This window comes from Artemia sp. Qi Xiang Cuo, chromosome 20, assembly GCF_049724085.1.
Source record: "Artemia sp. Qi Xiang Cuo chromosome 20, ASM4972408v1, whole genome shotgun sequence".
Lineage (NCBI taxonomy): Eukaryota > Metazoa > Arthropoda > Branchiopoda > Anostraca > Artemiidae > Artemia > Artemia sp. Qi Xiang Cuo.
This window is the reverse complement of record NC_142813.1, coordinates 15,618,958-15,758,025: the sequence shown is the minus strand read 5'-3', so window position 1 is coordinate 15,758,025 and position 139,068 is coordinate 15,618,958. Positions and strand designations below refer to the sequence as shown.

At 34.9% G+C, this 139,068-nt stretch overlaps 2 protein-coding genes and 1 long non-coding RNA gene across 4 annotated transcripts; 2 read left to right on the top strand and 1 right to left on the bottom strand.

The window, feature by feature from the left end:
• Positions 1-17,903: 17,903 nt before the first annotated feature.
• On the bottom strand, positions 17,904-77,447 carry LOC148939920 (uncharacterized). Of its 2 annotated transcripts, XM_089106226.1 has the most exons (5): positions 77,410-77,447; positions 27,192-27,374; positions 24,671-24,891; positions 20,922-21,044; positions 17,904-17,986 (listed from the first exon to the last, which is right to left on the bottom strand). In XM_089106226.1, the coding sequence occupies exons 2-5, from the start codon at positions 27,196-27,198 to the stop codon at positions 17,984-17,986; spliced, it is 354 nt and encodes a 117-aa protein (XP_088962352.1). In that variant the 5' UTR covers positions 27,199-27,374; positions 77,410-77,447; the 3' UTR covers positions 17,904-17,983. The 2 variants fall into 2 exon arrangements, 1 of the variants encoding a protein (XP_088962352.1); XR_016143470.1 differs by lacking the exons at positions 24,671-24,891; positions 77,410-77,447 and having other exon boundaries at positions 27,192-27,371.
• Positions 50,150-61,665, top strand: LOC148939921 (uncharacterized). Its single transcript, XM_089106034.1, has 3 exons — positions 50,150-50,414; positions 50,599-50,869; positions 61,542-61,665. The coding sequence occupies exons 1-3, from the start codon at positions 50,150-50,152 to the stop codon at positions 61,663-61,665; spliced, it is 660 nt and encodes a 219-aa protein (XP_088962160.1).
• On the top strand, positions 61,723-114,636 carry LOC148939919 (uncharacterized). Its single transcript, XR_016143471.1, has 2 exons — positions 61,723-61,957; positions 114,395-114,636. It is a non-coding gene; the product is annotated as an uncharacterized LOC148939919 (long non-coding RNA).
• Positions 114,637-139,068: the final 24,432 nt, after the last annotated feature.

Sequence of the window (139,068 nt, the reverse complement as noted above, 5' to 3'; positions counted from 1 at the left end):
TGGTTGTCATCCACAAAGACATAATTTCCAGACCCTTCAACTACGATGAACAAAATTGCTCTATCAAAATTATGTTTGGATGTGTTTGGGGAAATGATGGGCGTGTAGGTAGAGGGGATTGTTGCTCTCAAATCCCTTTGAACTCTTAAAAAGGGCACTATAACTTTTAACTTCAAATCAGAAGAGCTGCATTTGAAGTTTATGTGACCAGCCATCAGAGGCAACGCTACAGCGTTGCCTATAGTAAAGGCCATACGGCTCTAATGTTTTATTATTCATTTTTTTTTTTTCCCAGAGGCACTTCATACGGAAGAGGTCGTCGTAGAAACTTCAAACGGTGCTCATTCGATTGGAAATCGAGAGTTCTAGTGCCTTTTTAATAGTCGAAAATGATTAGAGGTCAACTAGCCCCCCCCCCCACGCCCATCATTCCCCCAAACACATCCAATCGAAATTTTGATATAGCCTTTTTTTCTGCGTAGTTGATTTCCAAATAGAAAATATATTTTTGAGGAGGACACTCCCCGACAACCATCATGGCAAGGGTTTTAAGTTATGCCCTGGAGGCATATAAGGTTTTTATAGAAGGCGGTGTCGTAGAAACTTCAAAAAAGGCTCATTCGATTAGAGATTCAAAGGGCTAGTGCCCTTTTTAATAGTCGAAAGTGATTGAAGGGCAACTAGCCCCAAGGGTTTTTGACTTCAGTTTTACGTGCACATTGTTAAAAGTTGGCAAACCTATAAAGTGGTAAAACATGTTTTGAGAGTATACTCGAGATTGTAATAAGACAATCGGACTGGTTTTTGAGGCAACATCCATTTTATAAGGCCAATCAGAGACAGCGGAGGTTGCTCCATATACGATAACTTGATTGGTGATTGAATTCAAATAAAAAGGAGTGATTTTCATTCGTCCTTGAGATTTTGTATATAATGGCCATGCATCACGATTAAATTTTCATAATGTTTTAACACACCATGGAAAATACATTTAATATTATTGACTTTGAAGCTATGGCTACTTCGATTTATAATGTAAGTTCAGTTTAGTAAATTTTCTTAATTTATTTCCAAATAAAATAATTTTACATAGTCAGCCCTCCAGTAAATTCAAATTTCAGGGGGCATAGCCCTCCCCCCAACACTACAGACTCTACGATATGGTGATTATAGTCGCTAGAAAACGTAAAATACGCTCTTTTTTCCATTATGTAAACCCCATCTTCCCCCCTCCCCTCTGTTTGAAAGTTTAATTAATTCATTAGAAATAGTTCTTTCGTTCAAAAAATGTCATTTTCCCGTTTATGCTTTTAAAATGTGCTTTTTTATCGTCTTAAATAAAATCATCTGTGTTTATAATCCTGTTACAGAAAAGGGGACGGTTTTTTTAGGCAGACTGTACGCGCCTGTGTTATCGCATAGATTAATGACACATGGATTTGTGTAATTCAAGATACTTTGAAAAATAGATTGTTGTTTCGCCAAATTAGACGAGATAATCTATTTTCAATTGTATTTGATGAAAGCAAATGGATTTCACAGATGATTAAGAGGCTTTTATAAAAAATATAAGGCGGGGAAGGGGGTAATGTATCAATTCTAACTCCTTCGTTGTAAGGTGAAAAACAAACTATTTCTTCGCATAAAAAGTAAGGGGGGGGATTCTTTGTGCAGACACGTATACCCTTTGACTAGAAAACTAATGTGGCCATTCCGACACGAACACTGAAGTTAAGTGTTTGGTTAGCTTTTAATTATAGCATATTTATGGCTGACTATTTTTAGATCTATATTTTAAATTATTTTATTGGATTTGATGCAGCGAGGGGTACTAATTTTTTCTTCTGTAAAAAGAGGAGTCGTTTTTCCATACTAAATTTTGTCTTCTTTTTAAGGACAATTTTGAAGAATGCATCCCTCCCCCTCAAAAGAGAGCTAAGGTTAATGGTGCTACTCCAATGCAACAACTGGAGATAGCTGGCCCATCGGGAGCCACCCACATCTATTCCAGACAAGCGCTGCCTGCCCAAGCCCCACCCGTGACAGCTCCTATGCAGCCAGGTAGAAAGCTGAAAAAAGAGTGGCTGGCTGCTCACAGTTTAGTCAAAAACCCTATCTGAAAACGTGTGTTGACACTTTTGTCAAGAAACGTTCTGAATCGCAGAGAAAAGCCGAAAAAGAAATTTATAAGCTCATTTTAAATTTGGCTTTTGGTAAAATGTGCGAGAGTGTTCGCAATAGAAATCGTTGTGACGTCGTGACCGATCTCGAACAATGTGTTCGAATTATTGCAGATCCAAACTAAACTTCCTTTACAATCATTGGCCCGGACATGGTACTATCGAATAGGAAAAAAAGCATTGCGTTAATAAAAATATTGCTGCATGCATTGCGATCTAGAAGATCTCTGAAAAGCTCATGTTGAAATTCTACTACAATGTGGCTAGGGTACAGTGGCCGGAAAAGGGGCAAGTAGAGGTCTGCTACGGGGAAACAGATTCTCTACTGCTAAAAGTAAAAACCCCAAACCTGTGGCGCACGGTGAAATCATCAGCTCGCGGATGGACTACACCAATTGGAGTGGGCTTTACCCAGAGCTAGTGAAACGTCGGGCACCAAATCAGCTTTTATTTTTTAAATCAGAAACGGGAAGCGACATGATTTCCCGTGGTAAGTTTGTAAGTACGAAGGTGTACTTTTTACAGCCACACGCCGAGGAAATCAAAAAATGTTGTCAAGGAGTACCCACGCGCTATGTGGATAAGAATTTCGACATAGACATCTATAGGAATTGTATTGTTCAAAATACAATTCCACGAGAAAAATTGCTGGCAATTCATTCACTGAACTACAGGAACTTCACTGTGTATATAGAAAAAATTGTCATGAGTACCATTTCCGACAAGGTCTATGTTTGTCAAGACGGTGTGAGTACCCTACCCCTGGGGCACTATTTAACTTCCGACCGAACCGAATGTGTTAGTCATAGGGAAAGTCTCGGTTTGAGTAAAGTCCAATAAATTTTCCAAAACCTTGGGGGGGGGCTCTGGGCCCAGGGGGGGGGGACGCCCAGCCCTCCACCAGCGGGGGGCGCGCCGCATATCCTTTGTCAGATACATCAAATAAAATTAAAAAAATCTAAATTTCAGAATGAATAAATGCATTAACAACATCCTTTATCGGATATGTCGGATAAAATTGACAAAATCTAAGTATCAGAGTGACTAAATTCTATATCAGCATCCTTTTCTCGGATACATAGGATAAAATATCGGATAAAATCGACAAAATCTAAGTATCAGATTGATTAAATTCTATATCAGCATCCCTTTCTCGGGTACATGGGATAAAATTGACAAAATCTAAGTATCAGAGTGAATAATTTATTTTTTATCAACATCTTTTATCAGTTACAACAATTATAATTAATAAAATCTAAATATCAGAGTGAATAAATGCTTTTTCAGCATCCTTTGTCGGATATGTTGAATAAAATATGCAAAGTCGGCATAGCTTTATTTAATTTTTTAAGGTTAATTTAGACGAAGTTACGTGCGTGCACGTAACCTCGTCTAAATTAACCTTACAAAATGAAATAAAGCTGAATCTGAATCTCAATAAGTGCTCGAATTCGGTCGATGTAGGTATGAAGAACATTTACAGGGTCTGTTAAAATCACACTCCCGTCAACTACGTTTTCCTCGGGGGGGATTAAAATCTACCCTATGTGTTTGCAAGTGACCTAGAGCAGACTCTAACAAATAAAAGTCACGTAGTTCCGGGGACGCGACACTATTTTCATGTCCTGTACCTATTTGCACAGGACCCAATTCACTAATAGTAAAGTCATCGTCAAAAATGTCCGCGGAAACATTAGATCCAACAATTTGCATAAGGCTATCCATTTCTTCCGTTTTAATTAGAAAATCAAGGGGGATACTAAATGACATACCTTCACTAACATCATCCGGCGAGAGGGGACAATTACCCATGATATTTTGTAGTCCTGGGCCAGGGAAGGCAGTTGTTTTTGTTAGCTTCCTCTTGAAACTAAGATGAATGAATTGAGTTTTTTTCTTTGAGGAAAGTTTTATCACAATTATAGCACACTATTTATTTATTTTTTCTTAGTTGGATTCGTATTTATCAAACAAATGCATAATAAATTACAAATTTTTTCTTATAGTATTATTTATAAAACAAATGCATAATAAATTACAAATTTTGTTAATAGCACACGCACACAAACACACAGACGCACACACACACACGTTCACACACACACATGCGCACACACGCGCACACACACACATACGCACACGCACACACGCGCACACACACACGTGCACATACACATACGCACACGTTCACACACACGCACACGCACGCACACACACACAAACACACAAACACGCACACTTTCACACACACTCACGCACTCACGCACACACACTCACTCACACACACACACACACACACTCGCGAACATACACTGACACACGCACAAACACATCGCAACGTTTGACTAATAGCAATAAAATACGGTAAAAAAATCAACTCAATAATTGTCTTAATACCTCATTAAAAAAAATGACTCTTTTTCTTACAAATCTAGCCATCCATAAAAAATAGCGATCAGACTAGAAGCAGATTCCTTCTCCTACAAAACTACTCGTTTACAAATCAACTATTTGTAATAGCAATAAAGTAAAGTACATTATAAAAATATTTGTCAAGGAACTGTGATTAGTTCAGAAAGAAGTAATAGCCTTATTTCTCCTGAAGCATTTTAAGCCAGATATTTACCGGGGTATTAAATAAGTATCGTTTTTTACTAACCCCCCCCCCTCAAAACTTAATTCCCCTCCTAGCATTATTTTAACTAAATACTTGCCTCCACCCCCCCCCCCCCAGAAAGTTCAGAAAGATTATATTCACATTATATTTAGCTATCTCTGAGGGGAGAAGAGAAATTTAAAACAATGGTTGGGGCGGGGGATTAATATTTCAATATCTCTGACACACACTCTTACAGTGTTGAAAAAATGGCGAAAAGAAAAGACTAAAAAAAAGCTTACCTTTCCAAATTCAGACTGTAGTTGAGTGCCTGATGGTCCTGGCAAAGCATGATGGGGGATATATGGGACAGTGACGTCCGTTTCTTGCATAGATGTGATGAGAGATGTGATGTCACTGGCTTGGAGGGTTGGAGCATCGGGGCTCACCATCATGTGAGCAGCCATCCACTCTCTTTTCAGCTTTCTACCTGGCTGCATAGGGGCTGTCACGGGTGGGGCTTGGGCAGGCAGCGCTGGTCTGGAATGGATGTGGGTGGCTCACGATGGGCCAGCTATCTCCAGTTGTTGCATTGGAGTAGCGCCAGTAACCTTAGCTCTCTTTTGAGGGGGAGGGATGCATTCTTCAAAATTGTCCTTAAAAGAAGAAAAAAATTAGTATGGAAAAACGATTCCCCTTTTTACAGAAGAAAAAATTAGTACCCCCCGCTACATCAAATCCAATACAATGATTTAAAATATAGATCTAAAAAAAAGTCAGCCATAAATATGCTATAATTAAAAGCTAACCAAACACTAAACTTCAGTGTTGCGTGTCGGAATGAGCACATTAGTTTTCTTGTCAAAGGGTATACTTGTCTGCACAAAGAATCCCCCCCTTACTTTTCATGCGAAGAAATAGTTTATTTTTCAACTTACAACGAAGGTGTTAGAATTGATACGTTGCCCCCCTTCCCAGCCTTATATTTTTATTAAAGCCTCTTAATCATCTGTGAAATCTATTTGCTTTCATCAAATACAGTTGAAAATAGATTATCTCGTCTAATTTGGCCAAAAAACAGTCTATTTTTCAAAGTGTTTTGAATTACACAAATATATGTGTCATTAATCTATGCGATAACACAAGCGCGTACAGTCTGCCTCTAAAACCATCCCCTTTTCTGTAACATAATTATAAACACAGATGGTTTTATTTAAGCCGATATAGAAAGCACATTTTAAAAGCATGAACGGGAAACTGACATTTTTTGAAGGAAAAGAACTATTTCTAATGAACGAATTAAACTTGTAAACAGAGGGGGGGGGGGGATGGGATTTACGTAATGGAAAAAAGAGCGTATTTTAGGTTTTCTAGCGACTATAATCATCATATTGTAGAGTTTGTATTGTTGGGGGGTGGGCTATGCCCCTTGAAATTTGAATTCACAGGAGGGCTGACTATGTAAAATAATTTTATTTGGAAATAAATTAGGCAGATTTACTAAACTGAACTTACATTATAAATCGAAGTAGCCATAGCTTCAAAGTCAATAATATTAAATGTATTATCCATGGTGTGTTAAAACATTAAAAATTTAAGCATAGGAAGCATAGGAAGGAACATAATCTATGCAAATAGCACAGGAAGGAACATAGTGTACTAGAATAGCATGGGAGGGTACATAAACTCCTAGAATAGCATAGGAAGGAACATAAACCAAGCAAATCCATAAGTACATACTCTGGAAAGGTACCAAAGAAGTATAGGTGTGAGAGGATACTCACTCTCTTTGACAAGGTGTAGAACATCCATGGAAATGTTTTCCTATGGCGGTCGTAGAATAACATGGTAATTCCTAGTGCAGTCGTAGAATTCAATATATACAATCTACTCATGTTAATAAATTGAGAGGGAGTTAGTCAATCCTGATTTGTCCTAGTGTGGTCCGGCGTAATTCCCTTTATTCCTCTGTTCTTTTTTTTACTAAAGGTTGAGTGTGGATTCCAGTGCATGATCTGGGGAAACACAATTCATCTTGCAATTTTTCCGCTTCACGTTGAATAGTCCTTTGGCAAAGATATCATGCAAGCTAGGTGGCAAGGTTTTCATGTAACTCAAATACTGGAGAGGCATGCAGTGTACTTATAATGCCCTGCAACTGTCAAATACGGCAACATGATGGTTACACCCATAATATGACCTTCCAAGTCTCCCCAACGCTCTGTCATCAGGAACTAGAGAAGAATCAGCACAATATTCATATGCTCCATCCCCAACTTCGTTGCAAGGTTTTTGTCACGCGACGTGTTGTAGATTGTAGTATATGTAGTATATGTTGATATGTAGAAATCCACGCGACTTTAATTTGCAGTAGATTGGCTTAAGGTTGTCTCAGTAACATCAAGGCTTACATACCCTATAAAATCCCTGGTCTAACTTTTACAAGTCTAACTAATTACAGTATAACTGTAATCTGGTCTAACTAATTGCAGTATAGGCCAAGTCTACATAGAAATGTTACAAAATGTTCATCAAAGAGTTTGAGATAAAAATTCATTCTTAATTCCAACCTGGTCTTGAGTTTTCATCTTGAATCCTAATACTCAGTTTCTATTTACTCATTTCCAGCAATCTGAAAGTCATTTAGCCTACCTGTCCATGACATTAGACAGTTCCATAAGGCAGGCATTGGACGTCGGTCAGTTCCTATTCTTAGCTCTAACCACTAGCAGTACAAGCTTCTGAATCGCACTACCAACTTCAAGTTTAATCAGCAACAGAGTTCACAAAATTGTTGTTGTTGTTGATAGTGCTTCCGGGCTGTTGCTCACTCCACACGTGACATAAACAATGTTTTCAAACACTCAGAATCATTTAATCTTTCAGAACTATATTGAAAGGTTGGCTTAACAGAGGGTAATCTTTGATGATGACCAGGGCAGGTTCTTGGCTTAGGATTTGTAGGGAGACTGTCACTGTCCCATTCTTATCAGCAGATAAACTGAAAAACAGTCAACATTGTAAATACAATTTGAATTAACACCCCAAAAAATAGTTGTTATTTGGTTGAAAAGTGAAGTTCATATTCGGATTTGGTGTTAAATTCTAGCATAAAAGATGTATCATATCATCATTTTGGAAAAATGCAATTTTGCGTATATTTTTTGACCTATACTTTTCCAAAAATTTTAGACGGCTTTACCGAACAGTTTAAGCTTTTAACTTTACGACAATGTGAAGCTAAATACAAAAGGTAAATTCCGAAAAAGAATGAAAAACACAAAAATTATAGAAAGGTCCGATATGTGGTTTAGTTGAAAATGAACCTTTTCTTGAGAATTTTGAGATTTTGGGGGGAAATTAATAAATATTAGCCTATAGCTCCTGTGATATACCAGATATCAGAAAAAATTTAACATATTCCATGAAAATAACATATTAGGACCAAATGAGATGTCGCGCCCCTAAATCGGAGTGGTACAACCTTAGAAAAAACAGTCTCTACACGTTTTACAGGCCTAAAAAGGGTGTTTTTTTGCTTTTACAAGGTCAAGCCGTGATCTCCAACTTTGCCATCACCCATATTCGGATTCAACGTGGTCGATGTAGTCAAAGACTATTGTCAAACTGACTGTGTCTTTCTGACCACCTCAACTCAGAAATAAACGAGATACGCTTTAGTTGCCCCCGGGCTATCAAGCGCTACCTGATGAGAGCATTTTGCATACTATAGGGCCGTTCTTTTAATCAGCTATGTGCTAAGATCTTACATCTTTTGACAAAGAACGCTTAAAAGTGAAATCTTAGCACTACGATCTTAAATCTAATGGCGTTCTTTGGGAAACGTCTTTCATCGTTCTGCTCTCATCAGCGGTCTGAGAACAATGATGGGTATATCATCAAAGTTCTCTCATCATTGTTCTATATGGCACAAAGATGGGCATTAGGTAGGCATTAGGCGTCGTTCAGTTCCTATTCTTAGCTCTAACCACTAACAGTACAGCTTCTGAATCGCACTACCAACCTCAAGTTTAATCAGCAACAGAGTTCACAAAATTGTTGTTGTTGTTGTTGTTGATAGTGCTTCCGGGCTGTTGCTCACTGCACACGTGACATAAACAATGTTTTCAAACACTCACAATCATTTAATCTTTCAGAACTATATTGAAAGGTTGGCTTAAAAGAGGGTAATCTTTGATGATGACCAGGGCAGGTTCTTGGCTTAGGATTTGTAGGGAGACTGTCACTGTCCCATTCTTATCAGCAGATAAACTGAAAATCAGTCAATATTGTAAATACAATTTGAATTAACACCCAAAAAAAAGTTGTTATTTGGTTGAAAAGTGAAGTTCATATTCGGATTTGGTGTTAAATTCTTGCATAAAAGATGTGTCATATCATTATTTTGGAAAAATGTAATTTTGTGTATATATTTTGGCCTATACTTTTCCAAAAAATTCTAGACGGCTTTACCGAACAGTTTAAGCTTTTAACTTTACGACAATGTGAAGCTAAATACAAAAGGTAAATTCCAAAAAAGAATGAAAAACACAAAAATTATAGAAAGGTCCGATACGTGGTTTAGTTGAAAATGAACCTTTTCATGAGAATTTTGAGATTTTGGGGGGAAATTAATAAATATTAGCCTATAGCTCCTGGAATATACCAGATATCAGAAAAAATTTAACATATTCCATGAAAATACCATATTAGGACCAAATGAGATGTCGCGCCCCTAAATCGGAGTGGTACAACCTTAGAAAAAAAAACAGTCTCTACACGTTTTACAGGCCTAAAAAGGGTGTTTTTTTGCTTTTACAAGGTCACGCCGTGATCTCCAACTTTGCCATCATCCATATTCGGATTCAGCGTGGTCGATGTAGTCGAAGACTATTGTCAAACTGACTGTGTTTTTCTGACCACCTCAACTCAGAAATAAACGAGATACGCTTTAGTGGCCCCCGGGCTATCAAGCACTACCTGATGAGAGCGTTTTGCATACTATAGGGCCGTTCTTTTACTCATCTATGTGCTAAGATCTTACATCTTTTGACAAAGAACGGTTAAAAGTGAAATCTTAGCACTACGATCTTACATCTAATGGCGTTCTTTGGGAAACGTCTTTCATCGTTCTGCTCTGATCAGCGGTCTGAGAACAATGATGGGTATATCATCAAAGTTCTCTCATCATTGTTCTATATGGCACAAAGATAGGCATTAGGTAGGCATTAGGCGTCGTTCAGTTCCTATTCTTAGCTCTAACCACTAACAGTACAGCTTCTGAATCGCACTACCAACCTCAAGTTTAATCAGCAACAGAGTTCACAAAATTGTTGTTGTTGTTGTTGTTGATAGTGCTTCCGGGCTGTTGCTCACTGCACACGTGACATAAACAATGTTTTCAAACACTCACAATCATTTAATCTTTCAGAACTATATTGAAAGGTTGGCTTAAAAGAGGGTAATCTTTGATGATGACCAGGGCAGGTTCTTGGCTTAGGATTTGTAGGGAGACTGTCACTGTCCCATTCTTATCAGCAGATAAACTGAAAATCAGTCAATATTGTAAATACAATTTGAATTAACACCCAAAAAAAAGTTGTTATTTGGTTGAAAAGTGAAGTTCATATTCGGATTTGGTGTTAAATTCTAGCATAAAAGATGTGTCATATCATTATTTTGGAAAAATGTAATTTTGCGTATATTTTTTGGCCTATACTTTTCCAAAAAATTCTAGACGGCTTTACCGAACAGTTTAAGCTTTTAACTTTACGACAATGTGAAGCTAAATACAAAAGGTAAATACTGAAAAAGAATGAAAAACACAAAAATTATAGAAAGGTCCGATACGTGGTTTAGTTGAAAATGAACCTTTTCTTGAGAATTTTGAGATTTTGGGGGGAAATTAATAAATATTAGCCTATAGCTCCTGGGATATACCAGATATCAGAAAAAATTTAACATATTCCATGAAAATACCATATTAGGACCAAATGAGATGTCGCGCCCCTAAATCGGAGTGGTACAACCTTAGAAAAAAAACAGTCTCTACACGTTTTACAGGCCTAAAAAGGGTGTTTTTTCTTTTACAAGGTCACGCCGTGATCTCCAACTTTGCCATCATCCATATTCAGATTCAGCGTGGTCGATGTAGTCGAAGACTATTGTCAAACTGACTGTGTTTTTCTGACCACCTCAACTCAGAAATAAACGAGATACGCTTTAGTGGCCCCCGGGCTATCAAGCACTACCTGATGAGAGCGTTTTGCATACTATAGGGCCGTTCTTTTACTCATCTATGTGCTAAGATCTTACATCTTTTGACAAAGAACGCTTAAAAGTGAAATCTTAGCACTAAGATCTTACATCTAATGGCGTTCTTTGGGAAACGTCTTTCATCGTTCTGCTCTGATCAGCGGTCTGAGAACAATGATGGGTATATCATCAAAGTTCTCTCATCATTGTTCTATATGGCACAAAGATGGCGTCTTTCACACTTTTTACTAACATCAGTGAGCTGTAAGATCTTAGAAAAAAAATGAGTTAAAAGAACGTAAATCTTTGCAGAAAGATGTAAGACCTTAGATGTAAGATCTTAGTACAAAAGAACGGGCCTTATATTACCAACAGATTCTATTCAACGACCAGCAGTACTCTCACTAGCCAAAATACAAACAACATCTGTAAAACTAACTAGTCATTTAGTGCACTTTGGCACTTGGGCACTTTGAAAAATGTCGGGTAGAAATTTGCTTCCTCTATGAACTACCTAAACACGACCTGTGTGAACAAGGCTTGAACAGTGTTAGATAGTAAAAGCGTGCGTTCTGCCCAAAACGTTTGAGTTTAACCAATTCTGCCGATACCTTATAGTATGTTTTTTTAGCTAAACACTATCCGGTCATTTTCATTCATTAGTTGAGCCTAATCCAGCCCGAGAGGCCAATTTCCTATAGGGAATATCATTCGTCAATAAAAAAAACGGACTCTCTACCGACAGAATTTAGTAAAAGACAGGGAAAAGTACAAGCAAACGATTTATATAGAAACATATATATATATATATATATATATATATATATATATATATATATATATATATATATATATATATATATATATATATATATATATATATATATATATATATATATATATATATATATATATATATATATATATATATATATATATATATATATATATATATATATATATATATATATATATATATATATATATATATATATATATATATATATATATATATATATATATATATATATATATATATATATATATACATATATATTAGGGTCTGACCGATATTGATTTTTAGGGTACGATACCGATGTATCGGTAGCGTATCGATATGATATAATTTGCCGATGAATTCCCCTCTGGAAAAAAACCTTACCTAAAGTTTAAACCCCTATTCTCTGCCCATATTCATACTCACGTGTGTCTTCCTGGTTTATTACACACCAAAGAACAGCCTCTATGATTCACTGTGGATTCCAAAAATTAGGGCATTTACAAGAATTATTTGATTTTCTTTATCTTTTCTGACCAACAGCGTCTGAGCGACAAACGAAATGGCGGATATTTTTGAAAGTGAATAAAAACAATTAATCAAAGAAGCCAGTTTAGTTACATACTTAAGTTAGAAGCGTAAAATATTTATTGACATTGATTATTCAAAACCCAAATTTCAATAGCGGGACTTGAATTTTAGTCATTCGCATATTTATTTGTAAACTTTACTTTACATTCATTGGTCTCTTACTAATAAATCCATGCTAGGCACACTGGATACAGAGTGCAGCTAAAGTTTTAAGTTTGGAGGAGGGATTTAACGATTGTATCGACAAAATTGTCCAGTATGCCGACAAATACAGACACACAAGCTAAATTTCCAAGCTAAATTTTCCAAGGTGTTTACACGCGGCGGGGGTACCTTGGAACCCCCCCTCCCTTCCCACGTAAGTACACCCCATCTCCTCCTTAGCTGTGGCCCTGAATGTAGATCATGGCTTTAACCGATTGGATCTTTCACCCATGCAAGTGAACATTCATTAAACAAAAATGTATTATTAATCGTATTCTTTTTAGTTGTTTTGGTAGACAATGCACGTTCTTGAAGTCAGCATACATTTAGAAAGTCGCTGCACCGGGTGTATATTGAACAGTATTGACAACAAATATACTTTGACTTCATTTGACTCACCTGTGCTGCTTTCTCCACCATGGTCATACATATATGTATATATGTATGCTCTCTCCACCATACATACATGTATATGTACATATATATATATATATATATATATATATATATATATATATATATATATATATATATATATATATATATATATATATATATATATATATATATATATATATATATATATATATATATATATATATATATATATATATATATATATATATATATATATATATATATATATATATATATATATATATATATATATTTATATATATATATATATATATATATATATATATATATATATATATATATATATATATATATATATATATATATATATATATATATATATATATATATATATTTATATTTATATATATATATATATAATTCGTTCAAAAATTGGTAGTTCTAGTGCCCTTATTGGGAGTGGAAAGTGACTTTAAACCAGTCACCCCCTTTGGCCGATAACGTATATGTAATATACCTTACATGAATGAATAATTTGGCATGTATAATATACTTTACAAAGACGTAAGAGAAAAATAAATTGGAAATGTTTCTAATTAGATTTTAATTTGTGTTCTTGAGAATGTATATCTCCAGTGTGTTCTAAGAAAATAAAACATTTCCTATTCCTTGCAAATTGCTTAAGCACAACAGCCCCCGAGAACTGAATATTCAATTTTAATGGGAACCTAAGTGTGTCTTTCCTTTGTCGTAACATCAACAAGGACAAAAAACTACAATGGTAAGTTTTCACTAAAAATGGGTCTTCGGTTCTCGCATCAATGCTCTTTGGGATCTAAAATCGTGGTAGAAGTTGGCTAATTTTGAAATCCAGTTAATTATATTTAATTTAATGTTTAATTCACTTTAATCATATTTATTTAATTTGATTATAACATCTGACCCAGTTACAATTTAATTAAATTTTTGGGCATCTAAAGTGTCTATGGGATCGCAAACCCCACTTTGAGAAATAGTGCTTTAGAAGATCTTTGCAAGATTTTTTGCAATAGTGCTCCATTTGAAAGTGCAATTTTTCGACAAGCCTACAGCTGTAACTTGCACCAAAAGGATGAGATACTTTCATCATTAGATTTATTAGAACCATCTCTATTCATTGATGAGCCAGAATTATGATATTACTCAGACAGTTTCTTAAAGAGTGATCCAAATTTGCCTAGAAATAGGAATTCTGCTTTCGTAATTTTTTGGGTCTTTCATTGTATTTTTTTAGTAAAAAAAAGCATATAAAATTTCCAAAAATTTACTTCGGTAGATGTATAAAATTTAATCGAAGGATGGCCAAAATTTCGTCTTCGTTGAAACATTAAAGTCAATTTTTTACACTTTTGAAGTCTTTTTCTTCTCACCTTTCACATTTCCCATTTTACCATTTGGAAAGACTTTGTCACTATTTGTCCCAAATATATTGACAATGTGACAAAAAAATATAGATAATAATGCTTTCAGAATATTCGAAGGATATTTAGGTGGACTCTCAATCAAAGTCATGGAGTATGGGAGGAGGAGCAAGTCTAAAGGCTGTTCTACGAACAGCATTCAGCCTCAGATGCCTTTCTTAGTAGAAAAAAATATGATTTCCTTAGCAACGCCGAAAACAAGGAGGCGATAACCAGAATGCTGTCTGGCTACCAGCTACGACGCAGGATGTGAAGTGTTTGTATCAGTCACCATCCAATGTCGGCCTGCTGATTGTGATGAAGCGGCAGAGCACCGATCAACTGCATCAATAAGAGAAAATACGGACTTTCTAGCCCTTTTTACTAATACGGACTTTCTATAATAGGGACTTTAAATACGGACTTTTTAGCCTTTTACTGTACCAAACAGAGCGAGACTAAAGCCATATTTTTACATTCAGAGTCAAAGTTACAGAAAGCTGGAAGCCGTCTGTGGAACACATTGGCAACCACATTGAAGCTCGGTGGCACTTTTTTGACCAAATTCTTTTCCACCACATCTTTCTCGTATACGACTTGGACTTTCGATTCGATTTCGATTAGTCTTTTTGAAAATAAGGACTTTTTAGGCTTTACTGTACCAAACGAACCTAGACTGTCATTCATGATATTTGGCTTTCTTTATCGATAGATGTGATTATGATGTGGCACAGGCATAAACCCTTTTTTTTCATTCGGAGTCAAAGGTACAGAAAACTGGAAACCGTCTGTGGACTACATTGGCAACCCCATTGAAGCTCGGTGTCACCTTTTTGACCAAATTCTTTTTTCACCATATCTTTCTCGTATGCAATTTGACTTACCAAATTCATGGCACAGTAAAATTTACACCACTGGACAATGTGAAAAAAAAATTCTAAATTCTTGGTACAGGACAATTTAAATCGCTGGATCACGTGGAATAAAATAAAACTTCCAGGATAAAGCCGGACTATTTTTGGATTTAACTGTAAAATGATATTAACAAAGCTGGCGAGAAGGCGATACTTATCCTGTTTAAGGCGGCAGGAAATGAAACAAGTCTTAATCAGGTTTGCTACAGGAAAATCCTCAATAAAGTTAGAAGTTGTGGGAAGCAAAAACACTCCCACAAACAAGTGATGCTTGAACTTGCAAATCACTTGGAACGTACTACCAAGTACAAGCATGGAAAAATATTGTGTCAATTGGGTCCTTTAGTAGACTAATGCTAGATTGTACGGCAAGGAATTAAACGACCTTGATGAGAACCAATTAAGGTTTTATATTCAAAAGTATAATCTATCGTTTCAAATATATCAAAATTTATACACAAACGCAAAAACAAAAATTGGGAAAATGGATAAGGGTGTATAAATTATTATGTAATCTTATTTGCTGAATTTTGGCATTTTTCTCAAAATGTCTTTCGGGAGAGCAGGAAATTTAAAAAAACGGGTACAATTTCAAAAGAACGTAAGAACAGGCAAATGAAAAATAAAGAAAAGTATTACACAATCATAAAAATTTTAATATTTCAGGATGGATATTTGAAGCCTATACCATGCTTATGAGCCTAGTTTTGAGTATATAAGCACTTGATTTAATTAGGGCCGCTCCGAAGCCTCTTTTCATTGGGAAGGGAGGGGGAAGATTTACCAAATTTTTCTATTATATAGACTAAATTTTGACCCCTCCCCCTATAAATAATTGACTTTCAGACAAGCTGTGATATCTACGGATCGCACAAAAGGTGTAAAATCACAATTAGAAAGAAATTTTCTGATTTCTGGTTCCTGTTCATTTTTGAGCTATTTGATTAAAGTCATGATCAATCAGTTCCACAGGCTAGTGTCAGGTGGTGATCAAGTCGTTCCTCATTCATCCTAGACCTGAGGATAGTTTTCCCTTGCTGTCACTAGTCGTCTTTTCTTTTCACCTTACATTGGAGGAGAGTTGAAGCCCACCCATGCTTACCGGCCTTTGTATATTTCGGGGAATGCCAAAGCCTCTTTCACTGGAGGGGGGAGTGGGAAACAAGTTTGTACGTTTTATGAAAATCTTATACCCTTTATCCTAAACTTTCCCCGCCCTCCAATAAAGAAGACTGGCCTTTAAATGAGTTGTAATATCTATACGGGTAATATCTGTTATATATTTTACATCTTATCAAATGTATAAAGTCATAATTAGAGAAAAATTTCCTGAGTTCTCGCTCCTTTGCACTTTTGATCTATTTGAGAAAAATTACAGTGGTCCAACAAATTAGTTCAACAGACTAGTATCAGTGGGTCACCAGGTCGTTCCTCATTCACTGCATATCTAATAAAAGTTTTCACCAGCTTGAGCTCCGAGCCGTGTTCCCAGCTCACCTAACGCTTAAATAATTAATTCCAGAGTATACGATTTACCCTGATTATGTAATTGGTACTGGGCTTCTACTATTACACAATTAATGTCATTTTTCCATTCGTTTATTCCGTAAATGTACTAAACATCTTTTTACTTTATAAATTACAAGTAAGTTTTCATAATAAAGACCACGTACATATCACACCTAAAAAATTACAAATGAACAAAAATGGGCGACAGATCTTAAGCAAGGAAGGGATGCAATGAAGGGACTAGGATTTTTTTTCGGGGGGGGGGGGGGTTACTAATTTTTGACTTTTTCGGGGGAGGGGGGGGTTACTAATTTTTGACTCAGTTTTCGACTAATTTTACTGATTTTTACCTAGGTTCTACTAATTTTCGACTCGGTCAGAAATTTCGGGGGGGGGGGGGTTCAAACCGGGTAACCCCCCCCTGGATTATTGCCTTGAAACTAAGGTCCCTCCCTCTTGTATGAGTTTGATTTTTGATCTAAGATATACAAGTTTTAAACTCGTTCTAAAATATGGATCATTCCGCCCAAAGTACGCCCATAGTGCGCCCAAGTTTAAGCTTAAAAGGTACATCTCAAGAAGCCCCAGCTTTGGCAATGGGTACTCTAGTGAGGATATCGGAAATTCAAGATAATATATTACGTATCTTTTGGAAAGAAATTTTATTACGAATAAATAACAAATTGTTTCTGAAATGTAAAAACTCAATAGACAACAACCCAAAAGTTTAGAGCAGAGTTGGTGCTATGAACACAAGAGCTATGCGAAATGAGATATGGACTCAGTCACAAGACCGGGGAGGGGCAGACAAGGTATGTGGGCACAACTGAACAACACAGTGCCATAACGAGGGTTCAGTAGTTGCTTAGAGAAATGGTCAAATTTGAAGTTGCAATAAAACCACAGGGCACAACTAATTAAGATGCAACTTTTAGGCAAGAGGAGCAAAATCCTAACAACTAAAATACATAAAACAACATAAAAAACGAAAAATGAAAGGCAAAAGTAAAAAAGGAAAAAACCAAAAAGAGTAAGTATATCACATCATTGCTGAAATAGCACTGAGGTTCCCATTTGAATGAAATGATAGAGGGCTGTATTGACTTCTGAGATATTTACATCATTCATCCACGCCGGACTCACTAAATATAAAATATTAAACAGGTATGCTAAAAGGCATATAAAATACGATAACATAAAATGAAACATTTATATAATATACACAAGCCACTAAAATATGACAATGGTAAATTGACTCACATGGCAAAAATACAGATCAAGATCCCTAATTCAAAGATATGAAAATAGATTTGTCGCGTTAATTTTTATTAGCCAAAATACACAAGGCCCGTTCGCAATCGAATTCATCTAATGCAGAGAATTAGCTGATCAACAATTTATTTTTTTACTTTCCAAACAATTCAATTGCACTAATTACAAATACGATAAAAACTCCGACTCGTGTTACGTCAAAGTTATGACATTTATAACTTATAACAGTGAGTTATAAGTTCTTATTGTTTCATACCAGCAGAATTACATAATTTAAGGTTCGTTCACAAACAAGATTTATCCAAAGCCCAATTATACAATTATTCCATGTTTTGGGCGATATTTAGATCAGCTAAAGTGCTTATTCATAAAGCACTGCTTGTACAGAAGGAATAAACTGGAAAGAAAAATAAAATTGAAAATTTCTATGGTAAAAATTTTCCATTTTAACTACTCAGAACTAGCCAATCATATAACAATATTGTAAATGGGTCTACTGTTGGCTAAATTTTTGCATTAAATACATCCTATTGCAAATAGACTTTTAAATTTAATTTATTTATGACCCGTTGTAAATCATAGGCAGCGCAATAGCGCTGCCTAAGTAAAGAACTACTCGGGATTTACATTCAAGAGTACGTATCCGCCTGAAGCTAGCTCCAGATAAAGTCATGCCCCCAATTCCGCATAGACAACTTATCCCAGCCAAGAAAGGGGTCAATCAAGGTGCTGTCACCACTCCCGACCTCTTTGATAATAACTATGTAATAGAAGCACAAGATTTGTTCCCACCTTCAATGATTTTATCTTCTGTAAACCTGTCCTTGGTATGCTGTGCGGATGAAATCCTTGAACTTAGTCGAACTCTTCAACGCATCACCGAAATTATTGGAATCATTGAAGCGGACTATAAGAAAGCGTGGCTTGAATTCAACTCTTACAAATCTGATACTGTCTTGTTTAACTGGAGGACAGATTCCTCTACCCCTTCCCTCACGCTTGGATCTAGCTCTGTTCAACCTGTAGATCACCTTATGTATCTAGGTCTACCCATTGCTTTTTCTATCCAACATACCCGAAAACTTCTTCTTGAACAAATCAGACATAGAATATGAGCAGCTTACGCTTCCAATGTATCTTGTAAGCTTCAATTGAACCAACCTCTTCTAGCAAGTCTATATAATGATGTTGCCCTTCCCCATATCCTTTACACCGCATCCTTTAGGAAACTCCTAACTAAAACTGACAAAAGTAAAATCCGATCCATGGTCTTTCGTTTTGCCAAGTATCTGCTTCATCTGGCGCCATTGTATAGAAATTTGCTCGCTATCGCGAAATTCAAGGTTGTTGACCCAGAGGCTGCCATATCTAGACGGATTGCTAAACATAGTATAAAAATAGATGTGAATTTCAATGAATGGCTCCACATTCTTAAGCAGTGATGTATTTTATTTGGCGGTATCTCAGGTTTTTTTTTGCAGTCTGTAAAGTGTTTTTTTTTTTTATGCTCTGTCATGTTGTATGTTTGTTGTGACTGGTTTTTCAATAAATTTAAATATTAATAATAATTTAATTATTGGAAGATTTTTTAACGCTATAATTCTGAAGCATATACAGTAAATCGCAATGTTTTGAACAATTTTTCTCGCACATATATTATGTAAACTAGATGGTGCTATTATTGTTTTTCAAATTATCGCCTTCGGCTCCCACCTTGGACCCGAAACTTGTTTGTGTTTATTCGTTATAGTATAACTGATCCATGCACTGCCGTTTCAACAAGTATTGTGAGTTTTAATGATTAAACTGTCACATGGACTGGAGCCTTATCTTGCAGTGGTAAGATAATGGGCACATTAGAAAGTAAATGTTTTTGTTTATACTTGTTCACTTAAAAGTCTTTTTTTTATTATTTTGGTTTCTTTCGTATATTTGCTTGTCTTGTATTTTGCGAAGTGTCTAATTGTTGTCGTTGATGTCTATTGTTTTGTTTTCTCTTACTGCTCCGTCTTCTTGCTTTTGTATGACGGGTTTACAAATAAATAAATAAATCTCCATATGCTGAGACCCAATGACATGAAATGTGGAAAAAACAGTGACACGTTTTAGAACTTTGGGACACAAAAAAGCAAAAAAGGGACAAATTTGTTGGTCAATGAGGAGATTAGTTCAAATTTAACTTATCAAGAAAGCTTCTTTTCTTGAATGAATTGGGCTGGTATAGCCCCAGGGATTCCAAACATTCAAGAATTGCGCAAAAATAAGTGCTGACTTGTAAGCACCCAAGACAGTTAAAAACGTAATTGCACGCCTACAGACAGTTAAATTTGATTTCAGTAACTCGTTAAAAAAATTCGCTAACAGCAATTAAATATAAATAAATATTTTTTTTCCTTAAATGAAGAGTTCTAGCATAGCAGTAATATTATCATATTGCTTATATAGCAAATATTGTTATATATAATAAATATATAGTATAGCAGCAAGATTATAAACATGTAAAAAGGGCAAAAAGTGAAGTGTTGAGCTGTTATCCCCCCCCCTAAAAAAAATCATTGCAGACAAGTGAGTAAATAATCCGATATTAGATTGAATATGATTTCTATTGCTTATTATATCTCTATTGCTCATTAATAAAACATCTTTTCTTGAATGAAGCGTAGCACAAGCTTTAGATTTGAAAGACACGAATATGTAGAAGTTAAATATTGAGCTGTCTGGCAAAGTCCATTGTAGTGGAAAGACATTAAATTCTAGCATTCAAAGGATTAAAAGCCTCAAAGAAAACGGTTTGTTCTTACTTACTATTTCTGCAAATTTCCTCCTTATCTCCATCAACATAAATTTACATACTGCAATGGGGAAAGACGGGTCCTTCAAGTGATTGCCAGCAACATTCACAGTGTTTATGAATAGCTTTTTGTCCTCCTATCAAAACCAATGGATTAATTCATAGCTAAGGAAATATCAAATATCTAGATATCCTAAATTTTGAAAATTTTTATGTATAAAAATAAATGTCTAAAAGTCAAAAATTTATAAATTAGCTTAAAAAATTTTCCTTAAGGAATTTTAGACTTTTCTTTTCGAAAAACCAAGTCGAAGGTTAAGAATATGCTAATTTGACAATTATTTTAGAAAAAAAAATTCAACAAGTTCTGGTTCCGAGAAACTTGGACTGCTTTTTAATTATTCAGGTAGTTTATATAATGACTTATTTGGCTACTTGTATGTTTTAAGGAAATGGTTCATTTCAACCAACAAATTTTTTCCACCCAAAAAGCGGATTAGGACGTTTTTTTTTTGTCTTCAATTGACCTTATATTAGTTCAGCTTTGGTCTGCCAATTAAAATCCAAAATCTCAGGCAGTGCTTCCTGAATTTTGATCTCTTGTGAGATTTAACGATTTTTTTTAGAAAATTTCACGATCCTAAGTCACATCACAGGATATATGGATAATCATCAATGCTGCATTGCTCCCAAACCAAACATAATGGCTCAAAATCGAGCACAAGCGGTAATACAACATTCTTTTTAATTTCAATCTGAATATTTCAACCCCTTTTGGCTTTTGTTGCCACTCAAGCTGCTTGCTAAAAACAAGCAGGGTTCAATGTGCTCAGACCTTCGACCCTAGTCACTGCGATTAAGTCCAAAATAAAGGGAAAACGGACAATTTTTCTTTAAGGCCAAACGAAAATACTGAAAAATCAAAGCGATTATTTCGTGAGCAAAATTGCCTCTCTTCTTCAGTGTGAACAAAAATAAAATTTAAAGAAAATGCCAAAAAAAAAGATAAAGAAAAAGAAACAAATGCAGAGAGTCAATGTAAAAAACAAACCATATAAAAATATCAAAACAGCGCACATCTCTTCAACTGTGTGTGTAGCGACACCATATCTTTGTTTAAACTCTACTTCACAAAATATAAATGTTGTATATCTTAATTTTTATTTTATTTGAAATTTTCCTTGAGAAAACAAAGCGTTTACATGAAAAAGGGGTGAACCCCAATAGAGGGAAGTGGGAATGAGTAATTGGCGTGCTTCGTAATTTTACTGTTTTCTATCTTCGTTAATTTTCGATTGATTTCAGCTAGTTAACTTTTTAAAAAATTAGACCCTGAATGAGACTATTAACGTCAAGCACTGCCCGACGGGTTCCCTTACACTAGCCCCCCCCCCCCCCCGAATCATCACTGGTTATATATCAGAGACAAAATTTACGTCTAAAGCACAAAAGGGATGCGCAGGCATCCTATTATAATATTTGGCGCCGCCGGGGGCTTTTTCTTCCAGTAAGTGGTGTAGCACCATTTTCGAACCAATAAATGGTGACACCCGTACCTTACAACACCAACACCGGTAATTTAAAAAGAAAAATTAATCTTGTCTTATTATTTGCAGTAAACTGTATAATATTCATTTTGAGTGTTTTGCAACATCTGGGAATGGTGAGGATTTGGGGTGGCTTATCCGTGCCAGTCCGATACACAAATGGCTTATCCGTGCCAATCCGATGCCAACTCTGATTTACCACCAAACCACCAACCCACCAAATTTATATCATTACGGTATAAGATAGAATGCTTGCGCTTTGTTTGATTCTTATTTGTCTAGAAGGGTTTACTTCCGTGGATCCTCATTTTCGTTCACAGTCTCAGGTGGAGCTTGGGATCCCACAAGGGTCAGTTCTAGCACCAATTCTGTTCTTAATTTGTGTTAATATATTATTTTTTGGTTATGAACCAAGAAAAAATAGTTTGCTGTCATCCATGTCACCCCGAATCTTTCCATGTCCACAAATGTAGACCTCCATTAGCCGGTAATGACTTTCTGATTTCCTGCGCTAACAACAGTACCCTTGGCACTACTGTCGGAACAAAGCCTGGGAGCTTTATTAAGCTGAGTGTATTATTTGAGAGAGTAATTAGGTGGTTCGATGCTCATTGCCTGGCATCAAATGCTGCTAAGTTTTAATTTTTTGCGAATTTTTCAGGCTTGCCCCTAACTTTCAAAAATTAATGTTTCAATGGGTTTTCTCAGTAGACCTAGTGATGAATATGCTCAGTTCCTGTGTATTTTTCTTGATTCACAGTTAAATTCAGTCTTACATCACTTATTGTCCCACTGTATGGTTGTCAACATTTTCATCTCTCCTGATACCACTCTCTAGGGCATATGACAAAGCAGGAAATCTTATCCTTAATACAAACAGTTCTATTAATAAGCCGTTGCTTGATTTGAATTCAGTTAAAATTGTTTCATGTGTGTCTTTTGTTTTTTCTTTAGTTACACTATAATCCTTAAAACTAGCCCTTAAAACTCTTCTTTAGCACTTAAAACTAGACCTTCTTTTGTCAATGAACAGTCCACATAATATCTTCGTAACTATAATAATATTCGGATTCCTTTCAGTCCATCAATCAGATCACCCCCTTTGAGTGTTTCAACGCTAGGGTTTCAACCCCGTGACTGCTTGTCAGTCTGCCTGGAATACTTCACCTCAGTACCTCAGAAAGTGACATTACCTTATTACCTCAGAAAGTGACATTCGTTTCGTGCCTTTAAAAGGATTTTAAAAACATTTTTATCTCTTTTTTACGCCCATATGCGGTTGATGTCTCTTGTCCAAGTTGGAATTAGGGGTTGATTTGAGAATTCTGCAAGGCAATTGGCTCTGGCTGGGTTTTCAGTGGGTAGTCACTTGTGGGTGATTTAAGTTTTTTTTCTTTCTCTCCTTTTATTGCCCATTTTTGTTTTTCTTTTCTTTCTCCCAACACTCCCTGTAATAGAGCCTTGCAGGGAGACATCTGTGATGTTGAAGGTTTTGTTTTTTCTGATTATCAGTACTGTATACACTTTTTTCCGGCAGGCTTTTCAGCAGGTGTTCACTAGTGGGTGTTTGATTGTTATTTTCTTTTTTTATTTTTTTTATTTTACTTATTTTATTTCATTTATCCAGTTCATTTATTTATTTTTTATTAATTATGTTTAACTTTTTCTTTATTTTGTGCGCCTGGTCACAGTATGAACTCATTCTTTCAGAAATCTTGACACATTTATCAGCTAAATTCTTCATATGTATAATTGAAATATGTGTATTTATTTTTATTTGTTTGTTATACATACAGCCAACTAAACAAAGAAATAAAACAATCTCAAGATGAAGGAAAAAACTTTTCCTTTCTTCCTTCATCCCCAATCATAGAGCCTTGTATTTGATTTGATGATTGTTCAATTTTTCGATAACAATAATAGGTTTTAATCCTAATCTTAAATCTTATAAAATAGAAAACATAGAGATAAAAGAGAAATAGGTATATAAAAGAAAGATATAAAAAGAAATAGAAAAATAAAAAAGGACAAACCGCTCGAAAAAACAGATCCCCTAATGTGCAAATATATACCCTGAATTGGTATATATAGGGGTGGGGGTAAAATTCATTTCTGACAAAAATGATTATTATATTTGGAAAGAGCATAAAAAAAAAACATCAAGTGGTATGTTTACTTTATTCATAAGTCAATAATATGAACTGTGAAAAATTTACCTTTACCAGCTCGATGAAAACATTTGTCGCCTCTAAGTTATCATTGGTCCAAAGCTCTACGAGAAACATTGAGCGGATATCTATCGGCAAAAAAAAACCAGCCAAGTTGGCTATTTTCACATGGCTCCATCGACCAGGGAAGTTTGGAAAAATAATCAAACTCAACCCGCAGTATAATTTGAAAAATTTCACCAGCAGTAGCAAGTACAATTTCAGGACGCCTGGGAAAAGCCTTCTATCAGCCTGTATAAACATTAATGGAAAACAGTGAGTATTACCTTTTAAATCAGATCTGTAGGGTATTGCCATCTTTGACAATATTTACTGCTTAAAATTAGATGACAGTGTATCCGTTTTCACCACAGTTCATATAATTATCCAGTAAGCTTATCGCAGATCATTTCTGGTCTTCGTTCTCGATGCGAACAAAAAGCTCCTCCCACTTCTTCGTGCAGTTATTAATAGCGGGTTTCCACTTGTTTCCGATTGTTTCGTGTAAAGTGCATTATTCGTAATAGCGGGTTTCCACTTGTTTTCGATTGTTTCGCGTCTGACTTGTCTACCCGTGAAAAGATCTGATGCCGCTTATGTTTCTACGTTCTCTGGAGCACTCGCACCCCGGTCCGGGTTTTTATAATGGGTGAGATAGGGAATGATCATACTAGATAATTATATAAACTGTGGTTTTCACTGTCTATTTGTACTTTTTTTTTGTCCGTCATAAAAAGGCAGCGCGGTCTTGAAAAAAACATCTAATTTAAGTTATTACGTCGAAAATACGTAAAGATACTCGCATAGATGGGGAATATGACAAACCAAGTATATAACAGTAAATCCAAAAACTTTAATTTTACTGCAATTAGAAAACAAAGATTTTACCACCTTAATTAGGAATTCAACTTACATTTTCATTTCATTTTCATTTAATCTACATTTAGGCAATATTAAAGAAGAAATTTAGAAATCAAGACTTTGAATGAACTCAAGCTTTGCGTTAGGTTTTGTTATGTTTATTGTTGCTGAATAAACCCTTTTTTTCTCAAAAAAAAAAAAAAAAAAAAAAAAAAAAAAAAATCAGGTAATGAACTCTCTCAGACACATCTAGTGAATGAAGAAAGTTATTATTTTGTTCTGTATAAATATGTTAGTTTTAATTTTAATGCTTTAGTATTTCTTCTGATGACAATTGTTGTATATGCGGTCGAAATATCCAGACTTACGTATCTGTTTTCACAGTCTAATAAATAGACTTATCCCAACTTGAAGGTTTATTTGTTCGTCTAAAGCTCTGAATCCAGCTAGCGACAATTACATCATTTTTTAATATTGATTACTAATATAGAATCCTCCAATTCTGATTTTTTCTGAATAAACCTGTGAAATAGGTTAATTGATGAGCCATAAAAAAAAACCGGAAAGTTTAAATTTCAAAATGAAGAAGTTCATACCCAGCTTAAATCATCCCTATAAACGATATTCAGCTTCAAAAATTACAGACTGGATGATTTTCGAAATCCTAAGTATGAATGGGACCATAGTTTTCAGCCAGAACAGTCATGTAGCTGGGTTGTCCAAATTGAAAAACACAACACATGACGAATTAGAATGTCACACGATTTCAAAATCAACCCATATCCAGAATTCATCAAGAAGATGAAGTAACAATGGATATAATCTTCTCGTTTTTTTATGACTTTTTTTAGATCAAACCATTCATGGAGAGGGGCATTTATTAAAGAGAGGGCTCGAATTATTATTATTATTTATATTTTTTATTTTATAATTATAATTATAAATATATATTATTATTTATATTATTTATAATTAGTATTTTGCTCATACTTTTTTTTAATTAGATAATGTATTTTTCCAATCTCAGAGATATAACGCAAAATTCTGGCAATCTTCCGAACAAAATACGTTGGAATCTATGAGCCAAGATCCATCTAGTGACAATTTGATCATTTTTTGTTGTTGATTAGTAACATGAAATTTTACAAGTTTGAATATTTTTTGAATATAAATTTGAAAAGGGTTAATTGTTAAGCCAGAAAAAAAAACCCCAGAAAATTTCAAATTTTTAAAAGGAAAGGGTTCACACCCAGCTTTAAATTGCTCCCAAAAATAATATTCAGCTTCAAAAATTACACACTAGGTGATTTTCAACATTCCAAGTTTAAATGGAACCACAGTTTTCATCCTGAATAGTCTTGCAGCCGGGTTTTCCAAACTTAAAAACACAAAACTTGACGAATTAGAATGTCGCACGAAGTTAAAAGCAAATTATAATCACAATGAATCAAGCAGGTGAAGCAACAATGTACATAATCTTCTCAGTTTTTGTTTCAGCTCACAACATTCATGGAGAGGCGTGTAATTATGAATAGGGTCTTTCCAAGTATAGCATATTATCCGAAAGGCTGAGTTTAGAAAGACTTAAAACTTCGGATATTGCATTTTTTTTTCTAGAAATCCATTTAACGCCATGAAAAAACAGCACGATACAACTAAAAAGACTTACCCATCATTTTAATGCAAACACCAATAATATCGTCCTCTGTGATAGCAATGTCTTTACACCGTCCAGAAATACGGTAGCAGTTAGATACAACATTCGCAACGTAAATGAGAGCACCAAAACTTTCCAGAGCAACGAGACTTTCCAGATTATCTTCTACCAACAGCAAATTCCAGTTAATGTTGCCTTGAAAACAAAAAAATAATAAAAAACAACGAAACATGCTAAGACAGTTGACTACGGAACTGAATCCATTAAGAATCTCCAACTCAATTTCAAGTTTTTCTACTCCTACTAACTACGAAATCAGCTTGTAAGTGCACTCCCCGCTTGTGACTCCGATGCTGGAGCACACCTGTGCTCGTAACACCCTATCTGGGGTGTTACGAGGTATCCTGTAAACATTTCACTGTTGGGTAGCTTCATTAGGTTAACATAGTATCCCAGTTATTTCTCCTTTCCACTTTTATTTTATCCTAGTCAACAGCCTCTTTGAATGAGCTGGTGGTTTCTGACTTGACAGTCGGATTAGTGAGCTTGTTCCAGAAAGGAACATGAAAGAAGTTGGCACGGAAATAGAATGGTCCACTTAAACTAATCCACAAGTAGCGTTGATCTGGTCTAGATTGAATGATTGTTTTCATTTTTAACAATTACTATATATTACCTGTATAATTATTTATAAATATAATACTTTTATTTTCATTAATACATGCAATAAAACAAACAAATTGAATAAATTCCCGTTTCTATAAGGTCAACTGACCCGTGAACAATAGTTCTGCTAGCTAAATCATACTAAGCAACTCAGCAGTAGCCTACAAACATAAAAAAAGAAACAGACAAGAAGAAAATTCTTAAGAAATAGAAGAAGAAGAGGAAGACGGGAAAAACAATGAACAATGATACCTATTAGCAACTTCTACTCATTCGGCCTCATGGACCATGGTTATGAAGTTTTTTCTGTTTTCTTTATACCAGAAAATTTCTTAGAGCCCCTAATACTGTTCAAGAGGTTATTTCAAATGGGCTTTCGAAATGGGCTTATGTGATTTCGACGGAAATCACATAGATTCGCTGACCTTTTTAAATAAAGAGGCAAATTATTCCAGACAACTGGCCCCACATGACGTATTGAAAATAGCGATCTAGTACTAGTAACTTGAGGTTTCCGTATATCTCTAGCATGACGAGTAGGATAATTGTGTACATCATCACCAGAAATAAATAAATTTAAAAAACTCTTGGGAACCAAATTAGAAAAATATTTAAACATAAATAACCCATGGTAAAATTTTCCAAGACCTGACACAGGGATAATATTTAACTGTACATATTGGGATCTCACCGAGGTTCTCCGATTATCTCCGGACAACACTCGCAGTGCCATATTTTGTATCACACGTAACTGCTGCAAATGCACTGAAAATTTGCTAGACCATATACTCAAGCAATATACTAAATACGAGTGAACTAACGAAAAATAAATCAATCTCGAAACAGAATCCTGGAAAATATTTTTTAACTTTCTCATCATTCCAACATTTATTGCAATATTACTACTAATAAAAGAAACCTGATTTTTAAAACTAAGGCATTCATCCACAATAACACCAAGGTATCGTATAGTATTTGTACGCTTAATTACATAATTCTCCATTTGCAAATCAACAACCCAAGGGTAAAAATTTGATGATCTACCATATATAATAAAACCTGATTTACTATGGTTTAACAAAAGCTTATTCACTCTCATCCACTTATCTATACCTGACATACCTCTTCTCATTATCTCTATTAAATCAGATTCAGTCTTTGCTGCGGCAGTAAAATGGTTATCATCTTCAAAATTAGGAATAATCACCATACAATTAGAATGTGCACTATCTAAAAAATCCAAAACAGAAAATTGTAAGTCGTTAATATAAACCAAGAATAAAAGCGGACCTAAAACAGAACCCTGTGGAACACCATAATCAACCATTCTTTCACAAGACCTCACATTAGAAATTTCAATGCACTGGGTCCTACCTCTCAAAAAAGTTTCAAATAACTTCAACGTATTTCTTCTAATTCCACAATTTTCTAGCTTCATACTTAAAATTTCATAGTCAACTGAATCGAACGCTTTAACAATATATAAAAAAATAGACGCCACCTTAAAACCTTGGTCCAAAGCATCATGCACAAACGTATGCAAGTTTGATTTCTACTTTCCCAAAACAAGAAGGTCATTAAGGGGAGTATTTCAGGGACTGTTGAGGGGAGTGTTGAACTAAATCAAAACATGTTATATGCATACAGTCTGTCAAAAGGGCGTAACATAGGAGAGACTGAGTTAATTATTTTGGAACTTTCAGAAAATGATAAGGGAGATGATCAATTGATCAAAAAGGAAATATTTGCACGTTACTACTATTACAGCTACCACCTTGGTGATCTTTACTTTTAACCAAAGATCATGGTGATACAAAGATCACCATTTATTTCATTGTGATAGCAACTGCTATCGCAACTACTATTACTTATACTACCACGACTATCACTAAAAATACTTCTTCTGTACCTAGTACTACTAAGGCTGAGGATATTGAAATAAACATCTGAGGAAACATTGAGGGGAAATTCGAACTAAATTATAACATACAATATGCATACAGATTGGTCATATGGGCTTATAAACAAATTTTTTGGAATGGCCTATAATAGCCAGCAAAATATGGTTACAAATTAAAGAACGTTTTTGGTAAAATTTTTGTTTTTATTTTTTTTTTTTTTTTTTTTAAAATATTAGTTTTTTTAGACCAGGGCACTTTGTATCGAAGGAGTTGTCGTAGAAACTTCGAAAAGGACACATTCGATTGGAAATTGGAAGGGCTTGTGCACTTTTTAATAGCCCTAAGTGATTGGAAGGCAACTAACACCCCTTGCACGCCCACCATTTCCCCAAACACATCCAATCCAAAAATTTCGAGACTGCCATTTTGTTCAACGTAATTGAAAGATATGGAAATTATGTCTTTCAGGAGGACACTCCCTCCAGAGCCCTTAGGGCAGGGGTTGTAAGTTATGCCCTAGAGTCATATAAGGTTTTTATAGAAAGCGTTGTCATAGAAACTTCAAAAAGGGCTCATTCAATTATAAATTCACAGGGCTAGTGCCCTTTTTAATGGTCGAAAGTGATTGGAGGGCAACTATCCCCCCCCCCTCACGCCAACCATTTCCCAAAACACATACAATCAAAATTTTGAGATAGACATTTTGTTCAACGTAGTTAAAAGTTCTGGAAATTAGGTCTTTGAGGATGACAAACCCCAGAGCCCTCAGGGCAAGGGTTGTAAGTTATGCCTTAAGGGCATATAAAGTTTTTTTATAGAAAGCGTTGTCGTAAAAACTTCAAAAAGGACTCATTCGACTGGAAATTGAAAGAGCTAGTGTCCTTTATAGTAGTTGAAAGTAATTGGAGGGCAACTAACCCCCCTCTTACGTCCACCATTTCCCCAAAGACATGTAATCACATTTTGAGATATCCATTTGGTTTAACGCAGTTGAAAGTTCTAGAAATTAGGTCTCTGAGGATGGAAACTCCCTGAAAGCCCTCAGGGTAAGGGTTGTAAGTTATGCCTTGGGGGCAGTTAAGGTTCCACCATTTCCCAAAAACATCCAATCACAATTTTTAGATAGCCATTTTATTCAACGTAGTTGAAAGTTCTAGAGATTATGTCTTTGAGGATGACAAACCCCCCAGAGCCCTCAGGGCAAGGGATGTAAGTTATACTCTGGGGGCCTAAGGTTTTTATAGATAGCCTTGTCGTAGAAACTTCAAAAAGGGCTCATTCAATTGGAAACTGAAAGAGCTAGTGCCTTTTTTAATAGTCGATAATAATTGGAGGGCAACTGACCCCCCTCTCACGCCCACCATTTCCCCAAACACATTCAATCAAAATTTTGAGATAGCTATTTTGTTCAACGTAGTTGAAAGTTCTGGAAATTAGGTCTTTGGGGATGACTCACCCCCCCCCTATCCCTCTGGGTAAGGGTTGTAAGTTATGCCCTTGGGACATATGAAGTTTTTGTAGAAAGGGTTGTCGTAAAAACTTTAAAAAGGGCTCATTCAATTGGAAATTGAAAGTACTAGTGCCCTTTTTAATAGTAGAAAGTGATTGAGGGCAACTAACCCCCCTCTCACGCCCACCATTTCCCCAAAGACATCCAATAAGACAGTACTCCTTCAGTCTCTGACCAGTTCACATCTTAAAACAAAAAAGTACATTTCATGGATTACCTTTTTACTTGTGGATAAACCTAGGCACGGAGCCAATTGATTTGCGTAAAAAAAAATTAATTAAGCTACAATCTGATTACACAAGTGACTTGTATGTGATTACGGCTTAAGGATTATTTATGGATTGTGGCTTTGGATTAGTATTCTGCACTATTATCATCCGAATCGTGCATTGAAATACTTGAAGTACTTGCAATTACTTGAAATTATTTGCAAATTACTGGATTAATTGGCCAACTCAAAGATAAGTAATTATTTATCTTCACTGTTACGCTCATGTCAAAATTCAATCCTTTTGATATTGTTCTCGCTAGTTTCAAAAGTTACCCCCCTTGGCCAGCAATTGTTTTGCAGTCAAAAAGTGGTGCGAAAGGATTATGGAAATATACAGTTTTTTGCTACGGCGATCATTCTGAGCACCAAGTGGCAGAGTCTAATTTGAAATTACTTTCGGATAACCCTAGTGCTTGCAAAAGAATGGGAAAAAATGTTGGTAAAGCATTTACCAAATTAAATTCGTTTCCAGACATTTATAAATCCTCATCACCTGCTTATCTAGAATTAAACCCAGCAAGCATTATTGCAGAAGACTCACTGGCACCTAGCCTAATCCTGCAAAAAATAGCTTTTACCCAGGATGAATTAAATTGGACACAAGTGAATCTTACAGCTGAGATATCCCGTCAAGTTAAGGCTAAACTAGCCTTAAGACCCTGATACGGCAAATCAAGCAATTGATACTATAGTCAAATAAATTCATGATGCTATTTCCATTGAGTGCAACCCAAAATTCCAAGAAATAGAAAAAACCCTCAAAGGACCATTTGCAATGGTTAAATGCTTGGAAAGTAGGATTTTGTTATTGGAATCGAAATTGGATGATTTTGAACAAGAAAAAATTCTGGATTGCTTAGGAATGAATGGAGAAAGGCAGAGACCTGGAAATGATCTAAAGAAAGAATCATCAGTTATTATTAAAGATAAGATGCTGGTCCCTGGTTTTGAAGTCAATAATATTGTAAATGTTTATCGATTTAGTTTGAATGACTTTAACGATCAATCTAAAGTGTCTCCAAAAATGTCTCCAATAATACGTCTAATACGCTTCAAAAATGTTGAATTAGCTCGAGTTGTTTTAAAAACCAAGACTAAACTAGCAAAGAGTGGAATATTTTTATCAGAATCGCTAACAAAAAAGCGTCGTGAAATTTTAAATGCGGCAAGAGATTGCTTTGGTAAATTTAATGTATGGACTGACCGCGAGCAAATTTTGGCCAAACCATCTGGTCAATCAATGATACGAAAGATTCGATCATTCGCGGATTGTGCTTAGATATATATATATATATATGTTTTTTTTTTTTTTTATTTTTTGAGATGTTTATTTTTTTTTTTTTTTTTTTTATTTTTTTTTTATGATTTAATTCCATATCTAAAATCTGTTGTCTTTTTTTACTGGAAAATTAGAAACGCCCCCAGTTGTAGGACGACTTTTTGAGCTTGAAAATAACCCGTTAGATGTTTTTGCATTATTGTTTTAAGCAGATTGTTATGTAATTATTTTACTGATATATGGAAAATAAACCTATCCCTCTATCTATCTATCTATGTCTTGGAGGATAACCTCCCCCCCCCCCGCGCAGGCCCCAGGGCAAGGGTTGTAAGGTATGTCCTGGGTGTATATAAGGTTTTTTATAGAAAGCGTTGTTGTAGAAACTTCAAAAAGGGGTTATTCGATTGGAAATTCAGAGGGCTAGTGCCTTTTTAAATAGTCGAAAGTGATTGGAGGGCAACTAACACTTCTCTCACGTCCAGCATTTGCCCAAACACATCCAATCAAAATTTTGAGATAGCCACTTTGTTCAACATAGTTTTAAGTTCTGGACATTAGGTCTCTAAGGGTTACAACCCCCCCTCCTCCACAACCCTTAGGGCACGGGTTGTAAGTTATGCCCTGGGGCATATAAGGTTTTTATAGAAAGGGTTGTTGCAGAAACTTCAAAAAGGGCTCATTCGATTGGAAACTGAGATGGTTAGTGCCCTTTTTAATAGTCGAAAGTGATTAGAGGGCAACAAACCCCCCTCTTACGCCCACCATTTCCTCAAGCACATACAATCAAAATTTTGAGATAGTCCTTTTGTTCAACGTAGTTGAAAGTTCTGGAAATCATGTCTTTGAGGATGACAACCCCCCCCCCAACCCCTAGGGCAAAGGCTGGCAGTTATACCCTGGGGCTATATAAGATTTTTATAGATATCGTCATCGTAAAAACTGCATAGAGGGCTCATTCAACTGGAAACTGAAAGGGTTAGTGCCCTTTTTAAAAGTCGAAAGTAATTGGAGGGCAACGAACCCCCCTCTCGTGCCTACTATTTCCCCAAACACATCCAATTAAAATTTTGAGATTGTCATTTTTTTTCAACGTATTTTAAAGTTCTGGAAATTATGTCTTTGAGGATGACAAACCCCCCACACTCCTCAGAGCAATGGCTGTAAGCTATACCCTGGTGGCGTATAAGGTTTTTATACAAAGTGTTGTCGTAGACAATTAAAAAAGAGCTACTTCTATTTACAATTGATAGGGCTGTTGCCATTTTTACTAAACAAACGCTCCCCCCCCAACAGAAACTGTATGCCTACATCACAAAAAAAAAAACAAATCGCAAACCAAGGGAAAATTTTATAAAACACAGACCGGTACCCGGGGGCGGGGGGGAGCATGTTATACACAAAGGCGTAGTTCTTGGGCCTTTCAACTTTGAGGAGCACAATGGCTATCTCAAACTTTGGATCGGACGATTTTGGGGAAAACAGGGTGAGGGAGGGGTCCTAGTTGCCCTCCATTTTTTGGTCCCTTGAAAAGGGCACTAGAACTTTTAATTTCCGTTCCAATGATCCCTCCTCCAATAGTCTCGGACCACAGGGTCGATACGATCACCCTTGGGAAAAAACAAAAAAAAACAAATAAACATGCATCCGTGATGTTTCTTCTGGCAAAAAATAAAAATTCCATATTTTTGAAAATTTGACCTATATAGTAGATACGCGTTCTCTGATACGCTGAATCTAATGTTGTGATTTTCATTGAGAGCATTTGACTTTTAAGGGTTAAAACCCCGTTTTTGAAAATCAGGGAAATTTTCTCAGACTCGTAACCTTTGATAGGTAAGGTTAAACTTAATGAAATTTTGTATATTTGAAGTCAGCATAAAAACCCGATTCTTTTTATGTATCTATTGGTATCAAAATTTCGTTTTTAGAGTTTCGGTTACTATTGAGCCGGATCGCTCCTTAGTTACAGTTCGTTACCACGAACTGTGAAATTATGACTACCACAGTTAAAATATGTCCACCACAGCTAGATTATGCTTATACTGCAATTATCTTTTGACCTCCTTTAAATATTTAAATAAATGTTCTAAACTTATAATCTGATATTAATAGCGTATCAAATCTAATTATTCAGATCTTCACAGCACGTAAACCAATTTTGAATATAGCGTCAGGGACGTTCATTGAAAATAAAACCTTGGCCGACGAAATATTTGAAACAAATCAATTCAAATAGAGAAGGATAAAATTACTGGCAAAAACTGTCGATAATCTTGCCTTTGTTATTCTTCCTAACTCTAATTACTTTGTAGTCCCTAAAAATCAGGTGATTGATGTAGCATTCTACAGGCAGAGGTGTCAGATCGCAGCCAAGTCTAATGAAAAGTAAAAACTAGTGGCCGAGTTTATACAGGGACTAGTTTACGTCGGGACTTACGCATGAAGCAAGGCAAGAAATTATATATTTTCCTGAGTTTCTAGGCACTTCGGGTTCAAATTGTCATATAATTTTTTTTACTATTGGCACCTCCCACACTCCCCCCTCCATGAAAAAAATCTTGCGTACTTGCAGTACAGGCGAAACATAAAGTACCTTCACTAAAAAAAAAGTACCTTCGCTAAACATGAAACATAAAGTACCTTTATTGTCTAGTGGCAAATACATCAATAGATGTAACATGGCTCCCTCTTCACGGTTATACTGTGCCAATATTCGAAGGAGCCAAACCCATCTCGCAGGTGGCGTTGAGGCGGCCTCTACAAAAAGCTTCAAATAATGGTAACGAAATTTTGGCATTAAACAAATTAAATTTCTCTTTGCTACATATTAGCTTATTAAGCTTGAGGGGTACGGGTATGCGCTAAAAATAATGCGTTGAGTTTTGAAATATATGAAAAAAATAAGTTTTTTTATGGTTCTAGGCGTTTACCCGCCCGGTGATTACCCCCCCGCCCAGAAATCAGCCCCCGTGGAAAATACCCCCCCCCCCCGTGGAAAATAACCCCCCCCGTGGAAAATAAGGCTTTCCAAATTGGAGAATTTTATTTGAGTTTTGCTTTTTTATTTCCGTAGGGGGAAGGAATTTCGGTACTTGTGTATTATGCGCCACTCACTCAAGTTTAAGCTGTGTAAAATTCGAGAACAAACCCTTTTTTTCGTTGGTTTCTTCGTTACCTTAGAAATAAATTAAGGCTATAGATTTGCACACTTTGGGGGAGGGGGGGGCTGAAGTATAGCAGGTCTGCATGCAAAATGTGGTTGGTACAATTATTCTGCATATTAGATAGATATATAGATAAGTGTATTTTAAAGCCAAATATACGGCCATGAACACAATCAAATAACATAAATGAAAGGCACAAATAACACAAATTTTGATCAGCGATCATCATAAAAAACTTAAATGAAACACTAGATTAGCCAAATAATAGTACTTAAAGCTCGGAAAAACGGTCATTGAAAAAAAACACTTAACACTTTGATGAAACATTACATTAACTTTATACTGGGATTTTTTTCTTTTTTTTAGTTAACAAAATATACAGATACCTCGCTATTCTTCTTTAATTTTTAAGTGGCCATATACCTAAAAAGAATTGTTTTCTGACATCAAAGTGTCCAAATACTTTAATCAAATAAAATTCTCAAATTTGGAAAGCCTTCTTTTCCACGGGGGGGAGGGAGGGGTCTTTTACGGGGAGGGGGTATTTACCTGGGGTTGGGGTAAAGCTTGAAGTCAGAAAAAAATTCTTTCTAGGTATGAGGCCACTAAAAAGTCACAGAAGAATAGCGAGATATCTGGAAATTTTGATAACTATAAAAAAAAATCCCAGTAGAAAGTACATGTAATTTTTCATTTTAGTGTTTTTTTCTAAGTGTTAAATGTTTTCTTTTTCAATGACCGTTTTCCAAGTATTAAATACTATTATTAGGTTAATGTAGTGTTTCATTTAAGTGTTTTATGATGATCGTTGATCAAATTTTATGTTATTTGTGCCTTTCATTTATGTTATTTGATTGTGTTCATGGCCGTATATTTGGCTTTAAAATACAATTATATCTCTTTATATCTACCCTACCCACTCTAATTTATCCCCCCCCCCCGTAATTGTCAAAAATGTAGACAAAATTTATTTATAAATTAACGAATAAACTAACAAAAAAAAAAACGGTGCGTTATCGTATTTTAAACACCGTAAACTTGTGTTAGTTGCGAATAATACACAAGTACCAAAATTCCTTCCCCCTACGAAAATCAAATAAATAAAACTCAAATAAAATTCTCGGAAATTCTAAAATTCAAATTTGGAAAGCCTTATTTTCCACAGGGGGGGGGGGGTATTTTCCGCGAAAGGGGGGTATTTTCCGCCCGCGGGAGGCATTTTCCAGGGGGTAATCGCCGGGGGGGGGGGCTAAACACCACCCACCGTTTTTTTATTTCGTTTATTTAAGGGGTAAATTTTGCATACATGTCATCATCCACTCATGACGTAAAAACTATTACTCTCCTACGACAACTGATCCGGAATTAAAAACTATTTATTTTTATTTGTGTTTCCGCTTTCCAATTTGCAACTTGGAATTGCTGCAACTTTTTTTTGCGAAGAAATACAGGTGTATTTTTGGATTCAATGTACCACAAAAACGCAGAACTGCTGCTTTACTATGTAACTGACAAATTAAAAGGAATTCGGTTTATATGTGCGAGCACATAACCTAAACTAAATTAACCTTAAAAATGAATAAAACCCAATTTTTTTTTTAAATGTGCAAAAATGTACCCAATTATTAAAGAAAATCAAATATAATTAATAAAAACAGATGTATTTTAAACATGGATGTTCTTATTTATGAAAATTAAAATCCAACTTGATTAGAAAATCAGATATTATTAATAAAACTAGACATGCACCTACGAAAGGTTAGGAAATCTAGCTCAGAAAAGTCCAAAATAGCAAACTAACCATACCAAATCATGAGTTTCATGCAAGAAACATCTACGAATGGTTAAGAAACCTAGCTAAGAAAATGTTATTAATAAAATCAAATGTATTTTAAACTGGGATGTTCATATTTCTGAAAACTAAAACCCAAATTTATTTTTAAAAAATGCAAAAATGTACCAAATTATTAAAGGTCATCAAATATTATTAATAAAATCAGATATATTTTAAACATGGATGTTGTTATTTCTGAAAATTAAAACCCAACTTGATTAGAAAATCCAATATTATTTAATCCAATATTATTAATTTTTTTTATTGTTTACATGTTTCTATGACTTTTGTACTTTCACACAAGTTTATTCTTTATGGATATACTAAATGAATCTCTTTCGTTTTCATTATACTCGATATTAAATGATCACTTTGAAACAGGTTTACAATTCGTACAAAAAAATGATTTCTGAGATTTCAAGATGTACATATTACGGACATATTATAGACAAAATATGGACATAATTTGGCTGAAAAGGACACATTTTCGGATGCTAAAGGGACATATTTATTGACCGAAAAATTGGCAACCCTGATAATAAATCCTTATAAACTATTTTTACCTCACAACAGCAAATGTGTAATCATCCCTTAATCTCGAAAGAAGATATTATACTATTTGGTCCTAGGTAGAGTAAGGTTAAAACCTCAACCTAACGTTATAACCAAACCCTGAATGGACATATATAGGGGGGGGGGCTGAAATTCAACTCCGATAGAAATTATTATTAGGCCTATATTTATAATAAGCATAAAAAAAAGGCATCGAATGGTGCATTAGCTATTTTCTTAACTCAAAAATATTATTTGGTAGATATTGACCTGATGACCTTTCAAAATCAGTGTGTTAGAAAAGGGAAATCTTGCCAAATAGATCTTCTGCTTAAATGAAGGACAACAAAATTGTTTTCAGCTTCACAACTTTGCTCAATCCTACAATATACAAGATTTTAAAGACACACACAATACATTTTATAAACTTTGAAAAAAAACATTGACATGGTGTAAAATTATACTCAAATAACAGGAATTGCATTAAAACAAGGTGTTAATGATAGGTTACAGAACTACATTTCCTAAATTTTGAAAAAAAAACATTGACATTGCTTAAAATTCTACTCAACTAACTGGAATTGCATTTTTAGAACTAAAGCCAGACACTGATAACTGAAAATTAGCACTTTACCATTGCTGAACTGAGCTGAGGCAATGAATAGATACTATTGGAAAAGTGATTAGAGATGGTGGGCATCCATGAAAAAGTGCTAAATTGAGAGAGGAATTTGGGAAAATATTTGTGGGTGCCCACCCACCCAGAGTCTTGGGCAAGTGACCCAAAAATTTGAAAAACTTGTGAAAAATTGAAATTTTCTCAGAATGTGGGACTGAGCTTAGGCAACAAATAGGTACTATTTGAAAGATAAAGATGGCTTTGAAGGATTATTTGCCTGTCATTTCAAGCAAATTAATGGTCCTATGTCAATTCTAAATTCTTTGTCAAACTTCTTCAGACCATAGATGGGTGTGCCTTTTTTGCCTCTTGTTACAGGAAATCTAACAGTCTTATTTCAATTTTAAATTCTTGGTCAACATGTCTGAGACTCTAGAAAGGCTGGCATGCTCCCACCATTTACCCATGTCCCAGCCATTTGAATATTTGCCTCTCAATTACTTAGAATATCTGTCTTGGCTTTTCTCTGTCTACAATTAGCCATTTCTTGATACAACCTACTGTACAATACTTGATAAATTCAATTGGTAGTTAGCATGTTACCTTTGCTAAAATGTTGTTGTGTAAAAATTTTAATAGACAGACTTCTCATGTAGGCAAATTTCAAGGCCCGGTAGAAGGAGATCTAGTGAACACGTATACTTCAAAATACATTCCCATGACATGCTTGAGCCTGTAGACCCATCCCTGAAAGTTTCATTTTTCTAACCTTACCCCGGTCCAAAAGATCAAATAGAAGACAAAGTAGAATTTTACCAGCTTGAAGGTATTTGATGTTGAAGGACTGGGTAAGTTTCATGGTGACACTCTTATTTAGCTTGGACGAAAGTGAAAACAACATTTGATGCCTTTTGTATGCTCTTTCATAATTCAATAGTTGCTTATGTCACAATTTGCATCTTGAGCCCTTAAAGGGGCCCCAAATGCATTTTATTTTTTTTAACCAAAAAAAGTACTTGTCAACACTAGTAAAGTCACTGAAAATTGGTTAGAAACATATCTTTAGTTTATAAATAAGCCTTTAAGGAGTAATATAATCAAAAAATACTTATTTATAAATATTCATGTCTAATTTATTAGGCAACTCAATTATAAACTGATTCAAGTTTTTCAAATACTTTTGAAAAAAATATAAATTATTTTTGCAATTTGAAAGTTTGCTTTCAACAATTCATTTTATATATTTATATATTAGGGGGGTGGGCGGGGCCTGGTAAAGTTCATGGTTAATTTGCAGTGGGCCATATAATTTAGTTAGGATGAAAGTGAAATTTCACAGCTTTGCTTAATCTCAATTTATGAGCTTTCAAAAATCTGCAAATATGTCACACAAAATTAGAAAACACAACTTGATATGTATTAAAATTTTACTAAAAATAGTCGAAATTGTATTTTCAGACCTAAAACCAGAGACAACCAAACGGATAACTGAAAATTAAGGTAAAATGTTGATTTGTCAAGATTTTGATAGACAATTTCTAGGACTTGCAAATCAGTAAAGGTTTAACAAAGAATCTTTGCTGTACTTGAATCATTACTGAAATTATAATTTTCATAACATAACACCTTAACCATGTAGTGAAAATTATCAACTTGTAATTTTACTAAAGGTAGATGTTAAACAATTATTTTTAAGAAGACAAAAAATTATTAGACTTGAATCAAAACCATAATGCTTGTTGAAAGTGATTCTGGCTGCTTGTGTTTGCTTTTAGGTTCAAATTCATTGTATCATGAGCATAGTAAAACTTGCAATTTTGACTCTGTTTTGTCAAATTTTTATCAGATTATTTAATAAATTAACAACCTATTTAAAGTCTTTGAATATTTTAATTGTGACCAATTATTAAAATAATAATTTGTTTTTTATGTGCAACCAATTTAAACCATGAAGTGGTTTACATACTTAAAAATGAAAGGTACTTGAAACAAATTTGGGTAATATAATATAAGGGGGGGGTACAGTACAGTGGGTCAACATGCAAAAAATTTTAGCTACAATTATTCTGCATGGTATGAAGTAAGAATTGGTTCTAGACTTCACACTGTCAAACTACTTTACCCCCAACCCCCTAATGTGCAAATATATAGCCCAAACCATAAATTTCCCATCTATTCTGTCACTTCTCTTTGTTTTGTCTCTTGCTAAGCTGAAAGAAAGTCCACATTTTTGCAGATAGGAGCTTTAACTCTCTACAGTTGTGTTCTCTGATACGCTGAATCTGATGGTGTTGTTTTCCGTTAAAGTTTTTTGAGATTCTTAGGGAGTGTTTTCCCCTTTTTTCAAAAATTAAGCAAATTTTCTCAGGCTCGTAGTCTTTGAAGAATAACACTGAACTTAATGAATCTTATATATTTGGTACCAGCATAATAAGCCAATCCTTTTGATACTGCCATATTTAGATATAAAATTAAATGCTGAAGAGATAAAATCATCAGATATTTGGTTTATTATCACATAAAATAAAGTAATGAAAATCACTTCAAAGTATTTTGTTTTGGTGTCTCGAAAGAAACAATGAACAACAAGAAAAATTAGAAGACTATGACAAAGTTGGCTTACTATTTAACTGGAGGTCTAGAGATAATCGTAGCTGCTTCTTCGGCAGTCGCATTAGCCTTAACACTTGACAACATTTTTGTCATTTCTAAATTCACGATAAGAGAGGAGGAATTCGCATCCAATCTCTTCATTCCCATTTTGGTTTGCAAAATGGATTCCACTGAAATATTTGATAAAGAGCTTCGTATTTCTGTTTTCACGTCACTGAGAACACTAAATAAGCGTTTTACAGTCACATTTGAGAATGGTAATGAATGCATGTATTCCAAAACTTTTCTTAGATTTTCAAACATCGGCTTTCCGCAAGGGTAAATTTGTTTGAAAATAAGTGTCCAATTTTCTTCAACAGTCACCATGTCAGTGTCAATATCTTTCAACAAAACTGTGCTTCGTTTCCGCCACTCTATCAATTAAAGCCTTATTCCATGACGGTAATCCCTGTGATCTCAGAAAATCAGCTAGACTGGCAGGATTCAAATTTCGGGCATTAACAGGTTCGAGAATTCTTGTGTACTCGTAGGCATCAGAATCAAAAGAAAAGCGGTTTTGTATTTGAAGTATAGCCTCTTTGTAAAATTCCCTAGCTGTAACGTAGAGCTTCTTAACTTCCAACTGCGAGATATCCAGATTCGAACTCACTAGGGATGCCAGTTCGTCATGTGCTGAATATCCTAGATAAACCATCTGAACTTCTAGATATTGGGTCTCGTCCGTCAAGTCAAGAAAGAGTACATTTGTGCAGTTTCGGACGTAGGCACCGTGCATGAATTTTATGGCAAGCGTTGCAATAAGCTTTTCCGTTTCTGACTTTAGTCTATGGAAAATAGGTGATTGCGACTAAAACAGAATATTGAAATCGTTCATTAGGCCAATAGCATAGTCAACAAACATCAGAAGTACCTTCATAAAAGGGTTCTTAAGCGCGCTGAGGACAAGTTCGTTCGTATGAGTAGGGTCGTCAAAGTTATAGCTAGTGAAATACAAAGATAGGGCGTTCCACTGCTCAAGTATTCTTCGCACGCAAGCGTGGAGGGACAGCCAAAGAGTTTGTCCAGGGGCTAAAATTTTCTGGATTGAAGTATTTGAAAAAACTTGGAATTCTTTCAAAACTGTGATACCTTTCACGCTCAATGAAGTGATTATACACCTAGCGACATAAGTCTTCAAGAGTTTTTGGCAGCTTTTTACAAGCGTATGATGCGCACATATGGATGGAGTGGCAACTACACTTGACAATTAGAACCCTTGGCTAATTGTGACTGATCTTTTTTGCTACAGAATTGTTACACCCCATCATTGAGTTTGTGTTGTCATAACAGAAACCAACCCAATTTCGTATCGGGACATCGTTTTTTTTCAAGGACGTCTAACAATTCTTTCAACTTTGAAAACACTGAAGTAGCTGTTCTATCGGAACACTCAACAAAATCAAGAAGATCAACTTCAGTGTCAAGACTATCGCTGCAAAATGAAACACAGATGGCCAATTGCTTGGTTGTGCCCACATCTGTTGTTTCATCTATTATTATGGAAAATGTCCTTTTCTTCAACTCGTTCAGCAATTTTCTCTTAAAGTAGGGTCCAAGGCCCTGTAAGCTTTGCATGAACGGAACGAGGGAGTCAGCAAATTAAAACGGAAGGTTATGTTGAACTAGAAACAAAGTAATTTTAGCCTCGGTTTCGAGAACCGACGCTGCGTTGTCGACACTTGTAAAATTACTAATTATGCATGCATTATTCTTCGGAATGACTGCATTTTTCTTGTGGGTTTTCGACATAGCATGCTTCGTCAAATCATTTCTTCCTTTTTTGTAGCTTATAAAAAAAGGACTCATTTTTCACGGTGAAATTTTCATGGTAAGAAGATTGTATTTAGGGATAGTTCTTAAGAATACATACAATTATACCCCCCCCCCGAAAAATACCTCTCTCCCCCACCGAAAATATCCCCCCCCCCCCGTGGAAAATAATGTTTCCAAATTTAATACTTTTATTTCAGTTTTTTTAGTTTCGTTGAAAAGTGGTAAGGAACGGGAAAAAAAGAAATTTACACACCATAAGTAGGCGGCATTAATATTACAAATATTGACAAACTTGATTCGTTTTTCTGTAGGCTACTAAAGCAGCTAAATCTTAGGACACGTTTGCGAAAACACATTTTGGAGATGGGAGGGGGGGGGGGTAAATTTTAGAAGGGAGAGGGGTCACCTTACTAGTAAAAATTAGAAATTAGAAAAAAACGCAAATCCATTTGTGCTGAAAAGACTTCCATATGAACTTCTGCAATTTTTGGCAGTAGCGGGTGCCAAATTAAAAAAAAAAAATTGAAGAAGAGAAAATGTAGGTGAGCAATCATCAAAATTAAGCTAAAAAATATGACACCAAAAAATTTAAGAAGTTTTAGCCATCCTTTGAAAAGATAGTTTGATTTGGGAACCAACAAATTTCTATTGTTTAAGTTTTTACGGACGAAAGCGTTGTCAAATTCTACGATTTTGTTTTTCTTATCTTCCAAATTGAAAACTACCACAAATCACCATTAATAAATAAACGAAACCTAAAACTAACAGAAATTACAATAGATAGCCTAGTCAAACTCAAAACGAGCAAAAAGTAAAAGGAGTATGGCTGACGACAGGTTCCTTCAAGATAAGTTCCTTCAATGTATCACGTTTTCAATCATTAGGTATTAAACATTAATAGGTAAAATTCTACTTTAGTTACCTTTGGCTATCTTGGACATTGGTTGGGTTAGGAAAATGAAACTTTCAGGGATGGATCTACATGCTAAGGTATGTCCCGGGAAGGTACTTAGAAGTACCTACCTCCACTCCTCCCCCCTCTATATAATGGTAAATTACTGCACATTATTAGTTGTTTTAGCTCACATTTCATCCTATATTAAATAAATAAAACAAGTTTTTTTTTAACTGAAAGTAAGGAACGACGTTAAAACTTAACGAACAGAAATTATTCTGTATGAAAGGGGCTGTCCCCTCCTCTCCGCCGCGCTCTTTACGATAAATTTTTTTTTTGTTAAAAAAAATAGAGTTTATAGAAATACAAAATTGATCGACAAGAGCGAGGCGGTGAGGAGAATACAGTCCCTATAATATACGGGATAATTTCTTTTCTATTTTAATTTTTAACGTCGTTTCTTACTATCAGTTAAAAAAACTTGTTTTTTTTTATTTAATAGCCAACTGCATCGACAATATATTGTTTAAAATTTCTACAACTTAAATACAAAACAATAAAACCACTCCACCGCTTCCAACACTCCAGGGATTCCACTCTCTAATCTTAAAATTCGGAGACAAGTTTTCAAATTTCAGGAAATTTTCGGGGGAAAATACGAAATAGAATTTCGTTATGAAAATCTAGGAACCCAAATTGGATGTAGCCTCATTTTCAGGCTCAAGAGGGGCTTGGATTCACTTAAAGAATCAATTTTTTTACAAAGTAGGTGTTTAGACTTGTAATATTTTCAGTGAACTTTAAAACAGTTCGTGGTAACGAACTGTATAGTAAGAGCGACTCATCTCAATAGTTACCGAAACTCTAAAAATCGGAATTTTAATATCAAAATACACAGCAAAAGAATCGGATTCTTATGCTGATTTTCAATATTTAAATTTCATCAAGTTAAGTCTTACTGATCAAAAGTTACGAGCCCGGGAAAATTTGCCCTATTTTCGATAAAAAGGGGACAGCACCCCTCAGAAGTCATAAACTCTTAATGAAAATTACACCATCCAATTCAGCGTATCAGAGAACCATTCTGTAGAGGTTTCAAGCTCTTATCTGCAAAAATTTGGAATTCAGTATTTTTTGCCAGAAGAAAGATCACGAATGCGTGTTTATTTGTTTGTTTTTTCTTTTCCCCTGGGGTGATCGTATCGACCAGGTTATATTTGATTAATTAAAAAAAACAAAGTTTTTAAGAGAGAAGTAAAGAGCGAAGTTGAAACTTAAAACTAACAAAAATTATTACTTCACAGCCCCTCTAACATATTAGTAATACTACCACATGCAAGCCAACTAATTATGTTCCCCTATACTTTTAGGAATATGCGAAACTAGCACTTCAATGAAAACATAAAATAATATATGAGTTTTTGTACACTAAAAGCAAACCAATTAAGGTCACTATTTATAGAATCAAAATATTATCAATCCCTTTTAGGATCAATTCCTTTTATGTTAAAGCAACAATCCATTTTAGGATTTAACTTTATTTTTTTTACGTTTAATTTGGCATTACTTCTGGACAATGGCTCAGTTCAATGACTGGCTCTCGTTTTGGTTCTGAAAAGGACAATCTGTCATGATTAGTTTGTGCGCAAGCTCGAAGTAAGGCCATCTTGATAGTATTAAGACTATAGACTAGCTTTAGAATTTGTATCATAGCTTGAAATTCACTCTCGTATAGAGAGAAATAATCGGATTTCCAGAGCTCATATTATGTCTTATTTGATCAGCGTTGCCTCTGATACTAAAGAATATTTCTTACAATTTAAGACTGTATATTACCGCCTATTGGTATTATAGCTGGTGAGAGCAAAATGTTGCTTGATAAATCAATCCAATATTTATTTATACTGTTCAATTAATACGCGGTTATTAAAAAATATTTCGTTTTTCCCTTATGTTTTTAAGATAATATAATTGTATACTGAAAGATGCTAATGTCACAACTGGTGTAAGACAATGGAAAGCTTTATAAATTCGTTTAGTGTTGTCAGGCTGCATACTCACTTTTGACTCTTAAATCAATAATCCTGTTTTTTATACTTGACTTTTGTTTTTTCAGTAAAGCGCTAGTTTTGTATAATCCTAAAAGCATAGGGAAACATAATTAGTTGGTTTATTTGTACTAGTTTGACTCATATATGTTAGATAGGCTGTGAAGTAATAATTTTTGTTCGTTTTAAGTTTCAACTTCGCTCTTTACTTCCCTCGGAAAAACTTTGTTTTTATAAATTAATCTTTGTTCGTTTTATGATTAAAATTTAATGTAAAAAACAACGTTGCCATGATCTTTTTTATTTATACGGAATAATGTATGTTCGTTTTAAGTTTTAATGGCACTCCTAAGTTTAAGTTGAAAACTTGTTTTAATATAGTTTCAATTATCACCGATCTAGGGGAGGTAAGACACCTATAGAAAATACTGAAAACAACCTTGACAGCTACGAAAAACTTTCAGTCTATAACATGAAGTTCATCATCCATACTTCACAAAACAATACATGTTTTTCAGGAACGTTTGTTTTTCGACGAGCAAAAACCAATTTTGACTCGGCTGACTTCGCGTGAAATTGCCATAATGAAGACAGGGCATTGTAAATCACCTACTGACTAGTAGAAATTAAAAGGCTACTGTTACAAAAAAGAACTATTTAAGGGTTCATTTAACAGCTTATATCTATACCTAATCCCATTTTATAAATTTGACTTAATAGAACAATCCCATAAAGTCCACTTTCGATTGTTTCCCCATTTTTTTTAATGAAAAATGTATATTCTCCAATGAAATGACCCAAAAAAGGTGTTTTTCGAAACCTAGGCAGGAGCAAAAAACTAAGGGGGCAAGACAGGCCGTATCAAGGGGGAGGTTACCCGGTTTGAACCCCCCCCCCCCCCGAAATGTTTGTTTGACTAGTAAAAACGTAACAAAAATGGACATAAACAAATTTTGTATCCATTTTTTGGGTTTTTTATGTAACCCCCCCCCTCTAAAAAAAAATTAGTAACCCCCCCCCGAACAAAATTCTGGATGCGCTTCTGGGGCAAGAACGTCCTTTCCCCTCAATTACCGCCGTTAGAACTAGGACACACGCTTCATCGTAGAGTGAAGTTTAAAGATTCAATTCAAAACTGTTGATCATTCAAGCTTAGTTTATGGTAGATTTTTAGTTGAAAGTTTTTAGTTTTAGCTAAATTTGTTTTCGCAATAATCTTTTGCTTTTAAGATGAGTAAGCGATTTATGAAACTTACTAGGAGGGTCTGGAGTGGGAGTATATATGAGGGGTATAATAAACCTGCAGTTAGGGGCTTTGGACCATAATTTTGATTGGATGTGTTTTGGAAAATGATGGACGTGGAGGGGGGTTGGTTGCCCTCCAATCCCTTTCAACTATTAAAAAGGGCACTAGACCTTTCAATTTCCAATTTATTGAGCCGTTTTTGAAGTTTTTACGACAACACTTTCCATAAAAACCTCATATGCCCCAAGGGCACAACTCACAACACTTGCCCTGAGGGTTGTGGGGGGTTGTTATTCTCAAAGACATAATTTCCAGAACTCTCAACTACGTTGAACAAAATGGCTATCTAATAATTTTGATTGGATGTGTTTTGGGAAATGGTGGGCGTGAGAGGGGGGTTAGTTGCCCTCCAATCACTTTCGACTATTAAAAGGGGCGCTAGCCCTTTGAATTTCCAATTGAATGAGCCCTTTTTGAAGTTTCTACGACAACGCTTTCAATAAAAACCTTTCACGCCCCCAGGGCATAAATAACAACCCTTGGACCCAGGGGCGTAAATTACTAGGGGCAGGGGGGGCAGTTGCCCCCCCAGACCTCGTTTTGCCCTCCCCCCAGACCTTATTTTGCCCCCCCCAGATTTTTTTAGATTATACCCTTATTTATCCTTCATCCGAATAAAAAATACAAATTTTATCGAATACAAAATCTTATACGAAATGACGTGTAACCCGGAGCCTCGTGTTTTCTCTAGCATTGTCAAGTAAAGATAGTATTGAATGAATTCATTTGTTGAATAAGAGTGTGCGAATGAGTCAGAGAAAAATAATCAATATTTTTAAACCTAGCCAACCAGCTAAAAAAGCTAAGTTGGTGGATAGTGTAGCAGCAACAGAAGCTGGCCCAAGTGAGGTGTGTAATTTTCCCATTTATGGTTTGACTAATATAAATATAACTTATATATAAATATAAACTTATAGCCTTTGCTTCATGCAATAAATTCCATGCGAATTAAAGTTTAGCCTACAGAATTAAGATATGAAGTTCGCGATACAACTTTGGAATAATTCCTAAATCGCAAATTTTGGGATAAAATAATATAACCAAGAATATAACAACCAATTATATATATAGAAGTGACCTTCCAGGAGGGGGGGGGGCAGGCTAGGACGTCAGAGAAGACTACTGGGACTACAGCCTGATTTATCAGACATAATTTATGGCAACGAGTTTTGGAAGGGCTTAAGAGAATGAAAGAGCATTAAATGCTTTCCTAAGGCCCAGCCATTTTTGCTAGGCGGCCGCTCACCATTATTTATACCTCTTGTTATATTCTCACCCTAGAAACTGGGTATGGCGCAAAAGGGAATGAAAAAGAGCTAAAATAGATTTGAATTGATAGTTTTAGTATAAATAAAAATTGCTGCTTCGTGACAAAATTCTACTTTTTAAATTTAAATCGGCTGTTATTGCGAGGCATTCGCTTCACCTCAGCGTGCTTCATCCAAAACAAAATTTACGACTTGCCCTCCTAGATTTTGCTGATAAGCTAGATAAGTACGAGAATTTTGTTGTATTGAGTTGCTAAGTTTCTTATTCGGATTATGTTATCGTTTAATTTACGAAATTCTACTCGTAGTTAAACTGACAAAAAATGATATATATGTTTTAACCCTTTTAAATTTCAGTTGACTAGCTTAGACTATTTTACCGAATTCTAAAAACTGAGAATTTGAGCATTTGGAGGCGCTTAACCATGCAGAAGATGCTAGAGCGTATTAAATGATCAGTCGAAAGATATTTGTATGCTATCGTCAATTTTGGCGGAAATAAAGCTATTATTATAAATGAGAGAAAAAGCAACCTATTTAATAGACCACCCCGTTATTAATCATGAAATAACAAAAACGAAAACTATTAAGGGCAAAATGCCAATACGGAACACTAAACGGTAGCAGAAAAGCTAATTAGAAGCTAGAAGCAGGGGCGTCACTATCACTTTTTTTTTTTGGGGGGGGGGGGGCGAGCACGACGAAAGTTTTCCAACAAAACCAAAACTGTACCGACTGAAAAAAGGTTTAGAGTGGCGAAAGCTTCTGTATAAATGGAAGTAAATGGCTTGAAAACAGTATTTTTTGTTGCGGAGCGTTGGAAATTCTAGAAATATTTCACTAAGAAAGTCTATTATTCCTTATGTCTCCTAGACACCTATTTAAGGGAACAATTCTTTCAGAGCTATCGGTCTCTGAATAAAGTTAAAATGTTTAAAAGCGAAAGCACTGGATTTTTTTCTAGGGTGGAAGTGTAGCCGATGCATCGGATACGATATTGAGGGGCAATCTTGACATCTCCCACCATAAAAGGGAGTCACCCAACCAACCAAAGCTAGCCGAATACCCCAAAACAAACAGGTCGCCGTTTTTCTGCTAAAGCCTATGAGGAAAAAACATGGGTCGAATACTCGATTAAAGAAAACGGTATTTACTTCTTTTGCTGTTGGCACTTTTATTTAAGAAGGAATCATGGAAATACTTCTGATAACGTAGTGTTTGTTAACACAAGAATGAATAACTGGAAACAGCTATTTGAAAGGATTGGAAAACACGAGGCTTCAGAAGCTCATAACGAAGCAAATCGCAGCTGGACCAAATATAAAGCAATTGAGTGTGGCACATCTGAGTCAATAGCTACAACTCTCTATTCAAATCAGAAGGAAGCCATAGCGGAAAATCGCCTGCATATAGTCACACTTGCGAAAGTGGCATGTGCCCTAGCACGCCAAGGGCTCCCATTTCGAGGTCATGATGAACACGACTCACACAATCGAGGTAATTTTATAGAAATACTAAAATTAATGACAGAGGTAAACCCGGATCTTCAGAAAAAACTAAAACGTTGGTATGAAGCTATTTGAGTCCCAACTACCAAAATACTATTATAAGCGCATACTGGCTGACCTCTTGCAAGAACAATTAAGTTGCTCTATTAAGAAATATTGGGCAATCTGCGCAGATGAAACGAAAGATCTGTCGAAAAAAGAGCAGCTTGGTTTAGTTATTCGGTTTATTGATAGTAATGCTATCATCCACGAGGAGACATTCGGAAGTACACATCTTGAACAATTAGATGTAGCATCCCTTGCTAATGCAATCAAGGATCTTGTTGAAAAGCACGGACTGGATTGGAGGACCTGTGTGGCTCAATGCTATGATGGTGTGAGTGTCATGAGCGGCGCATGTAATGGTGTTCAGGCTTTTCTTAAAGTATTTGCAGCACGAGCTAGGTATATTCATTTTCACGCCCATCGCCTAAATATTGTGCTTTTGCAGTCAATAGCTTCTTTTCCAGAGGTTAGAAACTTCTTTTCTTGCATTCAGGCATTATATGTCTTTCTCAGCCGAAGTGCGCCACGTCACGAACTTTTCCTTCGAACCCAACAAGAACGCGGAGAAAAGAAGATTGAGCTCGAGCGGCTAGCCGACAGTAGAGAGGGGGGTGCTACTCCGACGAGAACACCCTGCTGCCACCTATAACTTTTTTACATAATTTATGTCTGTTTGTTGTCAATGAGAATTTGAAAAACAGGAACTTTCTCACATTTATGTCTGTTTTCATGGATATTTTATGGTTTTTGTCAGTGAGAATTTGAAAAACAGGAACTTTCTCACATTTATTTGATGTTTATATGGATTTTGTCAGTGAGAATGGAAAAACAGGAACTTTGTCACTTTCATGGATTATTGAGTCATTAATCAAATTGTTTCCGGACAAAGCTAATTAGCGTCTGAAAGATGACGTCTAAGTTAATTAATGTCTTTGATATATTTCCAAAGAGAAATGTTTCCGAGGCAAAGTTTAGATCACACATGACAGATGATGTCATGATTGATTGATTGACATGAAAGGGGAATTAATTGTTGTTTCTAAGGGGAATTATTGATTTACGAAAGGGGATTTCATTTGTTGTTTCTAAAGAGAATCGTTCCCGAGCGAATGTTCTGATCTTAGCGCGCGAAAAGATTTCTTTGTAATTTCAATGTGAAAGCACAGGGATGCCAAACAAAAGGAACACGCTGAAATTACGTTTAGGGATTATTTGGGCGAAACCGTTTTAGCCATTTTATGGGATTATTTCGGCGAAACAGTTAGAAACATTTTAAAAGATGATTTAAAAGATGATTTTAGAAGAGGATTTGAGGGTGAAACTCTGTGGTCCTTATAATACACAAGTTCCATTTGAACAATGTTGTGAGGTCCTCTACCCCAAGCCCAAAGGGTTCCAATCCCCCTACCCAACCCCGAAGGAAGCCCCCGGTACTCAAAGGTCCCCCCAAGCTCCCAAAGAGCCCCAGTCCCCCAAACACCCTCCTCAGACCCCCAAAGGCCCTCCCCCCGGTCCTCAAAGGGCCCCCCGACCCCCAAAGAGCCCCCCGGACCCCAAAAGCCCTCACCCGGTCCCCAAAGGTCCACCAGGCTCCCAAAGGACCAATCGGCCCTCAAGTGCCCCCCAGACCCCCAAAGGCTCTCCCTGTGCCCCAAAGACCCTCCCTCGGTCCCCAAAGGTCCCCCGGGCCCAGGAAGCGCCGCGGGTCAGGAAAGCGCCGTAAAAGAATGCGCCGCAGGGAGATTCGCCACGGGTCGGGGAAAGCGCCGCAGGGGATGCGCCGCAGGGGAGGCGCCGAAGGGAGGCGCCGCAGGGATGCGCCGCAAAAAAGTAAACTAAAAAGTAAAAATTTCGAAATGTTATCCCCCAAACACCCTCCTCAGACCCCCGAAGGAAGCGCCCGGTCCTCAAAGGTCCCCCAAGCTCCCAAAGGACCACCCGGCCCTCAAGGGACCCACAGACACTCAAAGGCTCTCCCCGAGCCCCGTCTTTCGTTGATGTGTGTTGTCTGAAACCTATGATTTGGGATGTGTAGTTTGCTATTTCAGGCTTTTCTGAGCTAAGGTTTCCTAGTATTTCCTAGGTGAATGTTATCTGAAACCAATAGTTTGGGATGAGTAGTTTGCTATTTCAGGCTTTTATGAGCTAGGTTTCTTAGCCTTTCGTAGGTGTTTGTTGACTGAAACTTATGATTTGGGATCTGTAATTTGCTATTTCCGACTTTACATAACCGGATTTCTTAGTCTTTCGTAGGTGTGTGGTGTCTGAAACCTATGATTTGGGATGTATGGGCTGCTATTTTTTGAATTTTCTGAGCTGGATTTCTTAGCCATTCGTAGGTCTGTGTTGACTGAAACCTATGATTTGGGATGGTTAATTTGCTATTTTTGACTTTTCTGAGCTAGATTTCTTAGCCTATCATAGGTGTGTCCTTTCAGAAAATTATGATTTGGGAGGTGTAGTTTGCTTTTTGGACTTTTCAGAGCTAGGATTCTTAGTCACTCATAGGTGTTTGTTGTCTGAAACTTCAAGTTTGGGATGAGTAGTTGGCTATTTCAGACTTTTCTGAGCTAAGGTTTATTAGTATCTCGTAGGTGAATGCTGTCTGAAACTTATGATTTGGGATATGTAAATTACTATTTCGGGCTTTTCTGAGTTGGATTTCTTAGTCTTTCATAGGTGTGTGATGTCTGAAACCTATGATTTGGGTTGTGTAGTTTTGTATTTTGGTCTTTTCTTAGCTTTGTTTCTTATCCTCTGTTTTGTATTGGTTGTGTGAAAATTATTATTTGGGATGTATAGTTGGCTATTTCAGTCTTTTCTGAGCTATGGTTTTCTAGTATTTCGTAGGTGAATGTTGTCTGAAACCTATAGTTTGGGATGAGTACTTAGTCTTTCATAGGTGTGTGTTGTCTGAAACCGATGATTTGGGATATGTAGTTTGCTATTTTTGACTTTTCTGAGCTGGATTTCTTAGCCTTTCATAGGTGTTTGTTGTCTGAAAGATATATTTTGGGATGTATAGTTTGTTATTTTTGACTTTTCTGAGCTAGGTTTCTTAGCCTTTCATAGGTGAGTGTTATCTGAAACCTATGATTTGTGTTATGTAATTTGCTATTTCTGACTTTTCATAACCGGATTTCTTAGTCTTTCGTAGGTGTGTGGTGACTGAAACCTATGATTTGGGAAGTGTGGGTTGCTATTTTTTGACTTTTCTGAGCTGGATTTCTTAGCCTTTCGTAGGTGTGTGTTTTCTGAAACCTATGATTTGGGATGGTTAGTTTGCTATTTTTGACTTTTCTAAGCTAGATTTCTTAGCCTTTCATAGGTGTGTCCTTTCAGAAAATTATGATTTGGGAGGTGTAGTTTGCTTTTTGGACTTTTCAGAGCTAGGATTCTTAGTCACTCATAGGTGTTTGTTGTCTGAAACTGTTTGGGATGAGTAGTTGGCTATTGCAGACTTTTCTGAGCTAAGGTTTCTTAGTATTTCGTAGGTGAATGCTGTCTAAAACTTATGATTTGGGATATGTAAATTACTATTTTGGGCTTTTCTGAGTTGGATTTCTTAGTCTTTCATAGGAGTGTGGTGTCTGAAACCTATGATTTGGGATGTGTAGTTTGCTATTTTCGACTTTTCTGAGCTAGGTTTTTTAGACTTTCATAGGTATGTGTTGTCAGAAAATTATGATGTGTGATATGTAGTTTGCTATTTCAGGCTTTTCTGAGCTAAGGTTTTCTAGTATTTCGTAGGTGAATGTTGTCTGAAACCAATAGTTTGGGATGAGTAGTTTGCTATTTTTGACTTTTCTGAGCTATTTTTCTTAGTCTTTCGTTGGTGTGTGTTGACTGAAACCTATGATTTGGGATATGTAGTTTGCTATTTTTTACTTTTCTGAGCTGGATTTATTAGCCTTTCATAGGTGTGTGTTGACTGAAACCTATGATTGGGATGAGTGGTTTGCTATTTTTGTCTTTTCTGAGCTAGATTTATTATCCTTTCATAGGTGTGTGTTGTCTGAAACTTATGATTTGGGATGTGTAGTTTGCTATTTGAACTTTTCAGAGCTATGATTCTTAGTCCGTCTTAGGCGTTTGTTGTCTGAAACTTCTAGTTTGGGATGAGTAGTTTCGCTATTTCAGGCTTTTCTGAGCTAAGGTTTCTTAGTCTTTCATAGGTGAATGTTGTCTGAAACCTATGATTTGGGATATGTAAATTACTATTTCGGGCTTTTATGAGTTGGATTTCTTAGTCTTTCATAGGTGTGTGTTGTCTGAAACCTATGATTTGGGATGGGTGGATTGCTACTTTTGACTTTTCAGAGCTATGATTCTTAGTCCGTCATAGGCGTTTGTTGTCTGAAACCTATAGTTTGGGATGACTAGTTTGCTATTTCAGGCTTTTCTGAGCTTTGTTTTCTTAGTCTTTCCTAGGTGATTGATGTCTGAAACCTATGTTTTGGGAATATGTAAATTACTATTTCGGTCTTTTCTGAGATGGATTTCTTAGTCTTTCATTTGTGTGTGTTTTCTGAAACCTATGATTTTGGATGTGTGGATTTCTAATTTTTAATTTTAAGATCTGAATTTATTATACATTAATAGGTGTATGTTTTATGAAACATATATTTTGGTATGAATAGTTTGCTATTTTTGACTTTTCTGAGCTGGATTTCTTAGCCTTTCGTAGGTGTGTGTTGACTGACACTTATGATTTGGGATATGTAAATTACTAGTTCGGGCTTTTCTACTCTAGATTTCTTAGTCTTTCGTTGGTTTGTGTTGTCTGAAACATATGATTTGGGACGGAAAGTTTTCTATTATTGACTTTTCTGAGCCAGATTTCATAGTCTTTCGTTGGGGGTTGTTGTCCGAAACCTATAGTTTGGGATGACTAGTTTGCTATTTTTGACTTTTCTGAGCTAGATTTCTTAGTCTTTCATAGGTGTGTCCTTTCACAAAATTATGATTTGGGATATGTAAATTACTAATTCGGGCTTTTCTGAGTTGGATTTCTTAGTCTTTCATAGGTATGTGTTGTCTGAAACCTATGATTTGGGATGTATAGTTTGCTATTTCTGACTTTTCCGAGCTTGATTTATTAGCCGTTCATAGGTGAGTGCTGTCTGAAAATTATGATTTTGGATGGTTAATTTGCTATATCCGGCTTTTATGAGCTAGGTTTCTTACTCTTTCATAGGTGTGTGTTGTCATAAAATTTTGATTTGGGATGTGTAGTTTGCTATTTGAACTTTTCAGAGCTAGGATTCTTAGTCCATCATAGGTGTTTGTTGTCTGAAACCAATAGTTTGGGATGAGTAGTTTGCTATTTCAGGCTTTTCTGAGCTAGATTTCTTAGCCGTTCATAGGTGTGTGTTGTCTGAAACTTATGATTTGGGATATGTAAATTACGTTTTCGGGCTTTTCTGAGTTGGACACTTCTAAATTTTTCCGTAGAAGATAGGAAAACTTATACTATGATTGTAATTATTTTCCATGAAGATAAAAAGTTTCACTTTAATTCTAAAGTTTCTTAAATTAAATTCTGACCTTTCTCATAGAGATGAAAAAAATCAAAGTTCTGTTCCAAATATTTTCCCGGAAGAAGAAAAGTTCAACTTCGATTCTGAATTTTCTCAATGAAAATGAAATAAGTTATTGATCAAATCTATTTTCCCAAAATAATATAAAATTTCCACTTCAGTTCAGATTTTTTTCTCAAAGAGATAAAGAAATTTAAAGTTCTGTTCCAAATTTTTCATAGAAGATAGGAAAAGTTATACTTTGATCGTGAATATTCGAGTTCTATTCTGAATTTTACCAAAGAACACAAGTCAATTTTAATTTCCCCAATAAAAAATTTAAAGTTCAATTCTAAATTTTTCCGTAGAAGATAGAAAAAGTAATACCCATACTTGTGAATATTTTCCCATAACATAAAATGTTCTAGTTCAATTTAAAATTTTCTCAACGAAGTGAAGGAGAATTCAAGTTCTCTTCTGAATTTTCTCAAGGAAAAAGAAATTAGTCATTGATCATTTCTATTTTTCCAAATAATATAAAAATTTTCCACTTTAGTTCAGATCTGGCTCGAAGAGATGAAAAATTTAAAATACTGTTCCAAATTTTTCACTGAAGATAAAAAGTTCAAGTTCTCTTCGGAATTTTACCAAAGAACAAAATTCAATTCTAATTTCTCCTGAGAAAATAAAATCTTCCACTTAAGTTATATACTTCACAAAGACATAAAGAAATTTTAAGTTCAATTCTAAATTTTTCGGTGGAAGATAGAAAAAGTAGTACCATACTTTTGAATATTTTCCCGGAAGATTAAAATTTCTAGTTCAATTTAAAATCTTCTCAACGAAGTGAAGAAAAGTTCAAGTTCTCTTCTGAATTTTACCAAAGAACACACTTCAATTCTAATTTCTCCAGAGAAAACAAAAATCTTCCACTTCAGTTCATTATTTCACAAAGACATAAAGAAATTTAAAGTTCAATTCTAATTTTTCGGTGGAAGATAGAAAAGTAATATCATACTTGTGAATATTTTCACGGAAGATAAAATGTTCTAGTTCAATTTAAAATTTTGTCAACGAAGTCAAGAAAAGTTCAAGTTCTCTTCTGAACTTTACCAAGGAACACACTTCAATTCTAATTTCTCAAGAGAAAATAAAAATTTTCCACTTCAATTCTTTATTTCACAAAGACAAAGAAATTTAAAGTTCATTTCTAAATTTTTCGGTGGGAGATAGAAAAATTAATACCATGCATGTGAATATTTTCACGGAAGATACAAAGTTCGAGTTCATTTTAAATTTTTCTCAATGAAGTGAAGAAAAATTCATGTTCTCTTCTGAATTTTAACAAAAAACAGAATTTAATTTTAATTTTTCGAGAGAAAATAAAAATATTCCACTTCTGTTCTTTATTTCACAAAAGAAATAAAGAAATTTAAAGTTCAATTCTAAATTTTTCGGTGGAAGATAGAAAAAGTAATACCATACTTGTGAATATTTTCACGGAAGATAAAAAGTTCTAGTTCAATTTAAAATTTTCTAAACGAAGTGAAGGAAAGTTCAAGTTCTCTTCTTAATCTTACCAATGAGCACAATTAAATTCTAATTTCTCCAGAGAAAATAAAAATCTTACCCTTCAGTTTTAAGTTCCACAAAGAAATAAAGGAAATTTAAACTTCTATTCTAAATTTTTAGATTGAAGATAGAAAAAGTAATACTATGACTGCGATTGTTTTCCATTAAGGTCAAAAGTTTCACTTTATTTATAATTTTTCTTAAATTCAGTTCTGATTTTTCTCAAAGAGATGAAAAATTTAAAGTTCTGTTCCAAATTTTTCATAGAAGATAGAGAAGCGTATATACCAATATATACCAATTCAGGGTATATATTTACACATTAGGGGGGTGGGGGAAGGTTTAACCTTATCTCTCATGTACAACACAAACAAAATTTACCCCCCCCCCCTAATGGTTAAATATATACCCTTAATTGTTATAAATAGGCATGGGGGAAAAATTCCTTTCCGAAAAAAATTATTATTATATTTGGAAAGAGCATTAAAAAAGGCATAGAGTGGTATGTTTACTTTATTAGTAAGTCAATAATAAGATTTGGTAAAAATTTACCGGCCCCCCTCCCATAATTCTTTGTGGTAGTTTTCATATTTTTGTTACTAAAGTATTTTATTTTCATCATATTTTGTTTTATTTCATTACCATTCGCCAAACTTCGCTTCTCGAGTGTGTATTATATAATAGACAAGTACCGTTAATTATACTGATATTTTTAAAATATCAGACAAACCTTTTAATGATAAACAGAAGAAAATCTAACAGCTTCTTCATTAAATGTTAAATCGAGACTAAAATGACAACTGATGTTCGAGTGTTGGTTTCGTATATTATTCTGCTGACGGCGAAATATCGCTACTCAATAACGGTGTTTGAAATGATCTTATTTCATAACACTTTAAAAAGGCTATTATTTGTTTCAAACTTTTAAAAGGGTAGGACTTCCGGTCTTTAGATCTATGACGAAAACATGTTGAGAAGGCTAACAAATGGATTTATATCAGATATTAAATATAAAAAAAACAAGTTTTTTAAACTGAAAGTAAGGAGCGACATTAAAACTTAAAACGAACAGAAATTATTCCGTATATGAAAGGGGCTGTCCCCTCCTCAACGCCTTGCTCTTTACGCTAAAGGTTGACTCTGTCTCACAACTTTATTTTTTCAAACAATAAAAAACTTTAGCGTAAAGAGCGAGGCGTTGAGGAGGGAACAGCCCCTTTCATATAAGGAATAATTTCTTTACGTTTTAAGTTTTAATGTCGCTCCTTACTTTCAATTTAAAAAACTTGTTTTTTTTTATTTAATCTCTTGTAAAAGATTACTTGCTTACTGTATAAACTCTAGGGAACGTTAAAAGGGGTGATTAGCCCATTCTAAAATCAGCTTTGCTTAAAATTGGGAATATAAGCACTTAGTACTTCTGCCAAGCTTTGTTCATAAGCCAAGCTTGGCAAAGACAAAGCTGTTTTAAACTTATTCCTAATTAAAATTCAGCAAGTGAAATGGATATGGATGATTTTAATACCTGGCCACAGTTTACCCCCTCCCCTAACTGAAATTTTTAGTCTTCAAAATCTTATCAAACCTGAGATGGGTCTGCATGATTCAAGCATCCACAGAAAAGGATCATTTTTTTAGTATACGTGGGTATTTGGTATTATATTGCTCATTTTTTGGTAAATATTGAGCAGTTCATATTATTGAATAAATTGAACATACCACTCGATGCCTTTTCTTATTTTCTTTCCAAATATACAAATTGCTTTTGGCGTAAATTCACTTTACTCCCAACCCCTAGGGTATATATTTACTCATTAGGGAGAGGGGGCTTGTAAAGTTCATTTCCGACGCAAAGGAATGTCAAATTTGAATTCAAGATGCAATTCTGACTATAGAGGTAAGAAAGTACTTCACCCTCACTCCCACCCCAATGTGCAAATATATACCCTGAATTGGTATATTTGGGTGGAGTGAAGTGAACTTGCGCCAAAAACGATTATTGTATTCGGAAAGAGCATAAGAAAAGGCATCGAGTGGTATGTTCACTTTATTCATCGATCAAAAATATGAACTGCTCAATATTTGACTATTTTCATTGTCATTTTCAATTGGTTCGAATAGTTTTGGCCCTGGATTCATTTCTGAAAGTGTCATTCACCTAACTCAACTGCTTTCCAAGATAGCAAAAAGTGTCTAAAGTCTAACTACAATTTTAGGCTACCCCAGATTTTCCTAATTTACCCTTTTATATCATTTTGATAGTATGGGTCCTATCCAAATCAATTTCTTTGACCCCTGGCTGGTAATGTAAGATGTTTATTTCACAAAAAAAGGCTATCACAAGCAAAGATGGATCATTCACGCTTTAAATGGTACACAGGCCTGAAGTCTTTGCAGAATTTTATCAGTTTGAGAGTAAACTTTAGTAGGTTTATTTTGGTTGCTGCTTCTACATCGCCTTACTTCATGTTTCATACTCATTTTCCCATTTCCATGAACAACAGTTGTGCCCAACAGCTTTCAACTTCCTTCTATGAAACTTGATTTGAATTTACGACGTTTTCAATGGTTGAAAAAACGAGAAAGACGCCTTGGGGAAGGCCCATGCATAGATAGCAGAGATCATCCTGCTAGCTGTTCTATCTTTTGCACTTAAATTGCTTAATTTTTAATTTTTATTTCGCTTAATACTTTTTCTATCATCATTTCATAAAAGTGTGCAAATAGCAAATAATGGGCAAGAAGAGTGCAAATCCAGTGCGTGGTGTGAAAGAGTGCAATGAAAAAAAAGAATGCATTTTACACGAAAAGTGTGCAAGTTGGCAACCTTGGACCTTTAGTGGAAAATGAAAGACTGTAGAGGGCGGTAAATATGATCGGGCGCGATTTGCGACACCTTACCTCTGAATGCCTCGAGGAAGTCTAAAGAAAACACAACAATGGAAATTAGACCTGTTGTTAAACAAAGCATTATGAAGTTGGTAAGAAGTAGATAATAAAAATAATAGTATTTACATTAACGGAAGGGAGAGGAGCTTTCATTTTTAGAACAGTTCATCTTTTATTTACTTTTCATTTACCAACTTCAAGATTAAAATCAATGTTAATGTAGTGCTTCCATTAACGACACAACTATGGTATAAAGCTCTGACTTAAATATTTCTGTGAATTGCGGGGGTGTAGTGTGCTGGTGTGTTTTTTATCTTATTGATAAAAAAAACGAATGATATCTTATTGATAAATGCGATAAAAATCGAAAAATGATGAAACTTTGAGGACTCAACACCTCAGTCCTCTTTTACATTGTGCATGTCTGGTACACATATGACCAATCGTGCTTATTAAAATACTTGGTATAAACGGGATTCAAGCTAAAAAGTCAAAACAGTCCTTAATATACGACATTCTTTTCCCTTGATCTTTCTTTTGGCCGTTTACCCAAGTTTCTCCGTCTGTTTTCCTCTTAGTCAAGGGGACTACCTAAATTAAATTGTCTTCTGTTAAACTAGTTAGGATTAAATCATACTAGCCAAACAATAAGTTGTATATAGCGACGAAGACCACACTGCCTTTCCATAACAAACACATAAATACGAAGAACAATAGGGAAATCTTTTTGCAAAACAGTGGAGATTATTTGAATGAATATTTCAGCCCTATGTCCAAGGGCCGTCCTCAGCAAGACAAAAATATATGAAAGAAAAGGACTCTTGTTGTCCTGGTTGTCCTGGTTGAACTTCGCTGAAGTAAGGATGCTAGGACTGCTTTGAAAAATTTTTAATTTTTGGTTTTATTGGTTGCATGTTGTTGTGAGTCTTTTTTCTTTCATATATTCTTGTCTTGTTGAGGACGGCCCTTGGACATAGGGCCGAAATATTCATTCAAATTATCTCCACTGTCTTGCAAAAAGATTTCCCTATTGTTCTTCGTACTTTTGTTGTTTAAAAAGTTTTATATAGAATGAATGATGTTTCTTACAGTTATCCTATATGTGGAGATTGGAAGGAAAATCGGCTTTATGCTCTTGGTAAGTGTAAAGGGTTAAGGAATTTGAAGGAGGAAGTATTTGGATTGGACGTGGGGGAAGATGGGGAAAAACTGTAGGGAAATGGGTGTTTTATTGGTATAACGATTATTCGCTCTTTATTCGTGTGGGCGTGACTCACCGTGAGGCTGCTAGATGATTTTCTTCATATTAGTGTTTTGAATGGTGTTTATTTTCTAGGTTTAATCGTTTTTTCAACTGTATAATTATGGATCTAAACATCTCAATATCAAATTCTCTTCAGGCGGTAAATGATGACATATTCAGGAGACTATGACTGTCCTGTGTTCTGTGACTATTTCCGTATGTCCTGTGATTTCAGTAAACGGAGAGTGTTTCTTGAGAGGCTGGGTAAGTTTTCTCAAGACGCAAGAGTTGGGGGTCAGTGGTAAAGGCAGGGTTCCAAAAGTGGTTACCGACTTCCCACCACCTGGTGTACATCTCGGAACTTCACGGGTGCCACAATTTTACTATGTTTGGCACAGTTCTGCCATAGTTGACACAGTTCCGCCATGCTAGGCAGAGTTCTACCACGCTTGGCATGATTCCACAATGCTTGGCACAGTTCCGCTACTCTTGGCACACGCCACGAGGTGCACATTACATCTGAGAGACGTTAGCCCTTCGAGACTCCATTGTGGCAGGTGTTCCAAGGATTTGGTAATGTTATTATTTGAATTCAGGAGATTTGAAGCCCTCCCCTAGATAGTCCATTCACGACAGCAAGGATACCACAACATGCAGTTATTTGCCATGTCTTGAAACGCGCCACCTTCATGTTCCAAGGATCATAGTCCCTTCTGCTATTCGGAAATTCGAAAATTGGGTCACTATTCTTCACCAATCGTATTCCACTTTGCCACTAGTACTATTCAGAAAATTCGAAGAAATTCCAAGAATTCAGAAAATAAACAAAATGAAGGCCAAACCTGCGACTATGTTGACGATGCCTATGCACAGTCTATGGTTTCCGGAGTTATTCTAAAGATATGTGGACAATTTTGTGCGAAATTGTTAGATGTCTGCTTTTTATTAATTTTTTTATAACAATTTATCACCGACTCACCCCAAGATTCTAAATCGAGCCCTCTAGTCTCCCTCGTCGTGTTTCATTAAACATTAAAGGTAAAATCGTGTCAAGTTTTTCGACGACTTTACCGCCCATAACGAGAATTTAATGTCTTCCTCTATTAGTTCATGCTTACGTAGCTGTTTAAAAAAAATGATTCAGAGGATGCTCAAATGATTTAAAGCCTTGAATGATATCCCTTGCTTCCCAAAAGATGACCTTTTTGATGAGGAGTCTTGTACACTAAGTAGCAAATGGATGGAGACATAAATCTCACCTTTATTTCTCTCATTTAATTTCAATATCGTATTTAAAAACCTTTCTGCATCCACAGCTATTTGAATGTTGGTTAATGATTACCACACAATCCTATAAACGATCAATTCCAAAAGAGCCTTATAATTCATGTCGGTTGTGATAACTCAAAAACCATTCGTTACACAACATCAAACTTTATTGGAGAGCAGAAAACTTAAAAATGTGTTGGAGGGGTACTTTCCCATTATATGGGCCTTTACAAGGAAACTAGTTACGAAAAACCCGTTTTAGACGGGCTGATTCAAGAGACTGCTATAACGTAATACAATACACAATGTGGTTTCCATTGCGTATACGATATTTAAACTGTGGTTTTTTGGGGTTTAGGGGAAGGGAAGGTACCTAGGTTAGGTTAGTTTACGTATTTCATATATGCTATGCTTTGCCCCCCACCCCACCCCTAATAAGCAAATATGTTTTTTAATGACAAATAGAAGAGGGTTACGTTTAACACAAAGTATTCTAATCCAGGGAAAGAGAAACCCAAAGATATCAAATGCTCCCTACAGGTAGGGATATAGAGTCCCTGTGAGCTGGTGTCCCCTCCCCTCGAAAAATAAGGTTTTTATGTTTTCATATAATTCACCATACCTTTCATTTAGTCCATATACTGCATCCTTGAATTTATAGTCCCCCCCCCCAAAAAAAAATTGTACACCTTCCTTAATAGACTTTGGCGCAAGCCACCTCTCTACCAAAAGTCATGAGATTTATACGATTTACTAAAATTCTTAAGGCATTCGGTAAGTCGTCTATCATTTGCACTTTTCTTAAGTTGGCCCCTTATTAAAAAACAGAACTCCACAAACATGCCTTGAAAAGCAGATTAAACGTACGTAGTTTTGCGTTGGTGGTCTTCTTTCAACAAACGAAAAATTAAAATTATGGGACGTATTGTTAATTATCCTGGTTGTTTTAAGAGTCGCGAAATGTTTTTTATTGACTAGAAAATAGTAACACTAGAAAATCTTATTTTCAAAATAGAAGGAACTTGAAAAATCCACTAACTCACAGGTTTCAACCGTTTCCCAAGGTTTTTACTAGTTTCCCAATAATTTTTAATATGTTTCATATAAGGAGTCGGGTTTTCTTTTTTAGACTTCGTCTTCATTTTGAGCCTCGCATCTGGGGGAACAAACAGTGGGCTCCGATCTTCTTCTTGTTCTCCCTTCTCCCCTGCAGACGGCTCGCGATTTTTCCTTGTTTTTTTTTTTTTTTTTTTTTTTTTTTAGTTTCCCTTAATTTTCTTTATCCGACACCTTCCAGCTAAAATATGGATTGTACGTATGTGGAAAAGTCAGTTTATTCGCGGTGGTTAGAGCGTATTTTCAGAGGGTGGGGTCATATACCCAAACCACTCATTTTTAGGCCGATAACTTCTCCACTTTCCTATTATTCAAACACTAGCAGTTCTAGGATGAACAACAAAATAGTGCTAACCTAAGCTGAGGGTACTGGAAGATATTTGATTTTATTTTTATTCAAACGGTTCGTGGTAAGGAACTGTAAGTAAGGAGCGACCCGACCCGGCTCAATAGTAAACGAAACTCTAGAAAACGGATTTGATACCAAAAGCTACACAAAAAGAATCAGACTTTTATGCTGATATCAAATATATAGATTTCATCAAGTTTAGTCTTACCCATCAAGTTACGTGCCTGAGAAAATTTTCCTTATTTTCGAATAAGGGGGAAACATGTGGAATTTTGTATTTTTTGGCAGAAGAAAGATCAGGGATGCGCGTTTAATTGTTTTTTTTCCCCAGGGGTGATCGTACCAACCCAGTGGTCCTAGAATATCGCGAAAGGGCTCATTCGAACAGAAATTAAAGGTTCTAGTACCCTTTTTCAGTGACCAAGAAAACGGAGGGTAACTAGGCCCCCTCCCCGCTCATTTTTTCCCGGAGTCACCCTATAAAAATTTCGAGATAGCCATTTTGTTCAGCATGGTCGAAAATTACAAAAAAATACAATACTTTCTGTTCATTTTAAATTTTTATATTGCTCCTTACTTTCAGTTGATAAACTGTTTTTTATTATTTAATTTTTGATCGTTTTTTCAAATAATCTTGGGGAATCCAGTGCCTTCTACATAATAATGTACGATCTCCCCTTAAAACTTCCTCTATGGAACTGTCCTCCCACGTTACCCCCCCCCCCCACTAACAGAAAAAGTCCCCCCCTAAACACTTCTGTACACCTTCCCAAAAACCAATACTATATGTAAACAGTGGGTAAAGTTCATAACTTTCAGCCCTCCCCCCGTTGACTTTGGGGGATTAAGTTAACCTAAAAGGCCGAGTTATTATATTTTCAACCATGCTGAACAAAATGGCTATCTCAAAATTTTGACCAGGCGACTTTGGGGGAAAAATGAGCGTGGGAGGGGACCTAGTTGCCCTCCATTTTTTGGTCACTTAAAAAGGGCATTAGAGCTTTTAATTTCCGTTCAAATGAGCCCTCCCACGATATTCTAGGACTATTGTGTCGATACAATCACCCCTGGGAGAAAAAAACACACAAACTAAATACAAATAAAAAATACTCGCATCCGTTATCTTTTTTCTGGCCAAAAATACAAAATTCCACATTTTTGCAGATAAGAGCTTGAAACCTCTAGTTGGGTTCTCGGATACGCTGAATCTGATGGTGTTATTTTAATTAAGTTTCTATGAATTTTTGGTTTTTTTTCCTTTTTTTCGAAAATAAGTCAAATTTTCTCAGGGCGTAAATTTTGATGTGTAAAACTAAACTCGATAAAACCTATATATTTTAAATTATAATAAAAATTTGATTGTTTTGAAGCATCTATTTGTATCAAAATTCCCTTTTTTAAAGTTTCGGTCACTATTTAGCCGAGTCGCTCCGTTCTTAAAGTTAGTTAACACGAACTGTTTTTGCAATACCACCACCAAATATTTCTTAGCTACAACTTGTTTTGATTTTGGTTATTGGTTGACTTTGGGGGATTAAGTTATCCTAAAATGCATGGTTATTATATTTTCTACCATGCTGAACAAAATGGGTATCTCAAAATTTTAATCGGGTGACTTTAGGAAAAAACGAGCGTGGTAAGGGAACTAGTTGCCCTCCATTTTATTGTTTACTTAAAAGTTAAATGTAAATTTTAATTTCCGTTTGAATGAGCCCTCCCACTATATTATAGGACCATTGGGTCTATACGATCACCCCTGAAAAAAAAAGAAAAAAATAAACAAAAAAACAAATACACAATCATCTGTGATCTTTCTTCTGGCAAAAACTACAAAATTCCGCATTTTTGCAGATGAGGAGCTTGAAACCTATACAGTCCGGTTATCTGATACGCTGAATCTGATTGTCAGATTTTAAGTAAGGTTATATAACTTTCAGGTGGTGTTTCGCCCTTTTTTCGAAAAGAAGGTAATTTTTCTCAGGCGCGTAACATTTGATGGGTAGGACTAAACTTGATGAAACTTATATATTGAAATCAGCATAAAAATTTAATTCTTTTGATGTATCTATTGGTATCAAAATTCCGTTTTTTAGAGTTTTGCTTACTATTGAGCCGGGTCGCTCCTTACTTACAGTTCGTTACCACGAACTGTTTGATTCTATATGAGTGTTTTTCTGTTTTGTTTTTTTATCTTGGAAAGCAGTTAAGTTCTGTAGATGAAGCTTCCAGGAATAATTCCAGATACCAAACTGTTCCTCGGGAAGACATTTTGAGGTACCTACCTTCACCCCTCCCCCTCCAAAAAGAGCCAAATTTTGATGAACTTTAACAAACCCTCATAACCATAAGCCTCATAGCCTTGCTATATTTTGATAAACATAATTTTAAAGAATCTGAAAAATGTCTAAAATTTGACAAAAAAAGAACATTAAAATACTGCTTTAAAATATAAGGATTTTCGCCAGGATTTCTTCCTAGGTTTCTCGAAGTAACTGTCAGGCCCGTCTCAGATACAGAAGCGTTTTAGGATCAAAACATGCCAGATGCATAAAAAAAGGTAGGGGAGGGGGACTGGAACCCGCCTAATAACAGGCAAAAATAAGTTACTTTCCTGAAAAAGGGTTCACTTAAACCTTCCCCGCATTTCAAAAAATTGTTCCAGACGTTGCCGTCTATTAAAAAAATTCTAGGGGTCATCAACAACATACAATTGTGAATAGCCTGTGCTATACTAGCCTTTTTTAAATCAGTAGTTAGGCCTAATGATTGTCCACTAACTATAAATGATAGTTTTGGTTCAAGATTCCTTTTCTTGGTACTTTTATGATTCCCAACCACACTCTAGTAGTCTGATCAGTTCGATCTAGGTAAAACCGGTGGGTCTGTCTGTATTCGGTTATAATTCGCTTAGTCTCAGTGAGAAAAACTACGATGCAGGTATATTTTAATTAAATATTTGAACATAGAGGTGGTATTTTGGTTAGGTATTTAATATAATGCATTCTGGGCGGCCGACTTTCCATAGTTTTTGGTTGTAGTTCTCCTAGATTTGTTACTAAAGTATTATATTTTCATCATATTTTGGTATATTTCATTATGATTAAAATAAAATCACTTCTTGAGTGTGGTCGTTATATCACACAAGTACCCTTTTCTGCACTAAGCTAACCAGTGGTACCAATTTGAAAAATGTTGGGGGGGGGGAATTGTTTAGATAAATAGAGGGATTAATTCAATAATGGGGGGGGTTGAGACGGACGCAGGACACATGTAAAGAACACATTTCTTGCTTCATAATATGCCGAATAATTGTAGTTTACACATTTTGACTGCAGCTCCACTCTACTTTGCCGCAACCCTCCTCCTAATGTGTAAACATACTGCCCAAATAATATAGGTCCCATATGATTCCAGTTTTTGAAGTCGTCACAGTTGATTGAATGTACGAGTACAAGGGTTGTAACAAGAGTGGCACATGGCAAAATGCCGGAAAATATATAATTTGGACTATATATTTGAACATTATGGGAAGGGGGGTTTGAGGTAAAGTAAAGTGGAGCTGCAGTCGAAATGTGATAGCTAAAATTATTCTGCGTATAAAACAGTTTGTGGTAACAAACTGTGAGTAAGGCGCGATTTGGCTCAATAGTAACGAAATTCTAAGAAACCGAGCCTTGTTAACAAAAGATACAACCAAAAAAATCAAATTTTGATGCTTATTTAAAATATATAACATTCATCAAGTTAAATGTTACCCCAGTTAAGAGTGAGAAAATTTTTCCGATTTTTTAGAAGGGGGGAAACACCCTCTAAATATCAGGTGATCTTAATGAAAATCACACCATCAGATTCAGTATATCACAGAGGCCGCTAGTAGAGGTATCAATGCCATAAGAAAGAACAGATGCGTGTTTGTTTGTATGTTTGTTTTTTGTTTTTCTTTCGGGGTGATTTTATCGAACCAGTAATACTAGAATACCGAGAGAGGGCTCATTAGATAGAAAATCAAAAGTTCTAGAGTCTTTCTTAAGTGAACAAAAATATTCGAGAACACCTAGTCCCCTCCCTTGCTCCTTTTTCACTAAAGTCACCCGATCAAGACTTTGATATACCCATTTTCTTCAGCATGGTCGAAAGATTGGTACTTGTTTAGAATACGGGCAACACGCGAGAAAGACCGCTTCGAAATCTCAAAGATGACACATAAAAACAGGTTTTCGCTGCCTAGTGAGCTATTGCTCACTCCTTGACCAAGGTTTAAACTTTAGTTTTTAGGGGGTTGAAGAGGCAGAAAAAGTACCTAGTTAAGTTTACGTATTTAATATATGCTATGCTTCACCCCCACCCTCCTCTTGTGCAAATATATAAACCAAATTTGTTTCTGAACTATATTATTTTCATCCTATTTAAAGGTAAATTTTTCGTTTTTCATATTATTGACTTACGAATAAAATAAACATACCATTCAATGCCTTTTTTATGCTCTTTTCAAATATAATATTCATTTTTTTGGAAATGAATTTTACCCCTTACCCCTATGTATACCAACTAAGGGTATATATTTACAATTTACATATTAGGGGGTGGGGGGAAATTTTTTCGTTATTCATATTATTGACTTACGAATTAAGTAAACCCCCTAATGTGCAAATATATACCCTGAACTGGGTATATATAGGAGTGGGAGTAAAATTCATTTTCGACAAAAACCATTATTATCACACAGTTCGTGGTAACAAACTGTAAGCATGGAACGACCCGGCTCAATGGTAACCGAAACTCAAAAAAACGGGATTTTGATACCAATAGATACATCAAACGAATCAGATTTTAATTTTGATTTCAAATATATAAGTTTCATCAAGTTTAATTTTACCCATCAAAAGTTACGGGCCTGAGAAAATTTGGCTGATTTTCGACAAAAGGGGGAAAGACCCCCTAAAAGCTATAGAACCCTAATGAAAATCACACCATCATATTCCGCGTATCAGAGAACCCTACTGTAGACGTTTCAAGCTCCTATCTACAAAAATGTGGAATTTTCCATTTTTTGCCAGAAGAAAGATAACGGATGCGTGTTTATTTGGTTTTTTTTTTTTTCCCCAGGGGTGTTTATTTGGTTTCTTTTTTTTTCCCCAGGGGTATCGACCCAGTGGTCCTAGAATATCGTGGGAGGGCTCATTGGAACGGAAATTAAAAGTTCTAGTGCCCTTTTTAAGTGACCAAAAAAAATGGAGGGCAACTAGGCCCCCTACCACGATCTTTTTTTTAACAAAGTAAAACTATCAAAATTTTGAGATATACATTTTTTTCATAATGGTCTAAAATATTATAAAAATTTACTTTAGGATGACTTGATACCCCAAAGTCACCCGGTGGAGGGCTGAAAGTTATGAACTTTACTCAATGTTAACATATAGTATTGGTTATTGGGAAGTATACAGACTTTTTCAGAGGAGATTTTTTCTGGTAGGTGGGGGAAGGAGAGGGTCGGGGGCTATATGGAAGGCTCTTTCCATGAAGGACGGTTTCATGGGGGAAGGGACAGTGCTCCGAAGGGGGCGCCGGATTTCCCAGCATTATTAAAGAAAAATAACAGTAATTAAATAAAAAAAAAAAACAAGTTTTTTAACTGATCAACTGATTGTGATTAAGAAGTCATTTGTAAAGAACTGGAAAAAAAATTTGAACTATAGTTTGAAGAGCAGGGTATTGACTAGGGGGCGAACCCCTTGGTATACGTGTTAAAATTTTATGAATATAGAAGTTCGTTACGTAAATTAATTCTAAGTTACGTATATTTATTACTAATAAAAACGTTTGTAAATAAAATTAAACAAGTTTCGAGAAAGCCATTTAACCAAATATAATATGCAAAATTTTTCTAAATTGTTCATGTATGGTGACCCAAAACAAAAGCCTGAATCAATTCAAAAACATTCAAAAATTAAATAAAAAAAACAAGTTTGTTTTAACTAAAAGTAAGGAAAGACAATGAAACTTAAAAAGAATAATAATTATTAAGTATATGAAAGGGGCTGTTCCCTCCTCAACGTCTCGCTCTTTACGCTAAAGTTTGACTTTCTCACAACTCTATTTTTTTAAACAATAAAAAAACTTTAGCGTAAAGAGCGAGGCGTTGAGGAGGGGACAGCCCCCTTCATATACGGAATAATTTCTGTTCGTTTTAAGTTTTAACGTCGTTCCTTACTTTCAGTTAAAAAAACTTGTTTTTTTTTATTTAATATTTGGAAAGAGCCTAAAAAAGGCATCGAGAGGTATATTTACTTTATTCGTAAGTCAATAATATGAATAACGACAAATTTACCATATCTTCATCCTATTTAGTTTTATTTCATACTTAACAAGTAGCGGAATATATCATAGATATGTCTTTGAGGATAACTTGACCCCCCCTACAGTCCCCCGAGGAAGGACTGTAAGCGCTGAGCTGTGTCCAGTGTTTACACACAGAAGGCTCCTGGTTATTGGGAATCATAGACTTCTGACAGGTTTCGGGGGAGGGGTTACGTCGGAGGATCTTTCCACAGAGGACTTATTAGTGGGAGACGGAACTTTTCCTTGGAGGGGGAGTCAGATTTCTCGAAACTATTTAAAAAACGAATAGAAGCTATTACGTATATGAGATGGTAGGTAATGTGGGATGCAGGGACTTTTAAACTTAGGCTACCTCTCATTTACATCAGAAATAAAATTTACCCCCCCCTCCTCTAATGTGCAAACATAGGTAAATTTTTACCAAATCATATTATTGAGTAACAACTAAATAAAGTGACACAAATAAAGTGAACATACCTTTCGATGCCTTTTTTATGCTGATTACGAATATAATAGGCTAATCATTTCTATCGGAAATGAATTTTAGCCCCCCCCCCTAACCCACCATAACCCCCTCCAAACTGTGCCAATATATATTCGGAATTGACAAATATAGCGGGAGGGCTCAAATTAATTTCTGATATAAATGATTATTATGTCCTTAATCAGCATAAAAAAGGGCATCGAATGGTATATTCACTTGATTTATAAGTCAATAATATGATTTGGTAAAAATTTACCCAAATATATACCCTGAATTGGTATAAATAGGGGTGGGGGTATAATTCTTATCCGACAAAAATGGTCATTATATAAAAAAGCTTATATATATATATATATATATATATATATATATATATATATATATATATATATATATAATTGTTACATTTCTACTTACTTTTAATTTCTCTCACCAGGCTCCTTTTTCCTCAATGAAAATTTTCAAACTGAGGAGATTCACCTAATCACCTTGGGTGGTTGACTTTTGTTTTGATTCCAATAGATTCCCAATCATCACAAATCCAAGTATTATTATATCTTCATTTTTAGTTGGTAAGATTTGATACACAGAAAGCTGATTTTGTTGACGTTTAGACGCCGGAAGTGAAGTGGTTGTTTATGAAAATAGGTGACTGCTTGTCTGTCTCTGAGACAGACAAGCAAAATTGTAAATTGTAAAACAAACAAGCAAAAATTTTAAATTGTCATATGTTTACGATAATTTTTTTCCCTGAATTAATTGAAAATTAAAAAAAGTTTTGTTTACTATAAATCGTGACTTTTTACTAGTTTTTACTAAATTTCGGAAAATTTACTAGATCCTCTAAATTTACTAGATTTTTTTTTACTAGATCTAGTAAAATCCTACTGACGGTGGCAACCCTGGCTCCCATTATCGACATAACAACATAAATATTAGTGTGAATTGCGGGGTTGAAGTGTGCTGACGTGTTTTTTGTTAATAGCTGGAAAGTCATTTCCTATTTTTTGTTTTGTTTGTTTTCTTCTTGATATTTTTATTTCTCGAAAGACTGAATAAAAGAAAGTTTGGTACTTATGCATTATATCTTACCCACGAAAGAAGTTAAGTTTGGTCAATGCTTATATCAAGTTTGTTTATAAACTATTATACATTCATGCTATTTTATTTCATTTGCATTACATAAACTTGACTTTTTAGAAATGCCCATATGATGCCCAAGTACCGTTTAAATATTGTAAACACAATAAGAAATCGTGTTTTAGTGGAGCTTCAGTCGAAATGTGGTAGCTAAAATTATTCTGCGTATAAAACAGTTTGTGGTAACAAACTGTAAGTAAGGCTCGATTTGGCTCAATAGTAACCGAAATTCTAAGAAACCGAGCCTTGATAACAATAGATCAGGGGAGGGCTAAAATTAATTTCCGATAGAAATGATTATTGTATTCTTAATCAGCATAAAAAAAGGCATCGAATGGTAGACTCACTTTGTAGACTCACTTTATTTGTAAGTCGATAATATGATTTGGTAAAAATTTACCCAAATATATACCCTGAATTGGTATAAATAGGGTAGGGGGGTATAATTCATATCCGACAAAAATGTAAAAAAATGTAAATATATGTTAAAAAAAATATAAATATATTTACAAAAATGTAAATATATTCGGAAAGAGCATAAAAAAGGCACCGTGTGTTATGTTTACTTCATTCATAAGTCAATAGTATGAACAACGAAAAATTTACCGGCTTATCTTAGTTTTGACAAGATTTTTGAAGAAACTAAATTTAGCCGGGGGCGGGGGTAAAATAAGATTTTTTTGGAAGGGGGGATGACTGTTGCTCCCTGTACCCCATGGGAAATTACACCCCTGAATCCCCTCTCCCTCCCCAGAAAAAATCTCTCAGCGTTTTTTGTGGGTCAAAATCTCAGGATTTTTGAACAAAACTCGCGAAAGTGAGAAGAGCCTTCCTTGTATTTGCCTAAACGTAGCTACAATCTACTACCAGATATTTAAAAGGTTGAGTCTAGTCACAAACAGTCAGGGCTTCCACTCTCGAATCTTACCAGTTTCTGACCATTTTTCAGATCCTGTAAGAAAATCCCCCCCCCCTTTTTTTGAAAATTTCCCCTAAAGCTCCTCCCCACAGAGCATCCCCATCCCCGCCAAAAAAAATCTGTACCCACCCCAAGAACAATAATACATATAAAAATGGGCAAATTGCGTTAACTATAGCCCTTTCTGCAGGGGCTGTGATGATGCATGCCATCCTGAAAGACATAGTTATTTGATCTTTTAACCATGTTCAGTACAATGGCAATCTCAAAATTATGATCAAATATTTCTGAGAAAAAAAGGGCTCGGGAACGCGAGTTGGATCACCTCTGCAGTACGGTTTTCTGATATGCTAAATCTAATGGTGGGATTTTTGTTGAGATCGCTTGACTTTTGGGGGTGTTTCCCCCTCTTTCGAAAATCGGGCAAATTTTCTAGGCTCGTAACTTATGATAGGTAGCATTAAACTTAATGAATTTTATATACTTGGAATGAGCATAAATATCAATATTCCTTTTTTCTAGTTTCGGCTACTATTAGTCTGAGTTACTCCTTATTTAGAGTACGCAACCACGAACTGTTTGATAAAAACTACAAAACATATCACGGATTTTTCTCCATTTCACATATGATAAAACAATGTTAAGTGATAAAGAAAAACAGGGATTAATTTTAAATAACGTTAAAAGGAACTCCCCCGGAACATATTTGTAAAGAGCCTAAAAATAGGCATCGAGAGGTATATTTACTTTATTCGTAAGTCAATAATATGAATAACAAAGATATTTTCATCCTATTTTGTTTTTTTTCATACTTAACAAGTAGCGGAAGATCTAATAACTATGTCTTTGAGGATAACTTACCCCCCCTACAGTCCCAATTGGACAGACTGCAAGCACTGAACTATGTCCAGTGTTTAGACACAGTAGGCTACTGGTTATTGGGAAGCATAGCCTTCTGACAGTTTTCGGGGGAGGGGTTGCGTGGGAGGATCTTTCCACGGAGAACTTATTAGTGGGGGACGGGACTTTTCCTTAGAGGGGAGTCAGATTTCTCGACATTATTTGAAAAACGAACAGACGCTATTACGTATATGAGCTGGTAGGTAATGTGGGATGCGGGGAATTTTAAACTTTGGCTACCTCTCATTTAAATCAGAAATAAAATTGATCGCCCCCCCTCCTCGACTGGGCACTTATAGATAAATGTTTATAAAATCATATTATTTAGTAAAAACTAAATAAAGTGACACAAGTATAGTGAATATACCATTTGATGCCTTTTTTATACTGATCACGAATATAATAATCATTTCTATCGGAAATGACTTTTATCCCCCCTAACCCCACATAACCCCCACCCCAAAAAGTGCACATATATATTCTGAATTGACAAAAATATCGGGAGGGCTAAAATTCATTTCCGATAGAAATGATTATTATATTCTTAATCAGCATAAAAAAAAGGCATCGAAGGGTATATTCACTTTATTTGTAAGTCAATAATATGATTTGGTACATATTTACCCAAATATATACCCTGAGTTGGTATAAATAGGGGTAGGGTATAATTCATATCCGACAAAATGATTATTATATTTGGAAAGAGCATAAAAAAAGGCATCGTGTGTTATGTTTACTTCAATCATAAGTCAATAGTATGAACAACGAAAAATTTACCGGCTTATCTTAGTTTTGACAAGATTTTTAAGAAACTAAATTTAGCCGGGGGCGGGGGTAAAATAAGATTTTTTTGAAGGGGGGGGATGACTGTTGCCCCCCCCCCCCTCCCCTAACATAACCCCCACCCCACCTGTGCCAAAAAATATCATGACGTGACAAATATAGCGGGAGGGCTAAAATTCATTTACGATATAAATGATTATTATATTATTAGTCAGCATAAAAAAAAGGCTTCGAATGGCATATTCACTTTATTTATAAGTCAATAATATGATTTGGTAAAAATGTACCCAAATATATACCCTGAATTGGTATAAATAGGGGTGGGGGTATAATTCATATCCGACAAAAATGATTATTATATAAAAAAGGCTTATATATATATATATATATATATATATATATATATATATATATATATATATATATATATATATATATTTCTACTTACTTTTAATTTCTCTCAGTAGGTTCCTTTTTACTCAATAAAAATTAAATTCTAAGTTAAATTAAACTCAATAAAAATTCTAAGAAACCGAGCCTTGATAACAATAGATCAGGGGAGGGCTAAAATTCATTTCCGATAGAAATGATTATTATATTCTTAATCAGCATAAAAAAAGGCATCGAATGGTATATTCACTTTATTTGTAAGTCAATAATATGATTTGGTAAAAATTTACCCAAATATATACCCTGAATTGGTATAAATAGGGTAGGGGGTACAATTCATATCCGACAAAAATTATTATTATATTCGGAAAGAGCATAAAAAAGGCACCGTGTGTTATGTTTACTTCAATCATAAGTCAATAGTATGAACAAAGAAAAATTTACCTGCTTATCTTAGTTTTGACAAGATTTTTGAAGAAACTAAATTTAGCCGGGTGCGGGGGTAAAGTAATGATTTTTTTGGAAGGGGGGATGACTGTTGCTCCCTATACCCCATAGGGACTTACACCCCTGACTCCCCCCGCCCTCCACCAGAAAAAATCTCTCAGCGTGTTGTGTGGGTGGAAATCCCAGGTTTTTTGAACAAAACTCGCGAAAGTGAGAAGAGCCTTCCTTGTATTTGTCTAAACGTAGCTACAATCTACTACCAGATATTTAAAAGGTTGAGTCTAGTCACAAACAGTCAGGGCTTCCACTCTCGAATCTTACCAGTTTCTGACCATTTTTCAGATCCTGTAAGAAAATCCCCCCCCCCCCTTTGTTTGAAAATTTCCCTTAAAGCTCCTCCCCACAGAGCATCCCCACCCCCGCCAAAAAAATCTGTACCTACCCCAAGAACAATAATACATATAAAAATGGGCAAATTGCGTTAACTATAGCCCTTTCTGCAGGGGCTGTGAGGATGCATGCCATCCTGAAAGACATAGTTATTTGATCTTTTAACCGTGTTCAGTACAATGGCAATCTCAAAATTATGATCAAATATTTCTGAGAAAAAAGGGCTCGGGAAAGGCGCGAGTTGGATCACCTCTGCAGTAGGGTTTTCTGATATGTTAAATCTAATAGTGGGATTTTTGTTGAGATCGCTTGACTTTTTGGGGTATTTCCGCCTTTTCAAATATCGGGCAATTTTTCTAGGCTCGTAACTTATGATAGGTAGCATTAAACTTAATGAATTTTATATACTTGGAATGAGCATAAATATCAATATTCCTTTTTTCTAGTTTCGGCTACTATTAGTCTGAGTTACTCCTTATTTAGAGTACGCAACCACGAACTGTTTGATAAAACTACAAAAAATATCACGGATTTTTCTCTATTTCACATATGATAAAACAATGTTAAGTGATAAAGGAAAACAGGGATTAATTTTAAATAAACGTTAAAAGGAACTGTTTGAAAGAAAAGTAAAGGGTAGTGGAGTTTTAAACGAATGAGAACAAAACAATTACAACTCAAACGAGGAAAAACTACTATGAATGAATAAATTACACATAGGACGAAGATAAATTGTTAAATGCTCAAGTAAAATGAATAGGCCTAGTAATTACTATTAAACTATTAAACTTTAAGTACTAAAGGTACTTTATTAGTAGGCGGACAACAGCGAAAAGTGAAGTTTTAATCTTTGAATCTTTGACATTCATGCGGTTCTTCTCGCCTGTTGCCCAGCTACTAATAAAGTACCAACCTAAAACACCTTATTATAAAATTTACACTCGGGACGAGCCTGATTCGGATAGAAATTCTCAAAAAGGGTTAAGGTGGCTAATTTTTCAAAACACCCTGACAATAGATTGACAATTCAAAATTACCTGCAAACTGGAATCACGTTCATAGTGGGGCCAGCTACTGTTTTTCTTAACGTGTTTCCTTCTCAGTAGCTCCAATTGTTAGCTAATACCAATACTTTTTTCAATTAAAGTACTGCTCTACTGTTTACCTATATTTTACATAATAATACTTACCAATGTCTTATGTATCTGTACAATTATTTTGTATCCGATCCCAACTTCTTCCTCTGTCTATGTGTAATTTATAACTAAACAAGAACCGTAGACTGAAGAGCCTAAAACGTTTCAATCGAAGTCTGTTGTAATCATCCCGTATGAAGATTCGAAGTATTGGGACTTCCGATGTTACCCTAAAAAAATAAAGTTTTCTCATAACTGAAGATGGTCTATGAAGGTCACAGTTCATATAATTATGAAGTGGAGTTGTATATAATTTTAGTGGAATTGCAGTCGAAATGTGATAGCCAAAATTATTCTGCGTATAAAACAGTTTGTGGTAACAAACTGTAAGTAATGCGCGATTTGGAATATAATAATCATTTCTATTGGAAATAAATTTTAGCCCTATATTTGTCAATTCAGGATATACATTTGCACATTTGGGCGTAGGGGCTATGTTAGGTTAGGGGGGCTAACATTCATTTCCGATAGAAATGATTATTATATTCGTAATCAGCATAAAAAAGGCATCGAAAGGTATATTCACTGCATTTGTGTCGCTTTATTTAGTTGTTACTCAATAATATGATTTGGTAAAAATTTACCTATGTTTGCAAAGCAATACCTGCATGTAGTTACTGTAAAGCATGTGTATTTGGGAGCTTTCATTTTTAGGACAATACATCTCTTATTTACTAGTCATTTGCCAACTTCAACATTAAAATCAATGTTAATGTGGTGCTTCCATTATCGACACAATTATGGTATTTGCTCCCACTTAAATATTAGTGTGAATTGCGTGGTTGAAGTGTGCTGACGTGTTTTTTGTTAATAGCTGGAAAGGCATTTCCTATTTTTTGTTTTGTTTGTTTTCGTCTTGATATTTTTATTTCCCGAAAGACTGAATTAAAGAAAGTTTGGTACTTATGCATTATATCTTACCCACGAAAGAAGTTAAGTTTGGTTAATGCTTATATTAAGTTTGTTTATAAACTATTATACATTCATGCTATTTTATTTCATTTGCACTAACCGAACTTGACTTTTTAGAAATGCGCATAGGATGCCCAAGTACCGTTTAAATATTGTAAACACATTAAGAAATCACGTTTTGCGATCCATTTATCCATTGCCAATACCCGTTTGGCTTGTTTCCTGTAGTATTTTCTTGTATAGTCAATAGCGGTAAAAAAAAGTAAGTAAGTATGACGGCACTAGACCCTTAAGGTCAAAACCGGCGGTGCTGATCTCCGTTTCATGGCCCTTCAGTCAGGAAGTGCAATGGGGGGTTTGGGACCAGCCATTTATTTCAGTGGATAAGATATACTGCATAAGTACCGACATTTTAATCTGTAATGTTGAGAAGGAAAGACCCTTAGAGTTCTTAAAAGTTTTTATTATTTTTAGGCGGAGTCACCACTGTCTCAGCTTTAGGCTGGCAGCCACTTTAGTGGATACAACGAATACTATCTTATTGATAAATCGCAAAAAGAAATCGCAAAAGGATGGAGCTTTGAGGACTCAGCACTTCAATTCTCCTTTACATCCTACATGCCTGATACACATATGACCAATCGTGCTTGTTAATACACTTGGCATATATGGAATTCAAGCTAAAAAGTCAAAGTCCAGACAGTCTTTAATAAACAAAATCCATCCAAATCTTTAATAATCTAAATTTTTAAAATAAAATCTATCTTAGAAATTTTCTCGAACAATGATGGTGGGTCAAAAGAGTTCCAATCTGCTGCTAAGAAAAACACATATTTTCGGGTGAATCTCATACGGTTGCCTAGGTTTGATTAAAAATTTATGTCAGTGCCAAGTTTATCAGATCAAGTGGGTGGATTAAATCATACCTTTGCGACAGTGTTTCCATTCGACATTGTCCAGAAAGAAGTAAGCAAGCCCAAAAAATAAGTAGATTGGAAGTAGAAACAGTTTCAAATATAACTAGAAAATAAGTAGTTTATTCATAAATTGTTTGAAGAATTTGGATAAGAAATTCACCTTTTCGAGGCTCACATAAGGCTTTTCTCTGATAAACAACTTTAATAGTAAAACCAGCACAAAAATAGAAAGAAACAATGTCAGAAGATATACTTACTAGCTAAGCCAAATGCGATTATACCAAAAAATATTTCAAACCCTTCCGGCTGTAAAGGCAGATTTCGCTTAAAAACACTGCTTCACATTTCAAATCTAAAGGGGAAATTTTTAAGCGAATCGTCAACGACCATGTGGCTGTAACCGCCTTTTCGTTTTATTCCGCACTTCGTTTGAAGGGCAGTGCAAAGGGTGACACTGGCTAGCCGATTGCGCTTTTCTGTCTTGATAGATTTTAAGAGACCAAAGAGTCTTTCTACTACAACATTTGAAAATGGCAATCAGAAGAAAAATTTGACAACTTTCAAAACATTTTCCAAGTTCTTGCGTTCAGTAAGCGTTTTTACACTTGCGACATGTTTCCAGAACACATCTGGGTTAACACTTTTGCAGTCCATGTCATATGGGGGTCAAACTAAAGCCAATTCTCGCCACTATCTTTTATTGCTTGCTTTGTTCCATGAAGGAAGTCCAAAGGATGTGAAAAAAGGTTGCAGGGTTTTAACTTCTCCTGAAAGAGCAAAGACGGATTCACAAACTCAACAAACTTGTATATTTCACCTTCAAACGCGAATCTTTTCTGAATTTGTGTTACTGCTTCTTTGTAGAATTCTCTGGCCTTACTTTTGACTTTTTCGCTGCTTTCTGCGAATTGGGGATCAGAAATCAAATCCGAAAGGAGGCTTTTGGCGTTCAAACCAAGATACTTCTGGTCAAGCCTAAGGTAATTGTCTTCGCTGACAACGTCTACATCCTTGAGGTTTTTTTGGTTCTGAAGGTAGGAATCAGCAACAAAATTCATTAAGAATGCCTACGCTAAAGATTCTACTTGTTTTGCAACTTTAAAAAAAGTCACATCACCCTGGAAAAGTGTATTGAATTCATTAAGTATTCCAATAGCATTTTCTACACTCTATCAATACCTTCTGATAGGGATTTCTTAGCGTTGATAAAACCTGGTTGTTACCATGCGACGGGTCTTCGACTGCTAATTCCGTCCAGGAAAGTGTCAAGGCATTCCATTACTTCATCAGGCCTCATGGGCGTAGGCAGTATATTGTCTACGGGGGGGGCCGTCGATAGTGTGATGGAGTTTTATCAACTGCTTTTCTAACCATCTGCTTTTTCAGCCATATCTAATGTAAATTTGAAGGTCTAGGGGGGGGGAGGTAACTGCCCCCCACCCTACGCCCATGTCAGGCCTACTACAGTTTGTTTAAAAGAGAGCCAGCGTAGCGGGTAGAGAGCAACAAACTTTCTTTCAGGACCTTGGGTTTATATTTGAAATTGCTTTTATGCATGTATTCGCTTGGCACTGTGCCTAAAATGGGAAGTTACAGTTCGACAAAGATCCTTTAAGTCCTTTAAGTGGCTTTTTGCAGGCAAATTCAGCACACAAATGGGAAAGATGGAACGAGCACTTCACTATCACAATCCAAGGATACTTGGCTGTGATGAGCGTTGACAAAATGTGGCAATAGCCTATCATAGAGTTAGTTGTGTCTGCACAAAAGCAGACCCAGCTCCGTAAGTCAACGTCATCCTTTTCCAGCGCTAGCAAACATTGGCTTAGTTTTTCAAATAAGGTCTTCCCTGATGTGTGACCCAAGTGCCTGACGCACCACGTTTGTCACTTTCTGTTTGCCCAGAGCAAGCCTACTCAGTAGGTCTGGCCCTAGTAGTGACTTTGCTAACTTTGTGAAGTCGTTGCATAGGCTCTAAAGCAAATCAAACTCCACTAGAAAGCATGCAATTTTGCATTCAATCTCCGACAAACAATCTTCAATTGATTTGTCCTGGAAGTGAGATCTTGCATATACCATAGTTTGTGCTGAGATCCAGGCTGTCTAACTACCAAGGTGTGCTGACATTGTGGCATGCTTCCGCAAAGGCTGCCTTACCCTGAGATCATCTCAAGTCTTTATTGCAGCAAATACAGTGTTCCATATCTGAAAACAACATACCAGCAGTATTTCTACCTTGTCTAATTCAACTGCTGAATTTTGTACTGCTCCCCCATTGCTTTCAATAATTCTGATCATACTTCTCGCTCTTTAGCTTTGATCTGACTGAGTTTTTCAAGCTTTTTAAATTATTCTTTGAGTCCATGCAGTACCCACTGCTATCAACTGAAGAATATTCCATACTTCGTCTCTTAATAAAAAAAGAACGTTAAAGAAAGTTACATTTTCAAAAAATTTGAACATACGATTACTGACATACATTGATTATCTGTCAATTTGTTCTTATATTTTCACACGAAGAATTATAGTTGATTTAAGCTCACTCCAGTATTTATTATAATTTTGTCACTTAAATGTTCCTTAAAGGTGTGCTCTAGGAATTTAGACAAATTTAAATAAATTATTAAATCTTTAAAGCCGTCTTTACCAGTTCAGCAGAGATATGCTAATTTTTTTAAGAGTCCAGTTTAAATTCGATGGACTTAAGGAATTTTAAATTTAAAAACAGATAAACTTGAGTTAGAATTAACATTAAATATGAATAACATTAATTGGTGAATAACATTAAATAATAAAACATTTGGAAAAAATATCTTGACGAGTGGGTTGTCCACTTGGTATCTTGGTGTAAAATGAGGCCAGGGTTTACAGCTGGTGATGCATGAAATTCTGTGATACATCAATTTTTTACGAAATTATGCTGGTATTAAGACTATGTGAACAGATTCTCCCCTAAGGAACAAGGATAAGTGTATTTTCCCTTTGAGTCCAGTACTCATAAATAGGCTACCCCCTCCCCTTTTTCCTTGGTTCTTACAAATTTTAATTGTTACCTTTAACACATTTTTTCCTTTTCAGTGTTTTTATTAGTTTTAGAGTTTTTTTTAAAATAAAAAAAAATTTGAGGGTAATTAGCACTATTAACTCCTCAACAATGATTCAAATAAAAAAAAAAATTGTCCAAGTATAATTAAAGGGGTCAATAAACACGACTTCAGAGACGACACCCCCACAGCCATTGAGACAGATTGTAAATAGTTTAACTTTTTCAGTTTTCCCATATAGTTTCGATTATTCTAAGGAGGTAGATATTGGGAAAAGGTGGATGTTGGGAAAAAGGAATGATATGTAAGTAAGTTCTCATATCCCCTCTACCCAAAATCAAATAAAAATTTAAAGGATAATTTAGGAATAGTTTCACTTTTGGTTTGATCTCTTTCTCGTATATTTTTGTTGCTTTTACGGGTATTTGAATTTTGCAACTTTGCAACAAATTTTGCAACAAAGTATTTCCTTCAAAATATTTCTAATTATCGTCCAAGTACACATTTGACGGCAAATATTTCGTTTTAAATCTAGATATTAAAAATAATGCAGCATAGTGTATAATTTAATCCTTCAGGTACTGGTTGCTTCAGGAACCAGTGCCAATCAAATAAATGATAAATCATGTTCAAAATGTAATTGATTAACATATTTATTTCTAAATGACTCTTAATATATAATGACTAAATTTGGACAGTAAAAACTATATAATAATAATAATAATCTGTATTTAAAAGCCAATTAAAGCCATAAACAAAAAGACAAATACTAAAGAAAAATTACACTTCATTTGACATCCTCCCACCAATACAAAATTTCCTACTACAACAATATGACGGGGAATCCTAGACCTCATTAACTCACAAAGCAGCCAATCATCCCCCTCCTGGATAATTGATCCTCTTAAATGAGAGAGTTGCTTACACCGGAGGAGGAAATGGCCCAACCCATAATCATTTTCCCCACATCTCAAGCAACTACACCCGGCCTCCGGACCCTCCCTCATTTTCTTTGCAACCTTAGCATAAATTGGAAGACAATTTGCTCGAATCTGAATCCAAATCCTCAGATATTTAATGGGCAATCCCAGCTTGAAATAAAACTCCTGACCAAAATTCTCTTTTATTTCTCTATACAAAGTAAGACTCGGAGATTTGTCCACAGCTGCTTGCCATTGTTGCACTTATTGGTCTTCAAGTCTTGCACTAAATTCCTTGAAGAACTTTTCATGATCTTCTGGCCCTTTTCCCTTCTCCCACGAACTTGAAAATCCATTCTTATCTAATATCCTTTTGATTTGTGCTGTCCATGATGTTTTGTTACACTGAAGGAGAAGATCTTCATATGCTGCTCGGGCAAGTCTAGTCTGGGGAAGTTCTAAAAGTCTTAACCAAAATTTGATGATTTGGGTATATCTTTTCAATTTCAGGTTAAATATACCTTTAAGATCATCTTTAAATACTAACGTATGTGTTGTATTGTGTAGGCCAAAAACTCGTTTATAATATTGAAGTTGAAGGGTCTCTAGTTGCTTTGCCGGCTGAAGTAGAAAGGCCTTATTGACTCGTGACATGACACCATATATGGGCATAGAGTCCCTAGGGAGAACACCTGTGCTGTCAGTCCGACGGGGCACCATATATGGGCATGGAATCCCCAGGGAGAACACGTTTCCGAGAAATAGATTGCGTAACCTAGCCTAACCTCATGGGCTCGTGCCGGGGGCATCATATATAGGCATAGCCTCCCTAGGGGAAATGGATTTCTGAGAAATTGATTGCGTAATCGATTGGGAATTTTATTGATCTAGGACTCATGACTAGGCTCCATTTATGGGCATTGAATACTGAACGAACACCATGCTGTCATCTACAATTGACTCTAACGCCGGACGGGACTCCATTTATTCATGGTTTATTAATATCTGATGGATAATGATGGATTTCTGAGAAATTGATTGCGTAATAGAGGGGAAAATGGATTTCCGAGAACTTGATTGCGTAATCGATTGGGAATTTTATTGATCCGATAACGGGAAACAAAATCACGTGTCTCCTTCTAAGCCAATCACAATGGTTTTTGTCACTGAGAATGAAAAAACAGGATTTTTCTCACTTTGATGTATTTTCAAGGAGAATTGTCTCCGGGCGAAGTTTATTAATGTCTTTGGTGTTCGTCCAGGAAAATTGTTTCCGGGCGAAGTTTATTAATGTCTTTGGTGCTCGTCAAGGAAAATTGTTTTCGGGCGAAGTTTATTAATGTCTTTGGTGCTCGTCCAGGAGAATTGTTTCTGGGTGAAGTTTATTATTGATTCACGAAAGGGGAATTAATTTGTTGTTTCTAAGGGGAATTATTGATCTACGAAAGGGCAATTAATTTGTTGTTTCTAAGGGAAATATTGATTCACGAAAGGGGAATTAATTTGATGTTTCTAAGGGGAATTATTGATTCAAGAAAGGGGAGAGAATTTCTGAGAACTTGATTTACATAATCGCTAGGGGAATTATTGATTTACGAAAAGGGGAATAAATAATCAAGTATGGCTTCTTTGATCTTAGGTCTGAGGGGTAAACGCTCTTTAGGTCAGAGAGAAAAATTAATATTCTATTTTTAAATAAGGCTTCGTTGATCTTTAGTGTCAGAAATTAGAAATGACATCACTTGTTATCTTGGAATTCTGCGGGAGTCTAAAGAGATTGAAATTCTATTTTTAATTACGGCTTCACTTATCTTTAAGTCGGTGAGATAAAATGATATTCTAACAAAACCTTAATAGTGTAGCTAGGAACATTTATGAGATGAAGAGATTAACACGGGAAAGAGTTTCCTAAGAATTTCAAAAGTGACAGCGCAGTGATGCCAAAACAAAAGGAACTCGTTGAAATTACGTTTAGGGATTATTTGGGCGAAATAGTTTGAGACATCTTAGGGAATTATTTAAGCGAAACCGTTTGAGGCACTTCAGAAGATGATTTTAGAAGACGATTTGGGGTAAAACTCGGTGGCCGTTATAATACACAAGTTTTATTTGAACAGTGTTGTGAGGTCCCCTACCCCAGCCCCAAAGGGCTCCGATACCCCTACCGCAACCCCAACAGGCCCTCCTACCCCAACCCCGAAGGAAGCCCTCGGCCCCCAAAGGTCCCCCGGGCTCCCAAAGGATCACCCGGCGCCCTACGACTTTTTGCATACCCCAACATCAAGCAATACTTTTCATAGGCTTTATTATATCTTTTCAGAACAAGTTCTTTACGTAATGTCCTTCCTAAACCAACTTTACTAGTTGAAGTACTCATCTTTTCCCCCACAACTTTACTATAAGGCTTTTCGAATAGCCCAACATCAAGCAATACTTTTCAAAAGGCTTTATTATATTTTTTCAGCAAAAGTTATTGACGTAATTTTCTTCCTAAACGCATTTTACAAGTTGAAGTACTTATCTTTTCCCCCCCAACTTTACTTTACGACTTTTTTGAACACCAAAAAATCATGCAATACTTTCCAAAAGGCTTTATTACATCTTCAGAACAAGTTTTTTTCTTAATGTCCTTCCTAAACCAATTTTACAAGTTGAAGTAGTTATCTTTTTCACCGCAACTTTACGACTTTTTTGCACACCCCAAGATCAAGCAAGACTTTTCAAAAGGCTTTATTATATCTTTTCAGAACAAGTTCTTTTCTTAATATCCTTCTGAAACCAATTTTACAAATTCTAAATTTTTCCGTAGTAGATAGAAAAAGCTATACCATAGTTGTGAATATTTCCTCGAAAGATAAGCAGTTCTATTTCAATTTTAAATTTTCTCAATGAAGTGAAGAAAAGTTCAAATTCTCTTCTGAATTTTACCAAAGAACACACTTCAATTCTAATTTCTCCAGAGAAAATAAAAATCTTCCACTTCAGTTTTAAGTTCCCCAAAGGCATATAGAAATTTAAAGTTCTATTCTAAATTTTTCCGTAGTACATAGAAAAAGCTATATCATAGTTGTGAATATTTTTCAAAAAATAAGCAGTTCTATTTCAATTTTAAATTTTCCCAGTGAAGTGAAGAAAAGTTCAGGTTCTCTTCTGAATTTTCTCAATGAAAAAGAAATTAGTTATTAATCAATTCTATTTTTCCAAATAATATAAAAATTTTCCCCTTTGGTTCAGACTTTTCTCAAAGTGATGAAAAAATTTTAAATACTGTTCCAAATTTTTCATAGAAGATTGAAAATTTCAAGTTCTCTTCTGAATTTTAACAAAGAACACATTTCAATTTTAATTTGTCCAAAGAAAATAAAAAGCTTCCACTTCAGTTTTAAGTTCACCAAAAGACATAAAGAACTTTAAAGTTCTGTTCTAAATTTATCTGTAGTACACAGAAAAAGCTATACCATAGATGTAAATATTTTACCGGAAGACAAAAAAAGTTCTAGTTCAATTTTCAATTTTCTCAACGAAGTCAAGGAAAGTTCATGTTCTATTCTGAACTTTCTCAATGAAAAAGAAATGAGTTATTGATCATTTCTATTTTTCCAAACAATATAAAAATTTTCCACTTCAGTTCAGATCTATCTCAAAGAGATGAAAAATTTAAAATACTCTTCCAAATTTTTCATGGAAGATAGAAAAGTTCAAGTCCTCTTCTGAATTTTACCAAAGAACACACTTCAATTCTAATTTCTCCTGAGAAAATAAAAATCTTCCACTTTAGTTTTAAGTTCCCCAAAGACATAAAGAAATTTAAAGTTCTATTCTAAATTTTTCCGTAGTAAATAGATTACCAGAGAGTACACACAGGTGAAAAACCCCTTAAATGTAATGCATGTAACATGCTTTTCTCGATCTTACCATTTAAACAAGCATAAAAACTACATACAGGTGGAAAACCGTGATATATGTAACAAATGCTTTTCTGATTACGGCAATTTGATTGAACACCAAAGAACGCACACAGGGGAAATACCGTTTAAATGTGATGTGTGTAAACAATGCTTTTATCAAGTGAGCATAAACAACTACATACAGGTGAGAAACCCTTCAAACGTGGTATTCGTTAGAAGGAATTCTCTCAAGTACTCCAATGCCCATCAAGTAATTCACACACGTGATAAGAAAAAGCAAATTTATTGAGGTGTGTTTTGTGATTGAGTTTTGAGGTTAGAAATGTTGTCAAGTATCTACGGTTTTTAATATAAAAAAAGAAAAAAATCTTGCAAGAAGGACAAGGTGGGTTCAAACCAGGTTATTCTACAGCTGTAAGAGTTTTTGTGATTAATTCTCTTGTAGAAAAGCACTGCAAAGGTAAAGGAAAATTATGTGTGGCCCTAATTGATTTGAAATCAGCATTGATAGTGTAGGTCGTGTTTTATTGTTTAATGTTTTATTAAATCTAGGCCTACCAATCCCTTTTTTACAAATTCTATCATCTGTGTATTCATTGAATAAAAGTTTTGTGAAAGTTATTAGGAAGGGAATATCTCTGCCATTTTTCTCGAAAAAGGGCTTGCGCCAAGGAAGTACACTTTCGCCAAAATTATTTGCTATCTTTATTAATGATATTGTTCCTTATTTCCGACAAAGACTGGCACCTACTCTCCGACTGGGAAATCTGAATATGTCAATGCTACTATTTGCAGACGACATTATATTACTGGCAAAGACAAATAATGATTTACAAACTCTCTAGAATCTCCTTGAAAAATATTTGCAAGAGAAGAAACTAGAGGTGAATGTCACGAAATCCTAAGTCATGATTTTTAGTAAAAAACCCTTGGAATCAGCACCAGAATTTTTATTGAATGGAAAAATTCTGGAAGTGGTGGAAAAGGCCAAATACTTAGGTTTCATCCTTTGTCAAAATGGAAAATGGACGAGTCATATTACAACAATGGCACAGAAAGGAAGAAATGCATTATTTGGCATATACAGAAGCACACTAACAGCAGAAATAAGTGAACTAAGCCTCCACAAACATATATTTAATACTAAAATTATGCCTATCCTACATTACGGATCAGAAATATGGGGGTATCAGCCAGTAGAAAGGCCTTATTGACTCGTGACATGACACCATATATGGGCATAGAGTCCCTAGGGAGAACACCTGTGCTGTCAGTCCGACGGGGCACCATATATGGGCATGGAATCCCCAGGGAGAACACGTTTCCGAGAAATAGATTGCGTAACCTAGCCTAACCTCATGAGCTCGTGCCGGGGGCCTCATATATGGGCATAGCCTCCCTAGGGGAAATGGATTTCTGAGAAATTGATTGCGTAATCGATTGGAAATTTTATTGATCTAGGACTCATGATGAGGCTCCATTTATGGGCATTGAATACTGAACGAACACCAGGCTATCATCTACAATTGACTCTAACGCCGAACGGGACTCCATTTATTCATGGTTTATTAATATCTGATGGATAATGATGGATTTCTGAGAAATTGATTGCGTAATCGAGGGGAAAATGGATTTGCGAGAACTTGACTGCGTAATCGATTGGGAATTTTATTGATCCGATAACGGGAAACAAAATCACGTGTCTCCTTCTAAGCCAATCAGAATGGTTTTTGTCACTGAGAATGAAAGAACAGGATTTTTCTCACTTTGATGTATTTTCAAGGAGAATTGTCTCCGGGCGAACTTTATTAATGTCTTTGGTGTTCGTCCAGGAAAATTGTTTCCGGAAGAAGTTTATTAATGTCTTTGGTGCTCGTCCAGGAAAATTGTTTTCGGGCGAAGTTTATTAATGTCTTTGGTGCTCGTCCAGGAGAATTGTTTCTGGGTGAAGTTTATTATTGATTCACGAAAGGGGAATTAATTTGTTGTTTCTAAGGCGAATTATTGATCTACGAAAGGGCAATTAATTTGTTGTTTCTAAAGGGAATATTGATTCATGAAAGGGGAATTAATTTGATGTTTCTAAGGGGAATTATTGATTCAAGAAAGGGAGAGAATTTCCGAGAACTTGATCTACATAATCGCTAGGGGAATTATTGATTTACGACAATGTGAATAAAGAAACAAATAAGGCTTCATTGATCGTAGGTTTGAGGGATAAACACTGTTTAGGTCAGAGGTAAAAATTAATATTCTATATTCAAATGAGGCATCGTTAATCTTTAGAGTAAGTAAATAAAATTTATATTTCCTGATATATTTTAATTCTGCGGGAGTCTAAAGAGATAGAAATTCTGTTTTTGATTACGGCTTCACTGATCTTTAAGTCGGAGAGATAAATTGATATTCTAACGAAACCTTAATAGTGTAGCTAGGAACATTAATGAGATGAAGAGATTAACGCGGGAAAGGGTTTCCTAAGAATTTCAAATGTGAAAGTGCAGTGATGCCAAAACAAAAGGAACTCGTTGAAATTACGTGTAGGGATTATTTGGGCGAAATAGTTTTGAGACATCTTAGGGAATTATTTAAGCGAAACAATTAGAGGCACTTCAGAAGATGATTTGGGGTGAAACTCTGTGGTCGTTATAATACACAAGTTTTATTTGAACAGTGTTGTGAGGTCCCCTACCCCAGCCCCAAAGGGCTCCGATACCCCAACGGGCCCTCCTACCCCAACCCCGAAGGAAGCCCCCCGCCCCCAAAGAATCACCCGGCGCCCAACGACTTTTTGCATACCCCAACATCAAGCAATACTTTTCATAGGCTTTATTATATCTTTTCAGAACAAGTTCTTTACGTAATGTCCTTCATAAACCAACTTTACAAGTTGAAGTTCTCATCTTTTCCCCCACAACTTTACTATAAGGCTTTTCGAATACCCCAACATCCAGCAATACTTTTCAAAAGGCTTTATTATATCTTTTCAGAACAAGTTCTTTACGTAATTTTCTTCCTAAATCCCATTTTACAAGTTGAAGTACTTATCTTTTTCCCCACAACTTTACTTTACGAATTTTTTGCACACCCAAACATCAAGCAATACTTTCCAAAAGGATTTATTATATCTTTTCAGAACAATTTTTTTTATTAATGTCCTTAATAAACCAATTTTACAAGCTGAAGTAGTTGTCTTTTTCACCACAATTTTACTTTGCGACTTTTTTGTACACCCCAAGATCAAGCAATAATTTAGAAAAGCTTTATTATATCTTTTCAGAACAAGTTCTTTTCTTAATATCCTTTTTAAACCAATTTTACAAATTCTAAAGTTTTCCTTAGTAGATAGAAAAAGCTATACCATAGTTGTGAATATTTCCTCGAAAGATAAGCAGTTCTATTTCAATTTTAAATTTCCTCAACGAAGAGAAGAAAAGTTCAAGTTCTCTTCTGAACATTAGCAAAGAACACACTTTATTTCTAATTTCTCCAGAGAAAAAAAATCTTACACTTCAGTTTTAAGTTCACCAAAGGCACATGTATATTTAAAGTTAAATTCTAAATTGTTACTTAGTAGATAAAAAATGCTATATCATAGTTGTGAATATTTTCACAAAAGATAAGCAGTTCTATTTCAATTTGAAATTTTCTCAATGAAGTGAAGAAAAGTTCAAGTTCTCTTCTGAATTTTCTCAATGAAAAAGAAATTAGTTATTAATCAATTCTATTTTTCCAAATAATATAAAAATTTTCCACTTTGGTTCAGATTTTTCTCAAAGGGATGAAAAAATTTAAAATACTGTTCCAAATTTTTCATAGAAGATAGAAAAGTTCAAGTTCTCTTCTGAATTTTACCAAAGAACACAATTCAATTCTAATTTCTCCAGAGAAAATAAAAATCTTCCACTTCAGTTTTAAGTTCACCAAAGACATAAAGAACTTTAAAGTTCTATTCTAAATTTATCTGTAGTAGATAGAAAAAGCTATACCATAGTTGTGAATATTTTCCCGGAAGACAAAAAGTTCTAGTTCAATTTTCTCAACGAAGTCAAGGAAAGTTCAAGTTCTATTCTGAATTTTCTCAATGAAAAAGAAATGAGTTATTGATCATTTCTATTTTTCCAAATAATATAAAAATTTTCCACTTCAGTTCAGATCTATCTCAAAGAGATGAAAAATTTTAAATACTCTTCCAAATTTTTCATGGAAGATAGAAAAGTTCAAGTTCTCTTCTAAATTTTACCAAAGAACACACTTCAATTCTAATTTCTCCAGAGAAAATTAAAATCTTCCACTTTAGTTTTAAGTTCCCCAAAGACATAAAGAAATTTAAAGTTCTATTCTAAATTTTCCCGTAGTAAATAGAAAAAGCTGTACCATAGTTGTGAATATTTTCCATGAAGATAAAAAGTTCTAGTTCAATTTTTAATTTTCTCAACGAAGTGAAGAAAAGTTTAATTTCTATTCTGAATTTTCTCAATGAAAAAGAAATTAGTGATTGATCATTTCTATTTTTCAAAATAATAGAAAAATTTTACACTGTAGTTCAGATCTGTCTCGAAGAGATGAACAATTTAAAATACTGTTCCAAATTTTTCAAAGAAGATAAAAAAGTTCAAGTTCTCTTCTGAATTTTACCAAAGAACACATTCAATTCTAATTTCTCCAGAGAAAATAAAAATCTTCCACTTCAGTTCTTTATTTCACAAAGACATAAAGAAATTTAAAGTTCAATTCTAAATTTTTCGATGAAAGATAGAAAAAGTAATACCATACTTGTGAATATTTTCACGGAAGATAAAAAGTTCTAGTTCAATTTTAAATTTTCACAACGAAGTGAAGAAAAGTTTAAGTTCTCTTCTGAATTTTCTCTGTGGAAAAGAAATAAGTTATTGATCATTTCTATTTTTCCAAATAATATAAAAATTTTCCACTTCAGTTCAGATCTGTCTCAAAGGGTTGAAAAATTTTTTAAAACGGTTTCAAATTTTTCATAGAAGATAGAAAAGTTCAAGTTCTCTTCTGAATTTTACCAAAGAACAAACTTCAATTCTAATTTCTCCAGAGAAAATACAAATCTTAAACTTCAGTTTTAAGTTCCCCAAAGACATAAAGAAATTTTAAGATCTATTCCAAATTTTTCCGTAGTATATAGAAAAAGCTATACTATAGCTGTGAATATTTTCCCTGAAGATAAAATGTTCTAGTTCAATTTTTAATTTTCTCGACAAAGTGAAGAAAAGTTCCAAGTTCTCTTCTGAAATTTCTCTATGAAAAAGAAATAAGTTATTGATCATTTCTATTTTTCCAAATAATATAAAAATTTTCCACTTCATTTCAGATTTGTCTCAAAGGGATGAAATATTTTTTATAACTGTTCCAAATTTTCCTTAGAAGATAGACAAGTCCAAGTTCTCTTCTGAATTTTACCAAAGAACACAATTCAATTATAATTTCTCCAGGAAAAATGAAAATCTTCCACTTCACTTCTTTATTTACCAAAGTCATAAAGAAATTTAAAGTTCTATTCTAAATTTTTCGGTGGAAGATAGAGAAAGTAATATCATAGTTGTGAATATGTTCCCGGAAGATAAAAGTTCTACTTCAATTTTAAATTTTCTCAACGAAGTGAAGAAAAGTTCGACTTCTCTTCTGAATTTTCTCTATGGAAAAGAAATAAGTTATTGATTAACTCTATTTTTCTAGGGAAAATAAAAAATTTCCACTTCAGTTCTTTATTTCACAAAGACATAAAGAAATTTAAAGTTCTATTCTAAATTTTTAGATGGAAAATAGAAAAACTAATACTATGATTGTGATTATTTTCCATGAAGATCAAAAGTTTCACTTTATTTCTAATTTTTCTTAAATTCAGTTCCAATTTTTCTCAAAGAGATGAAAAATTTAAATTTCTGTTCCAAATTTTTCATAGAAGATAGAAAAAGTTATACATTGATTGTGAATATTCGACTTGAAGATAAGGAGCTTCACTTTAATTCTGAGTTTTCTCGAAGAAGTGCAAAATGTTCAAGTTCTCTTCTGAATTTTCTTAAAAAAGAGAAAAAAGTTAGCTCAATTCTGAATTTTACCAATGAAAATGAAAAAACCTTCCACTTCAGTTCTTATTTTCTCAAAGACATAAAAATTTAATGTTCTCTTCCAAATTTTTCATAGAAGATAGAAAAAGTTATACATTGATTGTGAATATTCGACATGAAGATAAGGAGCTCCACTTTAATTCTGAGTTTTCTCGAAGAAGTGCAAAATGTTCAAGTTCTCTTCTGAGTTTTCTTAAAGAAGAGAAAAAAGTTAGCTCAATTCTGAATTTTACCAATTAAAATGAAAAAAGCTTCCACTTCAGTTCTTAATTTCTCAAAGACATAAAAAATTTAAATTTCAGTTCTAAATTTTTCCGTAGAAGATAGGAAAAGTTATACTATAATTGTGATTATTTTCCAGTGAAGATAAAAAGTTTCACTTTAATTCTAAATTTTCTTAAATTCAGTTCCGATTTTTCTCAAAGAGATGAAAAAATTTAAAGTTCTGTTCCAAATTTTTTATAGAAGACAGAAAAAGTTATATATTAATCGTGAATATTCACCATGAAGATAAAAAGTTCCTCTTTAATTCTAAATTTTCTCAATGAAGTGCAAAATGTTAAAATTCTCTTCTAATTTTTCCACGAAAATAAATAGGTTCCACGTCAGTTCTGGTTTTTTTTTCAAAGAGATGAAAAATTTAAAGTTCTGTTCTATTTTTAAATTAAATTTTAGCTCCTTTGTCTTATGGATTTACCCCTCAAATTTTTAAATTAGAAAATGAGTGACTCGTTCTATTATTAAAGAAAATCGTTCAAACTCGTTCATCTAACCTCCAAAACAATAGGTTAGATTAGATTAGGTATAAATAAATATTAATAAATAAATAGAAACATTTCAACATGTTTAAGTTAGGTTAGGTTAACTTATCATGAGCGCTCATGATACGTTAACCTAACCTTTTCCGGCGAGTATGGTTAGGTTAGGTTAGGCTAGATTAAGTTAGGTTAGGTTAGGCTAGATTAAGTTAGGTTAGGTTAGCCTACGTACGCTTCACTTAGGGTTAGGTGAGAGACAGGCAAAATGTTAGGTGTATGGTTAGGTTAGGCTAGGTTAGCCTACGTACGCGCGCGTACGTAGGCTAACCTAGCCTAACTTAATCTAGCCTAATTTAACCATACACCTAACTTTTTGCCTGTCTCTCACCTAACCTAAGTGAAGCGTACGTAGGCTAACTTAACCTAATCTAGCCTAACCATACTCGCCGGAAAAGGTTAGGTTAACTTATCATGAGCGCTCATAATAAGTTAACCTAACTTAAACATGTTGAAATGTTCTTCGAGAAAACTTCTTCGAGAAAACTCAGAATTAAAGTGGAGCTCCTTATCTTCATGTCGAATATTCACAATCAATGTATAACTTTTTCTATCTTCTAAGAAAAATTTGGAACAGAACATTAAATTTTTATGTCTTTGAGAAAATAAGAACTGAAGTGGAAGGTTTTTTCATTTTCATTGGTAAAATTCAGAATTGAGCTAACTTTTTTCTCTTTTTTAAGAAAATTCAGAAGAGAACTTGAACATTTTGCACTTCTTCGAGAAAACTCAGAATTAAAGTGGAGCTCCTTATCTTCAAGTCGAATATTCACAATCAATGTATAACTTTTTCTATCTTCTATGAAAAATTTGGAACAGAAATTTAAATTTTTCATCTCTTTGAGAAAAATCGGAAGTGAATTTAAGAAAAATTAGAAATAAAGTGAAACTTTTGATCTTCATGGAAAATAATCACAATCATAGTATTACTTTTTCTATTTTCCATCTAAAAATTTAGAATAGAACTTCAAATTTCTTTATGTCTTTGTGAAATAAAGAACTGAAGTGGAAATTTTTTATTTTCCCTAGAAAAATAGAGTTAATCAATAACTTATTTATTTTCCATAGAGAAAATTCAGAAGAGAAGTCGAACTTTTCTTCACTTCGTTGAGAAAATTTAAAATTGAAGTAGAACTTTTATCTTCCGGGAACATATTCACAACTATGATATTACTTTCTCTATCTTCCACCGAAAAATTTAGAATATAACTTTAAATTTCTTTATGACTTTGTGAAATAAAGAACTGAAGTGGAAGATTTTCATTTTCTCTGGAGAAATTAGAATTGAAGTTTGTTCTTTGGTAAAATTCAGAAGAGAACTTAAACTTTTCTTTCTTCTATGAAAAATTTGGAACAGTTTTAAAAATTTTTTCTTCCCTTTGAGACAGATCTGCACTGAAGTGGAAAATTTTTATATTATTTGGAAAAATAGAAATGATCAATAACTTATTTCTTTTTCATAGAGAAATTTCAGAACAGAACTTGGAACTTTTCTTCACTTCGTCGAGAAAATTAAAAATTGAACTAGAATATTTTATCTTCAGGGAAAATATTCAGAGCTATGGTATAGCTTTTTCTATATAACATAGAAAAAATTAGAATTGAACTTTAAATTTCTTTATGTCCTTGGGGAACTTAAAACTGAAGTTTAAGATTAGTGTTATATCTGGAGAATTTAGAATTGAAGTTTGTTCTTTGGTAAAATTCAGAAGAGAACTTGAACTATTCTATCTTCTGTGAAAAATTTGGAACAGTTTTAAAAAAATTTTCAACCCTTTGAGACAGATCTGAACTGAAGTGGAAAATTTTTATATTATTTGGAAAAATAGAAATGATCAATAACATTTCTTTTCCACAGAGAAAATTCAGAAGAGAACTTAAACTTTTCTTCACTTCGTTGTGAAAATTAAAAATTGAACTAGAACTTTTTTTCTTCCGTGAAAATCTTCACAAGTATGGTATAACTTTTTCTATCTTCCACTGAAAAATTTAGAATTGAACTTTAAATTTCTTTATGTCTTTGTGAAATAAATATCTGAAGTGGAAGATTTTTATTTTCACTGGAGAAATTAGAATTGAATTGTGTTCTTTGGTAAAATTCAGAAGAGAACTTGAACTTTTTTATCTTCTGAGAAAAATTTGGAACAGTATTTTAAATTTTTCATCTCTTCGAGACAGATCTGAGCTGAAGTGGAAAGTTTTTATATTATTTGGAAAAATAGAAATGATCAATAACTAATTTCTTTTTAATTGAGAAAATTCAGAAGAGAACTTGAACTTGTCTTGACTTCGTTGAGAAAATTAAAAATTGAACAAGAACTTTTTGTCTTCAGGGAAAATATTCACAACTATGGTATAGCTCTTTCTATTTACTACGGAAAAATTTAGAATAGAACTTTAAATTTCTTTATGTCTTTGGGGAACTTAAAACTAAAGTGGAAGATTTTAATTTTCTCTGGAGAAATTAGAATTGAAGTGTGTTCTTTGGTAAAATTCAGAAGAGAACTTGAACTTTTCTATCTTCCATGAAAAAATTTGGAATAGTATTTAAAATTTTTCATCTCTTTGAGATAGATCTGAACTGAAGTGGAAAATTTTTATATTATTTGGAAAAATAGAAATGATCAATAACTCATTTCTTTTTCATTGAGAAAGTTCAGAATAGAACTTGAACTTTCCTTGACTTCGTTGAGAAAATTGAACTAGAACTTTTTTTCTTCCGGGAAAATATTCACAACTATGGTATAGCTTTTTCTATCTACTACAGATAAATTTAGAATAGAACTTTAAAGTTCTTTATGTCTTTGGTGAACTTAAAACTAAAGTGGAAGATTTTCATTTTCCCTGGAGAAATTAGAATTGAATTGTGTTCTTTGGTAAAATTCAGAAGAGAACTTCAAATTTTCTATCTTCTATGAAAAATTTGGAACAGTACTTAAAATTTTTTCATCCCTTTGAGAAAAATCTGAACAAAAGTGGAAAATTCTTATATTATTTGGAAAAATAGAATTGATTAATAACTAATTTCTTTTTCATTGAGAAACTTCCGAAGAGAACGTAAAATTTACTTCACTTCTTTGGGAAAATTTAAAATTGAAATAGAACTGCTTATCTTTCGAGAAAATATTCACAACTATGATATAGCTTTTTCTATCTACTACGGAAAAATTTAGAATAGAACTTTAAATTTCTTTATGTATTTGGGGAACTTAAAACTGAAGTGGAAGATTTTTATTTTCTCTGGAGAAATTAGAACTGAAGTGTGTTCTTTGGTAAAATTCAGAAGAGAACTTGAACTTTTCTTCACTTCATTGAGAAAATTTAAAATTGAAATAGAACTGCTTATCTTTCGAGAAAATATTCACAATTATGATATAGCTTTTTCTATCTACTACGGAAAAATTTAGAATTTGTAAAATTGGTTTAAAGAGGATACTAAAAAAAGAACTTGTTCTGAAAAGATATAATAAAGCCGTTTGAAAAGTGTTGCTTGATCTTGGGGTGTGCAACAAAGTCGTAAAGTTAAGTTGTGGTGAAAAAGATAACTACTTCAACTTGTAAAATTGGTTTAGGAATGAAATTAAGAAAAAAACTTGTTCTGAAAAGATATAATAAAGCCTTTTGGAAAGTATTGCTTGATGTTTGGGTTTGCAAAAAATTCGTAAAGTAAAGTTGTGGGGAAAAAGATAAGTACTTCAACTTGTAAAATGGGATTTAGGAAGAAAATTACGTAAAGAACTTGTTCTGAAAAGATATAATAAAGCCTTTTGAAAAGTATTGCTGGATGTTGGGGTATTCGAAAAGCCTTATAGTAAAGTTGTGGGGGAAAAGATGAGAACTTCAACTTGTAAAGTTGGTTTATGAAGGACATTACGTAAAGAACTTGTTCTGAAAAGATATAATAAAGCCTATGAAAAGTATTGCTTGATGTTGGGGTATGCAAAAAGTCGTTGGGCGCGGGGTGATTCTTTGGGGGCCGGGGGCTTCCTTGGGGGTTGGGGTAGGAGGGCCCGTTGGGGTATCGGAGCCCTTTGGGGCTGGGGTAGGTGAACCTCACAACACTGTTCAAATAAAACTTGTGTATTATAACGACCACAGAGTTTCACCCCAAATCATCTTCTGAAGTGCCTCTAATTGTTTCGCTTAAATAATTCCCTAAGATGTCTCAAAACTACTTCGCCCATATAATCCCTACACGTACTTTCAACGACTTCCTTTTGTTTTGGCATCACTGCACTTTCACATTTGAAATTCTTAGGAAACCCTTTCCCGCGTTAATCTCTTCATCTCGTTAATGTTCCTAGCTACACTATTAAGGTTTCGTTAGAATATCAATTTATCTCTCCGACTTATAGATAAGTGAAGCCGTAATTAAAAACAAAATTTCTATCTCTCTAGACTCCCGCAGAATTACAAAATATAAGGAAATGTCATGTTTATTTCCTAACTCTATAGATTTATAATGCCTCATTTGAATATAGAAAATTAATTTTTACCTTTGATCTAAACAGCGTTTATCCCTCAAACCTAAGATCAATGAAGCCTTATTTGTTTCTTTATTCCCCTTGTCGTAAATCAATAATTCCCTGAGCGATTATGTAGATCAAGTTCTCGGAAATTCTCTCCCCTTTCTTGAATCAATAATTCCCCTTAGAAACATCAAATTAATTCCCCTTTCATGAATCAATATTCCCTTTAGAAACAACAAATTAATTGCCCTTTCGTAGATCAATAATTCGCCTTAGAAACAACAAATTAATTCCCCTTTCGTGAATCAATAATAAACTTCACCCAGAAACAATTCTCCTGGACGAGCACCAAAGACATTAATAAACTTCGCCCGAAAACAATTTTCCTGGACGAGCACCAAAGACATTAATAAACTTCTTCCGGAAACAATTTTCCTGGACGAACACCAAAGACATTAATAAAGTTCGCCCGGAGACAATTCTCCTTGAAAATACATCAAAGTGAGAAAAATCCTGTTTTTTCATTCTCAGTGACAAAAACCATTCTGATTGGCTTAGAAGGAGACACGTGATTTTGTTTCCCGTTATCGGATCAATAAAATTCCCAATCGATTACGCAGTCAAGTTCTCGCAAATCCATTTTCCCCTCGATTACGCAATCAATTTCTCAGAAATCCATCATTATCCATCAGATATTAATAAACCATGAATAAATGGAGTCCCGTTCGGCGTTAGAGTCAATTGTAGATGACAGCATGGTGTTCGTTCAGTATTCAATGCCCATAAATGGAGCCTCATCATGAGTCCTAGATCAATAAAATTTCCAATCGATTACGCAATCAATTTCTCAGAAATCCATTTCCCCTAGGGAGGCTATGCCCATATATGATGCCCCCGTCACGAGCTCATGAGGTTAGGCTAGGTTACGCAATCAATTTCTCGGAAACGTTTTCTCCCTGGGGATTCCATGCCCATATATGGTGCCCCGTCGGACTGACAGCACAGGTGTTCTCCAGGGACTCTATGCCCATATATGGTGTCATGTCACGAGTCAATAAGGCCTTTCTACGGGCTGATACCCCCATATTTCTGATCCGTAATGTAGGATAGGCATAATTTTAGTATTAAATATATGTTTGTGGAGGCTTAGTTCACTTATTTCTGCTGTTAGTGTGCTTCTGTATATGCCAAATAATGCATTTCTTCCTTTCTGTGCCATTGTTGTAATATGACTGGTCCATTTTCCATTTTGACAAAGGATGAAACCTAAGTATTTGGCCTTTTCCACCACTTCCAGAATTTTTCCATTCAATAAAAATTCTGGTGCTGATTCCAAGGGTTTTTTACTAAAAATCATGACTTAGGATTTCGTGACATTCACCTCTAGTTTCTTCTCTTGCAAATATTTTTCAAGGAGATTCTAGAGAGTTTGTAAATCATTATTTGTCTTTGTCAGTAATATAATGTCGTCTGCAAATAGTAGCATTGACACATTCAGATTTCCCAGTCGGAGAGTAGGTGCCAGTCTTTGTTGGAAATAAGGAACCATATCATTAATAAAGATAGCAAATAATTTTGGCGAAGGTGTACTTCCTTGGCGCAAGCCCTTTTTTGAGAAAAATGGCAGAGATATTCCCTTCCTAACAACTTTCACAAAACTTTTATTCAATGAATACATAGATGATAGAATTTGTAAAAAAAAGGGGTTGGTAGGCCTAGATTTAATAAAACATTCAACAATAAAACGCGATCTACACTATCAAATGCTGATTTTAAATCAATTAGGGCCACATATAATTTTCCTTTACCTTTGCAGCGCTTTTCTACAAGAGAATTAATCACAAAAACTCTTACAGCTGTAGAATAACCTGGTTTGAACCCACCTTGTCCTTCTTGCAAGATTTTTTTTCTTTTTTTTATATTAAAAACCGCAGATACTTGCCCACATTTCTAACCTCAAAACTCAACCACACAACACACCTCAAAATTTGCTTTTTCTTATCACGTGTGTGACTCACTTGATGGGCATTCGAGCACTTGAGAGAATTCCTTCTAATGAATATCACGTTTGAAGGGTTTCTCACCTGTATGTACTAGGTAGTTGTTTATGCCCGTTCAAATGGACCACTTGATAAAAGCATTGTTTACACACATCACATTTAAACGGTATTTCCCCTGTGTGCGTTCTTTGATGTTTAATCAAATTGCCGTCATCAGAAAAGCATTTGTTACATATATCATGGTTTTTCACCGGTATGTAGTTTTTATGCTTGTTTCAATGGTGAGATCGAGAAAAGCATTTGTTACATGCATCACATTGAAAGGGTTTTTCGCCTGTATGTACTTTCTGGTAATCAAATTGTGAGATCGAGAAAAGCATTTGTTACATGCATCACATTGAAAGGGTTTTTCGCCGGTATGTACTTTCCGGTGTCTAATCAAATTGCCGTATTCAGAAAAGCATTTGTTACTTACATCACGGTTTTCACCTGTGCGTAGTTTTTTATGCTTGTTAAAATGGTGAGATAAAGAAAAGCATTTGTTACACACATCACATTTGAACAGTTCTTCCCCTGTTTATACTTTCTGGTGGTTAATCAAATGGTTTGATTGGTAAAAGCCTTTTCTACACAGATCACATTTGAACGGTTTTTCACCTGTATGCACTCTCTGGTGTTTAATCAAATCACAAGATTGAGAAAAGTATTTGTTACATACATTACATTTAAACGGCTTCGCACCTCTGTGCAGTCCTAGGTGCACACTTAATTCGCTTGATGTCGTAAAGCTGTTGCTATATGCAGTGCAGTTAACTGGCTTCACGCCTATATGCATTCTTTGGTGCACAATCAAATCTCTGGATGTCGTAAAGCATTTGCTACATACATTGCATTTAAATGTCTTAACACATCTGTGCATTCTTTGGTGATCAATCAAATCGCTAGATGTCGGAAAGCATTTGCTACATGCATTGCATTTAAATGGCTTCACGCCTCTTTGCATTATTTGCTGAACAATCACCTCGCTTGATGTCGGAAAGCATTTGCTATATCCATTGCATTTAAATGGCTTCACGCCTCTATGCATTCTCTGTTGCACAATCAACTCGCTTGATGTCGGAAAGCATTTGCTACATCCATTACATTTAATTTGCTTCTCACCTCTATGCCTTCTGTGGTGCACAATAAACTCGCTTGATGTCTGAAAGCATTTGATACATACATTGCATTTAAATGATTTTTCACGGATGGCAGCTGCTAATTCTTCAATAAACCTTCCCTTTCAGTTTTTTCAGCACAACGACAAGTTTTGGGCCAAAGATTGTATGTTACTTAATCCATCAGATCTGTCCAAGGTACAGCGTCTCCTCTCTACAGAAAAGAAACTGTTTTATCACAATTAAATAAAATTAAGAAAAGAGGCAGTATAACAATTATAAATGTAAACGTGAGATTTGAACAACTATTCCCTAATTGGGATCTATTTTACTTAATAGTTGTAGATTAAATAAGAAAAAAAAAGAAAAATAATACCATCATATTAGTTACATTTCACATAGTAAGTTGAGTTGAATTAAAAGAAAAATCTTCGATATCATACTTGAAACTTCAAAGAGTCATACAGTTTTATATAAAAAATATATGATATGCTTCAATTGGTATTGCCAAGTTAATACCTTTTCTATCCTTAGTCCTAGTTAAATTTATATTAACTTTAAAATTAGTTTGTTCTGATATGAGCGAAAAGTGAACCTAATTTACAAAGAATGCACCGCTGCTCCCTTTTATGTTGTTTTTGGAATACACCTGGGTTTTAAGTGAAAATATATTCAGCTTTCTATTCAGCAAACAAAAAGTATTTCATGGGCAGCACAGCAGTGCTGCTCATGAAAAGAGCCGTTACAATATATTGTTCTTTTTTTCATCAAGGCACTTATTGAAGTAAATATTGGGAATACATCAGACAGAGGCTCATTCCATTGGAAATTCTAACTTTGAGTGTTCTATTTAAGAGTCAGAGGTGATTTGAACACAATCAGCCCTCCTCTCACACAATTTTTTTCCCGAGACCTTCTATTTAAATTTTGAAACAGTCATCTTGTTTAGCATATTTGAAAGTCCCAATAAGCATGTTTCTGGGAATTACAACCCCTCCCCCACAGTCTTTTGGGCAAGATTATTCCGATCGTGTTCGATTTAATATAGTTGATTGCTTTTTTTGAATTTTTTTTTTGTGGAAAGAGTATTTTTCAAACTAATTCATAATAAACAGCATTCCTCTTTTGAATGTAGATACTACATATTATTCTGAATCAGGGTCAATTTTGACAACCGTATATAAATAATATAATATATTATCTTTATATACAATGATTTCGACAAAACTAAATATTAGTTTCCACTTTGGCAACTAAATTCAAAACAGAGAACTCATCCCAACGATAAGATGAAACATTTTCAACGCATTCTAGGGAAAACCAGCAATGGATTAAACAAATGTCATCATTAGGATCACAGGCATTAAATACATTAGAAACACTCGAAAATCAAGAAGCAACTTGAATTTTTACTAAGATTATCATTTATTACTGTAAGTAATTAAAAAACTTTTCCACAAACTAACTTTTTCAAAGAAAAGTAAATAACTCCATTCAACAAAAGATGAGGAAAAATAAAATCAAATAATCTACCAAGCGTGAAACTACCACAAATCAGTATTGATAAATAAATGAAACCCAGACCGGACAGAGATTCCAATAAATAACCGAGTCAAACTCAAAACGAGCAGAGATTAACCTAAGATGGGCTTCCAATCACTTTCGACTATTGAAATGGCACAAGCCACTCAAATTTCCAATCAAATGATCCCTTTTCGAAGTTTCTACGACAACTCCTTCGATACGAAGCGCCCTGGTCTAAGACCAAGGAAAAAAAATATATATACATATATATATATATATATATATATATATATATATATATATATATATATATATATATATATATACATAGATTGTGCCAACATCGTTCTTTACTTAGGTACTTAGGTTTTCGCTTAGCGCTGCCTATGATTATATTTTTTTGGTTTTAGACCGGAACACTTCGTATCGAAGGAGTTGTCGTAAAAACTTCAAAAAGGGGCTCATTCGATTGGAAACTGGAGTGGCTTGTGCCCTTTTTAATAGTCGAAAGTGTTTGGAAGGCAGCTAACACCCCTTACCCGCGCACCATTTCCCCAAACACATTCAATCAGAATTTTGATATAGTCATTTTGTTCAGCATAGTGGATTTCCAGATAGAACTTATGTTTTTGATGAGGAAAACCCCCCACAGCCCTCAGGGCAAGGGTTGTAAGTTATGCCCTGGGGCATAACTTCCAATTATAATTACCATCCAATTATAATTTTGCATAACCATCCAGTTATAATTTTGAGATACCTATTTTCATCAATGCAGCCGACAGTTCTGACCATTCTGTCTTTGAGGACGACCCCCAGCCCCCCCCCCACAGCTCTTAGGGCAAGGGTTATAATTTTTGCCCTGGGGGCATATAAGGTTTTCAGAGAAAGCGTTGTCGTAGAAACTTCAAATGGGGCTCATTCGATTGGATATTGAAATGGATAGTGTCCTTTTTAATAGTCGAAAGTGATTGGAAGGCAACAAACACCCCTTTGACGCGCACCATTTATCCAAACACATCCAATCAAAAAAAATTTATATCCATTTTGTTCAACGTAGTTGAAAACTCTGGAAATTAGATCTTTGAGGATGATAACCCCTTCACAGCCCTCAGGGTCAGGATTAAAAGTTATACCCTGGGGGCATATAAAGCTTTCATTGAAAGTTTTGTCATAGAAGCTTGAAAAAGGGCGTATTTGATAGGAAATTCAAAGGGGTAGTGCTCTTTTTAATAAAAAATGACCTTCACAATTTTGCTAATAAAGTATTCTATTTTCATTATGTTTTATTGTCACCAAACTTCACTTCTCGAGTGTGTTTTATATAATAGACGTACCAACCCGGCTTACCCTACATGAAAAATTCCCTCCTCTCGCAGGAAAATCCCCAGTGGACAGTTCCTCCCACGTAAAATACACCCCCTACCCGTAAAGTTTCTTCTAGGAAATTCCATCCTTGCTCAAAATCCCTCCATCCCTTCCATAAAATTTCTTGCAGAAAATTCAACATGGAAATTAGATCCTGAAAGTCCAAATACGATGAAAATTTCGCCCAGACTATTCCCCCAGAACACCCCCACATGCAAAATTGGGTAGGCAAACAGAAAGTGTGACACATAAAAAAATGTTTTGTATATGAATTCTGTCAAATTTCTCCTGGAAAGTTTGTCCTTGGAAATTTCCTTCCTCATGAAAAATTATCCCAGTGGAAACCAACCCCAAGCACAAAATTGTCCCTGAAAGAAGTCTATATACATCCAAATAAGAAAAACTAGGCCTATACATAACCGATGTGCAAATTTCTTAACTTAATGCCCTGTCACCTGAGGCTAAGGGGGTCATGTTATTTAAAAAGGCATAATTTTTGGAATTTTAAAAAATTTCAATAGAACTTTTAATTTCCTTTCAAATGAGCCATTTGCAGATGAAAAAAAAACTATTAAAATAAATAAGAAATCATGATTCAAAGTTACAATATCATATACCATCGCCATTTCACCAAAATGATAATGGTAAAAAAATTGAGTAGCTATTTCAACATTTAATGGTTGCTGTGTTTTGTTACACTGGCTATTCTTGGGGGAGAGCGGGACTATGGCAGGGGACGGCTTCATTTTGTATACAGATAGCGTCATTTCTTTGTGGGAATTCTGCAGAAGGGTTTAATAGGCAACCATTAGAAAAATTAATATCTGTTACTAGCACTACCTAGACTGCTAACCAAGATTTTTCGGGGAGGACTCAGGGACAAACAGTGTCCTCTCCAGTAAACAGTTGTGTTGAATTGGAGAATTCCGAATCGATAAGGTGACACGTCATTCGGTGATATATTAGGCCAGGAGGAGGCTTGTAGATGTTAAATAGGTTGAGACCAGGAGTTACAACAGTGGTGGAGTCAGATCTCGACACCTGATTCTCTTAAGTTTTTACACAAGGACCAAAGAGCCATGTGGAGGGGGAATTTATTGAAAATATAAATTGGGCAGGGAGAAACGGCAGTTTGTAGTTTCAATGAAAATAAATAGTGTGCCTGTTGGTTAAAGATGCAAATATTTGGAGAAAGTTAGAAAGATAGATGGTCATACCTATGGTCTGATGTGTGGTGAACATATTTTTTTTCCACATGATACATGAATGTCAGGAGATGCGGGATTTGGTAAGGGTATTTTTACCCTTTCCAAAAAGAAAGGTGTATCTCTAGTTTTAGCTTGAAGGAAGGGTAAGTGGGTGAGAGGTTAAAAAGGTTTTTCTCCAACCCGCCTAAACTTTTTTGCCCTATAAGTTCCTCCGAGACCTATAATCTAATGATGGTCAAGTGGCAAAGTAGTAGTAGTAAGGCATATTTACATTCAGGGAGAACATGACTTGTCATACCAATTTCTGCCATTTCTGGACCAATCAGAGATGTTTCTACAGAGGTTACTCTATATACAGTGAGTTGAATATCGTAGGTATGATTCCATAGCAACAATTCAATATAAGGAGTGATTTTCATTGTAGCTCTAGCAAGACAATTGAATTCAGAGAAAGCAGTTTGTGTTTTAGACTCTATTACTTGACAAGATATTAGCATAGAAAATGTGTGCTATGTTTATGCTATTGGAGCTTGATTGTGGAGCAGGAAGCAATAATGATACAAAGACGAGAGTACCAAACGTAGCAGTGGAAGTTACACGAGGATCTCAACTAAGCCTTGAATGGGATGATATGTATGCAAGATGTGTGATATCATTGAACAATTTTAAATTGGAGGAGCAATTATGCTTTGCATCAGTGATTATCATTGTTATTGTAATTATATTTAATAAAAATGTTTATAATTCGAAGATGTGTTTTTTTGTAGTAGGTTAGCATATATTCTTAAAGTAGAGAAAGAATCCTGGTTAATCTGAAGTTGGTTGTGAGAGTTTTAGGATTGTAAAAAATGAATGGATTTGAGAAAGAGAAAATGAGACGAAATCTTGTGTTTATGGGAAAATGTTTGATTCTAGATGATGATTTTCTGGAGTTATCTCTTTAAAGGAAGATATTTTCTCAAAGAATACTTGTCGATATAATGAAAACTGATTCTCCATCATTAGCCTATTGTATGAGACTTTTACGTCGGGGTCCAACTGCATTTACACAATTTATTGACTTACTAATCGAAACACAACAAAATGATATATTGGATTTGCTTTTTAACACACTACCTTAGAAATTTAAGACTATGATTTTCCGCGAGAAAGATGTTGTTCAAACAGGATTTACTCCTATCTCTCTCTCCCTCTCAATTTACCGATCGTACGTCAGTTTCATTTTGGCGGTGAGAGTGTCAACACATGAAAAAAATGTTCTATACATGTCCACTATGCATGTATACACTGGGCAGCTTATAATCATGTGAGAATTGTGATTGAAGAGTATGATGAAAAGTGCAGATTATGCAACCCGAGTAAATTGCATAGAGGATATGTCGTACAAATTAAAGTTTGTAAATAATTTCTTAGACCACACTGCTTTTCCATTTACAAAAAATTAAACAAGAAAAACGGGTTTTAGTTTCTATAAAGCAGTGAATACAAACACTTAATTAAACAAAAATACTCCGAATATTTCAGTAGTAATATTAGAAGAGCAATACAGTAGTAATCCTAGAAAAAGATGATTATGATAGTAAAATAGAAACAATTCTAAGCGATACTTCAACATATAAAAAACTTAACTCAGACCCAACTGAATTGTATGTTAAAAGATTTAGAAGACCTTAAAAAAAATGGAAGTATCACACCCCAGATGTATTACAAGTTCTTTCCAAGGGGATCAGTTAGCCCAAGAATATATGGTTTGCAAAAAATACATAAAACAGGTATCCTTTTAAGACCTATTGTTTAAACAACCAATTCACCAACGGTAAAAATCGAGAAATGGGAAGCAATGACACTTAAACCTTTATTATATCTCCAAGATTCGTATATAAGAAACTCGAAATTTTTAAAATATAAACTTATAATTGTAGAAATATCAGAAGAATCTAGATTGTTCAGTTTTGATATAAAATCCATGTATACGTATATTCCTTTTGATAAATCGTTTAGTATTTTATCCAAAAAACATGAGGAACGTAAAAATGAGATAGAAGAATTATCTTCGGGAATTGAACTGGAAACTATATTAAATTTAGTCAGAATAACTAGAAGGTATATTAATTACTTCACGTTTAGAGATAATTTTTACCATCAAATTAGGGGATTGGCAATGGGATGGCCTTTAAATTCGTTGTTAGCAAATATTTATTTAGAGTATATAGAAAATTTAGCTATAGAACATATTTTTTAAAACCTTAATTTTGGGGCAGATATATGGATGATATTTTAGTTATTTGGAATCACGGGGAATCACAAATTGAAGGTTTTTTCGAACATTTATATAATCTGGGAGGAAAATTAATTTTTACAATTGAAAAGAAAACAGAGAATAAGTTACCGTTTCTAGATATTTTGATCCATAGAAGTAATAACGAACTAGCGTTTTCAATTTACCGTAAACTGACTAATAACAACCGTTACTTGTCTTTCGCATCAAATCATCCAATCCACGTATAAAGGGGTTTGGTTATTTCTTTAGTTGATAGGGTATTAAAATTAGCATCACCAGAATACATAAGCAATGAACTAATTTTTATGAAAGATATTCTAGTAGGTAATGGCTCTCCGGAAAATATAATTTCTCAAATAATTGAAAAAAGGAAAAAAAAGTTGACGGAACCAAAAATATTAGAAGAAGATGGGTCAAATCAAGAAACAAATTACATAACTTCGCCTTTTATCCCAATATTATCACAAAAATTAAGAAAAGAATTAAAAAAAATATAAAAACAGCATTTAAATCAGAACAACCTAGATGCTCTTACTTAAATGAAGGAAAAGACAAAGTACCGAGAAATTTAGAAAAGGGAGTATATAAAATGCTATGCTCTTGTGGTAAATTTTCTGTGGGAAGAACACAACAGATTTTAGAAAATAGGCTACTGCAACACAAGAATGCCATAGATTGCTCTCTAAAACAAAATAAAACACCGGAAAAGTTTGAGTCAGCTGTTGCAGAACATCTTTATAATTTATCACAGTATTTTATTTAATCAAACAAAAATAGTAGATACGTCTGTAGGACTTTTACAAATCTTCAGGGAAATTATAGAGATAAAAAAGATAATATATGGGGGTATTAGTATCAATAGAGATGAAGGGGATTTCAGGAACAATTCGAATTATAATAGCTTGATCAAAAAGCAGGTAAGATTTTCAACCAATACTGATTTTGATAATAGTTTTGATACGAAATTTGACCTTATGGACCAAGGTCAGACTTTGCTAAATGCAGGAAAACGTAAATAAATTAGAGCTAGGATTGCAAGCAAACGAGTACGTTCAATTTATAATCCAAACATTGGATGATGAACTTGTGAGACATAATTAGGGGTTATGGGCCAGCGGTTAGCTGACATGTATTGTTTTAGCTTAAGCATAAATATATTTTCATTTTTTGATAGATTTACATTTATACACTGTCAGAAGGCGTGTTCCAATCAATATAAACATTCGATTTTGTTTACACGCCAGTGAATGGAAGTGTTTTATTTAATATGTGAGTTTTGTTTTCCTATTTATTTATATTTTTTCTTTTGTTTGTTTAGTATGTTTTTATGTTGATGTAAGTTAAGGTTTTTTTAAAAAAAGAATGAAACAACGGAAAAAATGAAACAAAAAAAGTTTTTAAAAAAAGAAATTTTTTGTTTCATTTTTTTTTCGTTGAGAAAGGCTCCCGGATGTGGGGTCGAAATATTCGGAGTATTTTTGTTTAATTAAGTGTTTGTATTCACTGCTTTATAGAAATTAAAACCCATTTTTCTTGTTTAATTTTTTTTTAAAGTTTGTAATTCCTGTCTTAAAGAGATGCGTGACTCAGCCAAGAGGACATCTATACTCCAATTGTCATTATGATAAATGTAATCAGTGTGAAAATACATAGCCTGGTATGATTGGAAAGTCTAAAAGTAATTTTATTTTTTTTACTAAGAGACTGGTATCGTCATGGCTCTAAGTTGTTTTGGGAGGAGGAACCAGGTCTACAATTAAACTGTTGGAATAACAAAAGAATTTGGTTTTTACGTCGTCGTTGTGAAGACACTGGCTATTATGACGATAAGCCTATTGATTTTTATTTGGATGTTATAGAATGTGATTCACCATTTGAAAACATTGTATATGACACTGCTTCAAATGAGCAAATTGAAACAAATAAGCAATTTGGTAGCCACAACATCTGAACACGAAATAGAGTAGTGTATGAAAGCCACAAGTCTTAGTCGTCAAATCCTGTACTCTCTTCCGATTTTGAATAATATTTTCCCAATGCTTTCAAAAAGTTGTTGATGTGTTTGGTGTAGAATTTATATGACAGGCCAAGAGGATCGAAATTATATATTCTTCGCTGTTTGAAAGATGCATAGCCAATAACCTGTCCTGACACTCGACAGACTGCTATTAAGAATGATTAGGGTATTGTTAACACTTGGAATTTTTTCAATTAAGTCCGATGGTATACAATAGGCTTTATATTGGGACATGTATAAATCCATATTAAATACGCTGAATATTTGATTTGTGTTCATGGTGCTAGGTCTAGTAGAACACTGCCGTCGGGGGTGATTTCCCAATAAGTTTCAAATTGACTCAGTGATATTAATGTGATAATTTTAGTCAAAGCAATGTCAAATGTGCACTCTAAACGTACATTCTATGTTCGTACTATGCTCATATCTTGAGTGCCAGACAAGTCCAAAACAATTACACCGTGATTTTTAGAAAACATTTAATTGGTTATTCCAATTCAAATAGTTGTGAGTCATTATCTAGGAACTGCATAGTCAATTCATACAGAATTCTGTAGGATTTTTATCAAATGATAAAGTTTACAAGGGAATTCCATTCACTTTGCACATAAGGCTAAATAAGCCATACAAATTAAAAATCAAAGGGGGATGCAGTCCAGTTGTATCTTTACTGGAATCAAATAATTCGATGCTGTTTTTCCAACTGCAATATGGTCCTCTTAGCCCAAAAAATTAAGATTTAAGTTTTGAGGGAATTAAAAAAAATCTTTTGGCTCTTCTTTGGGCCCCATTATTTTTAGAGTAGAGGGGAGATCCTGCCCTGAAACAATATTTTTACATTATTTTCCTGTTAACCCTAGGACTTTGACTGTAGGTTTCAAACAAATCTAGAACAAAAAGTTTGTCGTCCTTTACCGGGCCCAATAAACCCCTGCTTTCGGAACAAAATATGCAGTCGGTTTGATTCAGAGAATGATCTATAAAAATTTCTAAAACTAAACTAAAATTCGAAAATAAAAATCTAAACTAAAACCCTAAACCACAACTACTAAAACTCCAAACTGAAACTAAACTAATATTCAAAACTAAAAATCTACACTAAAACTCTAAACTAAAACTCTAATCTAAAACTAACTAAAACTCTAAACGAAAAATCTACACTAAAAATCTAAACTAAAATTCTAAGCTAAAACTCTAAACATAAATTCTAAGCTAAAGCTATGAACTAAAACTCTAAACTCAAAATCTAAACTAAAGCTCTAAACTAAAACCTTAAACTATAACTCTAAACTAAAATTCTGCACTAAAACTAAACTAAAACTCTAAATTCTAAACTGAAATTCTAAACTAATACTCTAAACTAAAACTCAACTAAAACTCAAAACAAATAATATAAACTAAAACTCTTAAATAAAACTCTAAATTAAAGCTCTAACCTATAAATATCACGACTAACATATTTATATCATTCTCATTTTGCATTCAAAAATTATTATTTATCTCTAAATTAATATTTAAATTCTAAATTAAAACTAAAACTCTAAACTCTAAAATAAAATTCTAAACTAATACTCTAAACTAAAACTCAACTAAAACTAAAAACAAATAATATAAACTAAAACTCTTAAATAAAACTCTAAACTAAAGCTCTAACCTATAAATATCAAGACTAACATATTTATATCATTCTCATTTTGTATTCAAAAATATTAAATGTGACTTTTATTTTTTTAGGTATATTTCTTGTCATTCTAAAACGTGTAAAAAAAGGTTCTCTATAAAAAATATAAAACATAAAAAATAAGTAAAAAAAAACTTAAAAGGGGGGGATTTGGGCCCTTGGAGGTGGGGGTCTTTGGTGGTTGAAAATTAAGTAATTATTCTGAAAATGCCTCTCCCAAAAAATATATTTATCTTTTAAGGGAGTTACCATTCCCTCAGATTTACCTATTGTTAGTATGTGATTAAAATTATAACCCTTTCTCTTCAGAAATTTAAATAATCTGTAATAATCTGTAATAATTTAAGTAATAATCTGTAATGTTTCTATTGACAGATCTCTAACCCCTCTCTGTAAAGTAGGTCAAATACCTTCTCTTGTAGTTTTGGACGGAGTCCAATTGTTTTCCATATTAGGACTTCCCCAGTATAGCAAGGGTCTTCACTACTGGCAATCAGCCCCCACTCCCCAAACTGTGTTTTTTTTAAATACTTCCAGATAAAAATTTGACTTATCTATTTTTTCTAAATAGTTCAAATGTCAAACAGTTATGGTTCCGAGTATAAAAACCACCCAGTTCTCAGAAAAAAGGCTATAAGGTATGCTAATTGCCCATTGTTAATACTTAAGTTTCTTATGGAAAGCGTGGTCGTAGAAACTTTGGAGGAAGCTCATTCGATTGGAAATCAAAATTTCTTATGCCCTTTTTAAGAGTCGAAATTGATCAGAGGGTAACCAGCCCCCTCCCTCCCTCCTTGCACCCTCTTTCCCCAAATGTATGCATTGAAATTGGACAGGCAAATCAAGCTTAAAATGGACAAAAAAATCGTTAGTAGGGAGGCCTCATGAGTTCCGACTTACACATAATTTATGCGTGTTTTATGGTTTTTGTCACTGAGAATGAAAAAACAGAATTTTTCTCACTTGAAAAAACATGATTTTTCTCACTTTGATGGATGTAGACATCTGTTTCTTGGATGGTTATGAGTAGTAGTCAATTTATTTGTTGTTTTTCATGGCTGGCAACAGCAATTTATGCATGTTCTTATGGTTTTGTCACTGAGAATGTAAAAACAGGATTTTTCTCACTTTGATGGATGAAGACATCTGTTTCTTGGATGATTATGAGTGTTGGTCAATTTATTTGTTGTTTTTCTTGGATTTCAACAGCAATTTATGTATGTTTTATGGTTTTTGTCACTGAGAATGGAAGAAACAGGATTTTTCTCACTTTGATGTATTTTCATGGTTTCGTTCTGTTTGATGGTTAAGATACAGAGGGGAATGCATATGGCTTCACTTAGGGGAAGAGATGTATTGATCCGATAACGGGCAACATGATCACGTGTCCCCTTCTATGCCAATCACAGAGTTTCCCATTACATCACAATTTGACCTTGAGATTTCGTATATAACGGACATGCGTTGTGATTAAACTTTCATAAAGTTCTAAGACACCATGGATAAAGCATCGGATATTATTGACTTGGAAACTCTGGCTACAATGATTAACAAAGTGAGTTCAGCATAGTAAATTTTCCTAGTTTATTTCCAAATAAAATTAAAAATAGTGACCCCTCCAGCAAATTCAAATTCAGGTACTCCCCCCCCCTATACAAACGCCACCATATGATGTTTATACTCGATAAAAAGCGTAAAATACACTCTTTTTCCGTTACGTAACCCCATCCTTCCTTCCCCCTCTGTTTACGACTTTAATTCTGTTTTTGATAAATTCCATATCTTATCTAAAAGCAACTGTCAACTTTCTGTCAGCCCCTTAAGATAGTGTTTTTCACCGCTGTTGCTTTGACGTACGGATTTCTCGCAACGATTTAAATAGCTGATAATTACAGACAACCTTTAAAGTGCATCTGGCTTTGGTAAATATATGAAAATTTGGATAGCGGCTTAACCGAAAGGTTTCTCTGAGAAGGATAGTTTTTTCAATCTTATTAAAAACAGTTTCGAGGGAAAAGATATATTATTTTTAAATAATCTTTTTCGGTTTCAGACTTTTGCGCAATTATATGTTATTTGGACGTAAGTACGTTAGCTATTTCAAAAATTAATGACAAACAATATTTATAATACATTGTGTAAAAGGGGAAGGCGGGGAAGGGGCAATGCCTCAAGTCTAACACCTCCATTGTAAGGTGAAAACAAACTGTTTCTTCGTGTGAAAAGTAAGGGGAGTGGGTTTAAGAAAAAGATACATTGCTTTATTATGCGTAAATTGAATAGCATTTTTACCTATGATCGCAAATTTTAGGCCTATAAGCTATGTGTTAACAATCTTTTTATCGTATTTAAAGCCTATATACTGGAATATTTAAATGGTAAAAATATAAACATTGATTTCTATCCTAAGACTACAGACTACTGTTTGTCAAGATTTATTTTTTCACAAGTTGTGCAATAAAAACGTTTGATTTCTGAGCCAACTATATTTCTCGCAAAATTTCACTTTTTGCTTTACTGAAAATGGGGAGAGAGGGCTTCTTTGCGATAGATGCTTTCTAGACAAAATTATGGTTATGGGGCGGGGGGGAGGGGGTTACTAATTTTTCTTCTGTAAAAAAAGGAAATCATTATTTCATACTAAATTTTTTCTTCTTTTTAAGGTCAATTATGAAGAATGTGCACCTCCTCCTAAAAAGAGAGCAAGGGGTAATAATAAAACCCCTGCGAAGGCAACAGTTGTGCAGCATGGCCGCTGGCCGAGGCCTTCCAGACCTGCTCTGCCTGTACAAGTCCAATCCAATCAGGAACCAATGCAGCCTGACAGTGACATCGCCGTTGCACTTACGTCGTTTTTACCTCACTGGCAAGTGTACTAAAACAAACTGTAATTTTTACCACGTTAATTTATGTAAGTTAGCATCAAGTGCGTGTTGTTTCGGGTGTGATAACCTGCATTTTTATTCCCCCCTTTCTTTTTACGAAAAAAATCAAGCTGCAAACAAAAAAACAAGCGCACAAACTTAGGCAGTCCCAGCTGTTACCAGTCAAGGATTCAACACTGAAAAACCCCCTTTTTAGGCAGCACTACGGACCCCATTCCTCACTTATTAATTACTCCTCATTATCTACCTCCCTATCCGTTACAAAGCAAAATGCCCCAGGCATCCTCTACCCGAAACGCCCCTCCAACCCGAAATTTTACTCACGACCAGTCAAATCATCATCACAGACGTTACTGCACCAAAAACCTCCCACGATCTCTTCTTACTCATATTCCTCCCAGTCATATAGCTTCCATCTGTCATTTGCCAAAGCAAATCAAACCTCCTTCCTCCCAGAAAGTTCCCACTCCACTTCCATTTCCCAGCACCTTCTCACCTTCCCATATCCTCCTTTCCTCCCTACCAAAGTCCTTCCAATTCAACTACTTCTTACCCTATATCCACGAAACCCCGCCTCCGACCCATTCGTTTTATCCCTCATACCTACCCTACCAGCGTGACTCAGGTCTGAGACCTTCTGCATTTAATAATTGTCTTGTATTAAATCCTAATTGTTCGCACTTTCCAACAACTGAAAACAAGTCGCACCTTCCTCATCATGCTTCGTCTGTATCCTCGCCCTTCCTTCCACGTTCCAAATCCCAAGGTAAATCCTTTTCTTACCCTTCTTCTCCGCAGCATCAAAATATTAAATTGAAACCCCACACGGGAAATTCTCAAACACACCAAGTATCCCTGTTGAAATTCCCCAATCGGTTTGTTTTTCCTAAGCTTTTAGTTACTAATGCTGAAAGTCTTAATTTTGAAAAGCTTACCAAACTCGAGGTGCTTTCAGAATTAAATCTAATCGATATTATAGCTATTACGGAAGTACAGTCCCATGACCAAGGGTCTCTGCGCCTGACAAATTATTCAAAGTTTATTAAACTCCGTCCTTTAGACCACCCACTCGGAAAAAAATGTGGCGGTGTTTTGTTCTTTACTAAGAGTAACCTTTACCCAAAGGTTATTCGAATCCCTACTTTATCCGAGTATGATAAAATCCTCTGGCTAAGTATTAGACCAAAAGTTCTCCCTCGTCCATTTAATATTATTGCAATAGCTGTTTTCTATTACTCCCCAAATCAAAATATCGAGTAAAAACGTAAATCCATCCAGCAATTGCAGACAAGTGCTGATTTTGTTATTTCTAAATACCCCAATGCTGGTATTTTTTTAGTTGGTGATGCAATCGACCTTAAAATGGATTCTTTTTGCACCTCACTTAATTTTAACTAAATTGTAAAAATCCCAACGACTCGGGGAAATACCTCTCTTGGTGTTATTTTAACTAATATGTATAATTTTTACAACCCTCCCTCAGCTTTGCCTCCATTAGGTGGGAATTATCATCTTTCGATTCTTTTATTCCCCTCCTCAAATTTTAAGCATTCTTTCTCAATAACTTAAGGCAGTTATCGCCCTTTTCAAAATTCTGGTCTTCTTTCCTTTGGTATATGGCTGAATACTGAAGATTGGTCCGATGTTTATAGTTTAAAAAATCTTGATGAGAAAATGGCTATGTTCCACAAAAAGCTAATTGACAAATATTAAATTTGTTTCTCAAAAAATAAAAAATAAAATAAAAAAGTGCTCCAGTGATAAACCCTTTATTATCAAAACTATAAAAACATTAATTAGAACCTAATGGAAGCTTTTCAAAAATGGTAAACCGGATGAAGCCAATAAACTAAGAAAATCAATTAAAGGAGAAATTCATAAATTAGTACAATCGTACAACAACAAGGTCGAAGAATTGTTCACCAATAAACAAAAAAATTGGTATTCCGAGGTTAAAAAGCTGTATGACAGGAGACTTGAACAGCTGAACTTCAATCTACCCGAGTCCCCTGATGTTACTGCCAATAATCTAAATAATTTCCTCGCTTCCATTTCCACGCCTCGTCTTTCACCACTGTCCGACCAATTATCATCAGGAGCCCTTTCCCCTTCTTTGCCCACTGTTTCCCCGTCTGAGATAGAAAGAAGAATTAAAAAACTAAGAAAGACAGGTATTTGTCCTATGGATATCCCCTTTCCTCTTATTAGTGCCTTCGGTGATTTCTTGTCTAAGCCCTTGTCTTTCTTGTTTAACAAGATTACCGAGTCTGGGGAAATTCCAACAATTTGGAAACAGGGTTTCATAACCCCTTTAAAAAACGGAAAGCTTGGTTTTGAAGGCGTCCGTGCTATTACTCTTACTACTATTTTATCGAAAATTTATGAAGTTTTGAAAGGAAAAAATTCTACCTCTTATTGACTTGAAGCAATTCGGGAACCTAAAATCCACCTCTACTTCTCATTACCTCGTTTCTCTTATTGATCACATCGGGAAAATCCTTGAAAAGCATAATTCCTGGCTAAGTTTAATTTCCATCGACCTTCAGAAAGCATTTTTATTTGGTCCTGGTGGAAATCCTGCTTAGAGGATGAACAACTAAAATACGCAAAGAAAAATTCGTTGTACAATTTCAATCGGACTTTAAAAGTGTTATAAAGACAGAAGAACACAAGACGGAATTACCACTTCAAATTACGATCATCCCTCGATGGCTTGATTCTTAGAAGACAGTAAATCGTCATAGCGCCACAGGAAATCATCAAAGTAGGAGGAAAAATTAGCAAAGATCGATAACTCCTTTTGAGTTTTTGGAGTTTCAAAGACAAAAACAGACCACTTTGAAAAATATGAACAGTACACACCATTGGTATTCATCAACTCCACTAGACTATCAAAGTTCAGAATTGCACTCAAGGACGTATCCCGAATTTTTTTCAGTTGGGGGGGGGGCAAAAAGGTAAAAAAAACATAGCAAATTAAGCACTTAATTCACAACGCGAAAGTTAGTTTATGCAATAAAAATTAATAAATTTGTGCTAATTTAACAATCAAAGTTTGTTACGCATAAGATTATAAAAAAGTTCCTGTGAGATCCGCTAAACAATTACTGAGGAATAAAATCAGAAATATGCTTTTAATGACTAAATAGCAATGAAGTTTGAATATTTTTTTTTTACTCGTGTTAGTATTACAATTTCCAAATCACATTCAAAAATTATATACTTTCCTTGATATTTAGTTATTAGAAGTAAATAACGAAAACCTCTAAAGCAAAATACACACCTCGCAAACTTAAATTCTGTATAATAATCCCGAGAAGTTGACCACTAAAAAAAAATAACCAAAAATAATTTTAAAATCCAGACATGACTCAATTATTCAATTAGTAAACTTACGACTACCTATAATGAAAAAAAAATCATAAGGAATAACTTTGTTCTCTTATATGCAAATGAAATTCGTAAATTGGAATGTAAGCTAACAATTTTTTGATAAGTTAGATAATGGCATATATATTAATAGATAGATATTTAAGAAAATTAACACAAAACAAAAAATATAATTTGAGTCATCATTTACCGGCTATTTGATTTCTTGAAAGCTTCTGGTTACAGAACTTAACCGTATAATAGAGAAGCATTCTGAAAAAAAAATTGACTTTCCCTTGGGAAATTTATACACCGAAAAGGGAAATTGTGTTTGTCTGAAAGCAACCATACTCGGCTAATCAAGCCAGGTTCCCAACAGTTTTCCTGAAATTGCTCAACCGCAATCTTTCTAGTTCTTTGAAAAACTGAATCATCTCAAGAGAAGCAATGGTTTGCCTTGAAAACTCTCGGGAAGAATTTTCATAAGCCTTTATCTGACAAAAGCTGTACATAGGATCAAGGACAGAATCATCAGATACGCTCAACTTCTTGAATTCTGCGCAGCGGTGCCAGAGAAGCAATTTTTTTTTTTTAACACAAATCTGACGCAGTAAGTGAATACTCCAGCTTCTACAGCGTACATACTTCCATCCCCCCATCAATAAAAAAAGGCCCATCGTCACCCGCCGTGCAAAATGTGGGGTTGCAAAGTAGAAATGCTACTTGGTAGTTTTCAAATGTGCTGGCAGATTTTGTCTGAAAATACCATTCTTACATATAAAATATTTTTGCTCAAAGAAAAGCTGGGTACTGTTCTAAAATCCAGGACACATGCAAGAAGAGAAGTTTGGTTAATGCTAATGAAATAAAACAAATAGGAGGAAAATATAATAGTTTATGAACAAATTTGGGCTATATATTTGTATATTAGAGGGGGGGGGGGTAAAGAGACCTAGGAAAAATGTTACAGGCAAAACAATAAAATTAGTTTATCTGAGCATCAATACGATAAAAACTAAATAACTAGCCTACTATCATGATAATTAACAAAAAAGAATTCACACGCAAGTTTTCTTTCTATTTGAACATTTTTTGTTTCTATCTATGTATATGCACTTTGATTTAGTGACATTTGAAATATAAAATCCAAACATCTAACAATTAAATGAGAGAGAAAGGAGGTGATGTGATAGGGTCATATCACAGAGCTGAAATATGGGAGAAAGAGAAACTTGGTATCTTGCGGTCTTGACCTTAACTGGACCTCAACTATTGGAAAGACGAGTTAAACAAAGTTGCCAAAACTTAAAACCAATCGAATTTGATTCAGTTTATCTTTGTTTTGATCAATTAGTTTTTTAGGCGTTATAGAAATTAGGGATATGGAGCCCTTGACTTATATGGTTTCTCTAAAAATAGGTTACTTCTTTTAGAACGGGAAATCCTTTCAATTTATACATTCAAATATAAAACTTTCACAGTCAATTTCAGAAAACATTTTGACAAATGCAATATTTCTTATTAGTTATGCGTATATCCCTCCACAAAAAATTTAGACATTGCTGTTATTTTCATTTAGTGAGAAAAAATCCTTACAAGGCAATAAAAGGTACCAGCTTTTCAAAAATATGGTTTCAAATTTGATGAAATGTCAAATTAATAAATTATAACGAACGATATGCCTACAAAACTGTTCAATCTGATTATTTTTAATGGTAAAAAATAATGCCGCAATTATTTTTTAGCTAGGTTATAGTCAGGGACAAGATACATAGGATGTAAGTACAACAAACAATCGATTTTTTTTTATTGACAATCCAGATTCTTGCTTTGGATAGTGGGATTGTGAAAAAAATAAAATAAATAATAATCAAGCTTTAAAAGCCAAATTGTAAGACAAATATCGCAATCGGATAGTGTAAGGAAAGGGAATTTGGTGCAATGTTTGAATAAATGGTAAATTTATTACCATCTTTATTTTGAAGTTCGGGATTTGTTTCAAAATATTGCCTATTTTTATAATTCTACTTGATACCCCACCCCGCACAAAAATCATAACTTATGTATTTGTGGGGCATACGAAAGAAATTCCCATCAAACATGGAAAGACGAAATTAGAAAAAAAGAAAGGAAATAGTTATAAATTATTTAAAAAAAAAGGTTTTTGTTTTCTAGAGTAGCGTTTTCCAAACTGGGAGGCGCGGAATAATCCAAGGAGAGGTGCGAACATTAGACAGGATTAAAACAAAACAAAAACTTAAATGAAATTAAGACTACGCAGTTGCGCAAAATATCCTAACCCTTTCGAGATTGACAGGGTTTACTGACCAGGCTGATCAAAAGCAAGATTACCATCTTAAGGTAAAATTAGCGAGATGTTATAGATGCCGTTAGACAGTCCAATCAGGGGGACAATAAATTAGACGATCTTGGCGATCAATTAGTTACTCGAACACGCACTTCAAATTCAAAATTTACCTTACAAGTTAAAGATGGAACCGATGAAGCTAAAACCGCATATTTAATTGGACATTTTGAATAAATTAATAAAACTGAAGATGCATTTTTGCAGTCACATTCAGTGAAATTTTTATATAGTTGAAAAGATTTTTTAATTAAAAAGGATAATGTGGAATAATACATACAGTGCAAAGTCAATGTAAGGACACAAAACTCAGCGTCTGGCACTAATTAAAATGAAAACACCCGATGTTCTCTGGACTCACTGCATGCTCTACAAAACAGCTCTCATAAAATATTTAATAAAAATAACAAGTTTTTTCAATTGAAAATAAGGAGCAACATTAATACTTAAAACGAACAGAAATTATTACGTACATTAAGGTTGTCGTCTTTTCCTCAATACCTCAATCTTTACGCTAGTTTGATTTTTTTTTTCTAGTTATTTAAAAATGACTACTGAATCACAACGGTCGTTTAATTAGAATAACAATCTCTTTTTAAGGTTATTGAAAAAAAACTTTAAAGTAAAGAGCGATATATTTAGGAGAGAGCAAACCCCCTCATACACGTAATAATGTCTGTTCTTTTTAAGTTTTCATGTTCCTCCTTACTTTCGGTTGAATAGACTTGTTATTTAAGTTTAATTTGTGATTGTCTTTAAATAATGCCGGGAAATCCGGCTCCCCCTTCATGGAAAATTCCTTCCCCAACGAAAAATCCATCCATGGAAAGTTCCTTCCACGTAACACCCCTCCCTCTCCACAAGAAAAATTCCCCCTGAAAAGTGTCTGTATACTTCCCAATAACCATTACTATATGCAAACAATCGGCAAGTTCATAGCTTGCAACCTTTCCCCCGGAGACTGTGGGGTAGTCAAGTCATCCTATAAGACATAGCTAATAGATTTTTCTACTGTGCTGAAAAGAATAACTAGCTCAAAATTTTGATAGGGCAATTTTGAAAAAAAAGAGCGTGGGAAGGGCTAGATGCCTTCCAAAAATTTTATTCACTTTAAAAGGGCACTAGAACTTTTGATTTCAATTCAAATGGGCCCTCTCACGATTTTCTACGATCACTGGTTCGATCGTAGATTTTAATATTCAATCTAAGCATTACTCAGTTTAAGATCTATTTATTCATTTATATTATTAATTGTTGGATGTTTTTTGCTATGATTATTTAATTTCTATTCGTTTTGAGTTTATTCTTTAATAGTAATTTCTGGTCGTCTTGAATTAACAGTTATTTGTATCTGCTGAGCTTAATTTTAAAATGGGCTTCACTTTTCTTTGAAAAACTTATTTTTCGGAGTTTTTTCTTTTAATTAATATAGGACAAAAGTCGGGCGTGTAATTAGCTCCCATACCCCCACATAGCTTTGTAAACAATTTAACTCACAACAAACTGTTTTTATTTAGTCCATAATTTTTTATTTTCGTAAAAACGTCTTCAAGTTCCTCACTCATATTCTCAAACAGTTCATGGTAACGAACTGTAAGTAAGGAGCGATGCTGCTCAATAGTACCCGAAATTCTAAGAAACACAACATGGATAACAATGGATACATCAAAAGAATTGAATTTTGATGCTTACTCAAAATATGTCAAATTTATCAAATGTAATGTTACCCATCAAAAGTTACGAGCCTGAGAAAATTTGTCCAATTTTTGAAAAAGGGGAGACACCCCTAAAACATCAAGGGATTTTAATGACACCGTCAGATTCAGGATACCAGAGACCTCTATTGTAAAAGTTTCTGTTCAAGCTCCTATGTACAAAAATGTGGAATTATACATTTTTGTCGGGAGAAAGCTCAGGGATCCGCGTTTATTTGTTGTTGTTTTTTCCCAGAGGTGATCGTATCCCACGCTCGTTTTTTCTCAAAGTTGCCCTATTTCTACCTTAAGATCGTAATCTAGCTTTTGTTCAGCCTGGGTCAGTAAACCCCGTCAATCTCGAAAGGTTTAGGATATTTTTTTAGTCTTAATTTCATTTGATTTTTTGTTTTGTTTTAATCCTGTCTAATGTTCGCACCTCCCCATGGACTAGTCCGCGCCTCCCCGTTGGGAAAACGCTACTCTAGAAAACAATTTTTTTTTTAATAATTTATAACTATTTCCTTTATTTTTTTCTAATTTCGTCTTTCCATGTTTGATGGGAATTTCTTTCGTACGCCCAAAAAAATACATAAGTTATGATTTTTGTGCGGGGTGGGGTATCAGGTAGAATTATAAGAATAGGCAATATTTTGAAACAAGTCCCGAAATTCAAAATAAAGATGGTAATAAATTTACCATTTATTCAAACATTGTACCAAATTCCCTTTCCTTACACTATCCGATTGCGATATTTGTCTTACAATTTGGCTTTTAAAGCTTGATTATTATTTATTTTTTTTACAATCCCACTATCCAAAGCAAGAATCTGGATTGTCAATAAAAAAAATCGATTGTTTGTTGTACTTACATCCTATGTATCTTGTCCCTTACTATAACCTAGCTAAAAAATAATTGCAGCATTATTTTTTACCATTAAAAATAATTGCAGCATTATTTTTTACCATTAAAAATAATCATGTTGAACAGTTTTGTAGGCATATCGTTCGTTATAATTTATAAATTTGACATTTCATCAAATTTGCAACCATATTTTTGAAAAGCTGGTGCCTTTTATTAACTTGTAAGGATTTTTTCCACTAAATGAAAATAACAGTAATTTTTAATTTTTTTGTGGAGGGATATACGCATAACTAATAAGAAATATTGCATTTGTCAAAATGTTTTCTGAAATTGACTGTGAAAGTTTTATTTTGGAATGTATAAATTGAAAGGATTTCCTGTTCTAGAAGAAATAACCTATTTTTAGAGAAACCATATATGTCAAGGGCTCCATATCCCTAATTTTTATAACGCCTAAAAAACTAATTGATCAAAAAAAAGATAAACTGAATCAAATTCGTTTGGTTTTAAGTTTTGGCAACTTTGTTTAACTCGTCTTTTCAATAGTTGAGGTCAAGTTAAGGTCAAGACCGCAAGATACCAAGTTTCTTTTTCTCCCAAATTTTAGCTCTGTGATATGAACCAATCACATCACCTCCTCTCTCTCTCATTTAATTGTTAGATGTTTTAATTTTATATTTTAGATGTCACTAAATCAAAGTGCATATATATAGATAGAAACAAAAAATGTTCAAATAGAAAGAAAACATGCGTGTGAATTCTTTTTTGTTAATTATCATGATAGTAGGCTAGTTATTTAGTTTTTATCGTATTAATCCTCAGAGAAAACTAATTTTTTTGTTTTGCCTGTAACATTTTGCCTATATGTCTATCAAATATATAATTACTATTATGTCACCATGTATTTTTAAAATAGACCCATGTGTCTATCTGAAAAGCAAGAACTATCGCTTATGACCTTTGACCGTCTAAGTCGATGTTTTCCTAAACTTTTTCAGATTATCTTAAGTATTAATTAACGAAAAATATTCCTAAAAATAATTATTTAAAATAAAAGTAAAGTCCATTTTAATTTTAGGCTCATTATATACAAATAAATGTTAAAATTCAAACTCAACACGACCAGAAATTACTATTAAAGAATAAATGAAACCCAAAAGGGACCGAAATTAAATAAATAATCATAGCAAAAAACATACAACAAGGAATAATATAAATGAATAAATAGATCTGAAAGCGAGTAATGCTTGGATCGAATATGAATATCAAGCTTAAAACGAAAAAAAATATTTTGCTATTGAAGCATAAATGAAACTTAAACGAACAGAAAATAAATAAACAATCGATGCAGACAAACGTACAATAGATGTTAATGTAAATGAATAAATAAATCATAAAACAAATGAAGCTTAGATTGAATATGCAAATCAAGCTTGAAACCAACAAAAATCACTACCAACAAGAGTTTGGGTATCGCCTCTTTCTCTCACTGAAAAAGTGTAAAACCTACTGCGCCATTGGCGCTTTACTGAAAACCAATTTTATAACAAATATTTTTTTTTGTACTTAATATTGAAAATAAACATTAAATTATAGTAAAATTTTGAACTGATGAGCTATCAGCAATTAATATCATTATACATCAAATTTTCAGTTTATTTTATTAGTTCTTTCTAAAGTTGTTCAAGACGAATATAGTTTCACTACAAACAAGAGTTTGGATATTGCCCCCTTCAATAACTGTAAATAAAAACCGAAAGTCTACTGCGTCATTAGCGCTTAACTGAAAACGAATTATGTTAAAAATATTTTCCTTTCCAATTCTTGCAGTATTGAAAATAAAAATAAATTACAGTGAAATGAATTCTTGAACGGATGGATCTTTCAACAATTAATGTCATTATACATCAAATGTTCAAATTGATGTTGTTTTTACTTTCCAAGACTGTTCAAGACGCATATGGTTTTCAGTAAAGCGCCAATTATACAGCAGTTTTTATATTTTTACAGTTAGGGAAAGAAGCAGTACCCTAACTCCTGTTTGCAGTGAATTCTGTTCGTATTAAGTTTGGTTTGCATATTCAATTACAGTTTTACTTATTTTAAAGACTTATTTATTCATTTATATTAATATCTATTGCATGTTTGTTTGCATTGATTGTTTATTTAATTTCTGGTCGTTTTAAGTTTCATTTATAGTTCAATAGCAAAATATTTTTTTTTCGTTTTACGTTTGATTTTTATATTCGATCTAAGTATAAATCGCTTTAAGATATGTTTATTCATTTGTATTATTAATTGTTGTATGTTTTTTGCTATGATTGTTTATTTAATTTCTGTTCGTTTTGGGTTTTATTTATTCTTTAATAGTAATTTCTGGTTGTTTTGAGTTTGAGTTTTAACAGGTATTTGTATCTGCTGAGCTTAAGTTTAAAATGTTCTTTACTTTTCTTTGAAAACTTATTTTTCAGAAAGTTTTTTTTATTTAGTTTTGTTCCTTTTTGATTGCAAAATGTTTCAAGTTTTAAATATTCCTTATTTCAAAATCAAACTTTAAAAAAATCAAATGGTCATTAAAATATTAAAACTGGTATCAAAGTAACAATATCAAAGTGAAAAAATGGGTTTGTGTCAACCTCGGAGTATTTATTATCTGAAGTTTTAACTTTTTTAACAAAATGGTTGTCTCAAAAGTTTTATCGGAGGGGTGTGGGGAAAAGGGGTGTGTGTCATGGGCGCCCATATGGGGGGGGGGCTCTTGCCCCCCCCTGGCTGAATGATGCTGCCTTGTTTTTATATTTTTGTTCTGAGATTTCCATTATATAGCATTAAAAGTAGCAATTAGACAAAGTTTGCCCCCCCCTGGAATTCAGCTTATGGGCGCCCATGGTGTGTGTGTGTGTGTGTGGGAGGGGGGGGGGGGCTAATTGCCCTTCGGTCTCTTTTGACTCTTTAAAAGTGAACTAGAACGTTCTCTCTGATGTTTTAACTATTTTTAACAAAATGGTCACCTCGAATTATTAGCGGTTGGGTTATCCATCCGATAAATCCAAAGGCGTGGAGGGCAGGAGGGGCTAGTTGCCCTCCGATCTTTTTTTACTCTGAGAAAATGAACTAGAACTTTTAATTTCCATTCAAATGAGCCCTCTCTGAAGTTTATACGAGCATCCCTTTCATATGGACCATATACCGCCCCAGAACATAGCTTATGACGTATCTTTTGACTCTTAAAAAGTGAACTAGAACGGTCGAGTTCCAATCAAATAAGCCCCCTCTGAAGTTTATATGACTATCCCTTTCATAAAAACCATATACGCCCCCAGGACAACATTTGGACAAAATGGCTATCTCAAAATTTTGATTGGATGTTTGTGGGGGAATGTTGGGCGGAAAAGGGGCGTTATTTGCCTTCCAATCACTTTCGACTATAAAAAAGGGCACTAGCCGTTTAAAATTCCAAAAGAATGTGCCCTTTTGAAATTTCTACGACAAAGCGTTAAATAAAAACCTCATATTCCCCCAGCTCAAAACAGAACCTGACTCCCCACCGGCCCGGGGGGGTTGTTTTGACACTGAAGTTTTTCTTTTATCAGATATTAAAACTTATCAAAAAAACGGTATATCTCACAATTTGCTGCGGGTGGGGTTCGGGAAAAAAGGGTAGGGGGGGGGGGGGGCTAGTTACCCTTAAATCTCTTTACTCTAAAAAATGAACTAGAACTTTCAATTTCCAATTAAATGAGTTCTCTAAGAAGTTTGTACAAGCATCCCGTTCATAAGAACCATACATGCCTTTGGGGCAAAACTTAGAACGCCTTACCCCGTGCCCGGGAGGGTTGTATACTTGTTTTGACACTGAAGTTTTTCTTATCCGACCTTTGAACTATTTTAAGAACATTCTATCTAAAAATTTTCTTCAGATGGGTTTGGAAAAAGAAGGCGTTGGGGGGGGGGGCTAGGTGCCCTCGGATATATTTTTACAATTAAAAAGCGAGATAAAACTGTGAATGTTCAAAAAAATTAGCCCTTTATTAATATTATAAAATTATACCTGTCACAAGAACCATGTATGCATCGATGCATAACTTACAACGCCTGTCGCCGGGCCCGGGGGGGGGTGTGTCGACATCTGAGTGTTTGTTATCTGACTTTTTAACAGTTTCTAACTTAATTGCTATCTTAAAATTTTATCAGTTGGATTTGGGGAAAAAGGGACGTGGAGGGGGAGGGGGGCTAGTTGCCCCCCCATCTCTATTGACCCTCAAAAACAGAGATAGAACTTTCATTTTCCAATCAAATGATCCCTATATGAAGTTTTTACGAGCATCCCTTTCAAACGAACCATAGAGGCCCCCACGGCATAACTTACAACGCCTGCCCCCGGGCCCTGGGTCCGCCTTTGAAGTTTCGGTATCTGGTGTTGAACTATGTCTAAAAAATTGTCTATCCCACAGTTCTTTGCGCATGGGATTGCGAAAAAAAGGACATGGAGGGGGGAAGGGGGGGGGCTAGATGCCCTCCAATTTCTTTTGACTAATAAAAAGTGAACTTGAACTTCCAATTTCCAATCAAATGATCTCTCTTTGAAGTTTATACAGGCATCCCTTTCATAATAACCATATATGCCCCCAGGGCATAACTTACAACGCCTGCCCCCGGGCCCTGAGGGGTAGTTTTGACACCGGAGTTTTGTTATATGATCTTTGAACTACTTTTAACAAACTAGGTATCTCAAAATTTTTATCGGATGCATTTGAGGAAAAAGGTCGTGGGTCGGGGGGCTGGTTACCCTCCGATATCTTTGACGCTTAAAAAGTGAACTAGAACTTTCAATTTTCAATCAAATGAGCCCTCTCTGAAGTTTATAGGAGCATTCTCTCCTTAAGAACCATATACTCTTGCCTGGAAGACTGTGGGGGAGTGCCCTGCTCAAAGATATAATTTCCAGAACTTTCAACTACGTTGAACAAAATGACTATTTCAAAATTTTGATTGGATGTGTTTGGGGAAATGGTGGAAGTGGAAGGGGTGTTAGTTACCTTTCAATCACTTTCGATTACTAAAAGGGCACTAACCCTTTGAATTTACAATCGAATGAGTCCTTTTTGAACTTCCTACGACGAAGCTTTCTATAAAAAACCTTATATGCCACCAGGGAATAACTTAAAACTCTTGCTCTGAGGGCTGTGGGGGACTGTCCTCCTCAAAAACATACTTTCTATTTAGAAATCAACTACGTAGAACGAAATGTCTATCTCAAAATTTTGATTGGATGTGTTTGGAGAAATGGTGAGTGTGGAAGGGGTGTTAGTTGCCTTCCAATCACTTTTTGACCCTTTAAAGGGCACTAGAACTCTCGATTTCCTATCGAATAAACCCCCTTTGAAGTTGATGGAGTTCCACCCCTGTTTCTTTTCCTTTCAGATAAATGACCTCTTTTCGTTTTTTTAATTACATTTGCTTATAGTATAATTTCAAAAGACAGGTTAAATTCTCGTTGCTAAGCTAGAGGCGTCGCAATAAGTAAGCTTTGAAGTAAGTTCTATTTTGGACTTCCTGGTTTAAAGTCATTGAAAGATAAAGCTAAGAGGTAGAATTGGTTTTGAATGGGGATTGGGATGATTGGCTGAGCCAAGTGAAGGTCCACCCCTATGAACAGTTGCTGTACCTATTATTAATATATTTTTTTTAGTCTGCGTTTAGACCCCGTTCGGGGAGATATATTTTTGTGGGATTATTGTGAACCTTTTGGAAGAATACACGTAAGGTATTTTCTACAAACTGTGTACTAGTTTGCGTAACCCAGGCAGGGTAGGAATAGAGCTACGAGGTACCGTCATTATTATATTGACATGGAGGTTTGTTACCTCCAAGGAGAGAGATAGAGATTTTCGAGCCGTAACCCAAGGCGGGTACATTTGGCTTTAGAAAGTGGCCATTTGACCACTCGATCACGTTATCATACCCTGGGACAGGGTATACTGTAAATAGGGTAGTACCAAACCCGATATTTGCAGAACCGGTGTGGTAGACGCGGCATCACTTTATATTTTGGGGCCGGGGCTTTCCCCTCCAATAAATGGTGACACCCGTATATTACCACGCCAGTGGCGTAGTGGCCTACCGGTATAGCACTGGTGGCTAAATACCACGAACATTGGTGGCAGCAACAAAAAGGTCCTATCAGTAAACCCGATAGTAAAAAAACCGTTGGAGTAAGCGCGGGAATCCCGCTAACATTTGGGCCGACAAGGGGTTCTCCCCCTCGAGTAAGTGGCATAGCAACCTTTTTGCGCCATTTTTGCAAAAATAAGTGGTGACCCCCGTACTTTACATCCCAATAGAAGTTTATGCGACGACCCCTTCCATATGAAGTGCCTCCGGAAAAAAAATAATTATAATAAAACATTGGAGCCGTATGGCCTTTACTATAGGCAACGCTATAGCGTTGCCTCTGATTTAAGTAAATCTTGAAGCGTTAAAATAATATATTTTCTTTTTAGCTGTGAAATTTGGGAGAATGTCAGAAAAGCAAAAAGAAAAGGTTGAAGAAGTGAGATTCCACAAGGCCCATATGAGAGAGAACCAAAAGCTATCAAACAGCTTACCAGATAGTTCCGTGTATGATCATCAACAACCGTCTTCATCCGATAAGCATTATGCTGGAAAGTAAGTTTTTATATTTTCTGCGTAATGTTTGATTTTGTCCAGACCAGGTCACCCTCCTCCGTCTTACCCTCTAATCCCCGTCTAATCAAGGGTTGTTTGCCATTATTATGACAAACAGAGTTAAAAACAAGAAAAGATACACTTTGGGGGCCTATTTTGCCCGAGGAGATTCTTTGACTTAGTTTCGAGGAGTGTGGACTGGTAAAATATCAACAAAGGAGGCAATATATTTTTCAGTACTTCTTTCTCATTTTTTTGTGAAATTGTAAGCCATCCAAAATGCATTCATTTGTACTGGAAATGAGCTCGAATTATATAATCTGTGTCTAAACGCCTCCCTATGAAATCCAGGAAAAGCCGTAGCCTGGAAACACATCTTAGAGCTCACCCAAGCCCGTTCAGGAGTATCACTGCCTCTTGTGGTCAATTATTTATTATGGACAGCCTCTCGGATACATCTATGTCATAGATTTTAATATTTATGTATGATATATTAAGATGAAATTGCTAACCGTTTATTAATCTTGAAATTTTTATAACTGAAAATAGCTTCAATTTTTAAAGTTCTTCTAACAAGGCCGTATCCAGGGGGGAGGCACTGGGTTTGCCCCCCCCCCCCCCGAAACCCTGTCCGACTTGTAAAAACATAGACAAAATGCATATAAACCCACTTTTATTGCATTTGATTTTTTTAACCCCCCCTCCCCAGAAAAAAATCAATCTTAGATACGCCCTTGTCAGCTTATTAGGTAAAAATGCCTTAAATAAAAATTGAAGTATATCTTGAAGACTTGTGTCTAAGTGAAAAAAATGAAAGTACCAACAACCATCTTATAGTCAAGTAGGCATGTCTTAACAGATTGTATATATATATATATATATATATATATATATATATATATATATATATATATATATTATATATATATATATATATATATATATATATATATATATATATATATATATATATATATATATATATATATATATATATATATATATATATATATATATATCGAGGGCAATTCAGAAACTAACCTCCGATTGGTCACAGTGCGTGTAGTGGGGGGAGTAGCGCGCCATCTGTGCATTCACGTGCTCAGCAGGTCAGTCGGCATCAAGCCGTAGTCGAGTGAACATCGTTCGTGCACTAGTTTAGTTATTGTGGTAGTTTGAAATGTGTGCTGCAATAGAAAATCCCGCCAAATGTGAAGTGCGTGCTGTTATAAGATTTTTTACAGCCAAAGGATACTCTGCAGCAGCTATTCATCGTGAGCTTTATGCCGTGTACGGACCAAAAGTTATGAGTGAAGGAGTTGTCCGTGAATGGATACGTTTAATTAAAAGTGGACAAGAAAACGTTCTTGATGAAGAAAGGAGTGGTAGACCATCCTTGGTGACGGACAAACTTGTTCAGACAGTTGATGCAAAAGTTTGTTAAAATTGATGTGTCACAATGGTGGAGTTGTCTACTGATTATCCACAGATTTCTAAGACTCTTTTGTACAAGATAGTGACAGCAAGATTGAGTTATCGTAAGTTCTGTGCATGATGGGTGCCCAAAATTCTTACCAACCACCACAAAACTCAAAGAATGGCCTCTGCATTAGACTTTCTGTCACGTTATGAGGACAAAGGAGAACCATTGTTAAACAGAATCGTGACCGGTGACGAAACCTGGATTAAGTACGTGAGCCCTGAGACAAAAGAACAGTCAAAGATGTGGGCACATTCAGATTTGCCTACCAAACCAAAAAAGCCCGGCAAGATTTTTCTGCCAGAAAACTGATGGCAACAGTGTTTTGGGATGCCAAAGGGGTGTTGTTGGTTGAATTCATGGAACGTGGGACGACCATTAATCAAGACGTGTACTGTGAAACACTAAAAACATTACGACGGAATATACAGAACAAACGCCGTGGTATGCTGACTTCTGGTATTGTTTTTTTCCACGATAACGACCGTCCTCACTCTGCTCGCAGAACAACAGCCCTTCTTAAGTCCTTCAAGTGGGAAATTTTCAACCATCCACCTTACAGCCCAGATCTGGTGCCAAGCGATTATCACCTCTTCATGCATATGAAGAAATGGCTCGAGTCCCAGCGGTTTGATGACGACGAAGAGCTCAAAGATGGGGTCACAGGCTGGCTCAAGGCACAAGCGGGTGATTTTTATGCAGAAGCAATTTCAAAGCTTGTGAAGAGATATGATAAGTGCCTCAATCGTTATGGAGACTATGTCGAAAAATAGTGCAAAGATGTAGTTGTAAGATGTATATATTAAAATATTTTTACTTAACTTGGTGTATTTTTTTCAATCAACCGGAGGTTAGTTTCTGAATTGCCCTCGTATATATATATATATATATATATATATATATATATATATATGTATATATATATATAAATTTTAAATATTTCCTTATGACATCCACCAACTTCAATGGCTGATAACCTGGTTTTCGTTTGGGGTACTTGTCCATTATTCAGAAAACCGCTAAGTTGATTCAATTTACAGGTATAGGTGTTGAAACAAATGAGCCGCTGGGGGGATAGCAAGGATATTTATATAACTGGGGAAATATATTTGCATATTCGGGGGGTGGGGATTAAATATAACGGCGGTATATGCAAAATGTAACCTAACCTAAACAAAATACCAACTCTATGTATTAAATATTTAATTTGCAACAAAGTTTTTCCCTTGAGCCTAAGCTAATTGTCTCCGAATACAGACCGGTTATTGTCTGATCTTGCAGATCCAAATTCTTAGCATTTTCTGAATAATTGACAAGAACCTCGTTTGGTCCTAGATCGTTGGCAAACAAGAACAATCTTTGGCAATCCTTCAACTGCAACTTGTTTCCTAGTCATCCCATACTTTTTCTCATTATAGCCCTATAAAGTGGAATTGAACCACGTTTTTTACAGCTCGAAAACTGCCCTATAACTTTAAATCCAATTAGCTCCTTTAAAAATTTCAAGAATATTCCTAGTTACTATAGAGCAGTGCTGCATATGATATCGCTTATAAGCCGTTTCGAAAACCTGCATGCAAATAATATTTTTGTTTAATTAAAACATCCTCGAAACGTTCCTTAAAAGTTTAACTCATAATACTCTTAGCATTCTTTGTTACAGTAATCATAGTAGTACTATTAGTAGCATATACATGGTGCCTTCTGGTTAGTTCGAAGTCCCCCACAGCTTATCCTTAAAGGTCTAACTTATTAATGAAAGTCGTTCTTGAGATATTGCTGTGTAACCCTTTTGAGAGTGTGCATAGTCCTAGTCAATTTGATTCAGGTCAATATCCACCAAAATATTCCTTGACAGCTTCACCTTAATGCTCTTAGCTTACGTAGTAGCAGTAGTAGAATTAGTAGCAGTATGTACACAGTACCTTTTATTTTCTTCAACACACCAAACTGTCCCTAAAATATTGCTGATGCGTCCTTTTGACAACCTGTATACAGATGGCGTGATGTGATTCATTTCACCTTCCACCCTCAATATTCCCTGAAAATTCCACCTTCATATCGTTCATTACCGTTAGGTACAGCTGTAATGGTAGTCCCAGTAATAGTATTAGTAGTAGTATTAATAGTAATAGCACTAGTACTAGTAGCAGCAGTAGTATTAACATATTGCCTTCTAGTCAGCTGAAGATTCCACTCATCAAGTTCTAGAAGCATCAACTTAATACAATTAGCTGTTGCCATCCCGTTGTCGATATATCATTTTGATAACCTATATATTCATGTAGTTCTTTAATTTTCATCTTAATGCTTTTAGCTTACAAGATTGGAATAGAAGTGGTATTCGAACTAGTAGTAGTAATAGTTGTTGTAGTAGCAGCAGTAGTAAATGTAATTAAAATAGTAATAACATTAGCAGTAGCGTTCACAGGGCCGGTTTTAAAGATTTGACGCTTAAGAACCAGGCGTTTTTGCAAGATTTCCGCGGTTATTCCCAAAAATTCGGGGCTAATGGAAACAATTAATAGAACACAACTGATGTGCGAAAAGTGATGAAAAAGAGGGGTAATACCGAACTATCAGCTACCATTCTTGGGAGACATCTGACAGTTTATAAGTGACCACGGAATTCCTGTGTTGTTTTAACGTCACTTTTCTGTGAATAGGCAGCGTGGCGGCAGAGTGCACATGGCGACGATAAATCACACAAGTCCAGTTTTTTTCAGGAAAAAGATTACTCAGTGATAATTTATTGCGTCCCCTGGCATTATGCGCCCCTAGGTCCAGGCCTAGGGACCTAGTTGTAAATCCAGGCCTGAGCGTACATATATTTCCTTTTGGTAAATTGACTTTCCCTTCAAGCATTCTCTGAAAGTTCCAGCTTAATACACAAATTCCTTTTTGAGATACGTTTTTTTGAAAATCTGTATGCACATAGTGTCTTCTGATTTAGTTGCAGTTCCCCCTCAAATTCCCTATTCTGTCAAATTTTCAACTTGATATGCGTAGGTTTAATAGTACTAGTTTAATGGTAGTAGAGGTCGTAGTAGAAGTAGTAGTAATAATAGTGTTGAATTAGTAGTAATAGTAACAGTAGTAGCAGCGGTATTAATAGCAGTATTGGCAGTTAGATGCCCCAGAAGTATCATCTTGATACGCTAAGCAGTTCCAGAAAAATTGTTTATACACCTGTATCAGCAATCTATATGTTAGTGCAAGTTACAAATTATTAAAATTTAAGGTTTTCATAGAAGGGATGGTCGAAAAAACTTTGAAGGATTTGATTTTAAATTGAAATTTCAATTTTAAGAATCAAAGGTAATAAGAGGAAAATCAGCCTTTCCCTCTCAACCGAAATTCCCCCCCCCCCCCCCCATTCAAACGATCAAAATTAAAAAAAAAAGCAGTTTGTTCAAACGGTCATAAAATCATCCCTTTGAGGTTAATAACCCCCAGCAGCAGCTTCTGGGGCAAGGGCTGTAAGTTAAGCTTGTCGCTCATCGCTAACAAATCCGTTGTTTGTAGAAAATGTTTTTGCATGAGCTGTGGGGGAGGGGGGGGGCTTATTCGATTGGTAACGAAAAGTTCCAGTGAATGTAATTGCAGCAGTAGTAAATGTAATTAAAATAGTAATAACATTAGCAGTAGCGTTCACAGGTCCGGTTTTAAAGATTTGACGCTTAAGAACCAGGCGTTTTTGCAAGATTTTCGCGGTTATTCCCAAAAATTCGGGCTAATGGAAACAATTAACAGAACACAACTGATGTGCGAAAAGTGATGAAAAAGAGGGGTAATACCGAACTATCAGCTACCATTCTTGCGAGACATATGACAGTTTATAAGTGACCATGGAATTCCTGTGTTGTTTTAACGTCACTTTTCTGTGAATAGGAAGCGTGGCGGTAGAGTGCACATGGCGACGATAAATCACACAAGTCCAGTTTTTTTCAGGAAAAAAATTACTCAGTGATAATTTATTGCGTCCCCTGGCATTATGCGCCCCTAGGTCCAGACCTAGGGACCTAGTGGTAAATCCAGGCCTGAGGGTACATATATTTCCTTTTGGTAAATTGACTTTCCCTTCAAGCACTCTGAAAGTTCCAACTTAATACACAAATTCCTTTTTGAGATACGTTTTTTTGAAAATCTGTATGCACATAGTGTCTTCTGATTTAGTTGCAGTTCCCCCTCAAATTCCCTATTCTGTCAAATTTTCAACTTGATATGCGTAGGCTTAATAGTACTAGTTTAATGGTAGTAGAGGTCGTAGTAGGAGCAGTAGTAGTAATAATAGTGTTGAATTAGTAGTAGTAGTAACAGGAGTAGCAGCGGTATTAATAGCAGTATTGGCAGTTAGATGCCCCAGAAGTATCATCTTGATACGCTAAGCAGTTCCAGAAAAATTGTTTATACACCTGTATCAGCAATCTATATGTTATTGCAAGTTACAAATTGTTAAAATTTAAGGTTTTCATAGAAGGGATGGTCGAAAAAACTTTGAAGGATTTGATTGGAAATTGAAATTTCAATTTTGAAGAATCAAATGTAATCAGAGGACAATCAGCCTTTCCCTCTCAACCGAAATTCCCCCCCCCCCCAATACAAACGATCAAAATGAAAATAAAAAGCATTTTGTTCAAAAGGTCATATAATCATCCCTTTGAGGTTAATAACCCCCACCAGCAGCGTCTGGGGCAAGGGCTGTAAGTTAAGCTTGTTGCTCATTGCTAACACATACTGTTTTTGTGGAAAAGGTTTTTGTATGAACTTTGGGGGGGGGGGGGCTCATTCGATTGGAAACCAAAAGCTCCAGTGAACATTTTCAGAGTTAAAAGTGATCGGAGGGCTTCCACCCCACCCTATTTTTTTCCCAAATACATAAGATTTAAATTTTGAGACGGCCATTTTATTTAAAACAGTTCAAAGGTTAAATAACTATGCCATAGTTAAATAACTATGGTTCACAACCTTCAGCCTCTGGTGCAAGGGCTGTAAGTTATATAAGTTGCCTATTGTTAACATATAATTTTTTTTCATCAAGAAAAGAGGGCATGTTTGATCCTATAAATAAAAAAAAAAGCATGCAGCATTAAGGTCAAACCTTAGGGAAATGTCAAGAAGAATATCAAACACAATCAAAAAGCATTTTTCCCTTTATTGGTCGTGAAAAGGAAATACCAGCAATATGACTAATGATTGATGGTATCAGCCGTCGCATTGTTCGGAAAATATTTAGGAGCATACTTCAACTAAATCATGAGCTACCATGTACATCCAGTTTTAAAAGAAATTGTATCTGCAATGTGTCGAGAATAGCTAAGGATATAAACCTGAGGGTATGAAGTTTAAACTTTCAGGGCATGTTGAAGGAATGTTGAAAAAAAGGCTGGAGTGCAACCAGTCCCCCTCCCATGTCTTTTTAGCTGCAATCTCCTCAAAGACATCTGATCAAAATTCGTTATCTGGATTGACAAACGTCAAATATTTTAAACACATTTCTTTATTGCTTAACGTCCAGAAAGGTCTGATTCATCTGAAAAAAAGAGAAATATATCAGCTTTAATGGTTTGTGACATCGGATCTTCTTTTTCTTTTGCAAAAATAAAACAAAGCTTTTTCATGAATGATTTTGACAGGCGTTTATATCATGAATGTAAGAAACAAAAAATTCAAACAAGGTTGAACATGTAAAAATTCTAACTTGTGTTTTACCCAATGATATTGCCTAACATTTTTAGAATACTGAAAAACTGAGTTCAGTGGTTCGGTTGCACGATGGTTTAGTTACACGAGGGTTCAGTTACACGAGCGTTCAGTTGTACGATGGTTCAGTTGCACGGTGGTTTAGTTGCTCAGGGGATCAGTTACACGGGGGATTAGTTACACTAGGGTTCAGCTAAATGGGGTTTACTTGCACCTGGATTTAGTTGCACGAGGGTTTAGGTAAATGGGGTTCCTTTGCCTGGTGGTTCAGTTACACAAGGGTTCAGTTGCACGGGGGTACAGGGGTTCAGTTGCACGGTGGTTCAGTTGCTTGCGGTTCAGTTACTTGTGGTTCAGTTACACGGTGGTTCAGTTACACGTACAACATATAGGCTAGCAAAAAAAAAATGTGTATACTTTTTTTTTTTTTGTTAATGCATTTCTCATAACAAGTAGCTTATTCTAAACTGAGGCCCAAAATACAAAACTAGAAATAACAATATTAAATATTCAAAACTGTAAAGTATTTAGCCTAGTGGTCTAACTTTCCCTCCTGCATGGTCATTCCTACAAAACCAAATTTTGTAGCAAAAAAATGATTTGAGTAAAACTCTTGCCGTCTCATATCCAAATTTATAACTAAAAATTGATTAAAATAAATTCTTGCATGTCTACAGTACCTTAAAAACAAATTTGAATATTTTTAATTCATATTTATAGATAAAAACACCAACAATTTTCTATCTAGATAGGACTAGTTGCAGCTTATTGAGGTTTGAAGCACAATAAATAAATAATTGCAGTAGGTTCAAATAAGTACTATTGATTAATATAGTTTAGTATGAGTTTAGTCTCTGAACTATAAAGAACAAGTTTTTGAACCTAATCGGATTATATTTTGTACTTTGTTAGATTGTGCAATTAACTTTTTGAAAAAAAATCCAGCTGATTTAATTGTGAGGGATTGTTCACGTCATACCACCACTTGTGTTAACACGCAGCGTCCTGAGCGTTGATTTATCTAAATCAGGACCCACTTGATAACTCTAGCGCCGGAGCATATGGCTGGCACATTCTAAGGTAGGCTTTTCAGGGCTACCACAGGTTCAAGTAGTGAAAAATAGGGACTAAGGGACCTCTTTTTAGTCGAAAAAGAGACCTCTTTAGGGACCATTCTTGACGTAAAATGGACCGACTACCTGAGAATCATCATGTCATGGGAGGAGCTTTTTCCTTCTTTTCTTCTGAACCCTTTACTTTTGAATCCAGAAAATCAGATACAAAAATGTGATGAAAGAGACAAGGGTATGGTAACTAGAACAAACAACATATTTGTTTCCATTTTTTGCACTTTCTTCAACTGGAACAGAGATGTGATCAGTAACTGCTTTTTTTTTTACTGGAACCAAATGCTTCTTTTTTTTAGAGAGAGATTTTTTTAGAGTCTCTATTGTCTCTTTTTTCAAAGAGGTTTTAGCAAGCTTCTGCTCTTTCAACCGTTTTCTTTCTAGCGGATTTGGCTAGTTTTATCAAGTCTTCAGTGACAGCATTTTGCTCACTTCCTCTGAATCTGCCCTACCTGTTTATCACAAACAGTCTTGCATTCAAAGTTTGCTCATTCATTGAAGCTCTTTCTTTGCTGAGAGCTCACACGGAAAGGGCAAAATCCCGCTCAATGCTGGCAGACCCGTTTGAAATGGTCAAAGCATTTTTTGTGACTTCAGACAAGTTTGAAAATTTTCCTCTTTGCATCACGTTGCTCCACTAGTTGTCAATCTTTCCTGGCTATGATGGAAGTCCAGATAACTGGACTAGCTTAAATTTGTTAACTAATATGTCTTTTTGCGTCGCGATGGGTAACTTCCATGCAACATATAATAAACTGTGACCGGAAACCGGCTTTGAAACTTCATCGGGATGCAGAAAAGTTAACGCTTTCAACAACTGGCTTCTGTCGGCTTCTTCAAGGAGCTTCTTCCGGAAATAGGGTCCAAGAGGTTCGGTTAAAAAATAAGCGAACTTAGTTCACCCGAAGGAAAAGTTTTGACCACTGTATCTTGGAACATTTTTCCATATACATCTGCTATTCCGTCTGCGGATTTCCCAGAATAGTCAGAATCAATCACCTTCAGAGTCCATGTATTTTTATAACTGTTTTTTCATTCGCACCACGTAAGGACCTACGTGCTTGTACAATTTGCCGGTTCGCCGCTCTCCAAGGAAGATGCTGCTGAGGGATGAAGCTGATTCGGCGTTAGCTTTATGGTAACATTTTTCTTTGTTCAACAATTCTGGCGTGCTGCAGTAA

Excerpts from the sequence above, each read along its gene's own strand:
- LOC148939920 (XM_089106226.1), bottom strand. Across the intron at positions 21,045-24,670 it reads TTTTCATCGAGCTGGTAAAG|GAGGACAAAAAGCTATTCAT; the intron begins GTAAATTTTTCA and ends TGGTTTTGATAG.
- LOC148939921 (XM_089106034.1), top strand. The coding sequence starts at position 50,150 with ATGAATAACTGGAAACAGCTATTTGAAAGGATTGGAAAACACGAGGCT. Across the intron at positions 50,415-50,598 it reads ACACGACTCACACAATCGAG|ATGAAACGAAAGATCTGTCG; the intron begins GTAATTTTATAG and ends CAATCTGCGCAG. Across the intron at positions 50,870-61,541 it reads GTATTTGCAGCACGAGCTAG|TTATCCTATATGTGGAGATT; the intron begins GTATATTCATTT and ends TGTTTCTTACAG.